Raw genomic sequence first — 144,179 nt, forward strand, 5'->3', positions numbered from 1 at the left:
AGGGATGACTGGGATGGCAAATCTGTAACCCGCTGTTCACTATCACCACAGGTCACAGAGGAGGCTTGGTAGAGAGGATATTCTAGACCAAGCCACACAGTTTCATTATTAAGGAGCTTGGACTCTAAATCCCACTGGGAAATCCCAGCACTGATGGACCTGGACAGAAAACAAACAGGAGAACTCGGGAGTCTGGCCCATCCCACACCAAGGGCAAGTCAAGGTCAGCCATCCTGAGCCTCTCCTTGAATTCTTACCAGTCAAATAATAATAAAAAGAAAGGTAGGGCAAACCCAAGAGCTGTGTTTACCCTAAACACAACCCTACAAAAGAAGCCAATGACCATATTATGACTGTCATTTGAAATTAGTTAGGGGTGGGGGGAGAAGAAGAGGAAGAGGAACAAAGGGAGGGAGGGAGAACAATGCAATTTTATAAAGTTAAGACTAAAACAAGCCTTTTGTTTTCTTACAAAAGCTCTCCTGTGCTTAGTGACGTTGCCCAATGATGACCTTGGTGTGAGCAATTCAGAGCCACCATCCTGGCAGGGTGACATGGTAAAGGTGGAAGAAGCAAGCTTCCCCTAGTGGATCTTGTCACCAGTAGGAGCCAGAAACCACAGGGGAGAGGAAGCCTGCAGTGTGAAGATACATAAAAGGATGCTGTCATGTGGACAAGAGGAAAAGTGAAGATGGATGGCAAGGCTGCAGAAGGTGAACAAGGTACCCCAGTGCTGAAGAGGAAATGGGATAAAGAAGCATTTGCCAGAGAAGGACCACAGTTCCGTGTGCCCTCCCATCACTGACCCTCACTGGAAGGAGGTCTCATATGAGGTCACTGCTGGACACCTTCCAGAACACTTTCGGCCCCAGGCAGAGCTCTCAGGACCATTGCCCTGACTCTGGCTTTGGGTTGACCCAAGAAAAATTAAAATGATTCTAATCTGGTATCCATTGGCCCTGGGCAGTAGAGACCAGGGCCAGTGGACATCAGATTCGAATTCCTAGATATTTTCTCAAGTTACCAGAACCTGTCCTCTGATCTAGGCCCCACAGCGTGGGCCAGGGCCACCCACCACCCACCACCACAGCCACACAGCAGTTACTAATGTTATGGTATCCACCATTTTGGCATTTGCCAGTATTTTGTATTTTTGCTATAAAAAATGACAATATTTATAATAAAAATAACAAAAAAAAACTATACTGTTTGAGAATGATTTAGAAACAAAAAGCCCTTTGCAAGTTACTTAGCATATGATATTTCCTTATGTTGGCTCAAATGTTCCAGGTCTGAAGCATGTGGCACTTTGGTCCAGAAGGCAGAGTCCCAGGCTGGGAGTCACAGCCACGCCTTGTTCTGTGACCTTGGATGAGTGACGACATTGACCACCATTTTCTCCATACAAGTGGGGTGGTGATGTGTGTTCTGCATCTTCCCCAGGTTGTGGGTGGAGAGCACGCCAGTGCCTATGCGTACTGATCAGTAACACACAGGAGGCATGCAACCCTTCATTTGCTTCTCAGTCACAGAAACGTGGCTAGTTCTTCCTCTGTTTGCAATTATTCGTGTTCTGTGTTGCAGCCAACCTTCTACCTGAAAGACCACTCTTGGCACATGCCCCAAATAACATCTGTGAGGCTAATAAAAGATTCAAGTCAGGTTTTACTAAACACATCCAGGGCCTTCAAGTCATGAAGATGTGTTTCTTGCTCACATACATGTTCATCACAGGGCTTTGGGGGTCTTGTCCCTGTAACTGGATATTCAATTGGAAGTGACATATCTCACTTCTGATCACCACTTGGCCAGAACTGACCGCACGGCCTCCTCCAATCTCACAGAGCCAGGAAGTACCACCATGGAAATCTGGAGACACCCACATGGACCTCTGTTGATCTGTGAAGATGTGGCACTTTGACCCTTGGTGTGGTGACAGGGTCACCATCAGACATTTTGTGTAACGAGCATTCATTGAGCACCTGCTGTATATCAGGGACAGTTCCTGCGGTGCAAGATGCAAAGTCATGAACAGGTTCTCTGCTCTCAGCAAGCACAGCATTGGAATCAAGCACTGGATGTTATGTGAACTTCAATGGGCCACTATCCCGCCCGAGGAGAGAGAGAGAGGGATTCCTGGGGAGGCCTACTGGAACCCTCAGCCTTGTGGGGGAAAGGTGTTCCCAGAAGAGCTTGTTGCTGGAGCATCAGCTGTGAGGCCAGTTGGGGAGGGGCAGCCTGGTAGATGAAGGACCCGTTAGGAGGCAGTGACAGCATCCAGAGAAGAAAGACCTACTCCAGGGCAGGTGAAGAGGTAATTGGGGGGAGACCTTCAGGTTCCAGAATGCAAGGCATGCTGGCCTTCAGCTCCCAGCTCCCCCAGAAGCGGCAGAGCAGAGAGGGAGCAGCGACAAGCAACCAGCAGGCCAGACCTCCCCACGTGCTATATCCAGCTTAGAAGCCAGACTTCTTAGGGTTAAGCCCAGCTCCCCCACTTCATGGCTGTGTTGTCCTCTCTGTGCTTCAGTTTCCCCATCTTTAACATGGAAATGACATTAGATAACGCATACCCAAGAGAATGAGTGAGTTTATGTGGATAAAGAGCTCTGGACAGGCACTGTGGCATCTGGCCAGGGCAGCAGAGGGTGGACCGTGCCTACTGGGTCCAGGGAGGTTCCTGCCACTCCCAGCCAGGCCTGGCCTGCTCTGCCAGCCCAAATGTCAACATGGGCGGTGGTTCCTGTCTGAAGTCCCTGCAGACAAAGGACGCTTTGCACCGGGGAGGGGGGACCTGAGCAGTGTCCTCTTCTGTGTGCCTCACAGAGGCCTTCCTTTCCTGGCTGGCAGGGGGCAGCTCCCAGCAGCAGGCCTGTTTCTGCTGAGTCACCTGGCCCAGCCTCTCCTGGCTGGGGTCAGCCCCCAGGCTCCTGGAGGAGGAGCCAGCTCCGGGGAGCTATTTTTGCAGAAGGGGGAGGAATAGCATTTTATTTGGGGGGATCAAAAAGCCTCCCAAAGAAACAATAGAGGTTTTTTTTATGGGCAGGATGGGCTGTTTGCCAAAGGTTGGCCTGCCAAATCTGCCCCAGGCGGAGGGACTGTTGTCACTGGGCTTTTTGCCATGAATTTGCATCCGTTGAATGGAGCAGGAAGCAGCAACCAGGAAGGCCTGGGTTCTATCTTATTTTACCGCTCGAGAGGGATGTGCCCTTGGTGGAGCTTTAAAGGTTTCACTTCCGTGGCTGCGCACGCCGGGTGGTAATGATTGCTGGCCTTTCTCAAGCACTCGGGTGTGTGCCAGACTCCCCTGCAAGCTCTCTAGACATCTCTGATTCGGTACTTACCAACTTGTGACCAAGGTTCCCTTCTATTCCTCTTTCACCCGTGAGGACACGGACTCTCAGAGAGGTTAGGTAACTAGTGTGAGGTCACACAGCGGCAGGTGGTGAAGCAGGCCATCTGACACCAGGGCTCATTCTCTGGACAGGTGCACCTGGCAGGAGGCTGGGGAGACTGATGGGGACATGGCCATCAGCAGGTGTGCAAAGACTGCCCCTAGTTGGTATTATGAAAGCATTTATTCCTTTGACACAGAAGCAAGTATGTCTTCCTTTAAAACAAACAAACAGCAAAAACACCATTTTTCTAGGCTGGTCTTGGTCCTAAAGGAGGCGAGGACTCGTCTCACTTATGGGCACATACATGATTATGACGTGGAGGGTCTGTGGGCAGAGACCACAGGGACGAGGGCACACCCAGCCACATACTTTACTCCGGTTAGATCTGCTTCTGAGCTGTCTGGGGCTGACCTTGTTTTGCAGTAGCAGTGTGACCTTCAATCTGCATGTCCTTATTTCGTGGGTCGGGACTCAAGTGTGTAGGTTGTAGAAATCGCACAGATTCCAGACAGGCTTGCTGCGTTTTAAATGCCACTGACAGGTGGGGAACGCCGGCCTTGTTAACTCCCTGTGGGCCAGATACACATCACTCCTTAGCCAGCAAGAACTTGCCTAAACCAACCTGGAGCTGGAGCTGTTTTGCTTGCTTGCTTGCTTGTAGCCCAAAGATACCAGGGCTTCTTACTCTTGCTCTTTAAGAGTTTCTAAGAAGGCAGATTGACTCTTTTTTTCCCCAGCTTTTTAAAAAAATTTTAAAAATTTCTTTATTGATTAAGGTATCACATATTTGTCCTCATCCCCCCATTCCCATCCCAAACCCCTCCCCACGCATGCCCCCACCCCCTTGTTGTCCGTGACCACTGGTTAGGCTCATATGCATTCATATGGAGAGATCAACCAGATTGACTCTTTCCAGGGTCCCCTCCCAGCTCCCAGAGCTCGTCCCGGCTGCTGAAGTAGAAACTCTTTCTTCACTTGGTCACTGTCAAAATTAAAATACCGGGCAAGTAGGTGCTGACGAGGCCTGTCACTACACCAAGTTAATTTCAGAAGAAAAAAAAAATAGGTAAATGACCCAGTTTCTGCCTCCTGTGTTATTTCAGGGCTCACCCTTCCCCCCACAGAGTGCATTGGAGACTCCCAGGAGGAGGATGTCAGCTCGCTCTGTAAGCAAGGAGGAGGAGATGGGCTGGCTAGATCAGCTGCTCAGAGTCTGGGACCTGACTGCCATTTGGGCCTCCTATCCGAGTCACTGTCCAGACCGTTCATCTTAAACCCATGGCTGCGCGCCTTCTCCGGGGTGGAGTTTTCTTGTTCTGTTTTGTTCAGCATAGCATTCAAGATTCCTGCACAGAAATCTGTGTTGGGGAAGGACGTGCTACGTGAATGATGTCCTCCCGAAGTCACCATCTGGCCACTGTGCGTCTTGCTTCCCGAAACACCGAGGATGTTTGCTGGCACAGATGCTGGGCCAGATCATGGCACACAAGTGACTGCAGTCGTAAACCAAGTGTAATTACCACACCTGGTGCCCACTTTGGCGACCGTCTCCGCCCCACACTGGCGCGGTGCTTGGCTTTTCTCTTCATCCCCGGGGTTTGGTTTTGTTTTCTTCCCTCTGTGGGGTGGGGAGCGAGGTTTGCAGCTTGAATCAGCCCCGGCGACTTGGGCAGTAATGAAGTCACCGTCACGGGTCTGTAAGAATGGGAGCTCTGTGCGTGTGCAAGAGGCTGCATCCCATGCAAACAATGTGACCCTGAGCAGCTCTCTGTGGCTTGAAGAGCCCATTGTCCCGGGTGTGGACACCGCCCTGCTGTTGGCACTCTCTGGCTTTGGAAGGCCCGGCCCGGCCACCGGTTAACTAGTGGTTTTGTGCCACATGGGAGAATCGAGGGATCCCCAGCTTAGAAAAATGCAAGATGAAACACAAAGCAGCCACCAGGACTTCAGGAGCAGAATTTCACAGGCTCCGTCCTGTCTTCCCATACTGGTCCTGCAAGGGGGAGTGGGGTCCATATGGTGATGGGGCCGGGGGAGGGGAGAGCCCCTGCTTCAGTGGAATGGAAACTCTAGGAAGCCATGGACACTCAAAGAGAGGCCAGAAACTCGAGAGTTTGCCAGAGGCCAGGACACCGCAGAAGGGCTGTCAGTGATGGGGAATGCTGGTCTCTATGGGGTGGGGGTGGCCCCAGGCCGATGCAGGCTCCTCCTATCCCAACAGCCATGTGGAGTGTGAGGGTGCAGGAGGCAGAGAGGGTCTTGACGTGGGGGTTGAGGGTCGTGCAGGGACAGTGAGCTGGCTCCTTGGCACTGTTCCCACTCTGCACACAGTGCTCTCACAGTGACCTCGCAGTGGGCACTGCAGCCTGGGGCATATGGCAGCTCCCAGCTTACCTTCCATGTCATGTCACTTCTATACGGAAATAGCAAAATTGCAGGCAGCAATTAAAGGTTTCAAAGGCCCTTGAGTGTCGTTAGGGGCTTGTCATTGCCTTTATCCGAGCCCCGAGATGAATGGCTCCCAATTGTCTCCTATCAAATTGACGCTCTTATCATAGGCTGGGGCACTCTCTGATAATTGGCTCCTGCCTAACTAGCTCATCTTTTATTCTGAGACACCTTGTCCTATTGCGCAAGTGCCAGCTCCAAAGCCTCCTAACAGCCTGCTCTCTTCAAATCAATTCCACCCAACACATGAGCATATCTACTCCCAAGCCAGGCCCTGGTGGTCGGGGAGGCAGTGGGTGAATGAATCTGATATTCTAGGTGTCACAGGAAGCATTTTGTAGTGTCTGAGAGAGGAGAAAAGAGTTTCCGTTTTAATTCAAACTCAGGAGCTGAATCATGTTGGGCAAGTTACTTAAACGCTCCCAACTTCCATTCAGGAAGCTTGGGTTCTTAAGGCAGAGTTGTCCTAAAAACTGAATGAGATCTTTATTTATCTATTAATCTATCTCTATGTGTTACACACACACACACACACACACACACACACACACACACACACTGTTACTTTCATGGCAATTCAGATGGAATCAACAATCTGCAAAGGCTTCCTGGGAGAGTAGAGGTGGGAGCCACGTTTTTCCTCTTCTGATAGACATGAGGGCAAAGGGCAGGTCTGGTGCCAGAACCACATGCACAGGACCAGGGGGGCAGGGAACAGGCAGGCATGCTCCAGGAATGGCATGCGCACCTGGAGCCCTGGTTTCCCAGGGTCTGGGAGCCGATGATGGAAGATAGCCCTAGACACAAAGTCGGTAGCCAGTTCAACACCAGTCAAGGCTCCAGCTCCCTTATTTGGCAGGCTGCTCCCAGAATATGCCTCCTCTGTGTTCTCTGTGTCGTGTGATTTCTTCTCTCCTTGTCTATGCAACTCAGACTCACCTTTTCCATGCTGCCTTACCTGCTCCCAAGTTCAGTACAGCCTCAGCACCTCTCAGGGCATGCCAGATGCCACCTGTCACCTTGTCTGTCCCTGGCTTGTCAAATCCTCTGGGATGGGAACCTCACAGAGGACTGCCCTGGTAAACACATTTCAAGTTCAGTTTGCACCCAGAAGGAATTTCTTATATGCTGTTGCTTCACCAGGTATTCTCTTAATTAGCAGATGGGGCATAGGGCTGGGAGGCAGACTGAGTGACGGGACAGTAGAACCCAGATAGAACTCTGACACCCTTTTTCTGGTGACCTCAAATGAGTCATCAGTTCTTTGATCCTAACTTTTTGTATCACCAGTACAAGGGCCACCTGTTTCTGAGGAGGTTCCAAGAACTAGGGAGGAGGCCCAGGGATTTGGGGAGAAGGGTGCAGCCTAAAGGGAACCTTTATTTCCCTAAGCGAGTCTGGGAATGAGTCTGTCTGGTTCATATAGGCTTGTTTGCTCTAAGGGCTCAGAGTCCCTGATACTGCACACCCTCCCTCTCCTTCTCTAGTGAGCAAAGCTCCAGATGGGCTTTCTTTCAGCAGCCAGGCATGCTGATGTCAGACCTTGGCCCCTTTATCAGGAGGTGGTGTGTGCAGTGGCAACCAGCACAGCTCTGCGGTGACATCACAGAACCCGGGAGGACGGAGCCTGGGCTCAGAGGGATTGGCACCTGCCTCTGTCTCAGTAAGTGACTGATCTGGGATTGAAATGGAAGATCTCCTGACACCAAGTCCATGCTTTTCCTGCCATCCCACTCAGTGAGATGTCCATTGTGCAGAAACACACAAAATCAAGGGCCTCATGGGAATGAATCTTAAAGACGGGATCTTGCAAGTTTCAAACTTAAAAACTGTGGGGAGGAGGCAAGAGAGAACAGGTAGAGGAGTGGTGAACTTTTGGTGTGGGTTGGAGGAAGAGGTCAGTGTAGAGTTGGAGGTCTAGCATTAAAATGTAGACCACCAGAAGGAGGAAAGAGAGGGGAATTGGAGCACGGGCATGGGTTCAAGATTAGGAAGGATTGATCATTGCTCAGTTAATGCTTAGGGAGCAGCCACTGAGTCGGTGCTACATGGAGCACCGACTGTGCACAAAGCTAAACAGGGGTCCTGACTTCAAGAAGGAGCCATCTCTCCAGTTATGCTCACTGTGTCAGGAGGGCACCTGGGTATGATCAGTCTGATCCCAGAAAAAAGGTCCCTGCTGGTCACAGCCACTTAAGGAGTCTAGCTGGGCTACAAAATGTGTCTTCACTTTCCCATGTTTATCTGTCTTCTATGCAGAATCAACCTGGCAGGGCTGCTAGATATCTCCCCCTCTCTCTTCTTCCACAGCCCCTTGTCTTTGCATCCCAGAGGGGCTGCCTCAGACCCTAAAGTTCCCTGACTGCTCTCTTTCTCCAAGCGGGAGCAGTGATGTTGGATCCTTCAAAATCCTTCAAGTTTTAGATCCTTCAGATTCTTCTTGGAGGAGCATCCACTGTGCAAACAGGTATCTCTTCTGTGAATTTCCTCTTTCTTATTATATAACTCCACCATGCTACTATGCCAAGACAATCCCATCCAGTTACTTGGTTATATTAGAGACCTCTGTTATGGACTGAAGCAATTCATCTATTGAAGCCCTAACCCCTAATGTGATGGTATTTGGGGATGGGCCTTCTGGAAGTAGTTAGGGTTATAGGAAGTCATGAGGGTGGAGTCCCATGATATACTTAGTACCCTTATAAGAAAAGTAAGAATTAGACCAGGACACAGTGAAGGCAGCCATTTATAAGGAGGCTGGTCTTGAACTGACCTTGGAGGGTGGGAATCCATAGTACTGCATATGTGATCTGTGCTGGCATCTGGCATATGTTGGCTTTTTTCATTTTCAGCTCAATCTTCCAGGAAGGGATTATTATCTCCTTGGTTAAGATGAACACATGGAGGCTCAGGGAAATTGTGCAAACGTGCCAAGGTCACACAGCTAATAAAACACAGAGCTTGGGCTTGAACTCAAGTTTACCTGACTTCAGAGTAAGACGTTAGAGGTATAGGCAAAGTCTCAGGAGTAGGAAAGCCCAAGGTCATCCAGACTCTGTCTCCAAGACAAGGTGCTGTAAAGGCAGAAGGATGATGAGGGAAAGGAAAAGGCAGGTGGGGTCAGGGGCATTCTCCAATATCAGGCCAAGGAACTTGGACTTGTTCCAATGAATATGAGGATGTCATTGCAGGGGTGGGCACAGGGAAGAAAGCTGATGAAGGGGGTGGAAGGAGATCTATATTGTGTTCTAGTTCCTTGTCATTTACAGTTGAAGGTCTCAGTGATGCCATGTCCACAGGAGCAGGGGTGCTAAAGAGAAGCTTGGTTCCAGAAACTCCCATTCTTTGTCTAGAATCCACTGCTGCTGTTTGGCAGATTTCCAACTCAAATTTCAGCATCTGCAGGCTCTGCAAACAGTAACAAGGGCTGCCTGGGAGGGAAATGATACCCGTGAGAATCCCTTTAAGAAGCTTCTGCTGTTTGGCAGATTTCCATGGGCACCCTGAGTGGCAGAAATGCTGCTGGTCGAGGGGGCTCCTGTCCCAGGAGATTGTGCCCAGGGGTGCAAAGTGACTCTTCCACTGTCACAGCTGCTCAGCAATGCAGCCTGGTCTCACCCCTCAGAACTTCGGGTTTAGTCTGTACAACTGGGAAAAAACAGCACCATGTGCTCTAACTGTTCTGATGTTATCAAGTGAGCAAACTGTGGAAAGACCAAAACCATTCTCCAAGCAGTACATTTGCCCTCCTGATTAATTTCTTCCTCCTGCTCTCACCCCAAAGTAGAATCAAGTTCAATACCAGGAACATGAGTGAGGTGCCAGAGTAGGCATTGGATATGCAGGAGTGAGAAAAGTCTGTCCCTAAATATCTCCCTTGTTAACCGACCAATTCCAGACATGAGCACATATGGTCATGGGCACCCTGAGGTCCCCTGAGATTCCTCCAGTACTAGTGATGCCTCCATGAGCAAGGCACTGACTAGTTTCTTTCCTTTGTTATTTTATTTTATTGATTTTTTTAAAGATAGAGGAAGGGAGAGGGAGAAAGAGAGAAACATCTATGTGAGAGCAAAACATCCATCCGCTGCCTCATACATGCCCCACACTGGGGATCAAGCCCCAAAATTAATCCAGCAACCTTTCAGTGCATAGTGGCAACCAACCAACTGAGCCAAACCAACTAGGACACCTTTGTTATTTTATCTAATCTTTAAAACAGTCTTGTCTCAGAGATTTTCAAACCAAAGCTCATCAAGAGAAATGTGCCCAAGGTCACCCAGCTACTAAGGGGCACAGTCAGAATTCTAATCATGGCTCCAAACCCAGAAACTTTTCTTCTACCAACTAGCCTTACATTGAGCAAATAAATACCTCTTCTCTCATACCTGCCTCCCACTCCTCATCCACATGGTAGCTCTATTTCAGACCCCCATCATTTCTTACAGAGATAAATCAAATAAGTACCCTGGTTTCTCCTGCTACTTTCTAACCCATTTTCCCTATGGCCACCAAGGGAACCTTCTCTAACACAAATATAATCATGTCATTGCTGCTTAAAACTCTAAATTGCTTCTTTTGCTCACAAGATAAGGTCTAACTTCCTTCTGATCTTACCTTTGCAAACACCTTTCAATGGACCCTCTACACTCTAGCCAGACAAACAGGACGACAGATATGCCCTCCGGCCCATAACATTTTCCTTGGGTTTCTATGTTGGAATTTAATTCTTTTAATCTGTCTAGGAAAACCCTACTTGTACCCCTTATAGGAAATCTTTCTGAGTCATCATATGCCCAGTTAACCAATCCACCCCCTTGGACTGCCTACTGTAACTTTTACCATGAGGAAGTTGACCTGATGACTAATGATGCTTCTAAAATTAAGTGGGGGCTAAGGGGAGAAGCAATTATCTCCCTATGCTTGGCTGTAGTTTTGGAAGACCATATCACGGAAGAGGTGGTATTCGAGCTGGATTTTGAAGAAAGAATTGGACGTATTTAGCTCACCGTGCCCTGAATTCTCAGCTGTCACCAAGGAGAATGTCAATATTGAAGCCTGTCAAGTAGGAAGAAGACAAAGCCCTTAAATAAACCAGGGACAGTGGTGTCTTTTGTTCTCCAGGTTGCACTGTGGGCTGGTGGCTAGTCTGGAAATAAGCCAGGTGTTCTCAGCACTTTGACATTTTAAGAGATCTAGTACAAGTAGCAAGTGTGGATGAATCTGATAGTTATTAAGACTCTTTCCTTCCAGAAATATCAAGTTCCAGCCATCAGGGAGAGGACCATGGACTGTGGATGTTATCATTTCACTGACTAGGGACAACTTTTGTCACAAGTAGAAAACAAACACCAACCTTCTGATTGATTTTGCTTTAAGCAGCCCTGAGACTCCCACAAAACAGTGTTATCTGGGGTATATTTCTCTGGGCAACCAGTAGCAGCTTCCTTGTGCCCTGAATTGGCCAGTCAGAAACGAAGAAGCAATCATTATCATTATCTTCTTCACCGTCATCACTACATTCTGTATTGTATTTTTTAAAAATTTTATTGAATTTATGGAGTGACATTGGTTAATAAAATTATACAGGTTTCAGGTGTACATCCTTTGAATGTTGTATTGTGTTTTTGCCATCCAAAGTCAAGTATTTATCCTTCCTTTACCCTCTTCTATTTCCCCCCACCCACCGTCCCCTCTTGTAATCACCATACTGTTAACTGTGTCTATTTTATGGTTGTTGTTTTTTTGCTTTATCCATTACCTTTTACACCCAGCCCTCTAACCCCTCCTCCCTATGACAACTGTCAGACTGTTCTCTGTCTCTATGAGCCTGTTTCTATTTTGTTTGTTAGTTCCTTTTGTTCATTAGATTCCACATATAAGTGAAATAATATGGTATTTATTTCTCTCTGACTGGCTTATTTCACTTAGCATAATACCCTCCAGATTCATCCATGCTGTCACAAAATGTAAGGTTTCACTCTTTACCACTGAGTAGTATTCCATTGTGTAAATGTACCACAACTTTTTTATTCACTCACCTACTGATGGGCACTTGGGCTGCTTCCAAATTTTGACTATTGTAAATAATTCTGCAATTAATATAGGGGTGCATGCAGTCTTTTGAACAATGTTTTGGGTTTCTTTGGATATATTCCCAGACATGGAGTTCCTGGGTCATAAGGCAGTTCCATTTTATTTTTTGAGGTAACTCCTTACTGCTTTTCACAGTGGCTGCACCAACCTGCATTCTCACCAATAGTGCACAAGGGTTCCATTTTCTCTGAATCCTCTCCAATACTTGTTTGTTAATTTACTGATGAAAGCTTTTCTGACAGATGTCAGGTGATATCTCATTGTGGTTTTAATTTGCATTTTTGTGATGATTAGTGATGTTGAGCATCTTTTCAAATGTCAATTGGCTATCTGCATGTCCTCTTTGGAAAAGTGTCTATTCAGATCCTTTGCCCATTTTTAAATTGAATTGTTGTTGGTTTTTTAATTAATTTATTTTTTTGGTGTTGAGTTGCATAAGTTCTTATAAATTTTGGATATTAACCTCTTATTGGATGCATCTTTGGCAAATACGTTCTCCTATTCAGTGTGTTGTCTTTTACATAATTTTTTGATGGTTTCCTTTGCTGTGAAAAATCTTTTTAGTTTGATGTATTCCCATATGTTTATTTTTTTCTTTTCTTTCCTTTGCCTGAGAAGATATATCAGATATACTAGAAATGTCCAATTTTTTCTTTTAGAATTTTATGGTTTTGAGCATTACATTAAAATATTTAATCAATGTTGAGTTTATTTTTGTGTATGGTGTAAGAAGGTGTTCTAGTTTCATTTTATTGCATGTGTAAATCCAATTTTCCGAACAACAGTTATTGAATAGACTGTCTTAATCCCATTGTATGTTCTTACCTCCTTTGTCAAATATTAATTGATCACAAAGATGTGGGTTTATTTCTGAGCTCTCTGTTCTGTTCTATTGATCTTTATGTCTGTTTTTATGCCAGTACCATGTTATTTTGATTATTATAGACTTGTAGTATAGTTTGATATCAGGTAGTGTGATTCCTCCAACTTTATTCTTCTTTCTCAAGATTGCTGTTACTATTCAGAGTCTTGTGGTTACATATAAATTTTTGGAATATTTGTTCTAGTTCTGTGAAATACACCATTGGTATCTTGATAGGAATTGAATTGAATCTATAGATTTCTTTGGGTAGTATGGACATTTTAATGATGTAAATTTTTCCTATTCATGAACACAGTATATGCTTCTACTTATTTGCATCTTCTTCAATTTCTTTCTTCAGTGTCTTATAATTTTCTGAGTACAGGTCTTTTACATCATTGGTTACATTTATTTGTAAGCATTTTTTATGCAAAAGTAAATGGATTGTTTTCTTAGTTTTCCTTTCTGATAGTTTATTATTGGTTTATAAAAATCCAACTAGCCTGGCCAGATTGGCTCAGCAGATAGAGCATCAACCTGAAAACTGAAGGGTCCTGGGTTTGATTCCCATCATGGATACATGCCCATGTTGCAGGCTCAATCCCCAGTAGTGGATGTGCAAGAGGCAGCTGATCAATAATTCTCTATCATCATTTATGTTTCTATCTCTCTCTCCCTTACTCTCTGAAATCAATAAAAATATATATTTTTTAAAATCTAACCAATTTCTGGATATTTATTTTGTATCCTGCTACTTTACTAAATTCACATATCAGTTCTAGTAGGCTTTTAGTGTATTCTTTAGGGTTCTTTATACTATACAATATCATGTCATCTGCAAATAGCAACAGTTTTACTTCCTCCTTTCCAATTTCAATGCCTTTCATTTCTTCTTGTCTTATTGTTATGGCTAGGACTTCTAGTACTATGTTAAGTAAGAGTGGTGAAAATGGACATCCCTATCTTCTTCCCTATCTTAAGGAAAATGCTCTTAGTTTTTGCCCATTGAGTATGATGTTGCCTGTGGGTTTGTCATATATGGCCTTTATTATGTTGAGATATGTTCCCTCTTTTGCTGATGGTTATTATCATAAATGGGTGCTAGATTTTATCAAATGATTTTTCTGCATCCATTGATATGATCATGTGATTTTTATCCTTCATTTTGCTTATGTGGTGTATCACATATATTGATTTGTGGATATTGTACCAATCTTGCATTCCAGGAATAAATTCCACTTGGTAATGGTGTATGATCCTTTTCATGTATTGCTGGATCTGGTTTGCTAATATTTTGTTGAGGATTTTAGCATCCATGTTCATCAGGGATATTGGCCTATAATTTTCTTTCTTTATTGTGTCTTTATCTGGTTTTGGAATTAGGATAATGTTGGCCTCTTAAAATGAACTTGGTAGTCATCCCTCCTCTTGAAGTTTTTGGAATAGATTGAGAGGGATAAACTAGTTCTTTGAATGTTTGCTAAAATTTATTTGTGAAGCCATCTGGTCAAGAACTTTTGTTTCTTGGGAGTTTTTTTAATTATTGCTTCGATTTCTTCAATTTTAATTGGTCTATTCAGATTTTCTGATTCTTCATAATTCAGTTTTGGAAGATTGTATGTTTCTAGAAATTTATCCATTTTGTTCAGATTGTTCAATTTTTGGCATATAGTTATTTGTAATATTTTCTTTTAATTCTTTGTGTTTCTGTGGTGTCAGGTCTTACTTCTCCTCTATCATTCTGATTTTATTTATTTTTTGTATCATCTAAGAGCCTCTGTAAGATGACTCAGAACCATCTCCTTTTTGGTCCTATCTAAGTTCAAGTGTGCCAACAAGGGCATCCTCATTCTCAGAAAGACAATTCTTTATTTCTACAATTCATATTTTAATCTTATTCAACCCATATTTTTAATTTCACCTTTTAAGTTCTCACAACATACCTCCCACTCCATTCCCTTAATCTTAGACTGAATGAGCACTGATGGTGTTATTTTATGTATTTTGAATATGCATAGTCTATAATTGTATCTTCTGCCCTTAAACACATCTTTTTTAAAGACATACATTTTTAAGGTCAACCCCTCTATTTTCTCCTTTTATTTGAAGTGCTTCTGCTCCTTTTAGAATGTGGGTACTGCTGGAAGGTTATTAATTCCCTGCTGCTGAGGGTGGATTAGGCCATCTGTCATGGATCCTCACCTGATAACGATAATATTAACAACAACTACCACTTATGATGGGCTTGGTGCTAGCTGGGCAATGGGTAAGACTTCTGACCTGAATTCATTCATTGTTACAACAACCTTGGAGGTTTGGTTTTACTCTTGTTCCCAACTTCCAGGTGTGGGAATGAGGCTGAGAGGGGCTCAGTGACATATTGAAAGTCAGAGAAGTAGCGACAGAACCTGCCTGCCTCCAAGCCAAAGGTCAGTGTCCCATACAACATTGTGGCTTGAACTTTTGTTGACATCTATTTTTATTTCTCCTTCTTAAAAAAGAGATACAACAAATAAAAAGAGAGAAAATAAGATCTGAGAGGCAAAAATACTAGTACATCCTGAAATTGTCCTTACCCCTTCTCTAGTGCCTCTCAGCAGGGGTGAAATTCAATTTCCTTAGTTAAATCCATTTGAAATCATGTTCAGGAGTTACAATTTGACATGCAGCTGTAACCACACTCTCCAGTGAAGTCAGGATGTCAGTTGCCTCACATGCCTGCCGTGGTCTTATTTTGTTCCTCTCCAGTTTGCCTGGAGTGATTTGTCCTTTATAAACCAACCTCATCTGGGAATAGTGTGCATTTGTTAATTACCTTTACAGAGCCAGCAGATGGTGCAGAAAGCACTGCATTGTCTGTGGACTCGAGCCAAAAAAGAGACAGGGAGAGAGGGATGCGTCTGTTTATTTGTTTAATTTCTTTGCAAAGAAATGGTGGGTATAAAAATAAAACCAGTCGTCACTAGGCATTTCAAAATAAAGAACACTTTTACACTCACATTACAATGTTTTAAAATAAAATTCTCTTTCAGTCCCTAAAGCCGTGGCCATTCAAAGAAGTCTTTGAGACCAGGAGCAGGCCATGTTGGACTCAGTGAGGGGGCCATTAGCCTATCTTGTGTGCTTGCCAAGTTTACCTGTCAGAGGGAAACAGAACTGACCCATCACTGTCCCAATCCTATCCCAGGTATGAAAAGCCACACGGTGAAGTGGACCCCACACAGAGGCACTCACTGTGTGCCTCCTCCTTCTTGTCCAATAGTGAAAGGCCAGGTGAATTTCAAGTTAACGAAGGATAATGGCCTTTCTTTCTGAAAATTTGGAAGTAGGACTTGAGAATGTAAGTCTGCACCATTGTCGCTAGAATTGGAGAATATTCCAGGTGGAAGGGCCCCTAAAACCATGCAGCTGAACCCCTTCATTTAAGAGAGTAGGCCACTGGGACCCAAAGCAGGGAAGTGCTTTGCTCCAAGTCACCAAGTTTATTAGTGACAGAGCCAGATTCAGAAGTGAGGTGCCCATGCCTTTCACTGTGCTGCCAGGTGAGCAGAAGGTGGGGGGGCCAATGAGTTCCATGAACAGTCTTAGAAACTGCCTGCTGTGAAAGGAAGCTAGTGGTCATGCAGATGGAGGTAGGCAGGCACATGATAAATGAGAACTCACCTACTGGTATAGCAGTGATTTTCAACCTTTTTCATCTCACGGCACGTAAACGAATTACTTGACCAAAAAAAAAAAGGTACAATTTTGATAGATTTACAAAAAGAAAAAAAAAGGGATTACCTACCCTTTTTGCTCCAAAGTGATTTTTAAAAAATTAGGTGCCTATACTTATGTATAAGGATTTCTGGTACCAATAATTAACAAATCAGATGCAACTCTGTTATATGACTTATATATTTACTAGAGGCCCAGCACGCGATTGAAATTGTGTGAGGAGGCACACCACGGACCCCTGCAGGAGTCCTGGCTCCCCTGCCTCTGTCCGCTCTGGGCCACTGGAGCCACCACGCCGGCTCAAGCAGGTCCCCCAGTCTCTCTCTCCGTCTCCATTCCGGGCCTCACCTGCACAGGAAACCTTCTCCTGTCCAGTCATGACCTGTTATGGCATCCCAGCCTAATTTGCATATTACCTCTATATATATATATATATATATATATATATATATATATATATATATATGGTTCAAGCAAGGCATTCACATCAATTGGCTATTGTGTTGGCTATTGTCATTTTTTTTTTAAATTTAAAATCTAAGGGACAAGAGGTCAGTGTCCCTGACTGGACAGTCAGTTATTACATGCTTTAACAATTCTTCCAGCACACTGGTGTGCCTCAATACACTGGTTGAAAATTGCTGATCTACAGTGATAAGAGTCCTCAGCGTGGGAAACAGGGCAAGAAAGGTTGTTTGGGGCCTGACTGTAAAGGGCCTTGTCATAAAGAAGATGTGGCATCAACAGATGTAAGTAGGGAATAATCATAGTTGGACCTGGGCCCAACGTGGTGTGATGTGAGGATAGGCTGGTGGGGGACAAGGCTGGGACAGGGTTTTCACCTCAAAGACAGATTAAAAGGATCTGAGTCATGGGACCTCTTTGTTTGAGGTCCCTGGTGACCTCAAGCTAGTCAAACCCAACAATCACTTCTTTGACCTGACCTTTCTTGGCAGAGCCAAGACCTTTCTTCAGAAACTTGCTTTTCTTCAGCTCCACGACTCCACACTCCACTGGTTTTCCTACTTCTTCCTCAGCCAGTCCTTCTCAGTTGATTCAGCTTCCTCGGCTGTGTCTGTAAATGGTGGTAAACTCAGGCCCTCTCCTTGGCATCCTCCCCTTCATCAGGACTCTTCTCAGGATTTTGAATATTATTTGTGTACCAGTAACTTCAAAATATCTCTCTCCAGTACTCAGCCTTGCCTTCGAATTTACATGCATATAACCAACAGCTTATCATTTAAAAACCAGATAGGTCTCTGGGGTACAGAATTAGATCAATGGGAACTCTTAGTTCATTACACACTATCAGAGTGGATCCATAAAATGAACACCCATGAGCCCTCAGGGCAGCTCCAGAGCTCGGACTTGGACAGAGCTGGAACTTTTTCACTTGTTTATGTGCTTTTCACTTCCCTGTCCTTTTCAACCAGAATTCATCACTGTTCTAAATTTTGCATTTGTCATTTTCTTGGTTTTCTTTTGAACATAGTTTTATCAGACACACACACACACACACACACACACACACACACACACACACACACTAGAGGCCCAATGTATGAAAATTCATGCACTGGAGGGGGGGGGTCCCTTAGCCTGGCCTGCCCCTCTCTCACAGTCTGGGAGCCCACAGGGGTGGGAGGCGACCTGGCGATCAGGGGAAGGCGACGCCCCCATTACACCTCTGCTGCTGCCATTGCCGCAGCACAAGCCTCGGCCAGTCCTGGTTACCTGAGCCTCGTGTGGCCCTGGTCAGCTGGACAGCTGCCATCTGAGGCTTGCCTGTGCCTCGGGCTGGCCCTGGGTGGCTACGGGGCTGTGGGGACTGAGGGACTCCGGAGGCAGGCACACGGAGCAGCCGGACCCGTCTGGGTGTGGGCCCGGCCATGCCATGCACCTGCCGCCCCAGCGGGGCTAAGGAGACTGGGCACCACCATCTTGTGGCTGTGGGCGTTGCCATCTTTGAGGGCTTGGTGGTCAATTAGCATATTCCCTCTTTATTAGGTAGGAGATACCCTATCTAATAAAGATGGAATATTCTAATTGACCATCACACCCTCACAAATATGGTGGCGCCCAGAGCCAATAAGGAGTGAATATGCTAATTGACTGCCACACCCTCAAAAGATGGCCGCGCCCACAGCTACAAGATGGTGGAGCCCAGTCCCCTCAGCCCCGCTGGGGCAGCAGGCGCATGGCACGGCTGGGCCCGCCCCCAGGCAGGTCTGGCTGCTCCACGGTCCTGCCTTAGGAGTCCCCCAGTCCCCTCAGTCCCCCAGCCACCCAGGGCCGGCCCGAGGTGCAGGCAAGCCTTGGATGGTGGCTTCCCAGCTGCCCAGGGCCACACAAGTCTCAGGTAACCAGGGCCAGCTGAGGCTTGCACTGCCGGCAGTGGCAGCACCAGAGGTGTGATGGGGGCATCACCTTCCCCTGATCACTGGGTCACCTCCCACCCCTGAGGGCTCCCAGACTGTGAGAGGGGGGCAGGCCAGGCTGAGAGACCCCCCTCCAGTGCATGAATTTTCATGCACCAGGCCACTAGTGTGTGTGTGTGTGTGTGTGTGTGTGTGTGTATATATATATATATATATATATATATATATATATATATATATATATACATTAAATTCATACACATTAAAAGGAAATTACTTAGAGGAAATATTTTAGGGTCCGGGGTGCAGGGGAATGAGATTCCTGGTTGGCAGGCCAGGAAGCTGACAGCAAGCTGTCCAATGCTGACTCTGCGAGGAATGGGGCTCTCTCCTCACTCCTGTCAGGGTCCGGTTTGAAGGCTGGCCACACCCCCGATTGCGTGAGACCCAGAGTTTCGCCACACCCCGGCCAGGGCCCGGAGCTCCCTCCCGCTGAGCCTCCTGCTGGCTTGGTCACCCCCAACGGCCCCCTCACTGGCCTGGTCGCCCCCATGTAGCCTGCTTTTCAGTCGTTTGGTTGTCCCTCACTGCCCCCCTTGCTGGCCTGGTCCTAACATATCTGTGTGTGTGTGTGTGTGTGTGTGTGTGTGTGTGTGTGTGTGTATCCTATATAATAAAAGGGTAATATGCAAATTGACCAAATGGCGGAACGACGGGTTGCTATGACACACACTGACCACCAGGGGGCAGACACTCAATGCAGGAGTTGCCCCCTGGTGGTCAGTGACTCCCACAGGGGGAGCATTGCTCAGCCACAAGCCAGTCTGAACGCCAGCGATCTCAGCAATGGTGGCGGGAGCCTCTTCAGCCTCCGAGGCAGCGCTAAGGATATCCAACTGCGGGCCTAAGCCGTCAGTTGGACACCCCCCGAGGGCTTCTGGACTGCTAAAGGGTGCAGGCTGGGCTGAGGGACCCCTCCTCCCCAGTGCATGAATGTTGTGCACTAGGCCTCTAGTATATAGTATATATATATATATATATATATATATATATATATATATATATGCCTAAATCAGATATAGTCATGCCATATGTGTTCTTCACTGAAGGTTGTGTTACTAAGATCCTTGTCCTGTGGAACCTCACCCAATCATTTTCACTGCTGCACTATTCTGTTGTCTAAATATACCACCAATTATTTACCCATGTTTCTGTCAATACGCATTTGGGTTGTTTCTATATTGCTATTAAAATCAGCACATTTTTCATCCTCGCTTCACTCTGCCTCTGGATTTATGACCCTCCCTCTTCACTCCCCTATGGCCTGAGAATGTTAACAGTATCCTAGCAGGAGGGTGCCAATCATCTTGCCTCTGCAGTTCTGCTCAAAGTCAGCTTTCCCAAGGGTGACCCATTTATCTGGGATCCCTCTGTCCCTTGGAATCTTGGTAACTTGATTCAATTCACATAATTCCATGTCTAGTGGGATTCCAAAGTCCTTCCCCACATTTATTTCTTTCCAAAGTGCTTAACATGTGCCAGGCTCCTTCTTCTGTCTTGGGAAAAAAAATGAAAAGCTTATGGGAAAATCTGAAGGTCAAACAATTCTGAGAGTGAGAGATAATAGGGTAAATGACAGAATCAAAATGCACAATGGCCTTGAGAGACACAGCAAGGTGAAATCGGCATCATGGGATCGAACAGGGATGAATGCAAGACGCTCCATCTGGAGTTTTTATTTAAGTAAAAGATAACATGAATGAATGAATCAATATATATATAGCTATGCTTAAAAATAAGAAATGGAAATCTCCTTGGATGGAGGAAGAGTACAAGTGATGATCCAGCCTCTCCCTAGCACGGAGCTTCCAGGGACACGGCAACCTGGGACACAGGCAGAGCATAAGAAAAGTCCTTATGCATTGGTTTAAAATGCAAGTGGAAACAAACTTTTAGGAGACCTGAGTCCTTGTTTAGTAACAGATCATGCTTTCCATCATCTGTAGGTAAAACACCTTCGTACAACACCTGAGCCTCGAGGGCTTCTATCTGCTTTCCCTTCTTAACCCCATAACTGCCTTTCCTGGGCATAAGCCAGGCCTGCAACAAAACAACTATTTAGAATGTTAGAAAATAGGCAATTTCACTAGGAGTTTAAGTTCCAGATCAAAGGAAGCGATAAGCCTGCCTTATTCTGCATTGACTAAACCTTATCTGGACTTCATTCTGTCAAGTTCTAGTTCTTTCATTTAAAAAAGACAGTGACAAGGTGAGGAAGTCTTCCAGCTTTGGGAGTCCACTAACCCATAGTGAAGTGAGCCTTGCAAGACTATGATACATTTTGCTCACTGCCATCTTCAAGCTCCATTGATTTCTATTTCCAAATAAATGTTTGAAAGGCGAAATGCAGATATTAGAGCAGGCGTATTGCAGAAGAGAAACTGGGGCCAATGGGTGAACCTTGCAGGAAGTCAGATTTAGCTTTGTGTAAGCACTGACTCACACAAGAGCTGACTCCTTGGAGGGAGGAATGGTTTTCTAGGCCTGGGAGTGTCCACCTATGGAGACAGACTCAGTGTGAGAGATGTGGCCCCATGGGGTGGGGGAGAATCTACGATATTTGATACGTAGCCATCAGCAGGCTCCAGGACTTCCTAGCTATGTCCAGAAGTGTTGAAAGGAATAAGAGTAGTCAGGAGAAAGAATACACAGATATCTTACTTTTGCAATTGTTGCCAAAAGAGATGATACAGGAATACTGTACAAGAGGATTATGCAAGAGAGGGCCCTGACACAGAAGTTTCTTATCTTCACTTTAATTCTTCCTCTTCTCATAGCCAACCACACTTCCAGGTGGGTGGTGTTCACCTCATTTCACAGGAAAGAACAAGGTAGAGAGAAGATGAATGTCACTAAGCCTAGTGTGTGCCGGCATCTCATTGCATCCTCACAAAACTGTGAAAAAAGGGTATACTAGTTTCTGGCAGCTGCCCCAGCAAATAGCCACACACCTGCTGGCTCAAAGCAACAGGAATTTATTCTCTCCCTGTTCTAGGGGCCAGAAGTCTACAATCAAGTTGTTGGTGGGACATGCTTCTCAGCACCAGTCCTCAGGGAGAATCTGTCCATGCCTCCTCCAGCTGCTGGTGGCTGCCAGCATTCTTTGGCTTGTGGCTGCATCATTCCAATCTCTGCCTCTGTCTCTATATCCACCTTCTTCTTTAGGTGTCTCTTATAAGGACACTTGTTGTTGGATTTAGGGCACACATGGATAATCCCAGATGATCTCATCTCAAGATCCTTAGTTATACTTAGGAAGACCCTTTTTCTTTTTAAAATTTATCTTTATTGTTGAAAGTATTACAGACCCCCCCCCCCTTATTTTTTTCTAAATAAGATCACCTTCACAGGTTCCAGGGACTGGGACATGGACATAACTTCTACAGGGCCACCATTCAATCTACTATAGAGAAAGTTGTGTTATCTTCATTTTGCTAAGTCTCAGAGAAGTTAAGAACATTTCCCAAGATCACACAGCCAGGATTCAAACTCTTTTTTGGAATGTAGTTTTTTTGGTGAACATTTTTGGAATGTAGCACTGATGGAAAGTCTTTTGTTTGTTTGTTTGCTTGCTTGTTTTCTTTTGTTAACTCCAGGTTCACCTGAGTGTTCTCATGTAAAATCATATATATAGGAACTTTTACAGGACGGCTATGCATGCTTGTGTATCAGGAAGGGAAAGTTGAACTGTTAGACATGCTGTCATGACAACAATATCAACACAGGCAATTTCTCTGATGACTGTAGATTTTAAGAGCTACTCATCTTACTTGCACATTTAAGTTTATGACAAAGAAGGTGGAGTGATAGTTACATATTAATAGCAATTCAGCTTCATACTATTTGGACTCATTTTACTGAAGAATAAGTATGCTGAGATTCCAAGATGAGTGTTTTGGGAACTTCCAATCCTTTCCAACTATGAATCTGTGTAGAAAAGAAGTTCACTCAAGTCTGTGTAATAAAAACAAAATTAAAAAATGAATTACATTTTGAAGTGTACAGAAAAGTTGTAACTGTTGTCTGTGCCTTTAATTTCAATATTTTCTGTTAATTAGAAATGATTCACTGGTTTCATTATCTTTAAATATATGGTATGAGTTTTACACAGATAGATTACGTTTATGCTAGCATACCATGTATAGTTTTAGATATACTAGTAGTTGCGTATTTGCGCTCTATGTAAGATTTCATTGGAAAACAAGACTTCAGTGATAAACCAAAAACCAAACCCCAAAACAAAAATCCCGAGGTTGATGGAGAGAATGTGAAGTGTAGAGGAAGGTGGTCTTGGGTTCAAACTCAAGCTTGGCCCGGTTCCATGTGTGCCACATAGGGAGTACTTCATGAATGCTCACTAGCTCACGGTGGCTTTTCCACGTTCCTCTATCTGCAAATCAGCTGCCTGCATGTCTAGCTTTTCATCCCTGAGTGTCTGCTTTACATTTTGGTTCACAAGACATCTTAGGAAAGGCAGACACCACCCTGCAGGCCTATATGGTAGCTGTGTTCACAGCACCAGAAGAAACTAGCCGATTGGGGACATTGATGAGAAAGTGCTAGGTCATCAGGCCCGCCAGCTCTGAGCCCGTGCAGGCAGCTCAGCTCCTTACAGAGTTTTGTTTCTGCAAGAGGCCACCAGGACAATACAGGCCTTATGCTAAGTCAACTGACCAGACCTTACCTCCTGCCACCACCCCCACCGCCAGCTTTGGGGACTGCCCGTAATCTTCAGCCATGGACATAGTCACAAAGGCCAGTCTATTTCCCTCCGCCCTGGAGATGCCATCAGGGGAAACAGAGCATGTTTTCTTTATAGTCCAAAATATTCAGTTTGGGGCCAGAAGGCCAAACTTGCTGAACTGGGAGGGAGTGGGATCAGATGGGAGGTACGGAGGCCTTGGCAGTTTTTCTAAGTTTGGAAGGGCTGGGACTCCGGTGGGAGCTGAGGTTGGGCTGGGCCTCCAGGAGGAATCAGGGCACCTTGCCAGCACTAGCTGGCTCAAATCATGCACATTCCTGGCAGGAAGAGAGAGTCTTTGGATGAGGAAATCTCAAGAAGCTGCGGGGAGGGTGGCCTTTTCTCTGCCCACGTGCAAGCACACGCTTTATTAGACTTTCAACCAGAGAGTTAAACTTCTGCAAAAACACAGCCAACAACAAAACTAGAATGTCTTAAGTAGCTCATCAGAAAAATGTCTCCTTGGCATCGACAGTCAAATTTCCTCTACACGGTCCACGGGCAGATGTGAGGTCTGTCTCGCTGAAGTGATGAACTGGTCTCCCACTCTGTCTCTCTGACCCCAGGATCATTTTCCTCTGTCTGCTCTGCATATGGCAGGCAGGGTGGCCACTTTAGGTAGCATTTTGATGATGTCATTTCATGGCTTTAGCTTTCTGTTTCTCCCCATTGCCTATAAAATAAGCTTAGACACTTGACTTTGCCAGTCAAAGCCTCCACAGTCTGTCCCTAAACTATTTTTTCAAGCAGCGTATTTCTCAGTCAGTGTTGCTTTCTGTTTCCCATTCATGCATCCTACTTTTCAGATCGGTGCCTTCCTTCCTGATGTTCACATGGCTCCCAGTGCCGTCCCCCAACCCCCACTTCCCATGTCTAAGTTCCACTGGCTCGAAGATACCGACTTCAGATGGTGTATCTCCTACAAATGCTTCCCAACAAACATTTATTAAGAAAACCAGATTTCCTCTAGACACTCTTTCATCAACAAGTGCTATGATTTGGGGCTAGCTATGTAACTTCTCTGAGCCTTAGCTTCCTCAGTTACAAAATGAAGAAAATTTATAGGATAATGTGAAATTTAACTTATAATTTAAATTATAGAGTTCTGAGCATAGTGCATGACACACAGCGGATGATTTAAAGGTCCACTTTTAAATTTATTTTTATGCTCATCACATTCTGCCTTATTTTACAGTGGCAAGAAATATATTCCCATTGTTTTACTCTGCCTTTGAAAGAATTCCTACAAGACCCAAGAAAGCCTATGAAAAATTTTCAGTTCACGTAATTGTGTGACAATTTCCAATTTACATGTCGCTCTATGCTCAGTCATATATGGAATCCTCATGGTAAGTCCAATTTGCCACAGACATTTTAACCAACCATTATACCCTCCCAGCTTCCTGAAGGAGTTGCAACATCAGCATTGACAATACTGTAAAGTCCCATCTCCTGCTTACATTCCAGAATGTAGAGCCAGCATCCCACATGTATAGAGCATGTCAGAGCTTTCAAACTCTATGTATTTTTGGTCACCACAACAATCCTGGAAGTTAGGGATACTTAGCACTGACATACAAAGGGTGAAGGAGAGTGTCACAGTAACTGAGTGAGACCACAGGTTAATGTCATCCCCAGTGCAGAGACACTTAAACATGTGGGCACAGGTAGATGCTCAATAAGAATCCTATATAATAAAAGGCTAATATGCAAATACACCAAACGGTGGAACAACTGAACAACCAAACAACTGGTAGCTATGACGTGCGCTGATCACCAGGGGGTGCGCATGGAACATGGTAGGCATCAGCAGCAGGCGGCAGAGTGTGGAACAAGGCAGGCATCAGCTGTGGCGGGATGGTGGAGCAAGTGAGCGGGGGCGCCAGACCAAGGCACAGCGCCAGTCGCTGTCATCAGGAGAGTCTCTGATAGTTACTGAAAATTCTTTGCTCCTGTGCGCCACAGTCCCATTGGGCACTCACACCTGCTGATCACTATGCTAATCACATTCTACCTTATTTTACAGTGGCAAGAAATATATGGTCCCATTTGCACCCACTGCCAGCGTCAGAGCCACCGCTCGCACCTGCTGCTGGTGCCCAGCACCAGTCCCTATTGCTCGGCGCCATCAGCAGATGCATGCCACAGCTGCTGGCCCTGATTGCTCCAAGGGCTTCTCCACCTCCCCCTGCTCCTGAGGGGTGATCAGGGCAGCAGCTGCCACTCACACTGGCTGCTGGCACCGGCCCCAAACACTCCATGCTGTCAGCATGTGGGAGCAGTGGAGGCGGGAGCAGGGGCTGCCGGCAGACAGGGGACTGGGGGCTGCAGTGGGAGCGGCCAGGTGAGGGCTCAGAGGATGGACCAAGACCCACCCCTGTGCCCACTGCAGCCTCGTGGCCCACAGTTCTTTTCAAGGTGCATGAATTCGTGCACTGGGCCCCTAGTTTACAAAATGAATAAAACAACAAGAGCAGTGGACTGCCTTTCCCGCTAACTGAGAAATATGACTCATAAGGAGTTAGGGGAAGGCTACATTCATCACAAAGTCCTTTAGAATTATGGGGACTGTATCTGTTGGACCATTTCAGTTTTGACAGAGAATCTACCTATATTTGCTTAAAGAGAAGTGACATATATTGGCTCCTATAAGTGGGAAGCACAAGGACCAAGTTGCCTTCTCAGAGTTGATTCAGGGCTCAAAGAATGGTCTCTCTCTCTCTCTCTCTCTCTCTCTCTCTCTCTCACACACACACACACACACACACACACACACACACACACACACGTCCCACTCAGAGTAGAAGATAGCACCAGCAACCAGAGCTTTACAACCTTCCTCTTCTGTGGTAAGGATAATAGGAAGGGGGATGTTCTGGGCGTCCCTGGTGACACTGTACTAAAGTGATGCTAGAGATATTTATGGGGTCTTAAAGGGAAAGTGTGTATTTCATACTGGTATGGGCTTCTGATGGCCCTGTCTACACGAGGACACCATAATAGTTAATTCCTGGTGAGCACTTACCAATTGGCAACTGCTGTTCTTCATGTCTATGTGTTATCTTATAGAGTCCTTTGAGCAACTCTACAATAGAGTTCTACTATTATAGATGAGGAAAGTGAGGCACAGATCATGGAAGCAACTTCTCTAAAGATATGTAGCTATTAGGTGGTAGAACTAATTATCCAGGCCTAAATGGTCCAGCTCCATGGACAGCACTCCTAACCACGCCTTTCAGTTACCACCTGTGTGACTCTTACATTTCTTATGGTTTAGTGAAAACCTCAGCTCCTCATGAGTAACTTTGCATAATTGGTAGAAGAAACAGAGATTGTGAATGTATTCATGGTGCACAATTCCTAGTAGGAGCTCACTTAATCCTAGTTAACACTCCATTCTAAGAAGATGTTTCTTTATGAATCCTAGTGTATTCCATGAAGTCACAGGGCTAGACTAGGGTGACAAAGACCAGAAGTGCCCTTTGAGACCCTTGTGTCAATAAGCCTACATCTTTGATACTGAGGTTATGTGCTAGTCTGTCAAAGTGGAGATGGTAAACACTATTCAGGAGTGTGAGGGACAGAAACCTTAGTCCAATTGGCTTAAACCTCAAAGAGGAATTGGTTTGTTTTCATAATTAAACATCTACACTAATAAAAGAGAAACATGCAAATTGACTGTACCTTCTCGACACCCATCAGCCAATCAGGAGCGAGTATGCAAATTAACCCAACAAAGATGGTGGGTTAATTTGCATATGCAGGTGCCGAGCGACCGGGGGTGGGGCAGGATGCTTGCATCGTCGCCATGGTGATGACACAGGTGTTCTGCACCGTCCCAGCAGCTCCAGGCCTCTGGGTAGTGTGGGAAGGCAGAAAAACAGCTCCAGGCTGGTAAGAAGGCTGAAAAGTGGCTCCGGACCAGAGCAAAGGCGGTGCCAGCAGCCAGGGGAAGGAAGGTCTATTCTTGCATAAATTTTCATGCATCGGGCCTCTAGTGTTCTTATAAACACTGGCTAGAGCCAGTATTCAAATAATCCTTGTAGAAATCTGTCTTTACCTCCCAGTTCTACTTTCCTCTATGTTGGCTTATTTCTCCAAGTTGCCAAAGATGATCGCTATAGACCAACTCTCCACACTAATAGTTTAGCATTTTGAGTCCCACCTGCTTGCAAAGAGGGCCTTTCTTTCCTGAAATTTCCACCAGAAGTCCTGGAGAACCTCTCATTAGCCTGGTTTGCACATGTCCATTCCTGAAACAATTACTATGGCCGAAGAAATTCAGTGTTCTGATTGGCTCAAAGCAGATCACCCTGCTCACCCTCAGTTCCACAAAGAGAAATTAGGGTGCAGTTACCAAAAGAAGGAAAAGATAGCCAGGGAAGGCCTACCAAGCACTCTGAACAAAGGTGGAAATTTCCAGTCGGTTCAGTGGAGAAGGAGTTCTTCTGTTTCATTTGGAAAAGGCAAGTCTCATTTTAAACGGGGAGAGTCAAAATTTGGTCTCAATAATGTTTCACTGCACTTTCTGCATTCATCTTATATTTATTTATTAAGCATCTGCTATGCATCTACTGTGAAAGGAACCGAGGGTACAAAGGGGAACAAGTACACCTGATGTCTCCTATAGCTCCCAATCTTGTGACGATTGTTGGGTGGGAAAGGCAAGAATTTCAATAGTTATCTTGCAGTTCTACACTCCACACACAAAAACAATCTCTGGGGGACCCTTTCCCCCTCCCCACATGGGAGTCTGTGCTGTGATATTCTTTCCCCCTCCCCACGCGGTAGTCTGTACTTATTCTTCAATAAATTTCCACCTTTGCTATAAAAAAAAACAAAACAAGACAAAACAAAAAAAAAAACAATGTCTGAGTAGCATATGTATTCAAATATTAAGTATAAAACTGTTAATCACTGAAAGAAAATATAGCAATGTATTCATGCAATGAGTTAGAGTACAATGTATTCACCAAAATCTTTTGGAAGACAGTAGCATGTTTGTTTGAAAGCAATGCTTGAAAACCTGCTTGGGTCACAGGAATGCTTGCATAGCAAAAGATGGCTCATCAATTGCTCTGCATAATTAATGAACATTTGGTGCTCACTAAAGGGAGAAATGGAGAGGAGGTTTGGCAAGAAGAGACAAAGACAGCAGGATGGTTGTACTTCATGGTGATGTGTCCTTTATCGTGAACTCCTCCCCCTGTGCCCTCCGCCAATCTCCACAAAACAATTGCTGTGAGTGGATTTATTGTGGAAACTGGTGAATGGGCTGAGTTTCCTCCATACAGAGCCTGTAACTGCAGATGCCACAGCTGGAGCGACTGAGCTGACATCTGGTTTACATTTACCTAATCACAGGGTGGGGATGGACTCTCAAAGCATGACCCCCAAAGGCAGAAACCATGAAAGGAACTAGAGCTAAATGCGGCCGCATCACATAAAACATATTCCGAATGGTTAAAATACCATAAACAACGTCCAATTGTCAAAGACAAACTAAAATGAATATTTTTGTGTGTTATAAATGACAAAAGCTTTCTCTTTATTCTAACACGTTACAGCATTTAAGAACAAAGGCAAATACTCCAATAGAAAAATAGGCAGACAATACAAACTGATCATTTTCAAAAGGAAAAAATATAAATGATCAATAAACAGATTAAGATTAATCTCATCCATAATGAAGGAAACACAATCTATAATAAAACTAGCGTTCCCGTTGCAGGAAAAATCCTGCAATAGGGTTTCCTGCTGCACTCTACCCCACCCTGCCTGCTCTCCTCCCTTGTCCCCCGCCCCACGATCTCCGCCAGCCCCCGTGCTTTTCTAACTTCTCCGCCAGCCCGCTCTCCTTCCTTCTTCCCTGGCCCCGCCTCCGCTCCTCCCTTCTCCCCCGGCCCGCCTTCTCTGCCAGCCCGCCTGCTTTTCCCTTCTCTCCCGGCCCCGCCTCCGCTCCTCCCTTCTCCCCCGGCCCCCTCCTCCCCCCCCCCCCCCGGCCCCGGCCCCACCTGCTCAACTTCCTTCTCCCCCGGCCCCGCCTCCGCTCCTCCCTTCTCCTCCCCCCCACCCCCCCCCCCCCGCTTGCTTGCTTCTCTGCAGCTTTGCTCCCTTCTGCAGCTCTTGGCTTCTTTCTACACTGTCGCGATATGCAAATTAGCTGCCATCTTTGTTTTGATAATTTGCATATTTGTCCTGATTGGTTGGTGGGCGTGGCTTGGCTGGTGGGCGTGGCTTGGGCGTAGCGAAGGTGCGGTCAATTTGCATATTTGTCTATTATTAGATTAGATAATAAAATGCCACTGTGAGCCTATTGGATTGAAATAAAAAGAGAAAATGGTAACTCCCAGAGTTTGCTAGGGTTCCATAAGATACTGCTCAACAGGGTTAAACTTCCAAAAGAAGAATTTGGCAGTATATTCTAAATCCTGAAAAGTCTATATATCTTTAATGAAAAAAAAATCATTTCTGGGTATTTTGTTCTAAAAATATTTATACAAAGGTGGAAAAATATGAGGACGGGGTATTCACTATAACTTATTTATAAAAGTGAAAAAATTAGAAGCAATCTAGTACTCAAAGGTTACAAATTGGTTATCAATGGGGTAAAAAAGGGGACATATGAAATACTTTCCACAATACAGATTTAACAAAAATTATGCTGTGAATTGCCAGGCAACCACTAAATCTTATAATACAGATGAATATGGATGGGTATTGGGACATAGTTCCAATATAAATCTTATGAAGTGAAAAAAGCAGACTAGGAAAGCATATGTGTACTGTGAACCTAATTGTGGCTGTGCACACAGGAAAAAATGCCCAAAGGACATCCACCAGATGGGTTACAGAGGTTATTTTTGGGTGATTGGTTTACAGTACTTTTCAGATTTTTTTTTTAAATTTAGTTAATTGGTCTCTATATTCTGTGTATCCTAAAAAGAAAGTTGGATTCTGTGATCATGGAACAATAAATATAGTGATGATGGCAGGTTGTGTCTTGGGAAAGGGACACACGGAGCATATAGGGGGACCGGGAGAGGCCCCTGAAACTACAAGAAATCTCAGGAGTGGGTCTGAGCCATCTGCCTTGGTGGCATTCCCTCTCCTTCAAGCACCCATTTTCCCTCCTGCTGTGGCTTGGCATTCCCACCCCAAATGTGTGTCTCTACTCCCCTTATGACTCCCATGAACATCTCCAATGACCTGGACTATCCTTGATCCCAAACTCCAGCTGCCCATCAGAACTTCCCTACCCCACCCACTCTTGGAGCCTTGCTTCTTCCAATGTGGTCATGCTTTTGTGGCTTCCGCACAGAATGTTCTCACCACCTGCAATGTGCGTTGATCTCTGAAAAGATGGCTTAAATGTCAAATTCTCCGCGTGTGCTTCTCAGGCAGACCAAACTGATCTTCCCTCTGAGCTCTTGGCACCCCTCCATTCTAGCATGTCTGTACCCTCCTCTGGTTGTTTGGATGCCAGGATCCTGCCTGCTCAACAACCTGCCCCTTGAGCTGGGATCTGGCAAGGTGGCTTTGCTAGCCCATAAGACCAACCTCAAAGGGGAACTGCTCACCGGAGCTGGAGAGGAATACACAGGGCCCCTCCCTGCTCTACTGTTTGGCCTAAAATCCAACCCCTTTCCCATGACCTATGAGACTCTCATAGGTCTGACATTTCTTTGTAGGTCTGCTCCCCTTGCTCCTGTCCCCCACTTCTGTAACATGGCCACCATGGGAGAAACTGGAGTGGCGCGAGGTTGATGAGGAAGTCACTGGCTCTGAGCACGCTGACAGGGGTTAATGGCCAAGCAGGTGCCTGGCGGTCAGGCACAGCCCTGGTGTCTAGGAAGAAGCATATTGGCAGCCTGCCAAGGCTCATCCATCCCCCCATTCGGGGCTGCCATTTATTCTCAGTGTTTCTGAGCTATCGATCTGAAGGCCACGAGGTTTCTGCAAACAGCATGTGCTGGCATTTCTCAGCTCATTTTCTGAAACTGATTGGACAGGCATGTGCCCTGACCACAGGATGTACAGGGGATTATGCAGGGAAATAGCTGGTCAGATTTTGGGTTTAAGATGATCCCTTGAACTGGGGATCTCTGAGAGTGGAAATAAGGAGACCAGTCAGAAAATCTTTATGTCCCAATTGGTCTGGACAGGAGTGCCAAGAGTGGAGAGGGAGAAACACAGATCCATTGGGATATATTGGGGCCGGTGGGGGGTGGGGGGAGTATAAGAGCCAAAACTTGGTGATGTGTGCAATTTAGGAAGGGTGGGGGGATAGAAAAGGGACATCATGGCAGATCCTTTGTTTTGTGGATGGAGCCACTGCCTAAAGGGCTAGCGGCATATTTACTGAGAGGCAAGGCGGTGGGGAAGGGTAAGTAAGGACTTTGGAACCGTTTATAGGATGCGGTAGGAGGGTGGTGGGAGTGAGGGGGGTTGGGGTGGGGGAGAAGGGAGACATTACGTGGAGATGTCTGAGACTCCAAGCGAAGGCGCCAGTTATGCTGTTTATGAGCCCAGAGCTCCTAGTCTGAGCTGGAGCTAGAACTCTGCAGTCATGAGCATAGGGCCTGAATTTAAATTCCCAGGAAGGAATGTTGAGAGAACACAAGAACCAGGGGAAGAGCTGGCCCACCTGGCACCATCTTTCTGTGCCTCGTCTTACATACCTCTAAGATGAGGATTAAAAAGTGTCTGTCAGGTTAATGGTATGGAAACACAGCTTTGACTGTTAGTGTTATGACAGGTTAGCAGAAGGGGGTTAGCCATGAAGATACAGAACAGAGGGTGAGGCGCGAGGGAATGTGAAGCAGATAGTGCCTTTTAGGGAATGTGTGCATGCCTCTGCATGCTCACATATGTGTATATATGTATGCATGTGTACATGTGTGTGCATGCATGTGTGTGTGTGCAGATGTGGTGGGATTAGAAAGAACACAAACACTCAGACAAGACAAAAGTCCATCTTTGTCCTTAAGAAAATCCTCTTAGGAGAGCAGACTCAGTGCTTCTCTATTTATAATCTGATTCCATGCTCAGAGGACCTTTTAGGGTATTGTTTGGTGATAAGAACAACAACAAAACAGAACACCAAGATGACATGCCCAATTCTTTTAGCCAGTCCAGGTGCCCATGCGTGTCCCAGTCCATACGTCCTGCACGTTCTAGTGTGATTTATTATAGCCCAGGATGGGCAGGCTGTAGAGTATGACTCAGGGCTTCCTCTCATAGTTCTGATCATAATGGGGAGCTGAGTGAAAGTGGGAGGAATTCTGGAAATACCATTTTAAAGAGTTGATTTAATCAAGGGGAAGAAGTTGTATCCCATATCTCATTCTATCCACTAATAAAATGTGGCTGGGTTCTTAGATCATTTTGGGAGCAGAGTGTTTTGAAACCTTCCTGATAAGGATCTGTGACCTTTGAGGAACACACTGAGATTTGCAGAGCACATTCGTCTCAGTTTAGCTCCTTCTCCCGTCAGAACTTAAGAGCCTGTGTGAGGAGGATAGAGCAGCAGCAAGAGCCTGGCTTCTGGGACAAGTGGGCCTGACCCCAGCCTCAGGCTCGGTATCAGTTTGCCAGGGCTGCCGTAACAAATGACCACAAATCAGGTGGTTTAGCACAACAGATATTTAATGCCTCACTGTTCAGAAGGCCAGAAGCCTGGAACCGAGGGGTCAGTAGGATTGACTCCTTTGGAGGGCTCCGAGGGAGAGTCAGTTCAGTACTCTAGTGGGTTTCTGGTGGTTGCCCGCAGTCCTTGGTATTCTTAGCTTGTAGGTGTATCCCTCCAATCTCCGCCTCTATCACTACATGGTTTTCTCTGGGTATCCCCTGGGTCTTCACGTGACCTTTTAAAAGAATAGCAGTCATTGGATTTAGGGCTCACCCGGATCCAGTATGAGCTCATCTCAATTACTTCTGCAAAGATCCTATTTCCAAATAAGGTAACATTCTGAGGTTCTGGGTGGACATGAAATTTTAGGGGGCATTATTCCATCCATACAATCTCTTACCAACTGTGGAAGGTTCTCAGAGGGTAAGTGCTTTCCTTTGTAATATATAAGTCTTACACTGCTGGGAGTGGATAACTGAAGTAAAATAGGAGCCACACCTAGCACTGTGCCTAGTGTAAAGACCGTAAGAGCTGTGTGACTAAGTCATGTCTGGGTCTGTGGGAGACCATAGGCCTTTCTGAGCCTGTTCCCTATTTTCCTGTTTTCATTCAAAGCTCCTTGAAGAAAGCAACAGCATTTGTCTTCATTTTATTCCCACTGCTGTATCTCCAGAGCTTTCTACAATACCTGGTCAATAGCAAATGTTTACTAAATTGTCTCGACATGACCTTTAAGTGAGAATAATATCTCTCACAGATGTGTAGATGGGATATAGAGGGATGAAATGAGGTGAAATCTCTTTTATAGCACAAAGTGCACATAGACATTCAGAGAGATGCCAGTGAGGACTATTCATCAGTGAAAACTCAGGAAAGGTCAGGTGAGGTGGATGCTGAGCTCAGTTTGATGCCTGGGTAGGATTAGGATGATGAGAAGGAAAGGGAAAGCCAGCCTGACACGCTGCGAGGACACTCTGCACTTGGGTTACAGGCAGATCCTCATAACCAGTTCTGCAGCAGGTACCTTGTGCATGGTCAGGGAATACCAAAGTGAGCTGTCCTGTTCCCTTTAGCTCTTCAGTTCAGTAGAGAAAACAGGCTAATATGATGTTATAGGGCGCTGTGGGGACATTTTCCCGGGGTAAATAATTTCTATAAATAGTTTAGACATACACAAAAGTATAAACTATTAATAATAATGACCATCTTATACCCAGGAATGAAGCATTGTGAATACAACGGAACCTCCCCGTGTTCTCTTCTCGATTGACACCTCTCTCCATGACAGGTGGGAATGTTGTTCATGAAATAGAAGGTAAAGTAGGTGGAAATGACTGGCCCAGAGTGCCACATGGCACAAGAATTCATCTCAGGATTCTCTACCTTCTGTAATGGGAATAGTCAAGTATAGACTTGTGTTGTCTGATGGTGTTCGTTGCTTTCCAAGCGAAGGAAATGAGCTATGATTCTAAAGGCCCGAGGTCTGAGAATAGCATATTCTCACTCCCCTGGACACCATTTCTAAGGCAGTCATCATCCCAGTTAATAATAAGTCACAGAATGTGGAGTGAGACTTTTCCTGACCCTTGAAATTGAAGAACAGTCTCCAAGCAAACGCGAATAGAGGTACTGAAGTGAAGGGATTTTTCAGGTGTGATTAAGGTCTCAGATCAGTTTGCCTTAAGATGGGGAGCTTATATGGGGCTTGACATAGTCACCTGAGACCTATACATCTGGGTCTAGAGGTCAGAGAGAGAGGGAGTCAGAGCTTCACAGTGTGAGGAAGGTTGGGCACACGAGGAGCTCTCTGTTGATGACTCAAAGATGGAGGGGACCACATGGCAAGGCCACCTCCCTAAAAGATGCGAGGGAATCTGGTCCGTAACCAATGAGAATTGGGAGAGTTCAGTAACACAGCCACAAGGAACTGAATTTTTCCAAGGACCTGACTTTTCTTGAATTAGATTTCCCCCAGAGCCTCCAAATTAGAACTCAGCCTGGTCAACACCTTGATTGCAGTCTTGTGGTACCTGGAGAACTTTAGGCCTGCAGAATTGTTAGCTAATAAATGGGTATTGTTTTGGACTGGAATATGCTGGTAATTTTTTTGGCAACAAAGAGAATTAATAAATGCCATAAGGAATGTGTACTCTGTAGTTAGTGGTGCCTGCCTCTCATGGCAAGCTGTCTCAGTTCAGGAGGCTTGTGCATTCTTGATGATAGTGTAATGTGCTTGCCATCCCTGATCTTGGCCCCAGCTCTCTCCAATCCTCAGAGAAGGGGGAAGGACATCACAGTGGTTCCTGAGTTCTGCCTGAAGGAACATTGGAGATTAAGGAGGGGGCAAGAGCAAGCAGAAGGCCCAAATGGCAACAAAGTGATGGGACACCATATCATGGAAAGGGATTGAAGAGCTGGACCATTAGCAGAGGCTGAAGAGAGACACTGTCTCTAAGGGGGTTCTTGATGGATAAAGATGTGAACTATGGGACTAAACCACACTCATCGTCAGTACAGCTGTAAATAGAAGAGGCAGACAGTGGTCTGTTTTTTATGAGCACTATGCCCTGACAATGCTATCCACTGCTGAACTGGGAAATGACAGGGTTTGTGTTTCAAGTTTCACAGGGGACCCATCTCACCATTTTTTTTGGTCTTTTGTGGCAGATGATATTTTCCAAAATGGCTGCTCCGGTGTCTCCCCAACCCCTCCATGCTCGTCTGCATTATAGTCTTGCCTCTATCTTGGGAAGTGGTGAAGTCTGTTTCCTCTCCCTTTGAATCTAGGCTGGCCTCACTGACCTGCTTGACCAAGAGAATATGGCAGAAGTGAAGTTCTGGGGCTTCCAAGACTAGGTCATAAGAAGCCTTGAGGTTTTGCCCACACCCATGGAAATGCTCTTTTTGGGGGCATTACTTCTGGGAACCTACATGCCATACTGTGATAAGCTCATACCACATGGAAAGACCACATGCAGACTCTCAGGTTAGCATGTTCAACTGAGCTGCCAGAGGAGAGCCTGCACAAAATAACCCCATGTGAGGATCCATCTGGGATGCCCAGCCTTCAGGTGAGTGCAGCTCCGGACACCCCACTCAAGAACTGCCCAGCTGAGCCCAGGGAAACTAGAGAACTATGAGAGATAATAATAAATAGTTTTTAGCCAAATTTGGGGGTTTGTTACACAGTAAAGAGATAGGTGGAACAGTCCCTTTTCTCTTTACCTTGTGCCTTCTAACTCTTCAAGGGAACTCACACTTGAAGAAGTTAGTCAACTTATCCAAGATCACATGACATGGTTGTGGAGCTGGGATTGGAATGTGGGTGTATGTGGCTCCATTGAACAAACATTTCTAAGGAGGTGTCTCAGTCAGCTCTAGCTGCTATAACAAAATACCATAGACCATGTAGCTTAAACAACAGATACATATTTTCTCACACTTCTAGAGGTTTGGAAGTCCAGGATCAAGATGCTGGCCTGTCAGGTTCTTTGTGAGAATTCTCTTGCAGACGGCTGCCTTCTTGCTTTATTCTCAACTGACTGAGAGAGGGAAAGCAAGCTCTCTGATCTCTCCTTACAAGGGCCCCAATCCCATCATGACCTCACCCTCATGACCTCATGTAAAACTACCTCTCAGAGGCCTCACATTCTAATACTACCACATTGAGGTCTAGGGCTTCAACAAATGAATTTTGGAAAAACACAAATATCAAGTCTATAACAGGAGGGTCTTCCAGGGTCAGAAACATGTCACCAAATACCATGATCAAAAGTGATCAAAAGCTCTGTGACTCCTGAGCTAGTAGCCTTGGAAATGAAAATAAATTAAAATTCTGAATGATGGGAAGGTGAGCCAGCCTCTGTGGGGCTGCAGTTTTCATGTCATCTTGTTGCTAGAGCTGCCCTTGAACATCAGGACTCCTTGTTCATCAAGCCCTGATCAGCCATTCAGGCCTAAATGGCACACTCTGAGCCAAGGACACCTCCATCACCCTGGTAACGACTCAGGCTTCACCATGGGGGCCACATTCCAGAGGCCAGGGGACAGGCGGAGGTGGAGAGATGACGTACAAAGTGACACTTCTCAGAAAGAAACCCAGAAGCAATGCACAAAAGCCACGTTTGCCTGGGTCTAATATTTGCCATTCCAGAATAGCCCATCTGCAAACAGCAGGGTGGAGCCGTGGTCATGGACACAGCCTGGGCTGAGTGCTGCCACTAGCTCTCAGTGGCTTATCCACGAAAACTGCTTGTTCTACTGACAGCACATGAATTCTCTGTCCAGCTTCTCGCTTCTCCCTTCTCCCTTCCTTCTTCTCCCGCTCTCCTCACACATGACACAAAAAGCCTTGTGATTAAGAAAGGAATTTAGGGGGTAAAGAGTTAACAAAAGATTCACATAGAAAAATCAATCTCATCTGAAGCCACAGCCACATATTTTAAGAATATTGAATTAGCAGAGATAATGCATCAAAATTTTTTCTGTTGTTTTTAGGATGATTCAAGATTGCATTTGAGTCTGATTGGATGGAATTCGTTCCTTGCCACAAATTAGTGTCACATTAATACTCAGGGAGGGGACATTCCACCTGGGCCAGGTGAACCAATAAAAGCCTCAAACTGGCTTTGATGCTCGCTGGTAATAGCAGACAGGTATGATGAGGAGGCAGGTCTGAGGCACTAAGAGGCAAATTGCTCCAGGAGCTGCTTTCCCTGGTTTCCCATTACCATTGGCAAACCTGCTGTTTCCCAGGGACTTTGCCTGTCTGGATTCCCATGCCTCAGAGCTGCCTATTTCATACCAAAGTCACTAAAGAACCAAAGAAGCCCAGGCCATAGAAGGTGCTGGTTTGATTCTGGAGGTTGACCAGAAAGCCAGTGAAACCTTCAGTCCAGCATAAAAATAACCCATCCATAAACTCAAGAGGGGCTCCCAGTGGTGGAGTCCCTTCCTCCCCTTATTTCTTTCTCAAAATACTAATTTCTACCTAGAGCAGAGATAGGCAACTTTTTTCTATAAAAGCCGAATAGTAAATATTTTATGATATGTGGGACATAAGGTCTCTGTTATAATTTCTTTTTTATTGATTTTAAATAGAGGAAGGGAGACAAGGGGAGAGAAAGACAGAGATAGCTATTGGCTGAGTCTGGCACTCATCCTGACCAGGAATTGAACTCGTAACCTTTTGGTGTACAGGATGATGCTCCAACCAATTGAGCCACACCAGACAGGGCTCTGTTGCAATTTCTTAACTCTACCATTAAAACATAAAAAAACCCCAACACATTGATGATAAACAAATGAGTGGGCATAAATGATTGTGTTCCAATAAAACTGTATTTACCAAAACAGGTGGTGAATGGGTGGAGTTTGGCCCATGGGTCGTGGTTTCCTGACCTCTGATAAAGTATAATGTTTGTTTTCTAAAATGTAGCTTAGGTGAGGTTGCTTTTAGCCCTGCATTCTGTTCATTGATTGTCTAAAAAGGGCTGGAGTCTAACATGCAATTTACCTGGTCTCCCCGCAGCAAGCATCAGAATCTTGAGTCCAATAAGTAAAGCCCATGCAATAAAGATATTGGTAATAATATCTAGAGGGGTTCTTGAACTGCGACTTTATAAAAAGGATAGAATTAGCTGATACAGATTATCTCATATTCTAGAATAATTACTCCAAGAATACTTGTTCACAAAAAAACACAAAACATATTCTGTTGTTAGTCTCCTAAAAATAAATAATACACAAAAACTTAATGATGTTAAAATGGCCATGAATAAAATTTAACATCTATTAATAATAAAAATGCTTAATGGGCAAGGACTTGAAGTCTGCATCATTAGCAAGACAAAGTATGCTCTAAAACTGCTAATGTCCTGCTTAATGATGAAAAGCCAGAAGTTTCTGCACTGAAATTGGAAAGAAAACCAAGCTGCCAGCATCACACCTATGATTTAATTGTATTCTATGTGTCCTAGATAGCCTTAGGCTTAAACAGAAGTAAGTGTTGTAAGTATAAAAAGGGATACTCTTATGTGAGGATGATTTGGTTTAGTACTTATAAAAGTCCAAATGAATCAACCAAAATACTACTAGAATTAATAACAGTTTATGAGTAAAGAAGCCTGAGAGAAGATAAACATGTAAAAATCAGTGACATTCCTCTAAGCCAGCAACTCTTAGTGAGAAAACATAAGGAAAATATAAACCAAAAGCAGAACGACAGTTAATTATAAAATATCAAGCAATAATTTTGACCGAGAGAAGTATGCATGTTTATATATCTTTACTAAAATATCCATATGATTTAGATAAAAATCTCCCTGGTGCCCATCCAGGAGCTGAGAAGGCATTGGGGTTAAGCACTAATCCAGTAGGAACATCTAGAAGTCTTTCTTCCTCTTGGGTGTGATATCAGCAGAAGACAGAACCTGGGCTGTCAATCAGAGATAGCCAGTGGTCCCACCAGTAGTAAAAGAAGAGCATTCCAGTGATGTTAACACACAAGACGGTGTTGAATAATAAAAAATTTGCCTGGCCCAGCCAGTTTGGCTCAGTAGATAGAGCATTAGCCTGTGGGCCTAAGGGTCCTGGGTTGGATTCTGGTCAAGGGCACATGCCTGGGTTGCAGGCTCAATCCCCAGTGGGGGGTGTGCAGGAGGCAGCCAATCAGTGATTCTCTCTCATCATTGATGCTTCTATCTCTCACTTGTCTTTCCTCTCTGAAATCAATAAAAATATTTTTTAAAAATTGTCTGGTGCTTGCCTAGGGTTTCTGGCACTGAGCCTCTAAAGCCCTGGTAATTTCCTGAGTGATAAAAATGTCTTTGTTATTTATGAGTCTTTCGGACCACACCTGAGTTTATGCTAATGAAGTGACTCATGGTTGGCCCTGAGATAATTTCAGGATGGGGACAGGTCACCAGAAAGACCCACCACATAATTCGAGGGCTGAGAGGATGAGGCAGCCTGTTCCTGAGGAGGGAAGGGAGCTGGAGATCAAATTCAATCATGTGGCCAATAATTTGATCAATCACGCCTACAGAATGAGGCCCCACTGTGGAAGCTGGACACAGAACTTACAGGAGCTCCCTGGTTGGCCAGCACCTGGTTGGCTGGGGGAGGGTCCTGCCCTGGGTCCCTGGGGAAGGGGTATGGGAGCTCTGCATTTGGGACTCTCCCAGCACTTGCCCTATTTGTCTTTTCATTCGGCTGTTCCTGAATTGCATCCGTGATACTGTAATTATAAATATAATGCCTTACTGAGTTCTGTGAGTTACTCCAGCAAATTGCCAAATTAGCGGGATTCATGGAAACCCCCGAATTGTACTAGCCTGTTGGTCAGCAGTGTGGGTGGCTTGGGGCTTCACGCATGGATGGTGTTTGAAGTGAGGGTAGTCTTGGTGGCACTGTGCCCTTTAACTTGTGGGGGTGCACTAATTCTGCGTGCCCAGTGCCATTATGGATCACTGTATGCCAGTAGGTGTCAGAATAGACGAAAAGCACGTTTCCCCTGAGCAAATAATCATGTGTATATGCCTGTGAAATGGCGTGACAGTGCAATGTCTCCTAGCCTTGATTAACAGTTCACACTCTCTTATCTGAAATCCTACATACCTTGATGTGGGTTACGGGCATGAGAAGAGATAAACCAAAGAGGTTGTATACTTATTAGAGGCCCAGTGCACAAAATCACGCAAGACCCAGATCCGCTGTGCTGGCGGAACCCCAGACCTGCCCTGCGTGAGCCGCAGGCCCCGCCTCTGCTGAGCCAGCCCCACCAGCCCTGCAGGAGCCCTGCCAGCCTGGCCTGAGAGAGGTGCTCCATGCACCTCCTGGTGACCGGTTGTTTGGTCATTCCGCCGTAATGGTGTCATGACCACAGGCCTTTTGTGATATAGATATGCATTAGCCCATGGACACAGGCAATAGGGAGTGAAGACATGGAGGGGTGGATAGGGGCTGGGAAGAGGTGGGTAAATGGAAGATATCTGTAACACTATCAACAATAAAAATATACTAAAAAAATAAATAAAATCCTTAGGGCCTGAGTTTTGTCTTGTTTCAGAATTTAGACTTGTTAGGGAGGTGTAAGACTCCTGGAACACTATGGGCAGCAGTTCACAACCAATCACTAATCTTCTACAGAGAAACATATCAACATCAATGCTGAGGTCAACAGGGACTCTAAGGAACCCCACTTCTGTTCAAGTGAGGCGTTGCCACATTTGCGTTAAGTGAAGCAGGGGTTTAAGACTTTCTAGATTTTGGAATTGTGGGTGAGGAGCCAAGGACCTCGATGCTGGAAGCAGATCTGACACCATTCCTCACTCATCATGAAAGAATGTGCTTTTGTTGGCGGACAGACATACAAAGGAAGTGAAGAAGAAATGAAGTATGAAATATGTCAGGGCCAGAAGCTGATCTCTGCAAAATTCTTTCAATCTTAGCATGTAAAATCACCAACAGTACTCATCAATGCCTAGTCAAAGTTGGAGCTTTTCTGCCAGGAATATGTCTGATATGTTACATAGACAGTTATTCAATTACACTCTTCATGGGGATCACACACAATAGCACGTGTCAGGACCACTGTAAGAATATCTCTGGTAGGAGAATTACCAAATGCCACCCCAACCCCAATTTTATTTATGAAATAGAAAACCATCCTATACCCATCGTGCTGGTCAATGTGTGAATGATGGGTACTCTCATAATTTCTGTAGGAAGCTGTTTGGAAGTTTGTAAAAAGAGCCATAAGCAAATATGTGGACTTCGATGCAATTACTTTACTTTTGACAATATAACCTGAGGAAATAGTTCTAAATATGGAAGATGCTTTATGCAGGCAGGCGTTTATTATTGTAATAATGAAAATGGGAAACAAATTCGATTTGAAGTAAGCAGTGGGAATTTAAGTCAATTATGGCTCAGATGCTCTCCTCTTGTGCAGGTATTTACAAATGATGGTTATGAAGACTAAAGTAACAATGAGAAATGTCTATAATTTAATACAAAAGTGATATGAAATTATTATGTACGGTATAATTACATCTTTGAAAAACAATTACGGTATGTGTGGGAAAATACTGGAAATGCAATGAAATGTGAACAACTGTTGAATTTGAATAGTGGGATTGTCAAGTTTTCAATCTTTTTTAACTTTCTCAGTTTATAGCACATACTACTACTAAAAAAATTGCTTAAAAAATCAGAGCAACTGCCTTCTAAAATGTAAAGGGTGTTGTATTAAGGTTCTCCAGGAAAAAAGAAAATATATATCTATAATAATAAAAGTGTAATATGCTAATTAGACCAGACATCCTTCTGGATGTTCTTCCTTCTGGACAAAGCTGATAAGTTTTGAATTTCATGCATCGGGCTTCTATATTTTATATAAAATATATTTATTATTTCATTTAATCATATCTATTTATCTATTTTTTCACTTAATCATATTTATCAATCATCTATCTATAACCTATCTCTATCTATCTATCTATCTATCTATCTATCTATCTATCTATCTATCTATCTATCCCAGACACAGTTCTAGGCCCTAGAGAAGAAATAGGAAGACAAAATCCACATACCCTCATAGAACTTACATTCTAGAGAGTGAAGCAGATAGTAACTGGAGACAAAAAAGTAAGAAGTAGAACTTTTTCCTAGGCAAGAAAACATTGTAAAGAAAAGTGAAGGTGAGTATGTAGGAGGTGAGTTGCTATTTAACCCTGCCAGAGGAACTCCTCTTCAAGGAGGTAATATCTGAACACAGACCTGAATGAAGTCAGGAAGCGAACGTGACGAGGTGTCTGGCAAATGGGACAGCCATGGGCATCCCGAGGAGGACATACTCGCCAAGGTAGCTGGAGCTGAGGGTGGGCAGGGTGTGATGGGGAATAGGTCACAATGAGTACATCCCATGGCATGGGGAGAGGTGTGGAACTTACTCGAGGCACACGGGGGCCATTGAATCGTCCTTAGCTGGAAAGTGACCTGCTTTATGTTTTAAACGCTGACTGGAAGGTTGACTGTAGAGCAGGTGAGAATGGAAGCAGGGAGAGAAGGCCAGAGGCTGCTTCAGTAAGTCCAAGTGACAGGTGTTCCCCTCTCTGACAAGGGCAGGGTGACATGCATCCCTTAGACCAGTGATGGCGAACCTATGACACGCGTAGCCATTTCTGATGACACGCGGCCACATGCCGAGGATGAAACATTTGCGACTAGAGTCTTGGAGTTAGTTTTTTCCTCAAAGTGACACACTACCCGAGTTATGCTCAGTTTTTTGGCGAAGTTTGACACACCAAGCTCAAAAGGTTGCCCATCACTGCCTTAGACCCGGCTGAGGCTGGGAAATTGATGAAAGTCAATGGAACTGGGCAAGCGGGTGGGCTGACCTGTGAGCCTGGCCTCCGTGCCTTGGCCACAAGGATGATAAAGGGGTTCATCTGTCTAAGGGTGGGGCGGGCCAGCCCAGCTTGTCATGCACCTGCCCCTGGCTGACAGAGGGGAGGTGTGTATATAGTGCAGAGAGAGAGAGGGTCTGTCCCAACAGGTTACCATAGTGGGAAAGTGGGTCTTGCCTCGCACCAACTCTGCATTCAACAGGGAATTCTTTAAACTGGAATTTGTGGAAAGGAGGGGTGAGGAGGGTTGGGTGTGTGTCAGACAAAGATGACAAGTTCACTTTCATATTCAGCAAAATAGACACATCCATGCACCAGGCATTGTTCTGGACAACTTCTTTGAATGCAATGTCCTGAATGAACACCTCCCATTCTTCAGAAATACTTGTTGAAGGCATTCATTTACTCCTCCGCTAAATCTTATGAGCACCATCAGGTATGTTTAAAATATTTGGAAATGACCCTGGGAAGGAGGATGTGAATTCGCTGAGGTCCCCCCACCAGTCAAGCATCATGATTGAGGGACAGGAAGGCTTGAGCCTGAATTGCAAATTGGACAGCTGCCCGATTTGTAACGTCAGGGTCCCTTCTCTGCTTCCCCGTGCCTCAGTATATACATCTGTGAGATGGGATTCATATTAGCACCTCCCTCGTGGAGTTGCTCTGAGGAATACACAAGACTACGAGCAGAGCTGATGTGACCATTATTAGAGCTGAGGCTTATCCCCAGTCTTTCTGGCCCCTAGTCAATGTTCTGTCCTTGGTACTTACCTGACCTCTGACACAATGAGGCCACAACACAAAGGTAAATCGACACAGCTGACTGTTAAAGGAGCCAACTTCTCACAACTCCCTTGCACATGGAGGACTCTCATCACCAGGAGCAGCCAGAGCTGCTCTCTCTTTTCCAAAGGACCTTTGTTTAAGAGAAGCATCCCGGCATGCGGGGAGGCCTTGCCTGGGACGAACACTGCATCGCCCAGCTCCTCCTGGGTCTTCCAAGGCCAGTTTCCCTGATGGTGTCACATGTCACCCCGAAACTGGCCGTTGCTGCCTGGGAACAATGTGCCAGCTCTGGAACAAAGGGCCTGTTTAGGTCCTGCCCCTGGAGAGCTAGATCCAAGGGTCACATTCCGTTTCGGGTTTCTCCCTGTTGCATCTCTGCTCAGCGCCTATTTATAGAGACTCTAGACTAAGCACCTCTCCCACCCCCAGCCCTGCCCCACACACCCCAGCTCCAGCCCTGCCGGGTGAGCATCCTGTCCTCTGAGGAAAGTCTTTGTTTGTGGGGCCGGTTTGGGAAGACGCTCCTTGCAGAACCTTCAGTGTATCTCCGTAGGCTGCTCCCATCAGCGCAGGGAGGGAGGCTGCCAGTCCCAAGCAGGTCCACACCTGCACAGAATCGTTCACCAAAACTTTGGCTGGGATTACAGGCGAGGCCAGGAGTGTGCGCGTCGGTGTCCTTGAACTAGATAGGACACTGAGCGCAACGTGAAAGGAGGGACTGACTTTAGATCGTGTGGACACAGGAGGCCTTGTGGAAGCTAAGATCTGAAGACTGAGAAGTGACCTTGGGGAACAGCATTGTAGGCAGAGGGAACAGCTCATGCGAAAGCCCAGAGGAGGAAAGAGCCTGACAAGCTAAGAGGCATCCACACAAGACAACTGGGCCGCACGTGAAACAGCATTTTATCTTCCTGACAAAAAAGCAGCTGGCATCGTCCAGACCAAACCCCCTTATTGATGTGGACGTTGCATCTGCTTTACATGAGGAAGAGTCACAGTGCGAGGAAATGCATCACTCTCAGAAGTCCCTCCCCTCCTGCCCTCGGACCTTGGAGTGTCTGGTTCTCAGGACTTTAAACGGGGACTGAATTATAACACTGGCCTTCTTGGTTCTGCAGCCTGCAGATAGATGGTGGCATATGACCGCATGAGCCAATTTCCATAATAAATCTCCTCCCATATGTCTCCATATATCCCATTGGTTCTCTCTCTGGCAAACAGACTATTACATTTGTACTGCTAACAACATCTAACTCAGCTGATGGCTTTCCTTGCTTGGCAAGTACTCAGTTCACAGGTAATTGGGTGAGCAGGTGGGTGCAAGATGCAACTTCACTATTTGGTAGAAAATACTTTTCAAATGTACCTTTAAAACACTGTTAAGTATTCAAGGGTATAGTTCCTAAAATCTCAGGAGCCTATTGTTTCTGATTAAAAATTTGCTTAACGTTCTGAATCAGACACATTTGATGTTTAGATACGAACAGAAGTCTAACTTGGAGTTTGCTATTGCTAAAGCTGACACCCATAGTTGTAAAGAACTATAGTCTTTTGAATTATGATAGAGCTTATGTAGAGACAGAGCCCCGTAACTTACCATGTCACACTACCTGTCTCTTGATATCATTGCCCTGTGCCTGCCATGTGGCATCTGATGCCCGGATGCTGACACAGTGCAGCTTCTTCATCAATCTCAGGCATGCAGATGAGAGGCGGCCTGAAATTATAACATAAGCGGGTAGCACTAGGGATAGAACTCATGTCTCTTAACTTTTCCTATTATGCCCAACTCCTTCCTCAAACCTGTTCTGATCATTTTCCAGACACAGCAAGCGGGCATATATTTGTTAAATGGTTGCTTTTCTAACTGGATTAGCACTGTGGGAAGCCCATTTCACGATCCCGCCGGATCTGGGCTTTGTCCTCAATGCCTGGACACAGCCATCATCGCTGCCCCCGGAGGGCCAGGACTTGGGCACGGAGAGACAGCAAAGTAGTGATAAATGAGAAAATGGTGATCCCAGCTCAAGTGGGTCAGGAGTGGAGAGGAAACTAATTCAAAGGCGGCTTCCTGAGAGAGGTGGCAGTGAAGCTGGGTCTTGAACACTGTAAGCTGGCACTGTGAGATCTCCTGCCTCGTCGTCTGCCATGCCCAGCTTTGCAGTTTGCCCCAGAGAAGCACACAGTATGCTGTTTTGAGCTCTTTGCTCAGACTCTTACCTCTCCCTAAAATACTCATCTCACCTGTTTTCTTGTGGTTGAGTCTTACATATCCTTCATGTCGAACCTCAGTGTTCATCTCTTCCAGGAAACATTCTTTAAATCATTAGGTTGGGCTACTTACCTCTTGTGGCCCATTGCACGCATCTCACCCTTATGTTAACGTTATTGAAATTGTCAGTCTGTTACTAGAATTGCCCTTGTCTTTTTCATATTCATATTTCCATATCTATCTATCTATCTATCTATCTATCTATCTATCTATCTATCCCTCCATCTACTAGTCTATCCTTCTAATCTTTATATTCACTGTCACATGCTTGATAACATTTTGAAGTTGAACTGCATTATGACTTTCCGCTAAAATTCTCCTTAATCTCACTGCAGGCTTGGTTAATGTTGCCTGGAGTGGACCTTGGCTCTAATGCAGAAGTGGTTGGGAAGCCTTGCTTTATTGACCCCTGACCTTAGTGTTCTGCACAGCTGCTGCTTACTGGGAACTGAGTGCAGTATGTAGGCTTAACAGCTTTTGTTGGCATGGCGATTGCTTCAACGTTTTGGATACTGTCACTGACTTCAAAGTGCTGAGTCTCTTCCTTCTCAGTCTATGGATGACACATTCTTTTAGCTAAGCTGTTCTTGGCTGGTGTTCGGGAAGACCATCACATGGAAGTGCTCAGGTAGACTAACAGCTAATTCTAGAATCTGAAGCAGTTGTTCAAGGACAAGTGGATTTAGCAGCTGTTGTTTTACAAATACTAGTCAAACAGTAATCCAGACTGTGTAGTGCTGATGTGAGGACAGACATATAGATCAATGGTTTTAGGAGCTCTGTGCCAAAAATGAGGACTAAGTATGTATTTATTATTATAAATCAGTGTCGCCGTCTTCCTGTTTCCTGGACATTTTCTCTCTCCCTTTTGGTGGATTAGATCTCCAAGTAATTCTCTCAGAAATAGTTTGAGTCCTAAACTTTTGAGTTCTTTCTATTCTTTGCTCATGCCAAAACTGAAGTCAAATGCTAACTCCTCTGTGAATGTTTAATCAAGTAGTATCATTTCAAAGACATTAAATCCTTTCAGTAGAACATCCTTCTGATCACCCTTGATACGCAATTACTATAATATATTTTATCTTTGAGAGTATGTTTCATTGAGTTTCAGTTAGCCTGACTTTTCATCTACCAGGCTATGAAGCAGCCTGGCAACCAAGGGTCCCTTATGCTTATTGTCCTATGCTTGATCAATATTCAGTTTATTCTTTTCTTACATTACAAAGGGATAGGGGAGCCCAGGAAGATAAATGATCTTCATGCCAGCAGCAGTCAAGACAATGTGAAGTTCTTGCCAAGTCTTCCAAATAAGCCAGAATACAGAGCAAAGAGGCTTTTGGCTTTTGTTGTGGAAGAGGATTTGTTAGGCAAAAAGAAAATAAGAGTCCAAATAGAAAAATGGCAGCATCTTCTGAATACAGACGTGTGATGATGCATGGTTTTCTTGGAGGACTTGGGTGATAGCAACAGGATATGAGGGGCTGGTAAGGTCAAGTTAGCCAATTTAAGAAATTTTGTTGAGGTCTTGCAGAATATGAGGAAATACTGTTTTACCTTCTCTGGGATACCTGTCCTCAGAGGTACAACAAAAAGTTGGGTTTGATCTCTGATTCTAAAAGAGCCATGGGCTGCTTTCCTTCCTCTGCCCCATGCTTGCACACCGATTTTCAAGTAGAACTCCAACGTTGTTCAAGTTAAAAGTAGAGTTGATCGAGTTATGAGCACAGGGAACCTGGGTCCCAGATTACTTATTGTTATACCTCTTCTCGACCATGTTGTCACTGAAGAACTCAAAGGTTGTACAGAAATCAAGTAGAAAAATTCAAGAAAGTGGCTCCAACTGGAGGGTATCTGAGGAAGCATTATGAAAATTGTGCATTTAGTAAAATGGTCAACAGTTTTTCTTTTTTTTTTTTTTGAGTGCTGCATCAACTAAGATATGGTCACACTGATGATCTGTAATGACTGCAATACATACCCACTGTGGTATGTATGTGGGGGTGGAGGGTGAGTGTGGGAGAACTGATGCAAAAGGTCTTTTGGGCAGAATCGGTGGACTAGACAATCTCCACAATCCCCTCCCAATACTTGTTATAAATGTAGAATTGGCCTGGGCCTCGTAATATATTCATGTCACTAAACTCTTAATAAGATATTACTAGTAGTTGATGGATATTTTGATAAATTCAAAGAATAAGATTCCACAACTATGCCAATAACTTAATAGTTTATTAGTCAGTCAACAATATTACAAATATTTAAAAATTACTTAATATAAATAGTTGGCAGCAAACTATTCCATTACAGAGTTAAATTACCAGTACAACAGACAGACTGGAGATTTAGACACCTGGGAGTTAACAATAAAATAAACTAAAATATTTTAACAAAAATTTTTAAGCTGAAGGTGTTTACCTAGTGTCCATAAAAGCATGGGTTCTCTTTTTAGAAAAAAATAAAAAACGGCTTTAACACCCCATTAGGAATATAAAATAAAATCAACTGAAAATATTAATTTGCATATCAAAGAACCATTTATAATTACAATCCAAACACTCCATAAACCACTTGTGCGATTCTATACAGAAACTGGGAATTAGAAACTAGTTGCTTTAATATTACAAAGATTTCAGCTCCAAAAATAATTCAACATAAAATAAACTTTAGCAATTAGTGTCATAAAATTATATATTTCCACATAAAAATACAAAATAATATTAATGACAAGAATATGAAAAATTATTCCAAGTATTTTACTACTATTAAAATAAAATAAAACCCAAAAAAACAAAATAGAAATATGCATGAAAAAAGTCTCTCCTTTTGTTAGCAAAACACTATCCAAAATAACTACAATCATTTACATCAGTACAAAGATTTCTGGATTTAAAAAATAGTTGCAATGACAAAAGGGGTATCTTTTCTGACAGTAAAAAATGACACTGTGGATAAAATCTGCAAAATATGCAATGAAAAAAATAAATTTGCATTAAAAAGGTTTACACTGTTATTTTTTTTATACAAACATTAGAAACAGTATTGCACATCACAACACAGAATCGAGGTTAGTCAGCCTTCCAAAATGTGTTATATTCAAGTTTTGTAGCATCTTTGAGGAGAGGCTCTATGCAGCCAGATGCAACAGGGATAAAATATCAAGTGTTTTCCATACACAAATATATAAATGCTAAATGTTTCCTTCTTAACAAAAAGTGTGGATTTTTAAAGTATTTTTTCCTCCACAGTCATACTTTTGGGCAGCAATAAGAACATTTAGAGAACACAAGTGAAGAAGCTTTGAAAATACAAAAATACAATCAAAATTAATAATTTTCTACAAAAATAGTAAAATAAATATGATCTGTAAATTAAAAAAATTTCAATACAGTGTTCAACAGTTAGAAAATAAGAATGTAGTACATAAAAGGCAAAAAAAAAAAAGAGGTAGGGGTGAGGTGGGGAAGGAACAAACTATTAGACTAATAAGCTTCAATTGTAACAGAAATGAAGGTAAAACAAACCATACATTTCTGTCATTTTTACCCGTGGCGAAGAGGGTGTTCTATTACATTTCCCTTCATTCCCAATATTTATTTCTGTTTAAGAAGGGAAAGTGATTTTCAACATCTCCAATTATTTTCATCATATAATTTATTCTAGTGTTCATTATTTAATACATGAAAAGGCTCTTCAAATTTTAAACATTAAGCAGAAATTATGAAAATAAAGTTTAAAAATCTGCGAAATTAAATATCTAAATAATTAACATTGCAAAACTACTGATTTCTTTTCTAAATTCCAAAAATTGAGGTATAGCAAAGGAGATGTCATCAGTCAAAAAAAGTGTGCCATAAAATAGCTGACTGTTGGAAAAATCTCTCACAGAGATATAAAAATAGTGCATAACAAATGTCAAATGGATCAAGGTTGGCAGGGTTAAGGTTAGAAAAGAATACTCCAAAAATCTGGAGGATCATGGTTTAAGTAACAAAGAGGGAACATCGACAAATAAATTAGTAAAAAGCTCTTCTGAAAACAGCATCAACTTTAAACATTAAAAACTTGAACCACAACCACAATAAAACAGCAGAATTAGACATGAACCGTATTTTACAGTACAAAAGCACACCAGAGACAACCAATGTTAAGATCAACACTTTGCTCACATGAAGGATTGTCCCAAGGGGTTGCTCGAAGACAATACCCCTTGTAATTTTCTCTCTTTAGAGTCAAGAATCTTAGTTCTGCATTTAAAAAAACATTTACCATTGTTGGTGCTTTGCTTAGATTGCAGAGTAACTCTGACATTAAAATATAGGGGCTGGTTACATTAAAAATGCTCTAAAGAGAAAAAACATCCCTACTGATATTCTAATAGTGTTCAGTACCAAGAGAAACTGATTAACTGTCGCTTGTTTCCATGCCACTTTCCCCAAAATTACAAGCAAAGCCATTACCAAAATTCCTTCATCAAAATTTAAAAAAAAAGCAATTCCTAACCATTAACAATGTTCCATGCAACAGTGACCCCAGTTTAGACAGAAGACCCCAATATACATAGGTCAAACATGTAAGCAAGTTCAAGCCAGATTTCACCATTGTCTTTAAGGTAAAATTGAATTTTATGCAACTAGCCATCTGTATATTTCCCCATCTCCATTTTGACTTCACTTAGGTTTACCAAAGTTTTGCATTCTTCTATCAATTCGTTCATTTAAATATGGGCTTCTTGTGGGTCTTACATTTGGTGACTGGTTAGCAGTGTGCTGGCCATCTTTGGTTTATAAAGGATGTCTTAACCATGAACTATCAAAGGGGCTAAAATCAACTTTCTTTAAAAGTCTAGTATTTCTCTTTTATTCAGTCTTTTATCTATACTATATCACTGCACATGAATTAGAACCGCACGTCACAAAATTGCACAGAGATTACAAGTATTACATCCAGTCTGCATAAAATCGAGTTCCACTATGGACCAGATCACAAAATGGCTGCACTCTCTAATCTAAAACTAATATGCATATTGTACACATGTAGGGCAATTTTTTAAACTTGAAGTCACAATAATGCATGCAAGTTTGCTTTTTTTAAACAAATTTTATAATTTGTTCATGCTACCTAGAGTCAAGAGAGCTGTTTTTGAACATTTGCAATACCTCACCTCTTGTTATTAATAATTCTAGTGCATGCATATGGTGTATACAGGTAAGTAAACATGCATTGTTTTTTCACATTCTAAAACTATGGCAGTTTAGGCCATATTGTGCTGCCTGCATTTTATCTGCAATGCAGTGTGTCTCTAACGTTTTCAATCCCGTATTAATAGGTGGCATTTACACATAACACCTATATAGCAGCAAAGCTAATACAGCTTGTGATTAAAAATGTTTAAAAATAGCTAATAAATCAGATTATCTTGAGGTATTATTTCTTGCAAGTCAAAATGGAGAGCAAAAAAATCAACCCTAATTTTAGTTTATGTATACACTGAAAATAGCAACAATAAAAATAAGCATTTGTAGCAGACATATTCCATCTTCACTATTATTTTGCTACCTTTGGTAAATTACTGGGGCAGATCTTGAAGTTAAAAACCCACGTTTAGAAATAAGTGCACGCTTCACCCACTATATAGCAGCAGACTGTTTGCCCCTACGCAAAACATTCTCATATCTAATTTTAACTTTACATATAAAAATAACTTGGAGAAAATACAAAAAAACATTTTATTTTAACATGAAAATATCACAAAAATTAGTAAGCCTGAGATGTAGGGTTTTGGTGAAAAACAAGAGGCTTGTAGTGTTTTGGCTGCTGATAAAGATGCATGTATTGAGCTGGGTGAAAGCAGAAGAATGCACTTATTTCTTCCGCATGTCAGTATCTTCAGACACAGTAAGCCACATGCAGCCTTTCTCTCCTTGTCCAACAGAGGCAGGTTTGCTACTCCTAGTTCCAGCGGAAGTGGATCTGACGTGGACGGTCAGCACCTTCCTTTACCAATGGCTTATGGAACTCACGTCCTGCACGAGAGTGGATATTTGCCCAACAAAACTCACAGTAATACTGCAGGCAAGTGACATTGGCACAAAAAAAGGGAGCAAATTTTCCACCACAGCGTGCGCCCTGGCATTCATCACACATCTGGTCATCTAGCACATATGGCTTTACCTCCACCTAGAAAATGAGATAAAAATGTCTTAGTAAGTCTGCTTCAGAAATCATTTTAGTAATAATTTAAAATATGTTCTAAAGAAAAAAACAACACAGCATTGAACATTGAGAAAGTAGGCAGTTTCCCAAAGAAATGCTTTACCACATAGGTTAAAAAATTCATTTTGTTCTTGAACTAATCATTTTTTATATGATGTTTCATGCTTCTAATTGACCATGTGATTAAATAAGCACTTAGTTTGGTAATATTGCTATATGTTTGGCAATGTAATCTTCAGAAGATTATAAACTGAATGGTATTTACTATATTTTCCAATGACAGAAAATAATTTTAAAAACTACAAAAATATAACTGATTTCTAAAACATTCCACCCTGACTTTCCTGAAGTAACATCATAAAAATACCTGTGCATTAATATTTTCAGAGGTCACTGTGAGTGAAAAAGCAGACAAAATGGTTTTTACATATTTGTCCCTTCGTTCCAGTACCACCTGTGAGTTGGCACCACCGGGACAGCACCGACCTGGCAGCACTTCTCCTCCGCAGGCGAGCTGTGCCTGCTTGTATGTAACTGGTTCAGAACCAGGGCTGTGGATAATGTTATTACGGGCATGTCTAGACTTTTGTGAATTTATAAGAAAGAAAGTCAAAGTCCCACTGTGCAGGCCTGACTTGCTAGAAGACCTCAGACTCCAGTAAGGTCTGATTGCTAAACCTCTTAACCTCATCTGTTAAACGAGGATTAATTAACTTTTTGCACTAGGATGTTGAGTATGACTCCACACGGTTAGCATTAGAATAAAGGAATTGAGAAAAAAGCAAGCGAGTGCAAAGGGTTAAAGAACCTGCCCAATCCAGTGAAGACTAGATAATGCAAGTAAAAACATTTAAGACAGTGCCACCATAAATACTCTGTAAATTAGCATTAGCTACTATTAGCCAAGATAGCCTTGCTTTCTTGCTTCTTTCTGAACCAAAGGTTACTACTACCTTTGTCTGAGTGAATAGTGTCAGGCAGCCTAAGACCTCATCCTTTCCTGAGGAGGGCAGAAAAACTGGAGTGTATTAATAGCTTGGTTTGACATAAGGTAGTGTTTGCCCACAGTAAAAAACAGTGACCCAACAATTTCTACTCTGAATGTATTCTATTGAAATACTTGCATTTGTGCAGAAATTGTATATATAAGGGTGTTTTCTGCAGCACTATTTGTAATAAAAACAATTATAACTGGAAACAACCTAAAAGTTGATAAAAAGACTGTAAAACAAACCTTTCATAGGAAGGCAATGGATTTCCATTGTTTATATTTGCAGTTCATTTCAATATTTATTTCTGATTAATACTAATCTCTAACTATTTAACTTTGCATGTGTGAAACAGAGTTTCATCAGTTCTTCACCTATTCTTATTTTCCATAATACCTTAGTAGCACATATCTGGAAAAATAAGCTTCTCTTAGGGATTTCAATGCCTGTGTAAGAAGGCATGTTTCTCAATTCACCTGCTCTGCATGAGTTTCTATTTAAGAATCAATACTCTGCCCCAAATAAGTATCCATCATTCTCATTTTGGAAACAAAGAGGTATGAGGTATGACAATGCAACAATCTTTTCCCGCTGCTTCTGAATATTAAACAACTACAAATATATACAATATAAATAATTTCCTCTGTGACTGTATCACTTCTCTGCAAGAGTGGGGGTTAGCCTACATCAGTGGTCTATAGCATGGCTGCAATTTCGAATCACCTGGGGAGAACTGGCTGCATCCCAGACTAATTACAGCAGAATCTCTGGGTGGGACCCAGATGTCAAGGTTTTTCTAAAGCTCCCATGTGACTTTAGTGTGCAGCCAAGGTTCAAAACCACTGAATTAGAGAAATTCTAAGGTTCAAAAAAAAATTCATATGCATATTTGAATAAAAGCAGAGCCCATTCTCAATTTTCCCCCCAATATTTTAAGTAACAATGCAAACAAACAAAACACTCTGCATGTAATGAACAGACCTATGCTGTACTTCTTTTCTAAATGGTATGGTTTGGTAATTAAATTGATGACACTTCGAAAGTCCATGGTCTAGTCAACTAGCATTAGTTAATCAACTCCCCTATCCCCCAAATAGTCTTTTATTGAGAACACACTTAAGTTAAAGCTACTAATTAGAATATAAAAAGTTAATTTACCTAATATTCCTAGTATATCTCATCTGTACTATAAATATAAACATGGTAACTTTAGAATACTGCTTAGATTTATATAGAAACAATTCACAGATTTTAGTATGAAATAGATTTGTAAATGAACAACTGAGTTTTGTCCACTCCTTTCCCCTATTTTACTAGTAGATGATCATTGGTACTCAGAATTACACAATGGGGTGGCTAGTTTTCAGTTAGCATTAGTAGGACTTCCTAAAAGTTCTTATTGTGATGACCTAACAAAACTACTAAAGAGTAACTGTTTTAAAGTTTAGGATTATTATTTTGTATATGCAGTTTGTTTGCATATTTATTATTGTGTATTTTTAGATAAAAATGAATACATTTTTATTTTAGACTAGAAGCCCAGTGCACGGATTCATGCACCGGTGGGGTCCCAAGGCCTGGCCTGCGCCCTCTCACAATCTGGGACCCCTTGGGGGATGTTGGCGAGCTGGTTTCGGCCTGATCCCCGCAGGCCAGGCCGAGCGACCCCACTGGTGCACGAATCTGTGCACTGGGCCTCTAGTAGGCATATAAGATCTTTGGTTAATCTCTTCCCGCCCTTCTCTCTCCCCGCTTCCCTCTGAGATTCATCAGTCTGTTCCATGTTTCCCTGCCTGTGGTTTCCACTCCTGCGTGGAGCTTCTGCCCCCCTGGTGTTCAGTGCACGTCATAGCTACCAGCTGGTCAGCTGGTCACTTAGGCTTTTATATATAGAGATTTTATAACAAATGAAAAATAAGTAGCACTTAAATAGCACTTAGTACCAAGCTCTGTTCTCAGTGCTTCAAAATATGTAAATTTATTTAAGCCTCAAAGTAACTGTGAGCGAGCCCAGCCAGCATGGCTCAGCAGTTGAGTATCGACCTATAGACCAGGAGGGCATGGATCGATTCCCAGTCAGGGCCCATGCCCGGGTTGCAGGCTCGCTCTCCAGTGTGGGGCGTGCAGGAGGTAGCCGATCAGTGATTCTCATCACTAATGTTTCAATCTCTCCCTCTCCCTTCCTTTATGAAATCAATAAAAATATATTTAAAAAAAATAACTGTGAGGGTCATAATATTACTGTTTTCCATTTCATAAGTGAGGAAAAAGAGGCACAAAAGGGTTAATTTGCCCAGAATTACAGAGCAAATAGTGGAAAGGGGACCCCAGGCAATCTGGCTCCAGAGTACAACCTCTTAAACCAAGTTCCGCCTCTATGGTTAGAAGAATATTAAGACCTTATTGGCTAATGAAAATTTTTAACATGCCTTAAAACGACACTTATATTTTTCATATTATACCTAAAGTTTAAAGTATGTTGAAAACTTTGACATTTCAGAGTTAAAGGAGTATAAAAATATTCAATGTTTGAATTATATTAACTCATCATTATTCTTACTATCAGCACCTTATCGTAGGACAGAAGTGATTTCCCAATTGCAACTTACACGTTTATCAATATCACCATGCTGAAGCTGCACAAACCGAGCACTGATGGCAGCAATATAGCTCTGTTGATTGGAGAAAGCAACTCGACCAGCACCTTTTGGGTATTTTAGCTCAGGATCTGTATCAATTCCTGCATAACAAACTCCACCATACAGCCGGTCCATGATCATAGCAAGTTCCACTTCAAAAGAAAAAGAAACTTAATGAAATGTGAGAAAACACAGTAAATCAACAACTTTTAAATGTTTTTTTAAAAAGTAAAAGTCAATTGGATACATAGTTTTGATATCATTGTAATTAACCTAGTTATTAATAACTAGAGGTCCGGTGCACGAAATTCACACACGGGTAGGGTCCTAGGCCTGGCCGGCAATCAGGGCCTATTGGGGCCGTCTCACCCAGTCCTGATCGGGGCCCAAATGGCCAGGGCCTGCTGGCTGCCGGACAGGGCCTGCAGGACTGGGGGAGGGACCGCGGAAGGTTGGCTGGCCACAGAAGGTTGACTGTGGGAGCACACAGACCACCAGGGGGCAGCTCCTGCATTGAGCGTCTGCCCTCTGGTGGTCAGTGTGCGTCATAGTGACTGGTTGATCGTTTTTTCTGGTTGCTTAGGCTTTTATATACATACATAGGAGATACGCAAAGGGGGAAGCCAACCATTATAGGCACGTCATTTGAACAGCTTCACCAGCAGCTACAACTTTATACTCCCCAGGAGATTGGACAAAGACAGATACATGCCCAGTAAAGTTGGGGGACTAGGGAAGGCGCTTACTGTCAGTCAGACCTGGGAGCAGAGGTCATTGGCCAGAATGGGCGTGGTCACTGCAAGGAGGCAAATTTGGGATATTTAATCCCCCGTGTTCTTGGTTCCTCTTGGGAATCTTGATGACTCTGGTCTTTGGGGCTCTCCTGCATTCACACCACACAATGGACTAATGTACTGTAACTAGTCTGATGCTGAACAGGACCCAGCTCCAACATGGAAAGGAAACTCTGGACACTGACTCTGCTTCTAGCTTTACCAAAGGGATATGATTCCACAGAAATGGAAATAAAGCTTTCTATCGTACCTCATCCTCCCATGGGGGCTTCCAGAAATGCTTATGCCAGAGGTACCCCCCCTTCCATCTGTTAACAGTTTAATGTGGGTGTTTTTTTAAGCCAATCCCTTCACTTTACACTAGGATCCCAATTGCTCTCACTACAGAAGAATTACTTTAGCAAATCCCCTCTCAATTTTCTGTACCACTGTTTTTTCTCTCTATACTGGGTCCTTCCCAATATACTGTAATTTGTCCCATCTTAAAAAAAAAAAACATCTCTTAACTCTATTTATTCCTTTCTGTGATTGCTTCATTTCTCTGTTCCCCTAATTGCCAAAAAAAAAAGTTTTTTATACTCCCCAGTCTCTTCTCTTCTTTGTTCAACCCTTCATAACCAAACTTTCATCCCATAACTCCATTTTACTTGCTCCTGTCCAGGTCATCTCCCCCACTGTCAAGTTCAATGGTCAATCTACCTCTAAGCAGCATTAAATATAGTTCATCTCTTCCATCCCCTTGAAATATTTTCTCCATCTAGCTTCTAGGATATGTTATTCTACTAATTCTCCTTCTACTTCATTGTAACTCCTTCCTGGTCTTCCTTGCTAGTCCTTCCTCAGCTCCTTCACTTTTCAACATCAGAGGACCCCAGGTTTCAGTCAGTCCTTGGACTTACTTCTCTACAATTGTGGCTTTGGTGACTTGATCCTGTGCCATGGCTTTAATTACCACCGGTTTGTTCTCAGCTGCTACATTCCTCTAGTCGGGGCCTCCCTCCTGGACTCCAGACTCATCTATGAAACTGTCTACTGGACAACTCATATTGTCAATTTCACAGACACTGCAACAATCAGTGTATTCAAATGGCACTTCTGATCTTCCACCATCCCATTAAACCTGCCCCAGTGAGGTTTTGCTGATTCAGTTAGTAAGCAATGGAAAAGATGAAGTTGCCAAGTCATGACTCTTGGCTTTATCTTTTTCCCCACTGCACATGAAATCCTGTGAACCTGATTTTCAAGCCATATCAAGAATCCAATCACCTCACCTCCATCACTAACATCACATTCCAACTTTCACCTGGATCATGGCAATAGCCTTATCCCTTTGCTTCAGATCTCTCCCCCACCCAAAGTTTATTTGCAAAAGAGCAGCAAGTGTGAGTCTCTCAAAATATATATATAGGTTTCCCTCACTATCTGAAAGCGGAGGGTTCCCTATGAAAACTTTTGTATAGGTTATAATTATTTTTCTCTTTGTATTTCTTTTTTGCATTCTTTTTTTTTTTTAAATATATTTTATTGATTTTTTACAGAGAGGAAGAGAGAGGGATAGAGAGTTAGAAACATCGATGAGAGAGATGCCTCCTGCACACCCCCCACCGGGGATGTGCCCGCAACCAAGGCACATGCCCTTGACCGGAATCAAACCCGGGACCCTTGAGTCCGCAGGCCGACGCTCTATCCACTGAGCCAAACCGGCTTTGGCTTTTCTCTTTGTATTTCTTTTGGTTAGCTAAAGCAGGTACAATGTAAATGTAATGTAAGTACTAATGTAAAAGGAAGTAGCATCAAGTAAATCAACTTTTAAAAGGCAGAGATACCTGTATTACATAGCAATGGCTTAACTGAAATTTCTACTTAGGAGCTCTGAATGGTGCCACAGCTTTCAAAACCAAGACCCAAATCTTCCCTCCAACCGGCTCCTTCTCCAGTGTTCCTCAACTTGTAAAAGGCACCACTATCTATCTAGTGTCTTAAGACTGAAAGCAGAGATGCAACCTTTGCATTTCCCTTATAGTAGCTGTTCACTTGGCTCTTTCTCCACTACCACCACTAATCCAAGCCACCACTATCTGAATTCTGGACTTCGACAATGGGCCACTAAATCTGTCTACTATCTATTCTCAACTGGGCTCTCCTTCCGTGAGTCACTGAAGTCAACTTTCAAAAATGCAAATGTGATCATGCTTCCTTCTATTAAAACTCTTCAATGGTTTCCCCTTGCTCTGAGGATAAAGACCAAATTAACATATTAAACCTGTCTGCCCAGATTCCTGCTTATTTCTTCAGTCTTCTGTGTCTCTTCACTCACTCCTTATACCCCCAAGTCAGGCACTCTGGGCTTCTTCAGTGCCTCCAATTTATCTGCTTCCCTCCAATGAAGACCGTTGGATATGTTTTTCCCTTTATCTGAAAACATCTTATAAACTTCCTGACCACCCCAAACTACTTCTGTGCAATCTTTACATGTCAGCTCAACTACAAGTATATTTAAAACATCAGACTATATCACCTTCCCTTGCCGTATGTTCTTCTATTCCTCACAGTCTTTCCTTATAGCAGTTATGTTCTATTAGTATTTACATGTGAGAATGGTTCTTTAACCTCAATCTCCCATACTGGAAGAGGGTGCAGTAATGGAAGGCACTAATATACTTTACAGGATATATGGTATCCTAAAATGAGATTGTACAGTGGATATTTACATCTATAATTACTTTTCTCTGACATCTTCCAGTATATCTCTGGTTCCTGACATCACACGTTATCACTCACTTATCTAAAGTGCTAATGTTTTAAATTCCAAATTTCTTCCTCAGATATGAAAATCAAACCACATAAAATTCTCATATCTTAGCAAGTTACACTTAAGAAGTCAGAAGTATTTGAGCGGATTTTCCTTATGAGTCTGTTTGGAGTTAGCTATTAATATCAATAGATGACTGCTCCATTCTCCAGTTACTTGATGGTTTCAAGAATGGTTCTCAGAATTTGTCTCAGAATTCTGTAGTTAGCAACTATTGGAGCATGAGGAATCTGCCCCTAACCTGCCCAACATGCCATGTACACAACAGCTACCAAATATTTACTGAACGAATTCATATTTAAATGATTTTTAAAAGCACACAATTTGGTAGTATTCTACTTACCAGCTCTTAGTGGTCTAGGAACACCTCCAACAAAAATTGTTTTCCGGGGATCCAGAGGCTGAGAACCATCCATCACAAAATCACTATCACTTAAATTCCAAGGACGGATCTGAACCTATTAAGAAAAGGACGGTATTTTATTGGGTCTTATTCCCTTTACAGCTTATGCTGTTTTGCAGCACTGGATTTTTCATTGTTTAAAATTTGGGGCAGTAGGATTTAGAAACAAATTATTATTTTTTATCTAGGAACTATAAATTATTTAAACTGAATCTTAATATGGTGGTTGAACTGTTTTCCACTAACAATCATTTCAAAACGTTTTTGGAAAACTTATCTTTGTAGCTTAGAGTTCATGTGGTGCTTACTTACTGGTTTGTCTTTGATGGTCGGGCTGGAAACACACAGATAGAGTTTTCCATCTTCTTCAATGCAAGCGTCAATCAGTGCCTGAACTGAGCTCTCTTCTTGAAAGAGAAGGAACGCATAGCCTGTAATAATCATGAACAATGAGGCAATATGTTAAGGTAAGTGATTGCACCCCAAATTTCATTACTGTTTAGAAAATACAAGTTTTTATTAAAAGAAAAATCCTATAAATAGAACTAGCATCATTATATTTTCTATAGGAGAACACAATATACTATTGGAATGCCCATGAAAACATATACTCAGTAAATTAATTTGCTACTTTATATGCAGCATTTACTATTAAGTACCGTGCTAAAAGTTTTACATTAACTATTTTATTTGATGCTCACAAGTCTATGAAACATTATTCCCACTTTATAGAGAAAACTAGCGTTCCCGTTGCAGGAAAAATCCTGCAATAGGGTTTCCTGCTGCACTCTACCCCACCCTGCCTGCTCTCCTCCCTTGTCCCCCGCCCCGCGATCTCTGCCAGCCCCCCTGCTTTTCTAACTTCTCCACCAGCCCGCTCTCCTTCCTTCTTCCCTGGCTCCGCCTCCGCTCCTCCCTTCTCCCCCGGCCCGCCTTCTTTGCCAGCCCACCTGCTTTTCCCTTCTCCCCCGGCCCCGCCTCCGCTCCTCCCTTCTCCCCGGCCCCGCCCCTTCTCCCCCGGCCCCGCCTCCGCTCCTCCCTTCTCCCCTGGCCCCGCCCCTTCTCCCCCAGCCCCGCCTGCTCAACTTCCTTCTCCCCCGGCCCCGCCTCCACTCCTCCCTTCTCCTCCCCCCGGCTTGCTTGCTTCTCTGCAGCTTTGCTCCCTTCTGCAGCTCTTGGCTTCTTTCTAAGCTGTTGTGATATGCAAATTAGCCGCCATCTTTGTTTGGATAATTTGCATATTCATCCTGATTGGTTGGTGGGCGTGACTTGGCTGGTGGGCGTGGCTTGGGCATAGCAAAGGTGTGGTCAATTTGCATATTTGTCTATTATTAGATTAGATACTGAGGTATCAAGTGGTTAATTACTTGTTCGACATCAGTAACATAAGCAAGTAATTGGCTGAATAATTTCAAACTCTGGTCTGTCCCATTCTCTTTCTCGTAGTGATACTGCCTTCTCACACCATTTGGAATAATTAATCAGTGGAGCATATTAGGGCCTGAAGTTTCCTCTAAATGCCTTTAGGGTACCAAGATCTAGAGCACACTTTTGGACTACAGAACACTTGGAAAGGCCCAGGAATTCCCATATGCAGAGGGAAAATTCCCCAGGCAACTTGACAACTTTCACATGATACTAAAAAACTATCTTAGGGAGGCTGGAATAAAACAGGTTCCTTCAGAGTGGGTCAGAACTTTTAAATCAAGTCTCAACTTGGACAAACAACTTTTTCAGTCTAGAGACTATTTAGACTTGTAAATCCAAGCTCTTGCTTAAATTCCTCTATCATTGGGAAATACGCACTTCCTCCTTTCCTTGGGTTACCAATTGTCAATCTTTAATCAGCCATGTATCCAGCAGGCAAAGCAGACTTCATTATAAAATGGCATCAACATTTACATTCCTGGTTTACTCCTTTGTGATTTTCCCCAGCAGCTGATAGCTATGAATGATCTAAAAACATCCCTTTCCTTGACAAGATTCCTGTGCAAACAAACATGGAGACTGCCACCCAGTTCTAATATGAAGAAGCCATCAAGCAGTCCATGCACATCTGTTCCAATAAACAAAGGGAAGCATGAGGTCATGTTTTACATAGAAATAAAAAACACTGCTTGCTGCCAACAATGGCTTTTGCTGCCACAAAGGTCTGATGTGACACAGAAGTACTTCATTTTAATAAAATTACATTACTCGATTGCATAAATAAGACATTAAACGGACCCACACAAATAGAAACTTCCAAAGGTACAATTATGCAAGATTAAGAAATGTATTTTAGAACTATTTAAATTACTAGAAGCAATTTAAATGTTTGAAAACATTTTTAAAAATAAAGACTGGTTTTCTTTAAGTGAAGGCTTTAATTTTGATACAAAGCTGAGCATTTGAGAACTATAACTGTTTTATAATAATAAAGAGAATATAAGGCTAATTTACTAAAACAATATTTAAATTCAATATTTTTAATGCTGCTTATGTTTTGTGATATTATTTTTGATATAATTATTTTCACATTACTTAATTTAAAAACAATACTTTAAATTCAAAATTTTTAATATTGCTTAATTATTTTGTGATTATTAGGGAAGAAATGTTTATATTATAAAAATTAATTAAGCAAACATGGCAAATAAACTATGATCTAGCTAAGGAAAGCCATTAAAGATTAAAATACTCTTACCAAAAACAAACCATCTATGGCTCTCTAGAATTTATTAGAGTAAGCTAATATTCACACAGGTGAACCTCATTCACTGCAGAGTGAAACATACATACATGTGTGGCTCAGTATTCAGGGCTCAAGTCACTGCCTTAATTATAAGGTATCTTCACAAACTGAATGCTTCTGCACCAGTGTTTTCCAAACCATGAAAAATTATGAATTACAGGAATGATAAAAATGCTTGAAAGAACAAGGTTTGGGAATACTGGTCTTTGGCAATGGCTACAATTAACTATAATTATACAAAAAAACAAAAAACAAAACAACCAAAACTATGATTTGCCATGCTAATATATATTTTTTTGTTTTAAGTTTGAGGAAATAAACTGACAACCACCTCAAAAACCACATAACAGTCCTGGCTGCTGTGGCTCAGTTGGTTGGGCATCGCCCTTTATACTGAAAGGTTGCTAGTTTGATTCCCTGTTAGGGCACATGCCCAGGTGGCGGGCTCAGTCACCCATAGGGGAGTGCAGAAGGCAGCCGATTGATGTTGCTCTCTCACATCAATGTTTCTCTCTCACTCTCCCTTCCTCTCTCTCTCTAAAAACCAATAAAAATATTAAAAACAGACACAATGACAACAGTCACAAAGACAGCAAGTATTCTGTTTCATTAAATTTGTGCCAACCAATTTTCCTAGGCTTATAGTTCACCATCCCCTTAAAAGAATATGAGACTCATGTAAAAAAAAATGTTTATTTATGTCTCCACAAAAACCAATTCTAATTCCTTTTTATTATATTTCAATTCCTGCCTGGAACTCTGTTCAACAACTGTTTATCTAAGTTGCACAGCACCTTTTGGATATAGTTCTGTTTTATTAGAAAACACCAAGTAATTTATATTGTCTCTTTTGCTTAGATATAATTGATTCCCTGGCAAATATTAGCAATAAAAACCCTTACCTTTTGGTGGAAAATAGGACTTGCTTTCTGCTTTATGAGGCCAATCTACTACCAGAGGCCCAAATCTTCTGAAGCTAGCAGTAATTTCATCTTAAGAAAATATAATAATATGCATTAGGAATTAGTTTAAGAATTCATTCTAAAACCCCATATTTTGTAAGTTACTTTAAATATTTAACATTTTAAAGTACAAATAGCCTAAAATAAGCTAGAATATAAATATTAAAAACATGTTCAATATCCTTATTAAAATTATTCATAAAATATTTTGTCCAAATAAATTCATTTTAAAGTAGCTCATTTGTCAGAATAATCAACATAAAGTGATACAGATAATAATGAATGTATAGAATACCAATCCTTAAATATCACTGGCTTGAAAAACATGCCAACATTATGTTAAATTAAATAAAGAGATCCATTACTGCTTGACAAGTAAAATCTTGTAGAAAAAGGAATGCTAAAACAAGAGGTGAAAAATCTATAATACTCATAAAATATACTACAGTCTGACACAGGTCAGGTAGTTTCATTGAAACACATATAAGCCAAATCCAGTATATACTCCAGGTAATTTCAGCTCTTAGAAACCTTTATTAGATTTATTAATACTCAGAATAATCTATTAGTTTATTGCATCACTGGACCATCTATTAGTTGTGAAAGAAAATAGCACCAAATCATCAACTTACCTTCATCAATATCTGGAGGGAGGCCACCAACAAAAACTTTTCGAGAGAAGCGTTCTATTCGCTCTCCATTTTGATGAGCTGAATAACATGTGGGTGAGTTTAAAACCCCAACTTGATCGTTATGACCATCATCCAGCAAGCCATCATCGATTGGAAAAAGGGAAGAACGACCTAAAATATAAGAACAAATATAACTTGAATATCAGATCTGAAAAAAGAGTACAAAAAGCAATGACAAATTCAAAGGCTTAACAATGAAGGTGACATATGCATAAAAGTGAAAGGAAATTCAGATAGTTTGAGGTTTTAATCCTTAGATTCAAGAGGGAAGCAGTCTGAGAAATGACTTAGAAATAAACAGTAATATAACACACCACAAACACTACATTACTTCAAATTTTTATGGAAAGCAACAAGAATCTAATGTATAGGATTGTCAGACTGGATATGTAATTGAAAGAACTTTTAGAAACTGGTAGCAGAAAGAAAATGACTCACAAGATAAGAGGACATAAAAAAAAACACTTGCAGACTACAGGAAGGACAAAGACATCAAGCATTACTTGCATATAATGTCTTGAATTAATTATACTTGTCAATTATATGAAAGGATAGGCAGGGCTTCTGCACATGTGGAAAGCCACTCCCTCTGGACTTGGGTCCACAGCTGAGCTGGCCCTTTGGGAGTGCACCCTATTAGAGGGCACATCCTCTGCAGCAATCATGATGCTAGACCATGTGGGGACAAGAAATAAAAATGACCTGATAAAATACACTCCCTGCTCTCCACGAATGTGCATTAGAAAAGATAAGATCTCTAGATGCAACTGCGGCACATATCCATAAGAAAACTTCGCAATGCTTCCAAGTATGGTGGAGGAAGGAGTAGTCTAAGCTTATAAATGGGTAATTTCTTAAATCCTCAAGTGAAACTGAATAGCATCTGTGGTGAAATTGGAAAGGTAGCAGTGCTTACTGAGAGCATTAGAAAGGGCAGGATATTTAAAAGTAAAAATATTTGTAGGAACATGGTTTTGAGTACAGTTTTCAAGTGGGAGAAAAAAATAAAAGAAAGTAGGAAAAATAAATTTATTTGAGAAGTAGAGTAATCAAGCTGGAAAAGCACCTTGAGGTGAGAGTACTCATCTTTGAATGCCAGTTTAAAGGAGATATTTCATTTAGTAGGTGAAGGAAATAATGATACAGGGGTTCAAGCAAGATGATAACTTTTTTCTTGTTCTTTAGAAAGACTTAGCAAGTATTTGCTATCAGAATAAGGACTAATAGAAAACGTCAACATTTTTTTTGTGATCAATGGAAAGCTCTTCAAAATGAAAGAGCTATTTTACTTAACAAAATCAACCTCATCAAGATCTATTAAAAACAATATTAATTGTGAGTAACTAAATAGTTCAACTTTCTAAGGTTGGACTTTAAATAAATAATTCTATATTTTAAAAAGGAATAATATAAGATAGAGAAACAACATGAATACTAATTTTTTATTAAAAATGACAGATCTAAATATTATATTTATTTCAGATATGACAATGCTTTGAAAATTATTTCACTTTAAAGTGTCCTAACATACATACAAATTTAGCAGTCCCGTAAATACAACAGTCTTTCTAACAGATTTTTATCATGAGAAAATATGTAGACCATAAATATTTAGGGTTCATGAATGCATTGACTAAAGAAATCACTAGATAAGCAATGTCAGATAGAGGGGTGACTCAAAATGACACTTTTTATGCTAATTATGATACTGTAAGTATAATTAAAACTACATTGACAATTATTCCATATTGCTAACTATAATAATGTTCTTACTATAATAAAATATTACAGCTAATAATTAGCAAATATCTATAATCTATTAACCAGAACAAAGGATATAATGAAAAGGCTAAGAACATATCACATACTAGCCACACTAAGAATCTTCATTGCTAAAAAATAATAACTGCTTTCTTTCTAAAGCCATAAAAGCTATAGTTATTTAAAAGAGAAGTTAGCTGAGTAAATACCACTAACAAAAATATTACCTTTTACCTTGCCAATTATCCTTTCCTATAACCCAAATTAATTTGATTATAAAAGGGAACCACTAAATAATTATGCATGTCTTCCATATGCAGTATATTTTAAACATATTTTTCCAAGAATTATACACACACACACACACACACACACACACACACACACACACACATATATATATATATATATATATATATAGTGCATGCAAATGGCTGGCAATAAAGGTAAAATCATATGTGCTTAGGGAAGTAGAATTTGTTCAAAATTTGATTTGGACTAAAATATTTACCATAGTTTTCAACCAAAATTAAATTACATTTCTTGTTTTTTACTATGAAACTAGGATATGTTTTCAGGTTTTTACACCCAAAAGAGTGAAACTGAACAATAATAAAAAAGCACAATATAAAATCGGTGGGATGTAGCAAAAGCTACCTATGTAGAGAAAAATCTGCATATTTAGCAGAAAATTTAGTTTTAAATGCATATTAGAGAACAAAAAATATTTAAAGTAATCCTAGTTTATGCCATAAAAAGAAAAATAGCAAATTAAAAACAAAAAGGATAAAAGAAAAAAAAGAAAAAAACGTGACATAAAAAAGACTAACAGGCCCTAGTTGGTTTGGCTCAGTGGATAGAGCGTCGGCCTGCGGACTGAAGGATCCCAGGTTAAATTCCGGTCAAAGGGCACATGCCCAGGTTGTGGGCTCGATCCCCAGTAGGGGGTGTGCAGGAGGCAGCCAATCAATGATTCTCTCTCATCATTGATGTTTCTCTCTCTCTCTCCCTTCTCCCTTCCTCTCTGAAATCAATAAAAATATATTAAAAAATAGAAGACTAACAGAAAGATAACCAATAAACCCAAAAGTTGGCTCTTTAAAACTTGTCAAATTTATATATCCCTAAGTTCAAGAAAGAAAACTCAAATTACGAATACTAGATATGAAAAAGGGGACATCCATCAATACAATCTATGAACATTAAAAGGCTAAAATGGAAATATTATAAGCAACTATGCTAATAAATTCAACAACTAGAGGAAATAAATTCCTTAAACAAATAAGCTTTGAAAATTGGCACAAGAACACACACACACACACACACACACACACACACACACACACAACAACAACATATAAATAGATACAGAACTGAATAAACTTTTGTTCTTTAAAAATCTGATTCATTCACCACTAAACCCATCTAGGGCTGAAGCTTTCTTTGTAGGAAGTTTGTTTTTAAATTATAAATTTCATATTTTTAACAAATGTAGAACTATTCACACACAAGCATGTGTATAAACATACTGTACACACAAATGAAAGGCAAATCAAAGTTTTGCAATAGGAAAAAATAGAAACAGAAAATATAAGAATAAACATAATGTAATATGAGGTTAGTTATAACTAAGATTACACTGAGCTTCTTACTGTGGTGATTATGCTAATAATGTGCCTAAACATTAATACTTATACTTGACTTTTCATATTTTTAGTCTTATTATGGAAGCCCAGAATAAAGACGTTTCCCAACATATCAATGGGGAAAGGCAGCAAAGAAAAAGAAAACATTTGCGCAATTATTCAATTTATAGCTTGAAGCATGGTTCTTTGTATTATCTTGCTCTTTTATTTAATAAAAGTTGCTCCAAAAATAAAAACAAGACAAATTATATGAATTAATTATGAATAGGAATATTCATTCCAACTTATAAGATCCAGAGGTCATTCTATTAGGGTAGATAACCCACCAGTGTGACTTTCATGTATTATGCAAGGATAAAAAAAGACTATCAAAGCAAAAGAAGTAGGAGCAGGACAGATCTCTCTCAAACATCACCTGCTTAATCAGATAGAATTACTTATCAAATCAAGCATGTTTCACCAAAGAACTTAGAATGAAATTATAAGGTACATTTATCACTCTAAAATATTTTGCCCCAATAATAGGTTTATTCTTTTCTCATAGAGGATGTAATAAAATATGCAAACTGAATAGAAAGGGGGAAAATGAGTAAAAAATAGGAAGAGAACCATTCCTTTGGCATGTTTTTTTGCTGTTCATTTGTTTTTGTTTTTATATTACGGTATAAAATACTTTCGAATTCATATAAAATCTATCAATAACTATTTCTAATGGGCATTCTTTTCATCTGACCATCAAAATAAAAATTTTAATGCAGACTTCTACTGTCCACAGAATATCAACTAAAAAAAAATTACTGAATGCCATATAATTTGAGATGAAAATTCAGGCATTATATCCTCCCATAAGCTAAATAAGTGTGACAACTGTCACTTCTGTCCCAAAGAAAGCTTCTACTTAAAATCAGGTGAGAGTCCTCTTTCTTCCAATACTGGAGGCAACTTGAAAGCAGAGGAAATCTTTATGGCTCTCAGAGGATAGAGATATTTAGGAGTAGTAGCAAGTTCCTATCTAAAAGCAGAAACTGTTGCTTTTTCTTAATATTATAACCATAGTCTATAATTACAGAACTGAGATGAAAAAAGACAAACAAAATGATCATCTGTTAACTTTGTCCTAAGAACTTCCTAGATCATGACATTTACACTGGCATATACCTAATAACACTAAACATAAATTGATAAGGCTAATTAGATAAAAAGTATATAATAAGAAAATAATCCTAAATTGCTCTATAGTTTCAAAAATACTTTAAAATCATAACTTGGCAAGTGGGTCTTTTTGCAAGAGAACTGAAGCTCCATATTAAAATAGCACATGAAATGAGACAATCTATAGATATGAAAATAGACACTAAAATTCTAAACATTCCCTCTCTCTTCTCAGTTGCTAATAACAATCTTTAGAAAGTTATTTACATTTTTTTTCTATAGCTCTAGTTTTTTAGATAGAAAAGTAAAGAATCAAAAAATTCAGTCAAGCATTTGAAGCTACAGATTCCAAAAATGTTAAATTTAGACAAAGTAAAATATAAAACTAGAAAGCCTACTTAAGAATTCAAAATACCAGTTTCTGTCCTTAGTGGTGGCAAATATTTTTTCTTGTTTTCAAAGCACATGCACTCATGACTAGATAAAAAGAAATTGAAGCACTCACACACATGTAATATTTATGAAAAGGCACTATTATTGTCTATTCTCCATTGCTCAAGGGGGATTTTAAGGGTCAAGGAATATTCTTTCTATTTAGTTTGCACTTTTAACAACTATGTAAATACCATGATTATCGCTCACTTAAAATATAATGTAGTAGTATAATGTTTTTTACTTCTTCTCATGCCAAAGACATTTTTCCCTCTCAAATTCTGCACATGGAAAAAAAAAAAAAAAGGCCAATTTTAAGCCACAGAAACTGTCAGCTGCTTTCCTAGAATGTTTATTAGTCCAGCATCACACAGTTCTAGCTTTTTCCTTAAGATAATAAAAACCCTGAAGGGAAGACTACTGTAGGGAGAGACAAAGTATGTGTGTGTGTGCTGTGTGTGTGTTAGAAAGAAGGAAGAAGGGAAGTGTGTGGGGGGGAGAATTATATTCTTAGAAGACAGAGAATATTAGCAACATGATTTCTATATATCAGTGTCAATTTGTTAATTTCAACTGGGTCAAACATTAAAATAATAAACTCCATATATAATCATATACCATAGCTTAGGTAATCAGTTATAGATTTAGAGTAGAAAAATCATATTGCATGTCATCTTCACTAGTATGTATTAAACATATTTCTTAAACTATAAATGACAGCTTTATTTTAAAAGATATAAAATAACTTTAAAATAATTAAAATCTAGACAGTTTAAAAGGGATACTTTCATTAAATAACCTTATTAGTATGAAATGTTCTTTAAAGGTTAAGAGATTTAGATTAGAAACTTTGATAAGTGCTCAAATCAAAATACAATTCTTCTGTGACTTTTCAGACATCGCATAAGAAATCTGTGATAATTAATACAACATTGATCAGTAAAACCCAATTAGAAACAGTTATACCATAGCAAACAGAAATGAATTACCTCGTCTTCTCCCATAACTCCTTGCTGCATGTAAACAAAGACAAATTGTAAAATGTCAGAACTAAAAATAAGCCCACATATACAAATATTTGTGATATGAAAAGTTGTGTGGGCATCTGGAAATTAGTGCTACTTTGTTTTCAAGCTACAATAATACCAATATATAACATATGCATGATGTTTTACCATTTACAGAGCACTTTTATTATATATCTCACCTAAACTGTATAAAAACTGTGAAATTAAAAGGAAATATACATTTTATTCTCATTCATGTTAAAATTCATGAATAAATATTTGTTTCATCAGAGCAGGATAGGAATATGTAACACTTTACAGTTAAATAGCATCACAAATAATTTTTCCAATGAATGGCAACAATTTGAATTAAATCCTCATTTTTCTACTTATTAGTAGTATATATAGCATATATAGTCCAACAAATGATTATTCAGATTCAATTCACATTATACCAAACCCTGCTTGGAAAAAGTACTGAAGACACAGTAAAGAAATCAATCCATATTTAAACTTGCTTAGTTGAAGAAATTATCAATGACATACTATAGCTAATAATGCTTTCTATTCTTTTAGTACATATTATAACAGCTTTCTAAAGTGTTTATGTCTTAACATCTGAGGTAACAGGGATTCAGATGCAAATTATTACTGGTATTATCATAGAATAGTAGGTATGTTAAGTACTGTGAAAGTATAAATTAGTAAGGCATTTTCATCTGGGACTAGCAGTTTATATAATTCCTTATGAAGAAAAAAATACAATTTATTTTTCATAAGAAACTACCAGTTAGATAAAATTCACAACTTGTTTTTAAATAACTCCTTCCCCCCGCCCCCAATCTGAATATACAACAAGTACTTTTACCCTGAAATTGATATACAGAACCAAGGCAGTAAACAAAAAATGACTGTTGAATCTCAGATCTTATTTCATGTTCACAGTGTCTTAGGCCTGGAAAAAATTGATATGGAATAAATCTCAAATCGAAATATATATTACAGTTGTCAGAAATGTCTCCTCAAAAGTATAAAACTTAAAGACCAAAAGAAAACATTTCATCTCATTAAATATATTCTACTAGAGACCCGGTGCACGAATTCGTGGGGGGAGCGGAGGACCGTGGGAGGTTGGCCAGCCAGGGGAGAGAATGTGGTGGGAAGTTGGCCAGCCTGGAGGGATGGACTGTGGGAGGTGGCCGGCCGAGGGGGAGGGACTGCAGGAAAGACTAAGGGAGGTTGGCTGGCCAGGGGAGGAACCGCGGGAGGTTGGCCACTGGCCCCAAGAAGGGAGCCGGCCCTTGCTCCCCCCCCCCCCCCGGGAAAGGGGCTGCGTCCACCGCCACCCACCCCCAATTCCCTGTCCCAGCCCGGGCTCCAGGGCTCTGGCGGGGTCAGGAGAGGAGGCAACGGTAGCCGGACCGGGTGTGGAAGAAATGGATACCGGTTACAGATACCGCTGTCGGCGCCCACTGCATGGTTACCTGCCTCCCCCCTCTTCCTTCCCTCTCTGCTGTGCCGGCACTGTGGCGGGCGGGTGGCCCCTGGGGAAGGGAGAGGACTGGAACGAGACAAACTCTTGTGTTGAGGGCTGACTTTCTACAGATTGCAGCGAGGAGCTGCTCTGCTACGTACGAAACCCTGACCCAGAAGCAGGTCTCTACAAATAGTTTAGCGCCAGGGTCCCATGAGGGCCTGCTGGGGGGAGGGGCCATGGGAGGTTGGCTGTGAGAGCGCACTGACCACCAGGGGGGAGATTCAGAGTTGAGCATCTGCCCCCTGGTGGTCAGTGTGCATCATAGCGACTGGCTGACTGGTCCTTTCTGTCGTTGGGTCATAATGGTTGCTTAGGCTTTTATATATAACGATTATTGAAGTTTTCAAAATGCATTTTAAATTTTATTCCAAGACTTTAATATAAGGTGTCTATAAGGTGAGAATATAGCATTACTTCCCTTGTAATAAAAAAGGGAACAAGTTAGACAACTCTCTTAGTCATTTACAGTTCAAGAAATAAGTAAAAAAAGTATATAAGGTTTACATAAGTCTTCTATGGAAAATAACTTCATTTGCATCTCTGCCATTCTACTGTCTTTATCTATACTAATAAAAGGGTGATATGCTAATTAGACCGGACGTCTTCCGGACATCCTTCCAGAAAAAGCCATGGTGGCGGGGGTCAAGGCAGAGGTGGTTAGGGGTGATCAGGCCTGCAGGGGAGATCAGTTAGGGGCGACCAGGCTGGCAAGGGAGGGTGGTTAGGGGTGATCATACCAACAGGCAGGTGATTAGGGGCAATCAGGCTGGCAGGCAGAGAGGTTAGGGGCATCAGGCAGGCAGGCAGAGTAGTTAGGAGCCAGTGGTCCTGGATTGTAAGAGGGATGTCTGACTGCTTTGAAACTGGCAGTCAGACATCCCCTGACAAGTCCTGGATTGGAGAGGGTGCAGGCCGGGCTGAGGGATTCCCCACCCCCACCCCCGTGCACCAATTTCGTGCACCGGGCCTCTAGTTTAGTTATATATAATCTACAGCATACTTAACCTGTCCATGAGTGCTAATTATCTCAAAGTTCTACAGATTAACCTAACCTATATAGTTTACCTGTATGTATACACATGTATAATTTATGTATATAGCTAGCTATATATACACATTACATATATGTTTATGTGTAAAGGTTTACAGTTGTGAGTACACAAAACAGTGGTTATTCTTATATTATTATTTATAATTATTCTACTATTTTCCATACAAACAACTGTAAACTTATTTTTGCCTCACACTCTATATGTAATTTACATAGAGCTTACCTATCTAAATATTAGTTTAGGGCAGTGATGGCGAACTTATGACACACGTGTCAGCACTGACACGCGTAGCCATTTCTGATGATACGCGGCCGCATGCCGAGGATGAAACATTTGCTGCTCCTGAGGATGAAACATTTGCGACTAGAGTCTTGGAGTTAGTTTTTTCCTCAAAGTGACACACTACCCGAGTTATGCTCAGTTTTTTGGCGAAGTTTGACACACCAAGCTCAAAAGGTTGCCCATCACTGGTTTAGGGTGAGGGTAGGTGTGGAAGTATCATTTAGAATTTGGTTATCTAGGTCTTCTAAGTCTTCTAAAGGCCTTAAAAACCTGTCTCAAAGAGACGGGACATCAACTGTGGAAAATCAGATGGATAAAATAGGAATTTTAAAACTATCAAGAAAAGACAATAAAAGAGTGGATTCCCGTAAGTCTTTAATGTGGTATTAAGCCTAAAAATGAACAATAGGCCCCCAAACACTTCACAGCACAATCTCAGGAGCTGGGCTTCCTGCTTATGCCTAGGCAAGGTCTAGTGACATTAATCTGGTACAAATTTGCTTTGGGGCATCCCATTTATGGCTGTAGCGGGTCGGACATTTATATAGCAACTAAAACTATTCTCAAGTTTAAGTCAAATTACAAATTATGATGAAGTTCATAATGTGGTACATAATTCTTAACTTACTGAGAAAATTAATGAAGCTACTCAATATTAAAACAGTGAAAATAAATATAAGTGTTCACAGCACCTTAGATTTCATCTCATTCCTGGCTTGAACACAATTATTTAGAAAATTTCTCCAACTATCTCATACTGAGGAATTTTAGAATCCTATAAAGAGTTATTCCACTTGTTTTTTAGACAACTCTCAGATTGCAAGTCTCTTAATTACCAAAAATAGAACTGACTGCAGATGGAGTTAAACCATGTGAAACATTTCCTATTCCCTGTCATGGAAATAACCAATCTGCTGCCATCACCCAAAACAATGATGGGTGTACGCATTTCCTACCAATGTTTCTACATGAATTTCTGGGGTATATTCTGCTATAACTTTATCAGAAAACCCTACGGAGAAAAAAATCAGTAAATTACTATTTATTATGTTTTTAAAAAGTCTCCTTTAAACAATATACCTCTCTAATCTCATTTATAATATGATTTAGAAAAAAGTGAGTACTTTTTTTAAGCATTAAAAACTGTATTTAGATATAAAATTTCAGGTACATTATAAAAATACTTTATACAGAAATGGGGAATTGGCTATTTGATATCCTATATAATAAAAGGCTAATATGCAAATCTACCAAACAGCAGAACGACTGGTCGCTATGACACTCACTGACCACCAGGCGGCAGATGCTCAATGCAAGAGCACCACTCAGCCAGAAGCCAGGCTCATGGGTGGCTAGCACAGGAGCAGTGGTGGGAGCCTCTCCCGCCTCCGGGGCAGCGCTAAGGATGTCTGACTGATGGCTTAGGCCTGTTCCCGAGCGGGCCTAAGCCATCAGTTGGGACATCCTCTGAGGGCTCCCAGACTGCAAGAGGGTGCAGTCCGGGCTGAGGGACCCCCCCCCCCCAAGTGCCCCCCCCCCCAAGTGCACGAATTTCGTGCACTGGACCTCTAGTACATGTATAAAAATATATTTTTGTGTGTATGCACATGAATGTTAAAATGTATATTATATATTTACATATATATTTTTTCTTTTCCTTAATGAAAATAAGAGGGGCTGTGAGAAATGCCTGAAGACCTTTCCTATGCAAGTGGCTTTACAATTTGGTCCAGGGTTACCAATATTATTATTACGTCCTAATCCATAGCTACAAAACAACAAAACAAAACAAACAAAACGAATAATTCTAGCATTCTCTTTAGGGTCTTTCTGCCCATATGTTATGCATTAATAAAAATACTACTTTCCTTGATGCAGGGGTTAAGGGGAAAACATAATTCAAACAGAAACAAATACTTGAATGTTCTGTACTATTATGAAAAAGAGAGTATTTCTGTTGTGTATTTTTTTACTATTGATAATAAAAAGTGTAAGATTTATACACTTATTGAAATGTAAACATTCAAGCTGTCATTCTGATTTCAGAGAGTACTTAACCTGTGGTTTTTAAGCAATCTACCCATTCCTATGCAAGGAGACTTTCCTAAAAAGCACCTGGATGTTCCAGTTGGACTCCTACTTTGGATTACTCAATAGTGGCAGTCTCCACCAGTCGATTCCACTTGATTTCCACTTGATTTGAGGAATATGGTCTATTCAGAAGTAGGAGCTGCTTGCAGTTATATTTCTTTGGCATTTTTTGTTGTTACAATTTTTTAAAAATTGATACAACTTCATGAGATATATGGGTGTGGGATTATACCTCTTTTTCTCTATCTGAGTTAGCAGAGGCTCGGAGTTAAAGATTTATGAGAGCTACAACATAGTTTTACCAACTTCCCGACCTTTATCCCATACCTTATTTGTCCCTTAATTAAAGGAATATTTAAAAGTTTAACCATAACACTAATTAACTAGGAAGATAGGATCATAAAACCTTTACAATATTCGCCTTATCTGCATAACAACTATACTACTATTTATATATTATTTTTTATTAAATGGACACATGCCTAGTACTACTGGAACATAACAGATTTCTGCCAGTTCTGTATTTTCTAAAGAATGACCTTAATTTGTAATGCATTTATTTTAATGCATATTTGTGTACCATCAAAAGTCATTGTAACACAGGGGCAAGCACACCACACTTTAGGAAACTGCCTGAGTCATTTTCTTTATTGACCCAAATATGTCCCTATATAGCTTCTTCAAAATGATTCTGGTTTGGCTTTCTGCAATAACATAAAACAAGCCTCCTTTGTTCATTACATGTAACGTCCTTCAAATAATTGAAAATATAAGTTATGCCTTCTTTAATTTTATATTATCCAAAGTAAACAGTCCCAACTCCTTTTTCTATTAATAGGACATGATTTTCACTCTTTCAAAGTGATTTTTGTCACTGTTCATCATCACCCACTGCCACAGCTAACGTTTCCTTCCAGGAACTGTTCCAGATACATACTTTACATGAATGAATGCTTTCACTTCTCAGACAATCCCGTGGGGCAGGCAGCATGCTCTCTCTTAGACAGAAAGAATCCAAGTCAGAGTGAAGTTAGGTAAGCTGCCCAAGGTCACATAGCTAGAAAGGGCAAACTTGAGCTTAAGCTCAGAGACTCTGGCTCCAGAGTCTGTGGTACCAACCACTATGAACTACTATTAAACCACCACACAAAATACTAATGTGTTATTAAATATCGATTTTCAAAGTAAATAATTTAGCTATGCTTATTGGTGAAATAATACAACTTATTTAATCAACTGTCTAATTGTTAAATCTCTGGCATACTAAAGTGTAGTAATTTAAGAAGCAGCTCTATGTATGAAGATCCACACTTTCTTTAAACAGTCAATAATATTTAATAGTAATTTACCATACGTAAAGGCTTGTTATTAACATCACTTAATTTTCACATTTCTCAGGGAGACAATATGTTAAAAATATAGTTGAATTACAAGCTGTTACAAACTAGCTCAAAAAATTTCCCCTTATGTTTTAGTGCCCTTTGCCTACTTTTCTCTTCAATAAATCTTGATGTCTACAAAAATCTATTTAAATTTTTAATATTCAAATGCTTCTTTATCCTATACATATACAAGTTCAAAATTTCCAGAATGCTTTACTGTATTGAGTATGTATTGTGGCCATAAAGTGGCAGACTATGAAGACTGCTCACATGATTAAAAATACAGATTTGCCCACAAGATGCAACTCTTTCCTGAAACAAAATATGCTTGTTTCTACTATGTGATGAAACATTTTCAATCTAACATCTACATTATTTAGAAAAATTTAAGCAACTGATGAAATAAATTCATTTAATTATGTTTAGTGTAACCAAAAGTATAAGTTGTAAATACAGTTCAGCAACTAAGCCCTATGCTCACACATAACTGGCATATTCTAATGTGATTACAATATACTTCTTAATTATCCTAGTTTATTACACATTTAACAATCTAAGAACATCTGTGAATGATCAAACAGATTACCTCAGATGAATTTTCCTTTAGATGGATTTTGACAGCTTATGTGAAACATTTGTAAATTCAAAATTTTTAACTGAATTGCTTTGTTTAGAAGTTAATACAGAAATGTGAATGATCTTTATTTACCACAAAGAATATTTTTAAAAGTGTTTAAAGGAGGACTAATACATAAATAATTTATTGTTACCTAAATCTATCATTATTTTATAATTCAAGCCACAGGAATAAGAAAAAATATTATCTATTTTCGGTTTTAAAAACTCAATTTCAATAATATAAGTTATAGTCATAGATTTAAAGGTCAGAGACAAGCTACTCAAATAATGTTGTTTTTTTAATTCTGTGGTAGAAAAACAGTTGAATGAAGTCCTGGAATGTAATTTCTAGTACCAGAAGGTCAAAGTCTATATAAACTCTGTGATTCATGATTCACTGGATTTATAAACTTGGCCTAGTGGACTGTTTTGAGGTCCAGGGTGGATGTGGCTTCAGCGTAGAGTGCACAGTCTGGCCCCAGAGATAGGACCTTGACAGTTCTATCTCTAACTGTACTTACAAACCTTCACTGATAGATAACTCAGTGCTCAGACTAGGAGGACGTGTGGTGGGCAACTCAATACATCATGGTCAAACACAATGAACCAATCACCGTATCTAATGCTTCAGTTACTCTTTCATTACAAAATCCCTTCCACCTTGACAATCTCCCAGGTAGCCTGGACTTTATTTCCACCTTTCTGCTACTAAAATAGTCTTCACTTAACATTGGTGCACACGATCTAGCTTTACATTGGCCTTTTTTCAGCATTTGTCCTACAACTTCATTGCCATCTTTTTTCAACTAAGGTTTAGCTGAAAGCCATTCTAATGATATAATTATGTATTTTAAAGTAAATACTATCTCTATTATTACTTCTTCCTACTTCCTGCTCATCACCCACCTTCTGATTTAAAAATACCTTTCTGAAGGATATTTTAATCCTTCATGCTTACTCCCACAGTCATGAATGTGTTAAGTACTGTAACTCTCTGAATACAATGTTTGTCTAACAGAAAGAAAACAAAGTTTAATGAAAGTTTATTCTTTTTCTAACTTTGGTGAATTTCACATTGTAAAAGTTCTAGTTAGAATAGATAAAGTTAGTGTGACCACCATCTTTACAAAGTCACCAGTATATTCTTTAGTTGAACATTAACAGTAGTGCTATAGTAATAACAAATTCTATGTATTTGCAAACATCATCTCATTTAATTCTCCTAATAAACCTTGAGATTTTATTCCCATGCTCACAGAAGTTACTTCATCAAGATTACTCCCATTGCCTGGAAAGCCAATATTCAAACTCAGGACTGTCTCCAAAGACTGTGGTAACTGAATTGAGTCATACTATCATAAATATGCTTCAGTGGTGGCTTTGCCAGCCAGAATATACTGAAACACCCAATTCTGCTTTCTGTACATAAAGTGTTGTAGCTTTATTTTTGTACCTATAATATGACTAACATATAGAATAGGAAAGGTTTAGAGAAAGGCATTCAACCATCTTTATTTATGTAAATCAACTGGAAAAAGAAAATGGTTTCATACAACTTACCATTTAACATCAATAGATTGTCAGTTCCTGGATGTGGATAGCTCAATCGACCTTTAAAAAGATAGGAAAGTGTGAAGATTATTGAGCTATTTGCAAATTAAAATAGAAAGGGGCATAAGGGGAAAACTATTGAACACAGCATATTTTTTAAGGACTAAAAAGGTAATGTTTAACTCAAAGTACATTAACTAAAATGATCCTTGAAAGTTGAAAACAAAAACAGTTAACCTACTTCCTAGATCATAAGAGCACAATGAGATTTGGAAAAAAATCCCTATAGAATAAAGTCTATTTATTTTAAAATATAAAAACAATGTAGGTATCCTAGTCTTTCAAACTTAATAGAAGATGTGAGAATTTCTTAATATTACAATGTTGTAATTTTATTTTTCTAAAAATAAAATTTGAAAAAAAGTAATTTCTATTCTTAAATAAAAAAACCTGAATATTAAAATAATAAACAGTAAAAATTCATGATGACTTGCCATTTAATTCAATATCATTTTATATAGTTGTATTTAAAGAAGTTTAATGAAAATGTCTTAGAAGTATTATTACAGGTATTGGAAATCTAACTTGTTTTAAGTTTAAAGATGATATAAAAATAAAAATATAAAAAATGAAAATAGTAAGGCTTAAGAGCATAATAGCATAGTGTATTTCCTTTGAGTCATTCTTCACTTAGGAGTTTTGCATTACTAAATGCAGAAAGGACAACAGTATATATTAAGAAAAAAAGGTATGCACGAACATACTGTAGTTTATCCAACATTTTTACATTCTAGCTTGTTTGGTGAAATGCCAAAAGTGAGGATAATCACTGTTTTTAGTTCATTAAAATATAGGGCTTTTCTCTAACACCTAAATCTCTGATAGACTATTTAAGAGATACATTAAAATCCATTTAGAAATCTGCTAAAAATGAAATGTCTGTGAGATTGCATTTTAGCAACTTTCAGCACAATCCCTTTAAAAAAACATTACTGGGACCTGGGGAGTATTATGCTGAGCGAAATAAGCCAGTTAGAGAAAGATAAGCATTACATGATCTCACTCATATGTGGAATGTAAAGAACAAAATTAACTGATGAACAAAATAGATCAAGAGACATAGAAGCATGGAACAGACTGTTGAATCTGAGGAAAGGAGGGTGTGGGTGGGTGGAAAGAGATCAAAGAACTTGTATGCATTTATGCCTAACCCATGGATGGACACAGACAATAGGGTGGTGAAGGCCTGGGGCAGAGGGTGGGGGCAGGCTAGAAGGGGTCAATGGGGGAAAAAGAGGACATACTAATTCAACAATAAAGATTTTAAAAATAAATAAATAAGGAAAAAATACATTATGATAACAAATAATGTATTGCCACCAGAGGGTGACCAATAAATATCTGAATGGAGTTGGCGTGATTAGTAAGGAGTACAGATAAACTACATTACCTTTACTACCTCTGCAAATACTCTATATTTCTGGGCCCTTTACTCTGTCCAAATATTCCATACAAGACAAATCTTAAACAACGGTGTCACTCTAACAGCATAGAAATATAATAATTGTTGTGATAGCTCAGAATGTACAGAAAAAGCAGACCTTTCCTAAACAGGATTCCAACAGCATGGAACATTACTTTGAAGTATCATAGCTTATTTTGGAAATATGCCTATTTCTAAACATCTTCTTGCAGATGAGTAAATTTAGAGAAAAATATAAAACCACAAAAAATTACTATTATTTCTGACTTGAGACTGAACATCAAAACTATGAAAGTGGCAACTTGTGTTGCTGTTCTGTATAACAAGTTCATTAAGTCTTGCACACTGACAGTGTGTAGGAGGATGAGAATACAAATATGCATAATATACAGTCTTCCCTTATGTGCTTATGATATAATAGTGAAGACGGACACAAATATACAATTTCAATAAAATCTGCCAAATGTGAAAAGAGTTATGTACAGTACCCTATATAATAAAGAGCTAATATGCAAATGGTCATCACGCCCTCGCGCCAGGGCCAGGGGACCTGAGGCTGCGTACCCCCCACTTGCCCAGTGGGGCTTGACTGGGGTGGAGCCAGCAGGGTCTGGGTCTCGCACGATTTTCAGGCGCACACAGGTGGGCGGGGACTTGACTCTGGGTCCCGCGAGGGATTTTCATATACATTTTACTAATTTTCTTTCATCTTTGACACTTCTATTATAAAGGGCAAATAGCAATATTAAAATATTTCCTCTAATTAATTCCCTTTTAATGTGCATGAATTTCGTGCACCAGACCACTAGTGCTATATAAAAACCCCCACAAAGGTATTTAACCAAGTCCAGGGATTCAGGCAAAACTTCCTGGAAAAAGTAAATTGAACAAAGCCTTAAACCTTGCTTCATTTAAAACAAAAATAAAAACAAAAAACAAAACAAAAAAACAACACTAACTTTCAATTGCCATGTAATTACCCTTTAACAGATTCATTGTTCACTTTATCCCAAGACACAGATAACAAGATATTTTCATTGCTAATAGTTTTTGGCTTCTAGGCTCTGAAGGGACTTAAAAGGCACACATGTGGAAAGTTCAAAAGACAGCTACCTATTTACAAATGGATATATACTTGTGTATGTGTTCTAAAACATAGATCTCAAAGCAGGAAAATCTCTCAACATAATAAAATACTCCAAAATGAAAGAAATAAATTTAGACTATGTTAGAATTATACAATTACTTTTTCTCTACTTCAGTGAAACTACATCTTTACAAGTTAACTTTTACAGTTATATTTTACTTAGGATAGTTTAAAATTACTTTCACCAAGAACCTGCCAATTGATAATAACTAACATTTGAGGATTTGTGCCAGAAGCTTTTCTAAGTTCTTCACAACCTATGTTATTTAGCTCTCACAACAATCTATGAGTTAGGTATTACGATCTTCCCATTGAAGATGAAGACTCTGTGCCACAAAAGATGAAATCACTTGCCCAAGTTACACCTATCAGGTAGCCCTGGCAAGACTCCAACCCTGACAGTTTGGCTCCACACTCTTAATCACTATCTTATAATGATTTCCCAGGTGGTAATGTAATTCAAAAGAAGGTGTGTATGCATAGCTATAGGAAAAATTCAGCCATTAAGAAAAGTCACAGAATTTTCTCTAGTATATTAGATAACATACTTCAATATAGGTAAAAATACATTGCTGTAAAACCAATTTCTTCTCCCTATAATCCAAAAGCCGTGTGGTGCAGAGACTAGTAGTTGTACACTAATACCTGTTCCTGTGAATAGTAGGACCCCCAAATGCCTAGAGTAAAAATCTACATTTCTCAGCCGTCCTTGAAGTTACATGTGCCCATGTATGTAAAATCTGGCCAATGAGATGTAAAGCAGAATTGGAATGAATAGTTTCAGGGAAGATATTCCCTTTCCTTCACCTTTTTCCTTCTCGCTGGAAAGAAGATGAGATGGCTAAACTAAAACAGCCATATTGTATCATGAGGCAGAAGCTGGGTGTTATGGATAACAGAATCAGACAGAAGATGCCTAGATCCATGAAAATCACTACTATACTTCTAGGAGTCCTATGTTTATGTAAGAGAAACAAACTTCTATTTTATTTAAGCCATTTATGAGTTTTTTTGTTGTTCCAGAAGAACCTAATCTTACAATAGTTCTCTAGTAATAAATTTGGTCAAATAGCTTATTATTGCGAAAATATCATAATGTATAATTGTATAATAGTTTTAATACATCTATAAATAATAAATATATTACCCCTTGACACTTCTTTTACATTGATATTATGAAATTTAAAATAAATAATTTTGAAAAAATATATATTTATTCTTAGGTGTCAGTGAATAGCTAGAGGACCTACAGTATCTTGAAATTATCTTATTAGTCTATTTTGATTTAATAGTAATGTGTATAATACATATTCATGATATAATTCATGTTAACTATTTTAGATGCATATTTGAGCAACAAAAACACTGAGAAATTGACAATTGCACTGCATATAAGTTATCACATATAGACAAGTTGTCAGTTACTAAAATTTTAACAAAGCATTATTTTAAAAAAATATATTTAAGTCAGGCCATTTAGAGAATGAGTTCTTTCTCTAAAACAATTGCTACCAATTTTAAAAACAAAATAGTGATGATAAAATAATAAAACATATGCCACTTTTTTGTATTTAAACCTTTTAAAATTGTAGAAATGTGAACTAGAAATAATGAAAATGAAGCCAAACACTTCCCTAACATCCTATATAACAAAGAGGTAATATGCAAATTGACCATCACTCCAACACACAAGATGGCCACCCCATGTGGACACAAGATGGCCACCACAAGATGGCCGGCAGGGGAGGGCAGTTGTGGGCAATCAGGCCAGCAGGGGAGGGCAGTTGGGAAGGGCCAGGCTGGCAAGGGAGGAAAGTCAGAGGTAACTCGGCCAGCAGGGGGGAACCCAGGCCTGCAGGGGAGGGCAGTTGGGAGGGACCATGCCCCCAGCTGCCCTCCCCTCCAGCCTGATCGATGCCTAACTGCTCCCCTGCCGGCCGGGCCTCTTTGCCATTCCTCAAACATGCCAGTCATATTCCCATTTCAGGGTCTGTATATTTCTTCTTCTTTTTACATAAAATGCAAAGATATGACCAAAACTTGCACCTTTCACTAAATTCTGGTCATTAAGAGATGCCATCTCAGACCATTCTATCTAAAACACCAGATTCTTTCTCTCTCCCTTGACACTATGACTTTTCTTCACACCACTGGTTCTTTTTGCCTCTATCCTTCATTAAAACAGAAGATCCATAAGGGCAGGATTATGTATTTTTGCTTTCATCTACTACATCTCTATCAATCAAAAGCACAGTACCTAAATATGTGTTTACATGGGGGACAGAAAGTATATTCTCTAAGGAAATGGAAATATTACAGAACAAGATCAGTTCATTACAAATCTCAAGTATGGGGAGAAGAGGGAGGACAAGTCCTGTTCTTCATTCTTTGTCAAGATAAATTTTCCCCTTTTCTATAACTATTTTAACAAATACAGACAAAAAAGGATCTCTAAATTCATAGTTAATGATGCCAACCTATTCCTCGTTAGTGATGAAAAAGTGCTATAGAACACTGCATTCCATTCTGCCAATTCCTTAATTAAATGTATTAGGGTTACATTGGTTAATAAGATTATACAGATTTTAAGTGTGCAGTTCTATAATCCATCATCTGTATACTGCATTGTGTACCTATCACCCAAAGATAAATCTTCCTCTGTCACCATATATGTGACCTTTACCCTTTACTAACACCTCTCCCTTCCCTCTGATAACCACCACATCACATCGTAGTCTGTGTCAAAAACACCATTTAATTCACATTAGAATCATAAAGATCCTGGGTTAGAATTAACATTAGACCAATTAATAAGATAGTATGGTGCAGTGGTTAAAAACTCAAACTCAAGAACTATTAAGTTTCACCACTTACTGGCACTGAAACTTGGTTAATCTACACTAATAAAAGAGAAAGATGCAAATTGACCATACCTTCATGATGCCCACCAGCCAATCAGGAGTGGGTATGCAAATTAACACAACAAAGATGGTGGGTTGATTTGCATACGCAGGCACTGAGCAGCTGGGGGCCAGACGCAGGCATTCCACACCACCCCAGCTGCTCTGGGCCTCTGGGCAGTGTGAGAAGGCAGAAAGGCGGCTCCCTGCCAAAGCGAAGGCAGAAAGGTGGCTCCGGGCTGGAGCAAAGGTGGAAAGGTGGCTCCAGCCGGAGCGAAGGCGGTGCTGGCAGCCAGGGGAAGGAAGGCCCATTCTTGCACAAATCTTCATGCATTGGGCCTCTAGTCTATATATATAATAGACAAATATGCTAATTAACCAGGACGCCGTAATGGGTCGACCTGACAGGAGGAGGTTGCATGCACAGTGTCAGGGGCAGGGCGGCAGGGTCCTGTGCGCGCCTGTGCTGGGGGAGGGCCTGATCAGCACCGGCTGCAGCTGCTTCAAGGGCCGGAGAGGGAGGCAGGGCCAGACCGGTGGTGGACACAGCTGCTTTGGGGCCTGGGGAGTGAGGCAGGGCCAGCTGGCAGCGGCCATGGCTGCTGCGGGGCTTGGGGAGTGAGGCAGGGCCAGCCGGCAGCGGACACAGCTGCTGCAAGGCCTGGGGAGTGAGGCAGGGCCGGACAGGTCACTTGAGGGTGGGCGGCACCACACGATTTTGAATTGCGCACTAGGCTCCTATTATCTAATAAAACCATCGATCTACTTTAGTTTCCAGTAAAATTATTGTTTAACTCACTCTTAAATCAGGATCCCATCATAATTTTTTTTACCTAATAATTATTTATAACTTTTAATGTTTTTATGAAATCTATACTAAAAAGTATATCAAGAAATACAGAATATCAAAAATTTGTTTCTTGTAAAATATAATCACAAATAAACAAGCCATTAATCATCTAGTGAGATAAAACTGGTACTAATTAAGATATATGCAATTAATATTGAAATCAAGTTGAAATAATGGTTGCAAAACTTTACATTGTAGAAGGGTAAAATCATATTAATAAGCAATGGCCAATCAAAATTGCCAATGGCAGTGTAAACTGGCATAAAACAAAAATAAGTTGGCAATATATGCCTAGAGCTTTAAAATCAATTGTATTAAGTCTATTTTATAAAAATAAACACAAAAAAGCTTAATAAATTTTATTTAAAAATTTGAAATAACTAAATGTCCAACTCTAGGGGAATAGTTATACAAACTATTTCACATGCATGTTAATAATTTTTAAAAATTCTAAATAAACATTGAAAAATATGAATAATTTTGGAAAATGTGTAATCATTCAGCCAACAGTCTATTAAGCCCCTCGTATCTGCTTGACATTTTGACAGATGTTGATCAAGATAAAGCCAAAGCAGAGGTTGCCATTGGTCCCATGAACAGTATCCTGTGGAAGATCTGGAAGCTGTGAGCATGTACAGTTGAGTGGTAACTAACTTTGTAGACCAGAAATCACTGAAAACACTGAAACCTAAACTGGTGTGTGCAAGGGGAGACTTTCAAGAAACAAGCCAGTTACTGTAGCAGACACCTAGGAAAAGGCTCAGAAATATGAGGCTCTGGTTATCGCTGAGAATAGATGTGGGAAGGCTGAAGACTGCTGGTTAGTTTTTACCTGAATGAGAGACACATAGCCTCTTCTTGGCTATTCTAAGGATGCTAGCAACCAGGTCTACAGCTCACAGAAGGAATGAAAACCACACATCCAGGTCCATTTCTCAGACCAATAGAAAAGACTGAGACACAGACACTGAACGAGTTCCATCTGACTGGCTCACAAGCAATGTTCACTACTAAACCCCAACTAGGTACATCGAACTTCCAATCATCATGTTTGTCTTTTCTTTAAATGTGAATAGCAAAGAATCATAAGATATTTAATGAAAGCCTCCAACATGAGCAAAAAACCCCCCCAAAACAAACAAACAAAACACAAACAAATAGAAAAGAGGAACTTAGAAGAAAAATAAACAATACAAGGATCTGGAAAAATAATCTTCCAACACTATAATATAGTGTTTAAAGATAGACACTACAATGAAATAAGGTAAAAGAAGAAGAATGAGAAAGTCCTAAGAATATTTTTAAAGAGAATCTTAAAAGGTCAGAGAAAAATTTTAACTGAAAAAAAAATTTATAGAAAGATTGAAAAATAAGACATGAGGAATTCACTCCAAAAGCAAAACAACAAAAGGTAAAGCAACAGAAAACAGAAATCTGACAATGAGAACAGGCAGTTTAGAGCTGAAGAACAGGAATTACATAAAGAGGTAATATAAAAAAAATAGAAGGAAATAAATTATCACAGAAATACCAAAATTTTTGAGAAGAAAATTAATGTCAGAATTAAAAGTTGACCACAACATGCATCAGAGGAAATAAAACAAAGAAATAAAAGGGAGGAAGACAGGCAGGCAGAGCCTTCTACTCCCACCCCCCTCCAAACACACACTGAAAGACCCATATAGTTCATTTATATAAAATTTCAGAGCCACAGGCATGAAAATACCCTGAAATAGTTTCCAGAATGAAAAGAAAATATTCAAAAACACAAAACAAACAACCACCATACAAGTGGACAGGTTTCAGATGGTATTTTAGTAACTGAATATAATGAAGATTTGTTCCTCCAGAGTATAGAGGACTTTTTTTTTTTTAAGTTTCTTTTCTTACTACAAAAAGTGGTATTTATTCATTAAAGGAAATCTAAAAAAGGATAGAAAAAAATTTTTTAAATTATAATTCTACAGTTCCACAAAGTAAAATAACCATGTTTGATATTTTTGGTATATACTTTTCTAATCTTTTCTTTTTCTATTTTTATGATTAAGATGTTCTCAATATCACAAATCTGATTTCCCTCCAACCTACTTAACTTAAAAAATGAGTTAAAAAATATATATATACATAGGCTAAAAACTTATATAGTGCCATATGGCTTATATAACAAGAAATAGAAATGTTCTCCCTCATTCTGTACTTCTGATTACCATTCATTAGAGGTAGCCACCTGCAATGTTTTTTAACTGGTTCTTCATGTCATTATCTGTAAGTAATATGCTTATGCTTTCTGTTTCCTACATTTTAGGTATTATCTGTTAACTGTCTAATTTCACTTACTCATCCCCCTAACATTTTCTCTGCTTTGTCCTCTCAAAATGATTATAGAACCATTTTTGTTTAAATTAGGAGGCATGCCCTAACCAGTTTGGCTCAGTGGATAGAGCGTTGGCCTGCAGACTCAAGGATCCTAGGTTCGTTTCCGGTCAAGGGCATGTATGTTGGCTGCAGGCACATACCCAGTGGGGAGTGTGCAGGAGGCAGCTGATCGATGTTTCTCTCTCATCGATGTTTCTAACTCTCTATCCCTCTCCCTTCCTCTTTATAAAAAAATCAATAAAATATATTTAAAAAATAAATTAGGAGGCATGCTACTATGATAATGCAAATAACATTCATAGATGAACCATATATCTATATTAATAAAGAGCTAATATGCTAATGGTCAGGACGCCTTAATGGGTAATGACTAGGTAATTAGCATATTAGCTGGGGTATTGCTCTGGAGTCTGGGTGGAACCAGGGAGGCGCCCGGAGGAGGCAGGACAATCTCGTACCGGGGAGGGCAGGGGTGAGAGCCCATAGTGCCCCCCTCACCAGTCCTTCACCACCCACCGCTCGCACTCTTGAGTGCCCCGCGGCCCACCTGCCAGGGGAGCACAGCGCAGCGGGTGGGAGGCATCCACGCTCGCCTCCGGTGCCATGACGGGGTGGAGCCTCCACGTTGCTCTGGAGATGGGGCAGAAGCGGGAAGCGCCCGAGGGGACTCGAGGGACTGAGGGCGAGGCTTGAAGCGGCCAGAGAAGGCCAGAGGGTTTGGGGGCTGGGCCAGGCTCGCTAGAGCTCTGCGTGGATAGGTTCACGTGTCAAGGCAGGACTGCAGGTGGGTGGTCAGTGCTGCGCTATTTCGCGCGCTGGGCTCCCAGTGATTTATACTATAACACAGAAATTGTCAACTGATATGCTGCAAGAATTTTTAAAACATGAAATACCTGACTATTTAGTCAAGGGCACTGGCCTCTTTTCCCTTAGATTAGTGGTCGGCAAACCGCGGCTCACGAGCCACATGTGGCTCTTTGGCCCCATGAGTGTGGCTCTTCCACAAAATACGGGGTGCGCACGTACAGGGCGATTGAAACTTCATGGTCCATGCGCAGAAGTCGGTTTTCGGCCTGGGCGAGTCTATTTTGAAGAAGTGGTTCTAACACTGAGCCACACTCAAGGGGCCAAAGAGCCGCATGTGGCTCGCGAGCTGTGGTTTACCGACCACTGCCTTAGATAATAAATAAGTAAATAAATAAATAACAACTGCCAACACAATAATAGCGGTCTACTGTGAATGAATCAAAATTATACCTATTATGTCAGATCAGCAAAAAATATATTTCTTGGTGTGCGCATAATTTTATTAATTAGTTTATGTGTGCCATGAAAAGGAAAAAGTTGAAAATTGCTGCTGTAACACATTCTTTTTCATATAACTGTTTCTCCTGGAATTAATCATTGTTTCTTGTTAAGTACTTGTCACTAATTCATCCCAAAATTTAGTAGAACTCTAAAACTTCTCTCTATACATAGAAATCAAATAATTATCTAGATGGAGTTTTTTTCTGCCATCAAAGGCATTCTTTTTGTAGCTCTCTATAACTGTCATTTTGATAAACATGCTCTCAAAGTTGAGAACTTATGTCCAGCTCAAAAGTTCCTAAGTCTAAAATGTAAGTTCTCACAAAGAGACTTTCATAAATTCATACAAGTTATTTTGTGATTCAAAATGTTAAGTTCGGGTGAAGAGAATCAGAGGAAAAAGAAAAGTGTAAAGAAAGAGGAAAAACTATGTAGTATTACCACAACAATTTAGCAATTTAAAGAAGTATTCCTTGTTTTCTCAGGAATTATTTTTTGTCAAAATTATGCAGAAATTCTTACTTCAGGAGCCTTGGAAATAGGTGTTGAGCAGTGAAGTAATAAAAATGAAGCTAGATATAAAAAAACACACGGTCAATAAAAAGTTTTAAAAGCATCCACTTCTGAACATTTGTTGGCATAAAATCATGCTCTAAATTGTTTTTCCTGAATTACTTTTAATTATTCAGGGAACACTGGTAATGGCATTATGACTTGCCGAGACAGATCCTCCCAAGAACTGTTATATAAAATGCATTTCATTTTATAATGTTCAGTCAACTCTTACGAGCTAAAATTAAATTTTTTTGTTTGCCCTTATACTTTGAGCAAGGGATAAGCAATTTTTGGTAAAAATGCTTACACAGTAAGACCCTTTTACAAATTGCTGAGAGCAGGGAGAGAAGAGGGTTTAACAATAATCACTGTCTTGTTCTTTTGTTTGAAGTAGAATGAATTGACACCACACATACATAAAAGATCCCAGGTTATTTAATATAGGTATGCAAAACAAAACTGCAAAGTCACAAAACTGAACTTCTCAAAGCATGATTTACTTTGACCATTAAAAGAATCCATATTTATTTATTTGAAAAGGAAAATGCAAAGAATACAGTTATCAGAAAATGGGATGTTAATGGTAAGAAACCCCTGCAGAACAAACAAAACAGGCAGGTTAGTGCCACTCATACTAAAGAAAACACACAGCAGTGTGTTCGTGTTCACAATCCGAAGCCCAACACAGCAGCACACACTCCGCAGGGCAGGCTGAGCAGTGTTACACCCCATCACACAGGCTCCCCTAAGGGCGCTATGCCAGAACTAGTCCGCTTTCAGTTCTTCAAGTGACAAGCTCCTCCATACATCTGGTCCCTTCATCTAGTTGGCACTTTCCCTCAATATTTTTCACCTTTGTACTGCTTAGGGCTTCAGGTCTCAGCTTTCTTACTTCACATCTAAATAAGGTATCCTTATCTCTCCACTTATTACCTCCCTAAGCACCTTATAATCTTACTCCATAGTATCCCTGACACTCTGTATAACTATCTACACTAATAAAAGAGAAACATGCAAATTGACTGTCCCTCCGCTACGCCCACCAGCCAATCAGGAGTGAGTATGCAAATTAACCTGACAAAGATGGCAGGTTAATTTGCATACAGAGGCACCAAGCGGCCTGGGTCCCAGGAACATCCTTGGGACCCAGGCTGCTCCTAGCCTGTAGGCCCGCACATAGGCCCTGAGCGGCTGGGGTCCCAGAACGCCCCCGGCCACTCTGGGCCTACGGGCACAGGCTCCAAGCGGATGTTCCCGCCCTATGGCTGCTTTCATGTGCGCTGGCACCAAGCGGCAGCCCGGGTCCATGCCCCCCAGCCCAGCGCCTACAATGTGGGGCTGGCTGCCGGCCTCGGGGGCGTGCCCCCCGGGCGGCAGGGACATGCCACTAGATCAGTGGACACAACGCAGGGGGTCCTCTGCACATGAGCTGCAGAGGAAACACCTTTTCTTTTCTTTTTAAAAAAATATATTTTATTGATTATTTTACAGAGAAGAGGGGAGAGGGATAGAGTCGGAAACATCGATGAGAGAGAAACTTCGATCAGCTGCCTCCTGCACACTCCCCACTGGGGATGTGCCCCCAACCCAAGGTGCATGCCCTTAACAGGAATCAAACCTGGGACCCTTTAGTCTGTAGGCCGACGCTCTATCCACTGAGCCAAACCAGTTCAAGCATAAACACCTTTTCTGACCATTCACTGACTAAGCTCCCTGTATGCCACCACTTGCAGTGTTCTTAGTAACTTGGGTTATAAGAATCCAAGAAGGTGATCTAGGGTTTTTCCACCTCACTCCTGGAGGAAAAAATGAAGGTCCGTTGCTGGAGGGGCTAAGAAATGTCATATCCTGCCCTAGCTGGTTTGGCTCAGTGGATAGAGCCTCGGCCTGCTGACCACAGGGTCCGGGTTTGATTCTGATCAAGGACATGTACCTAGGTTACAGGCTCCTCCCTGACCGGGGCCCAGGTCAGGGCTCATGCAGGAGGCAACCAATCAAAGTGTCTCTCTCACATTGATGTTTCTCTCTGTCTCTCCTGCTCTCTTCCACACTCTCTAAAAATCAATGGAAACATATCCTCAGGTGAGAATAAAAAAAATTAAAAAAAAGAAAGAAAGAGATGTCATATCCTATGAAAGACACATCTTGAAAATGCCTAAAGAAAGTTGTCATTCTTTCATGGTGAAGGGACTGGAGTCCGTGTTGATGAAAACACCTTGGCAGCTGCAGTGGCTGGCAGTGGCTGTAGCAGCAGGGTGATGGGGCTGGCGCCTTCCCTTGATCAGCCCGGTCGCCTCCCACAGAGGGAGGCCAGACTGCGGCTTAGGCCCGCTCCTCGGGGGAACGGGCCTAAGCCGTCAGTAGGACATCCCCTGAGGGCTCCCAGTCTGTGAGAGGGGGCAGGCTGGGCTGAGGGGAATCCCCCCCCCAGTGCACAAATTTCGTGCACTGGGCCCCTAGTATGTATATAATTATATATTACGTCTATATGTTATATTATGTTAGTATATATTATGTTTATATATTATATTAGCATATTATATATATATGCATATTACACATATAACTACAAGCTTTCTCTTTCCCCAATAGGCTATACATTCCACAAGAACGAAGTTCATGTCTGTTTCACATAACATGTGTCCAAGCCAGAGTTGGACACTGCCTGGCACAAAAGCAGGCACACTTGGTTGCCATCACTTCACATCTATAGAGCCCCTACAAGATACGACCTTACCCACCTGATAGGCTAAACCATAAAAATGTTAACATTAAACAATGGAAGTTCCTTACTGACTAGTGATAAACACTGGGAAGGGGGAAAATAGAAATAAGCTGTAGTAAAGCATTTTGGGCTTGAGTAGGGATGGGAGGGCCCTTCTGTCAGTACAGTAAGTCAGTTTTTAGACAGGCCAGTAATCTGCCACTGAAGTTCTTTGGATTCCAGAGATCTGCTTGGTTGCTATTCTTTCTACCGACACTAACTCTTACCTTGAGTAGTTTATGCCTTTTCCTTTAGAAAAGAACTAAATACAACTTTGCAGTTTCTGCCTCCACCTCTGTGGAAGCCAGCACCCATGATGGCCTCCAGTGGCCCTACCTCCTGGTCTTCACCTCTTCTGAGCAGCAGACCCTTCCCCAGTTGAGCAGGGCTAGTAGGATATCATGGGTGATGGTGTGAGACTTCTAAAACTAGGTCATGGAAGACACTGGGGCATTCCCTTTGAGCTTTACCATTCCCTCTGGGGGAATCAAGTAACTGCACTGTGAGAACACTCAGCGTCCAGTCGGAGGTCCACATGGTGATGAACTGAGCTCTCTTGCCAACAGCCATGAGTGAGTAATCCTGGAAAAGGATCCTCCAACCCCAGTCAACCCTTCAGATGACTGCAGCCTCTGCCAGCATCTTGACTGCTACCGCATGAGATCCTGAGCCACAACCAACCAGCTAAACTGCTCCTGAATTCTAACCCAAAAAATGGTGAGATAAATGCTTATTCTTGTTTTAAGCTGCTAAATTTAGGGATAATTTGTTATGTAGCAGTAGATAACTAATATAATCTCTCATCACTCAAGCACAAAGACATTTTTTAAGAAACTTTCACCATTAATATAAAGGAAAACAAGAAATTCATTGAAATTTTTTAACCTGCAACTCCCTTCTCCTTTTTTATTAGATCCCATAAGGAAGACAAAGTAACTGATTATTTGAAAACCCTTTTAAAGGATAAAATAAGATTCATTCTATTTTTTTGGAAATAAGAATTGCCTGTGTCAAACAGAAGATAGAAATTTCTAAAAGGAAGGAGCAGATGAGATATAAGAAATGCTGCCCTAAAGATCAGGGGTGGGGAAAAAGGGAAAAGAAATCAAATCCAAAACCTTGCCAAAGCAGATTTTATTGAAGTCAAGCCTCTTCCCCACCCCACAAATAAAACAACACCCATGAAACTTTCAAGAGTGTGGGGAGGAAGATATCTATCCTATATAATAAAGAGCTAATATGCAAATGGTCATCACGCCCTCATACCGTCATGCCATAAGGCTCAGACACTCAACACTGGGGAGAGATAAATGGGAACCAGTCAGGCACAAATGAGCTTACAAAAGAGGAATGGGGACCAGCCAGGTACAAATGAGCTCGTGAGAGAGGAATGGGCACCAGCCAGGCTGCGGCCCAGGAGAGGGACAAGCCGCCCACCCCATGGTCCCGGGCGTCAGCAGCTGTGCCTGCGCCTGTGGCCCTGGAGAGGGAAAGCTGCCCCCACCCCCCACCCCCGCGGTCCCAGGCGCCAGCGCCTGCAGCTGCAGCCCGGGAGAGGGACAAGTCGCCTGCCCCATGGTCTGGGGCGCCTGCGGCTGCAGCCCAGGCAAAGCTGCCCGCCCACGGTCCCATGCGGCTGTGGCCGGCCCGGGAGAAGCTGACCTGGGTCCTAGGTGCCTGCGGCCGGCCAGAGGGAGAGAAGCCTGGGTCCGGGGTGCCTGTGACCGGCTGGAGGAGGGAATCCTGGGTCCCAGGTGCGGGGCGAGGCAGAGGCAGTTAGGGGCGATCAGGCCAGCAGGGGAGTAGTTAGGGGCAATCAGGCAGGCAGGCAGAGGGGTTAGGGGAGATCAGGCAGGCAGGCAGGTTTAGCAGTTAGGAGCCAGTGGTCCTGGATTGCGAGAGGCAGTCGGACATCACCTGAGGGGTCCCGGATTGGAGAGGGTGCAGGCCGGGCTGAGGGACCCTCCCTCCGTGCACGAATTTCATGCACTGGGCCTTTAGTACATATATAAAAGCATAATATGCAAATCAACCAGACAGCAGAATGACCTGTCGGCTATGACATGCATTAACCACCAGGGGGCAGACACCCAATGCAGGACCTTCCCCCAGCCTGCTGGCCAACCTCTATGTCCCTCCCCGCCGCTGGCAGGCTCCAATAGCCCAATGGGGAACAGGGAACCGGGGGTGGGTGGCAGCAGACACGGGTGGCGCCGGGGCCCCAATTGCCCTGCCAGTTGCCCCACACACAGAGGGCAACTGGCGGCAGAGGCAGCGGGGGTATGGGGTTGGCTGCCGGCAACCAGGAAAGATCGGCCCTGATTGCATGCCAGGCCTATGGACCCTACCCGGGCATGAATTTCGTGCGCTGGGCCTCAAGTATAATATGATACCAGAAGCTAGTAGAGTCTACCTATGCTGGTGAGAAAAGCAAGAAAAAAATTTCAAGTGTCAGCACTTGGGTATCAAAATTGTTTGAATAGGTATATGATGCCATTTTACAGAAGTGCTAGACTTACTTCTCTATTCTATGTACAGAAGGTTTCTCAAATTTTTTTGTCTTTTTATTCCCTTTCATAATAAATGTAGAACATAAAATTTTCCAATTAGAAACAGATTTGATTGTAAAAGGTAGTGGTGAGCATGTTTTGCCCATTCACGTGGTCAGAGATAATTTTTCTAACAAAAGAATTTTGAATTTATTTGAGATTTTTTATTTATTAAATTCAACTTAGCCTTGCACTGCTTCCATTTCCTTTTTCAGTCTTTCTAGGTTCTCCTCCACTTTTATTATAACACAAGCTAGAGAACAAGAAAGGCTGAGATAATTAATAGTGCAGCAGAGAATGTTTTCTCTGAACATCTTCAAAAGGCCTTTTTAAATAAGACAGGGAAACAACAACAAAAAACTTTTCATTATCCTTTGGTAATAATTAATGTTGGATTTATATTGTATTAATTTCCAAGAGTTTTCTTTCTAGATAGGCAAGGGAATTGAAATTCTTCATCGTCAGAAGCCACTGGATTCTATTATTAAACAGTGGATCCAAGACAAATTGCTACTGGAACTGTCAACATAACAGTGAAAAATAAGACCCCCAATATTGTACAAAGATTTAAAAAACTATGCTAAATTTTGGTTAAAGCAAAGAAAATACCCACTCAGAACAAAGTACAATTGTCTCTATTCATTTAAGAGGAGAATTACCATTGCCACATGTTGTCAACAATCACTAATGATTCCTTGAGCTTCTCAAGCTCCTTACTAATATAGAAAGTAGAAAAACCAGAAACCCCTTTACAAGCAAAATCCAGAAACATAACAAAAATGTTTATATATCTAGTATTGCCAGGTCAGCCCTGAGCGCTCTCCCCCGCCCCCCTTGCTGCCAACACTGAAGTCTAGAGTTTTAAGGTTAAAATTTGTAAGGGAATTCTTACTTGGCTTTACAGAATTAAAAACATCAAAAGCTTGCAAAGCAACTCATGGTTTTGATTCAATGAGAGATTCTGAGGCAAACCAACCAGTTAAGCTGCTCCTGAATTCTTGAATCACAGAAACTGCATGAAGTAATAAATGCTTATTGTTGTTTTTAGCTGCTAAGTTTTGGGATAGATACTTTATTGCACAGCAATAGATAACTAATATTTCTCATCACTCAATCTCACAGTTTGCTAGTTTTCACCAATGATATAAAACCAATTAGATATATTTATAAAGAAATCTAAATTAATTTACTAAAGACAAATGAAAACAAGAGTGTTAATAAAATTCTTCAGATATAGTTAGTTAACAATAAGGCTGATTATTTTCCCTCATTTGCACCAACTTTTTGAAAATCTATTCTATACCTCAGAGAAGCTACTATAAATATCCCCTTTCAAAACCCTATGAGATGAAGTAGAAGAAAAACAAGGAAGTAAACCTAGGAAAATTCTAGGTTGGAATCACTGCAAACTGTGAATGAAAGTACTCTTAAGAAATTTTTAAAAAATGTTTCTGTATTTTATAGAATTCTAGAAAAGTGACTATACTATACACTTTTATTTTATTTAAATATGTTTTTATTGATTTTAGAGGAAGAGGGAGGGAGTGGAGAGGGAGGGAGGGAGGGGGGGAGAGAGAGAGAGAGAGAGAGGGAGAGAGAGAAAGAAACATCAATGTGAGAGAAAAATCAATTGGCTGCTGAACCTACAGCCTGAGCATGTGCCCTAAGCAGGAATTGAACCCACTGTGACCTTTAGGTATATGGGACAACAGTCAACGAACTGAGCCACCCTGGCCAAGGCTATACTATACATTTTTAGATCCATTCTTTATCTTCTGGTGGACTTCAGAGTATCTCTAAAGGGTAGCTTTGTCTTAAAAAAAAAAAAAGCCAGCATAAAATGAAATAAGCTTCAAAGAAAAAAGTGTAACATTTCACCAAGACAAGGTTCTTATTAATAGTTATCACAGAATGTTATAGGTGGCACAGGTGCTACTTAGTGCTGCTCAAGCTCTAAACTTCTTTCATATAAAAATGGCAAGATAATCAGACAAATTGGTAGATGTATAACATTTTTTAAAAAGTCACCTACCCTTAAGAGGATCATGCTCTGCTCTCATAATATCAATAAGTGAATTTTCCAAAGAGTGCATATTCAAACTGTCATACATTCTACTTCGATCCTAGAAGAGAAGAAAAAAAGACTCAATATAATCTATGCAATTTTTTTCACAAAGTAATGATAACTATACTATCTTAATCTTCTCACATAAAATAGGACATCTGATTGATATACTATTACTAATGAGCCTGCATCCCAAGATAATATCAATAACTAAGGATCTTATAAACTACAATATTTCTTGTATCAAAGAACAATATATTTAATACATTAATCTGCAAAATCATATATCAAAAGCAATCTTATTTCATTGGCAGTATTAATGCAGTACAGTAAAATTATTTCTATTGCTATCATTCTCAGCTTATAAAGATTTCTGAAATGTGATACACACAGAGCATTTTTAGCTGTTATTTAACTTCTCCACTTTTCTCATATATCTAGGAAGACTGGCACTTGGAAAAAAAATGTTGGGGGGAAGGATTTAATTCAATTGCACCATACTTTAAACATCTATCAAACATTGTACATTATTTGACTTAGTCAGAATTTCACAGTAATGAATGCATAAACATATTATACACTAAAAATTTAAAGCATGAAATACCAGTATCAAAACAAAAATTAACACATTTCCTACCTCATCAAGTTTCAGAACAAAGTCTTTTGTGTCATTAGAAGTCTTGTTTGCTGAATGTTTTAAATCCCCTCAACTTGCCTAGTAGATTCTTTAATGTTCATTAATGTATACAGTATTTTGCTCACTATAAAATCAGTGTACTTGAACAAACATATATAGGGAACTACCACAGCAGGCTCTGCCCATGTCCCCTAAATCACCCAGGAGATTTTTACCAAAATGTCATCTCTAACTTCCACCCATTTGTATGTATGTGTGTGTGTACATGCGCTTGTGCAATCATATGAATATGTGGGAGAGGCAGGGCAGGCAATTTTTAAATCTTAAACCTGGGTCCATGAGCTTCAAGAAGGATCATGGCATATTTGAGATTATATATAACATTCTGCATGTGCATGTACACACCCTTTTTTCTGAAGAAAGGTTTATGTGTTTCATTGGTTTTCCAAAGGGGTCTACAATCCAGAAGATTCAGAACCAGTCTTTTAGAAAGCTGAAGAAAAACATAAGAAGCTTTCCTGAGAATATGTTGATTTACTTACTCCACCTTGACATTTAAATTATGGTTGTGAGCTTTATAAAGGCAGAGGACTGGAATCAGTAGTGCAGATTAAACAAATTGCTGTCAAGAAACTTAAAAGTGACACTAATGATGAAAAGATTACTAAAACAGAGGCTCTTGTTGCAAATTTATCAGTGATGAGCTATAGTTTAACCCCTTATTTTTAGTTGGATTTCTTAGGTAGAACATACCCATCAGTAACAGGGGTTCACTAAACAGTGACCTTGATTGGCGACAGAGAGGCACAGAGAATTACTGAACTGTAACAGCAGTTCTCAAACTTGAGCATGCTTCTGAATCATCTGGATTGACTCCTGGGGCCCATCTACAGTGTGATTCAATAGGTTGGGAGTGGCCCCTGGTGATACTGAGGCTGTAGGCCTAGTAACCATACTTTAAAAAGCATTGAGCTTCTTGATCTTAAGTTACTAAATAAATCTCTTCAGGTTCTGTTCCACCGTTCTAAGATACAGCACATTATAAATTCTTTATATTCTTTTTACCTTAAATTCTCACAAATAAAATGTTATAGTTCAGGGCTATCTTCTCAGGGTGATTTTTTTTAACAGAATCAGACTATCTCTCATCTTCAGTCAACCTATGAACTTAATGGTGACTATTACCACTACCTAAATGGTATTTCCCACACAACCTTTTTTTTGTGGCCACCTTCTAACTCCATTTCAAGGAATGTGATCCTCCCTTGCTTTGGAGCACAGTAAAATTTATGAGATGATTCTAAATATTTTTTAATATATATATTTTTATTAATTTCAGAGAGGAAGGTAGAGGGAGAGAAAGAAACATCAATGATGAGTGGGAATCATTGATTGGCTGCCTCCTGCACACCCCCCTACTGGGGGATCAAGCCCGCAACCCAGGCATGTGCCCTTGACCGGAATTGAACTCGGGACCCTTCATTCTGCAGGCCAACGCTCTATCCACTGAGCCAAACTGGCTAGGGCGAAATAATTCTATATACACTGTCAATGGCATGTGCAATATTTAGGGACTGAAGGGGAAAGATATAGGCAAGCTATTCATACGGATCAGTGCCCACAATCAACTCTGACAAGTGTTATACAAAAGTGTGATATGTATTATTAATAGCTTTAGCTTTAATGCCTATATATCCAACTGAAATAGTGAGATTCTCACTTATAAGGTCCCTTATTTTCCTTCCCAGACAAGTCTTTCATCATGAAACAAAGTCCTACTTTAGCAAAAACAAAAACAAAAAACTGGCAAAACTATTTAAAAAGGCTTAAATTAGCTTAGTTTACTTTGTTACTCATCAGCTGTTTCTCACATGATTTTTAAAGCACCAAACACAAAATAGCCTTGAGCAGGCAGAGCTCATGACATCCCATGCTATTTAGATTTACATGTTCAAAAGTACAGATAATTTCATTAAATAGAATGTGGGAATCAAAATATGACTTCTGAAAAAAAAAAAGGCAGAAACAAGTCTGATTATAAAACAAACACTCATGCATCCTTCTAAACTACAAATATAAGAAAAATTTGTGATCACACAAACTGCCATTGGTTTAAAAACTAAATTGCAATCCTGAAACCATCTTAAAGTAACCATGAACGTGCCAAAGCTGACTGGCATAACGGGAAAATCCTAACAATGTAACTAATGTTTATTACTATACGACTGATTGAAAATGGCCAAGATATTTCACGTAAGTAGGAATCTCTATGAGGAAAGTTTACTCCAATCTATTTTAAATATGAAAACTATCTGGTCAAGAATCAACTAACTGGGCTTTCAGAAACTGAGATTACAGAATCCCACAACAACAAACAGGCAAAACTTAGAAAGCATTGGTGGGAAAAACCAGTAATATTTTATATTCTAATATTTTATTGTTTTTTGTAAACCCAGACACATTTGTCACAAAGACTTAGAGAAGTGACAATAAAATCCAATAAAACTGAAAAACACAACATAACCCCAATCTTAAAAGGATGGCCTGAGAAAAGATTATAAACACTGAAAAATAACTAAGAAAGTCAATGATATTACAATTAGTACAAGAGGAATTCCAAATGAAAGGGAACTTTTATGGCATGTCATATTTTTGCTTTGACATACTCAAAACCCTGTGCTATTTCAAGTGAAGGGAGTGGTGAAGTAGAACCTTTTCCTCTTGACAATGAAGTATTCTCCCCAAAAAAGAGAGGATGGATTATAGAAAAATCCTATATCCTCATTTTTAAAGATATACCAGATGCTTGAGCATGTGTTCTTCCGCACAAGTAGAAAAATCAGCTTTTAAAACTGTATTTTTGAGCTTAGTTCTCCAGTTTTAAAATAAAATAGCAAAGCTGTGCTAATATTTTCCTCAATTTTAATACTGATTATCCACTCCTCATCACACACTGTTATTGCATGGTATTAGCAGTTTATGCTCTGCCACTCTGCCTTACTACACAACCCAGCACTCTCATATTCTGTAGTTGTTCCAAACAGATACCCCCTCTCTTCATCCCACTGGACTTTCACTTTTCAATGGTCAAGAATAGTATTACACTACCACATACATAATGAACATTCATTTTTTAAATTCTCTATTATTCTGATAATAAAAATGCTGTAACAGTGATTCTGGTTTTTTTATTTTTTTATTTTAAAGACCCCAAATGGCCAAAGCTATTCTAGTATAAAAGGGTTAAAGAAAATGGAGAGGCAACAGAAAATATTGGTATAAGAATATATCAAGTATAATTAAAGAACTGGACACAGGATACACATAATTTGTATGTGTAATAATACACATATATTATATGTGTAAGAAAGCCCGTTCTCTTTCATTGTCAGTAGGTGTAAGGTTTGGTAACTACCAATGTCCCTAAAGCTCATCTAGTTTAACCACAACAGTTTAAGAAATCCTTTATGAAATAAAAAATTGGTATTGGTTGAATAGAGTACATTTGAGTGTGTGTGTGTGTGTGTGTGTGTAAGGTGAATAAAGACTCCAAATAATATATTTTTCTGAAAGAGAAGCCCGCATTATCATTATAAGCTAAATTTTAAAGACTGGTGAAAATGCCTTCAATTATTCAAGGTGGTTCATGTGACATGCCCAAAAACTGCAGGCAGAACTTCCATAAGAACAAAAACCTAGAGTTAAATATATTGATAATCGCTCAGCTAGAGGACAGGGCAACACACATCTTATAGGCTTCATGGGCTCTATTACAGTTTTAAAGGCCTGATGTTGTTTTGTTTACAGAGAACTGATGGGCCATATAAAAACTTGTAATAACCTCAGCTACCAGTATATTTACTCTTTGATTTAAAATATTTAAGTGTTAATGAACAAATATATTGCAACCTTAATATTTAAAGTAAATTCAAAATCATTAACAAAAGGAAGATAAACAACCCAATCAAAAAATGGGCAATCAGACCTAAATACTTTTCGAAAGAGGACATAAGGAAGGCCAAGAGACATATGAAAACATGCTCAAAGTCACTAATCATCTGAGAGATGCAAATCAAAACGACAATGAGATACCATCTCACACCTGTCAGAGTGGCTATCATCAATAAATCAACAAATGACAAGTGTTGCGAGGATGCGGAGAAAAAGGAATCCTCGTGCAATGCTGGTGGGAATGCAGACTGGTGCAGCCACTGTGGAGAACAGTATGGCGTTTCCTCAAAAAACTCAAAATGGAACTCCCATTTGAACCAGTGATCCCACTTCTAGGAATATATCCCAAGGAACTAGAAACACCAATCAGAAAGGATACATGCAACCCTATGTTCATAGCAGCACAATTTACCATAGCTCAGATTTGGAAACCGCCTAAGTGCCCATCAGCAGATGAGTGGATTAAAAAACTGTGGTACATCTACACAATGGAATACTACGCTGCGGTAAAAAAGAAGGAATTCTTACCATTTGCAACAGCATGGATGGAGCTGGAGAGCGTTAAGTCAGAGAAAGATAAATATCACATGATCTCACTCATTTGGGGAATATAATGAACAATATAAACTGATAAACAAAAACAGATCCAGAGACAGAAAAGCATCAATCAGACCGTCAAACCTCAGAGGGAAGGTAGGGGAGGGTGGGGGAAAGGGGGAGAGATCAACCAAAGGACTTTGTATGCATGCATATAAGCCTAACCAATGGGCACATACACCAAAAGGGTGAGGGCATGAGTGGGGGGGGGAGGTGGGGGGCAATAGGGGAGTAAGGACACATATGTAATACCTTAATCAATAAAGGAAATAAAGGAAATTCAATATTAAGGTAATTTAGAATTCACACTTCTGAATATGATTTCTTGCAAGAGTAACTAGCTAACAGAGTTTTAAAGAAAAGTAAATCTTAGCCTTAATGTTTTAGCCGAAATACAGTAGGTCCTCGGGTTACGTCGGAGATCCGTTCCTATGGCGCGACGTAGCGCGATTTTTGCCGTAAGTCGGAACCCACCTACATAAGCACCTATGTCACTCACATGGAGCACAGACACAGCAGTAATGAAGTGAAACAGTAAAAAAAATTAAAAGAAAGATAACAATTCCTGACCTTGTGGTAAATAAATAATAAAGCACATATGTACATACATTGAAATGATGGAACTTTTTTTTTATAAGTAAATGGGAGATGGTGGTGTAACGACAAAACGACGTACGTGGAGTGCAACGTAACCCGAGGACTGTCTGTATAATATTCATTTTAAAGTCAGAAATATGCAGAACAATTTGTATTTCTTTTTAAAAAGTTTTTAATTTGACCCTTTTCCATAAAAATTATTTCAAATAAGGTCATGCCAACCCAAAAAATTTTACATACACCTGAAATAAAATCAACCTACAAAACTATTTCTTTCCCTTTTACTGAATTCAATTATAGGTAAGGCCTGAAGTATCCAGGTATAAGAATTAAGACTTCAATTCTAGAATTTAGTATTTTTTTAGGCCTAATCAATTTGATACTAAAGGAAATGAAAACTTAATTGTTTTAAAATAAAGTATTTTAACTAAAATTTTAGTATTAAAATGTTGTATATGATGCAAAAAGATTAGAGATGAAAATAATCTCTCCAGATACTTAAGTGCTTAAGTATTTTCTATGATTTTAACTTTGCCCAATAGTGAGGAACCACCCAACAGTTTAAGATACCAATTGTAGTTTGTAGCTGCTGCTATATTTTTAAGAATCTCAACTTCAAATACCTTAACCTTTTATCGTATAAAACACAGAACAAATTTTGTGTAAGTAACGTTAGGGTACTAAAAGACGACCACAACAACATTGAAAAGTCATACACTACACTCCTAGGGCTTGGGACCAATACCCATCCCCTTCAACCCCCATAAACCAAGGCCCTTGGATTCTAAAAATAAGGGGGAGGGATGGGTAGCAGAGTACAGGGAGGAGGGAGGAAAAGAAATGGCCAAAAGAGACCAGAGGAGGTATAAGAACGTCTTACATGACCTACTTCAAGGTCCTCTCATAATAATGACCCAAATAGATGAAGGCCCATGAACTGTTGTACAATGTCATCAACATGGTGAAAGGCAGAGGAAGGTGATTCAGGTTTCAAACCTCCTTCTAGTTTAGTTCACTTTTCACTATCTTTTTGTTTTCATCGCTGTTTCAACTTATAACATCACACCTCTTGGTCAAGAGTCCGCAGGGAATGCCAATATCTCAGCAATTTACAACAATAAAAAATCTTTAATTACCAAAATGAATTTACCTAAAACCCTAGATTATAAAATAGGTAAGAGCAGAGTGGCTTTGATTGTGGTCTACATGGGAGGGTTAGAGGTCCTTGCCCTGGGGCAGCCCCAGGGGCACCTCTGCAGAGCCCAATTTGCAAACTGGCCTTTCCTTATCACCTCTGCTCTCTAGCATTCCAACCACTGACACCATCTCAATAACCTATTTTCTCAACATATGCTCCCCCCACCAACCCATAGACCCTTTATATAGCAGCTAATTTGTCTTCCTTCTCTGGAGACATACAGTATATCCCTCTCTTATGTGTATCCTATTATCTTGGAATATTTTTGTCTCTTGTGTTCTAAAAATGCGTCTCTTGCCACCTTCAAAATAATTATTATTTTCCTCTTCTAACACACCATTTCCTAGGCATTTATATATTCAATACAAATGACATAAAAATGCTATCATAAAAATGACATTGATAGGGCCTAAAGGAACCAAGGTGAAAAGGAGAGTAGAAATAGATGGACAGCTAACTTACATTAGCAAGACAGTAAGTTACACATTACATGAAACAGCTACTTAATTTCTAAGTGAAGATCCTGGCAGGACTACTTTGGTAAATAGGTGAGAATTGTCTAAAACAAGTGCTAATGCTTGATTATTAAAGTTACTGCTAACCCTCCAGGTTAGAATGCTAGTTACAAGCATATTATTAATCTGTTTATACAGTCCTTACTTATAAAATAACCCCATGTTGATAAATTAACTAAGGAAGAGCCTTAGCTACGGATAACAGCTCCATAGTGTCAACTCTGCTCCAACCTGGGTTCTGTAGAAGAGAACCCTCATGCACAGGACTGAGTTTTCTGTGTGTCCTGTAATAATTCTCATCACCCAGTGCCCAGTATGCATTCAAATTTAGTCTGCAGGAAGAGAAATAGCCTTTTATATAAGGGCTTGATAGTAATTTGATTAAGACTGCCTCCCAGTCTTCTGGCTCAGGGTTTTTCCTAGAGAAACTGATTATTTGGAAGAAGATAATATTTAAGAGCAGTAACAAAATTCAGAAAAAATACTGTATCCAAGTTTTTCATCAAGTTGAAAAAGCTAAACTAAGATAGGGCTTGTTAAGGAAGTTTATCAAGACCAACGTAGAAAGGTTTATGAAAAACATTACTAAAAATTATGTAAAACATTGATGAAATTGTAAAGTTGGAGATTAAGTAAAAACAGGATTTTGTGTCTAATTGCAAATAATTCTGAAAGGAGATAAAATATCTGTTTCATTTGACTGATGTTTAAAGCCAGGTGCTCTTGGGTATATAATTCCTTTTTTTCAAAAACTAATTTATTATGTTTTGGAAATATAAAATTATTATGAATTACATTTAAATATAAAAATGAAGCATTTTATATTAGTTTAAGTCAAGTGACCCTTTAAAAATAAATTGCTTTAATGCTCTCTGACATATGCTTAAATAGATACTGAAAGTAAGTAATAAATCCTCCTCTTAATGTAAATACTACTAAACTCCTAGCCAAAGTCCTGAAAAATATACACTGTGCAGCCTACCTGGTCTATTCTGGATGTTCCGGCTGCAGTGCACCAACTATCTTGGAGTGAATCTGAGCCCCAAGCTGGCAACTGCAAACTAGATCTCACCTTCAACAGCATAGAAGTTTTCATCAGAAATATGCAGTTCTCTTTCCCATACCCACCCACACACAAAAAAAGGAAGAAAATAAAACAAAAACCAAAATTCTTTCTCTCTTTATTCCTTTTTCTAAAGGTTTCAGGAAAAAAACAACAATCTCGTTTAAAAAACACACACACCACACACACACAAAAACCACCTAATTTTAAATAGCCATAAGAGAGTTTCATTAACCTGCAATATCAGCAAAATACTAAAAGGCCTGAAAAATTGTCAATCATTATTAACTACTAGGCCACATTTAGAAAAAAAATAGTCACTGAACCAGTGAAGACAAAATTTAATGCTATGTAAAAAGCCATATTATTTTGCCATAATCACAGCTGTACTAAGTATATTCTAATACACTACAGCTGATCATAGCCAAATCTATGCATAATTATGAACATTTTAGTTTAGATGTATTGTAGGAAAAACTCATTTTGGTGGCCCATTAAAGATTAATAAATTAAGGCAGTCTTAAGAAGTTGCCAATTAAAAGTTTCAATATGTATTTAAGAAATGCAGCAGGTTTTTCTCCTTTTTTTGAAGCTTATTTACTATTGTGTGCTTATAGATTGTTTATAGTGTCAATTTTCTTCATCTAGGTATTTTACCCTTTGATAATGAAATTATATATGCTTAAAAACAAAAACTTTCTCTTTTTTAATCCATTAATTTCACCATACTACTGCTACCACCACTGTTTCCAATTCTGAAAGATTAACATTAGAAATAAGCCATTTACATACCATTCTTACCTGTAAGGGTAAGAGTGTATTACTATTGTTGTCTGTTCTGAACACATTATCTTCAATCCAAGATTTTGGCGTCAGTGATGGAGTAGAACGCGTAAATTTCGGTGGTGCTATGACATTACCAGAAAACGGTTTTTTCAGTGGAGATATCTGATTCATAGTTCCTGGAATCCCCATGTTTCCAGTTCTACGATGATCTCGGCCATGCATTGCTCCCCAGGACATACTTCCGGTGCCCCAGCCACTGCTCTGATGGTTGCTCCAAGGAGATTGTTTCAGAAGAGGCTGAGGAAAACATATCTCTTTAAATTACAGGCATTTAAAGAGCTTATTATTGAAATTCAAATTTTAGACCTGAGCTAAGATTTTAAAAAAATGAAATATAGAATACACAGAATATATCCTTAGCTAGTTAACAAAAAGTAATAGGCTTGAGATCTTGCTATAATAAAATATTAGCTTAATGTGAGGCAGTTTTCATCCTCTTGCCTACTATAAATTATACTGAACAGGCAGATACTTAATGACAATGACTAAAATGGAAGCATGTGGTTACTTTTTTTTTTCCCTTCAGAGAGAACCATATACATGAGATATACATTTAAATTGAAATTAACTCTGAAGATCCTTAAAAATATACCCTACATTATGATCTTAAAGCAACCACATTCCATTAGGTATACAACTAAAAGCATGATCTTTATTAATCAAAATATATCAACCATATGGGTGAAATATTTAGACTTTAGTTTGCCAAAACAAGTTGCATCGCTGCAAAAGTGAATAATAAGGTTTGGTATTATTCTGTTGTACAAATTAATAAAGGCCTTTTGGGATAGGGACAATATAGGAAATATGTCCTTTTCTGTACTGTTTACTGTACTTTTAAGATCTTTTATTCCAGATTGAGTGTAGCTTCTTTTAAAATGTTTTTGTTTCTTTTCACTTAATTATCATTGAACTGTTAAGCAATTATCTAATGTCACCCATAGGTGGATCCACTGAGATATACAAAAATAAACAACTATTTGACTATTCTAGTAAAGATCCTAATAATACAAGTCTCCATTAACTTCATTCATTTTCAAAAGTAAACTGTACTCCAAACTAGGATCTATGGCAAAACGTTATGTCATCAATGAATGGAAAATACACCAAAAGCCTATTAACTGTAGGTTTTTAAAATGTTTTCATTGCTAGCAATTATATGGTCAATAAACTTATACTTTAACAATTTTGTGCTAACTTGTAGCCAAAACAAGTATGAACCATGGAGCTACAGTATGTCAAAAAATACAGCACCCTTCAAATAAACCTGTTTTTTACAAGACAAAGAAACCAAACCTGATACATAGTATCTATTTTAAAAATTAATTCGAATGGGAATATAATGATGAATATATAGTACAACAGTTTCACCCTCCACACAGTTCAAAAACAACAGCTAAGGGGCCATGGAGAAACCGCTTGTCACCGCTACAGGCTCCAAGTTCCCTTGGAGTGACCTAAATTCCATGTGACAGCGGTGCCACCTCTCACACCCCACTGCCAGACCCACCTTTTGACAAAAACAACAACAACAAAAAACAGCTTAGAGCTAAATATGGATCATGGCATATGGTTTTCCAAGGTTCTACAATCTACATCATGTCTTCAGAAACTAAAAAAAAAAAAAAAAAAAAAAAAAAAAAAAACACCTAAAATTTTCTGTGTCAAGTTTCCAGTTAAAAATTATGCAAATCATGAAAAAAGTGGAGTATTATTTCAAAATTCCCCATGGTCAATCCTCATTGACCACATTCTCCTTTCTCAGGGAGAAACCTGTGATTCAACAACAACAACAAAAAACTGTTAACTGTTACTCTGGTTAATTTAAATAGACTGTTAACTGTCACTTTTGTTAAATTGAGGTAGGTATTCATTCACCCTTTACTAGTCAACTGGCTCATCGCAGGGCACTTTGGTCAACGGGGAAAGTTACAGGAGTCAGAGCCCTGGTCCGACTCTGCGGCTGGCTCAGTCCCCCGTCGGGAAAAGGCCTGGCCCGGCGGGATGCCCACAGCAAACGCGGACCATTTCGGAAACGCACCGAACCCTCCGGCTCCGCTCGCCGGCCCGTGGGCGCCCGGACACTGTCCCGGGGACAGGCAGGAACTCGGTCGAGAAGGCCCCGGATGAACGACCACCCCGTGGGCCAGACGTTCACAATTACACGACCCACTCGACCTAGAAACGCCCGTCACCCAGGGCGGCTGGGTCCGCGGAGCCGGCCCAGGGCCTCCCGCTCCGGGCGGCACACCGATCCCGGACTGGACTTCAGGGCGGCGTTAAAAGCCGCACCCTGGCCCCCGGCGTGAGCGAGTCCAGCGCAGAGGCCGCCGCGGCGCATCGGGGGCACCGGGCCGGGGTGGCCGGTTCAGGGATCACCCGACGGCGCGGAGGCTGCGGGAGCAGCAGCCCGGCCGCCCCGCTCTGGACCCGGTCCGGCCGCCCCCGCCTCTTCCGCGAAGCCCCACGGCCGGCCGGTTCCGAAACAAACCCGACACGCACCGTCCCTGGGAACCGCGTCCTTCCTTTCCAAGTTCGCTCCCGCCGCCCGCGCCCGCCGGCTCCGCGCCCCCGGCCGGTCCCCGCCGCCACTCTCCGGCCCCGGGAACCCGACAGCGCCCTCCCGGCCCCCCCGGGGCGTCCGCGGGTCGGGGTCGCCGGTGGGCGGCAGCGAGGGGCGCGAGAGCCGCCGGCCCCACCGGGCTCCCGGGGTTCGAGGGGCAACCAGCCGGCTCCCAACGCGACCGGCCAGCGGAGCCGTCCCGCGTCCCGCACCCCGTCCGCCCCCGCGGCCGCCCCGCCACTCGCTTCCACGTCCCCGGGGTCCACGCTCGCGCGCCCGGTCCCCGTACCTGGTGGTGGTTGTAGGAGTTCCGCTGCTGCAGGAAGGCGGCCGCCGGGTGCTGCTGCTGCAGCTGCGGGCTGACGGGCGACCGGCGGCTGGGCTGCGGCGCGGCGGGCGGGGGCGGCTGCTGGGGGACGTTCAGGGCGGGCGGCGGGGGCACCGTGGCCGCCGAGAAGGGGCTGCCGAAGCCGCCGCCTCCGCCGCCGGCCGGCACGCTGAGCCCCGCGCAGCCGTGCGGGGACACGGGCGAGAAGCTGGGGAAGAAGGGCGGGTTCATGGACGACGGCAGCCCGGGGTAGAAGCCGTTCTCCGCATCGGGGCTGGGCGGCGGCATGGCGCTGAGCGAGCCGCCGCCGCCGCCGCCGCCCCCCGGGGTGGCAGTGGACGAGCCGGGCTGCGGCGGCTGCGGCGGCGGCGGCTGCTGGGGCGGCGGCGGCTGCTGGGGCGGCGGCGGCTGCTGGGGCGGCGGCGGCTGCGGCTGGGGCTGGGGCGGCGGCGACGCGGTCTGCACCGACCAGGGGGTGCCGAAGCCGGGCAGCGGCGGCGGCGACGCGGAGCCGCCTCCCCCTCCGCCTCCCGGGGGTCCCCCGCCCCCGCCGCCGCCGCCGCCCGGGTGCGGAAGGTCCGGGCTCTGCAGGCTGCTGAAGGCGCCCGCGCCCAGCGCCCCGCCGGGTAGGAGGCTGCCGGGGCTGTTGAGCAGAGGGTGGTTGGGCGACTCCATGGAGCCCGGCGCAGGGTTCACCGGCGGCGTCGAGGGGGCCAAGCCCGCATTGGAGGGCTCGGCGGCGCTGCCCTCGCCCGCGGCCGGGGTCCTGCGAGGGCTGCCCGCGCCTCCGTGGCGGCGCCGCGGGGCTGCGGGCGGCGAAGGCTGGAGCTGCGGGAGCGAGGGCAGGTCGGCCGGGCGCTGCCGCGGGGCGAAGTCCTGCGGCGGGAGGTGCGGCGGGTGCGGGAGGCTGAACGGCTGCGGGCGCTGGGCGAGCGGCGCCGGCTGGAGGGGCGGGCCGGGCGGCGGCGGCGGCGGCGGGCTGAACCGGCCGGGGCAGTGGAGCGGCGGCGGCGGCGGCGGCTGCGAGTCCGGAGGGTGGGGAAGGCGGGGAGGGCTGAACTCTTTCCTCTTCTGGCTGCTCAGCTGCTGCTGCTGCCGCTTACTGAAGTCCTGCGGGGAGGAGGTGCGGCAGCCACAGCAGGAGGAGGCGGAGGAGGAGGCGGGGAGGTGCAGACTCGGTTTGAAGTCCTGGGAGGGGAGGAGGTGGGTCACACCCGCGTTCGTGCCGCCGCCGGGGTGGTGGTTGGGGAGTTTCTCCGCGGCCGCCGCCCCCGAGAGCGGCCGCGCCGGCTGCTGTGTCAGCCCCAGCAGCAGCTCATCCTGCATGGTCTGCGGGTGCGCCGGGGGCTGGGAGGAAGAGGAAGCGGCGGCCGAGCTGCCCGCGCGGCCGCAGCCCAGGGGCACGGGGAAGGGGGAGGCGGCCTCCGAGAACCCGGTGACAGGCAACGGCGGCGGCGAGAGCGGGCCGAAGGGCGTGGCGGAGGGCGGCGGGGCGGCGGCGGCGGCCGCGGACGGCCCCGCGGCGTAAGGGCGGTACGTCCCGCCGCCGAAGAGGGACGCGGGGCTGCCGCTTCTGAGCGGGGCGAGCTGCAGCACCCCGAACCCGAAGTCCCTCATTTATCAGGCCGGCGGCAACGGGAGGAGACGCGCCCCGTCCGCTGCCCGCCTAAGGAGCCGCCGGGTCTGGGGCGGCGCGGCCGTGGTGGAAGGAGGGGGTGGGGGGGGAGTCAGGGAGGGAGGGACACCGTGACTGAGGCTGGGGCACCCACTTCGGCCCCGCCACCCCTCTCGGCGGCCACCGCCACCTCCCGAGACCGGCTCGGGCGCCGCCGCCACCGCCGCCCGCGCCGCTTAAGAACCCCGGAACGTGCGTCACCGCCACCTCACAATCGCCCCGCCCCCCGCGGTGCGTCCCAGCTCGCGCTGGCGCGAGGCCGCCGCGCCCCGGGGCCCCGCCCCCTCGGGGGCCCCGCCCCTCATTAATATGCGCGCTCGGCTGGCGGCGCGCGCGCGCGGAGGATGGGGAGCGCGAGGACGAGCGGCGCGTCCCCTGCTCCCCTCCCCAGCCCTGGGCGCAGGGCCGGCCGGTTGGGGTGGCGGGCGGCCCGCTGGGTTCCGGGCGCGCGCAGAGGAGGAGGAGGAGGAGGATGAGCACGCGCGGGCTGCGTACACGAGTGCGAGGCAACGGCCCCTCCAGCTTGGGGACGAACGCTCCCCTGCCGCTCCGGTCCGGTCGCGCTCGCGGCCCCGCCTCCTTCGGGTTCCCCTCCTCCCCACCCTCGGTCACGTGGGGTCCGGCCTCAGGGACCAGGGCTTCCCTAGGACTGGGACTGGGACTGGGCCTTCCTTGGGTGGGGCTGGCCGGCACGGGAAACTAAGGCTGGGGAGACCGACTAGGTGCGGTCCCCAGTCCCGGAGGAGCTGGGACCCCGACCCCTCCCGCCCTCCTGGCTCAGTCCTGGGGTCTTTGGCCAGCTAGCTGCCTGCCCTGCAGATGGCCAGCTGGTTAGCCTACACCTCTGGCCCCGACCTGGAGCCCTCCTGGTTGTCCTAGAAAGTGCCTTCTCAGGCTGGGTTCCCTGCTGTCACCGACCTTCCCACAGCCACGTGGAGGTGTTGTCTGTAAGGGTAAACCTGAGGCTCCCGCGGTCTACCAAGCATTTTCACTCCGCTAATGAGGAACAAAGTCCCCGGTACCTAACACGGCTCCCTGCGGGCTTTTACACACATATATGCATATAATGGGTTCCTAGAGCAGCTCCCATGGTAACCCTGGGCCGGCTCCAAGTCCTCCTCTTTCATAAAAGCGCTTAATGTGCTATCCTGGGGACTGCTGCGTGCGGGACTCCTCCCCACCACATGCAGTCTGCCATCCCCACCCCTTCCCCCCAGGGAAGCTCTAAACATTTCCGAAGCTTGACGAACTCCAGGGAGAAAGATTTCTCACATCAGGGGAAAAGGAGGTTCTGACTCAGCAACAGGCTTGTTGAGGCTTGCAAAATGGAAGGGGCAGAGCTTTCCACGGTAGGGCTCTCGTTGGAAGTAATAGAAGAGGAACTAGTCTTGTATATTTCCTGTCATAGAGAAAAACTTTACATACAGAAAAAAAAAATCATATGAGTGTCTACATAAAGAATAGCAAAGTGATCCATACTTCATAAAAGAAATGTGTGTGTGTGTGTTCCTGTTTGGCCATTTTAAAATTTTCTGAGCACTTAGAGAAGTGAAACTGCTGAATGAATCCTAGAAGAGAGTGCTCCCAAAGACAGAAAATGGATTCACACTACTTGATTTGATTTACAACTGGGCTAAGATTAAATAGTGTCATAAATTAGCATACACTTACTGATGTAGGCAGAGTGTACATTTTTGAGCCCTCCTTCTTTTAGTGAAATTTCATTTCCACTTTTGTTACTCCAATGCTTCAAATTTAAATAAATCAGAATAAATACAGTAGAAAGAGAACAACATTGCAAGAATATACATTTTATGTACAATGTGCATGCATGTCTGGTATCTGGTCTAATGAACTAAATTTGATACTGCCTTTACAATAAGGAAAAAGTACTTAATTCATAAGTGATTCAGAAATTGGTCAGGTGCATAGAAAATTAGTTTCAGTAAATAATTTCAAAACCATTTTCAACAATCAGGCAAAATATGGAACTGGAGAAGTACTTTTATTATTCTAAATTACATTGTCTAGAAAGTAAACTGAGCTCATTAGAATTAAAACTACAAATGGCCATTTTCACAGCACCTATTGACATATTCTTAACTATTATTTATTAATGTATTTTACAGAAAAAATACTTTCAACAATCAAAGCATGTGAAGTCTTTAAGATGAACACATTTTTTTTCTAAGTAAAGTTATATTGGATTGGAATCAACAACAAACCTTGAAAGAGGAAAGATACATAGGCACAGACCATAGCCCAAACACCCATTAAAATAACAGAGAGCATACATTTATTTATTTATTTTATTTTTTTTAATTTTTATTTTATTGTTTAAAGTATTACACATAGTAGAAAAAAAAGGAGATATATGTACTACTATGAGAGCATACATTTAAAAGACAACTGGTGCCATTCTGGGCTAAAGTTTGAAGAAAAACAGATTTCTTGGCTTTCTGATACTGGTTTTGTTTTAGAGAATTTAGAGCTCTTTGAGATAGAAGGAAGCCATCAAGGTTGGTGTTACATAATAAGGTCAAACTTCATATGAAGTACACCAAATTCCACACTCCCACTGCGAGACCCTCCACACCTCGGAGAGTGTTCATGAAGGCCCCACTTTTTAATAAGAGGACAGTGATATTCTGAAATCTAAAACTTTTAATCCGGTGAGCATCCTGTCATTGAAGATATTCATACAAAAAGGTTTCCTGTAGGGTCAGTGGTGGTAGGGAGGGGTTGGGCTCCTCTAAGAGGTCCAATGTCTATATTATGAGTCTATCGTATAATCTTTCTCGCATGAAAATGTTAGCTCTATAACCATTACCTTGGTCCCTGACTTTATTTGACAGCCCCTTGTTCATTTCTTCCCACTGTCCTGGGCCAGTGTTTTAAAAATACATTTTTTCTAGCACCCAGGGAAGACTCAAACACAAACACATACATAGATACTCATGCACATACACAAACATGCAACTGAAATAATGCTTTTATTAAGCAAATCTTACCCTTAATACATACAACAAACTCTATTTTAAAATTCTGTTTACTGTTTGTTTTTTGTTTAAATTCTTTACTGTTGAAATTGTTTACATTTTTAAATAACTAAGTTGATATTGAGACCCACAATTAGGTCATGAGCTGACTTTTAAGCACAGTGTCCTAGGAGAGTATTTCACACCTTCTTTATCTTAAAACCTTGTCTTCCAATTCTCAGCTGCTGATCTGGCTTCCTGTGAAACTGAGAGAAAGAAGCAGTTACAGGAGAGCTTCCACAGGTTCTCACTGCCCCCTTTTCCAGTCACTCTGCCCCTGTACACCTCATCTTCCTTCCTGCTACACGAAGGGCCTGTCCATGCCCCACGCTCCCACCTGAGGTCTAAGGCCTGGCTCTCCCATGGTGCACCAGATCCTCCCCCTGCTAAGGACATGGCCTCAAAGACATCTGTGTCTCATGACATCCCAAATCTCACATGTCCAAAATTGAACACACACCCCCACCCCTGCCTCAATCCCCATCTCAGGGAATGGCACCCCATTGTGCCAGCTGCTCAGACCAAACATCTTGGGGTCATTCTTACTTTTATTTTTCTTACAGCGTATCTAAGCCATCATTACAGACTGCTTGGCCATCTTTTATATTTTATCCAGAATCCAACCACTTCTCACCACGCTCACCACAAGCAAACTGGCCCCGGCCATCCGGAAAGACTGACTCATTGATGAAGGAAAAGATTTAGAATCTTGCCCTGATGATAAAGGATAGCCCTCAAACATGATGAAATAGCTCTTTGAAGTGCTTGGAGATGGGCATACCATTTTAGTAAGCTCACCTAGGAGAGAATCCCTCCACCTCTCCAGGTGATTCTTTTCATTGTGCTCATTGGCCACTTGTGTAGAATGACTCAACTGTTCCATTGCCTCTTGCCTTTTGTCTGTAATCCAAATCAACTTGACTAGATTATAAATCTTTGAAGGTAGTGGCTCTGTGTTACATAGTCCTTTAATTTCCTAGTTCTTCTTGATGCACTTTTGTATCTAGAAACTATGTATTGAGTACCTACCATATGCCAGACACTGTGCCTGGGGACCTGGGATACAACCATGAACAAAACAGGAGACACACATTGTTCTCTGCACAATCAAAGAGGCTGTATATAAGTGTTTGCTGTTGATTCTAGTTATGATAAACCCCAGCCCTAATTGTCTAGACCCATGGTCGGCAAACTGCGGCTCGCGAGCCACATGCGGCTCTTTGGCCCCTTGAGTGTGGCTCTTCCACAAAATACAACGGCCTGGGCGAGTCTATTTTGAAGAAGTGGCGTTAGAAGAAGTTTAAAGTTTAAAAAATTTGGCTCTCAAAAGAAATTTCAATCGTTGTACTGTTGATATTTGGCTCTGTTGACTAATGAGTTTGCCGACCTCGGGTCTAGACAGAGTCCCAAACAGTGAGATTCCAGGCTGAAACTGACCTACTAAATTGGAGTCCTTGGTGCTGCAACATAGCATTGCTGGGCTGGTCCTGGGTGGAGCCCTGAGATGACTAGGGAATGTTGAGGTAAGGCAAATTCAGCAGGAAGGCAGGAGAAATTACACACTGACACACACTATAATTGTAGCCTGAAATGAGATTTCCATTTATTATCTCCTTGTTACAATATACTTTGTGAGTAGAGAAAGAAAACAATATTCCTATTTTATAGTTGGAAAACCAACGCGGAGACACAAAGTGATTTACTTACGTAGTGTGTACAGGCTGGGCTTAATATTCCTGTCTTCCCATTTCTCAGTCTCCTGCTCCCTGAGTTGTCCCTCAGGCTGTCACCGGAGATGTGCAACATATCTGAGCAAAACAGAGCCACAGTGACAGGCCCTAAAAACAATGCTTGCTACTTCCATCAGAGGGAGGGACAGAAAGGATGATCCTTAAAGCCTTCTCAGCAACACCTAACTAAATGAATAACAATGGACAGCAGTGATCTCAGAGTGGAAGCATCTTATTTTAAGACTATATGTGCCACAAAAATTCAGCACTACTCCTCCAATGCACTTACTCATTTTTCTCCGATTAGAAGAATGAGGCCTGGCAGTAGAGACCGGATATACTGCATTTAATTCTTTTATTTTTACATTCTAGAAAGCTAACTCCTTCAGTTGATAAATTGGTCTGTGCAGAGAGAAGTGAAGATGCATTTTGATTAAATATTAAATATTCAGGACTTATGAAGATGAAGAGTATTGCATCTATCAAGTTTGTCCCAATATTTTTAGAATCTTAGAGAGAAGATTAAAATTTTAAATGTTTATTTTGTAGACTGTGAATGTTCAGTAGAAAGGAAAACCCAGGAAGTCTATTTGGTAGCAGGCATTATCACCAGCCTTGGTATAAGGACTCACTAATTGGAAAGACAATGAATGAAAAGCATTCTGAGGAAAGAGGGATATTTGATTTGAATTAAGGTTAGTACCTCGTCCTCACTGCTCTCAATTCACTTTTACTAACTCTCTGCTTTGAGTAAAATGGGACTTTATGTCCTTTTGCATTCAAAATTCTTATCAGTGCATATCATTGCATTAGGTTTGCAGAACACAATAACAATACGAAGAAAAACAGAGCTCAATTGTCCATGGAAAAAATTATAAACATTTTATAGTAAAAAGAAACTTCAGGAAATGCTCACAAGGGCATGAGTCATGTGAAAACACTAATGTTTTTAGGCCCACAGTTGATCCCTACTTCACCTGGAGGAGTGGTATGATGAGCTCTGAGAGGCTGTGGAGACAGAGACCTGGCTTTTAGTCCCAGCTCTCCCTGTTACTGAGTAACTTCAGCAGTTAAACTTTGAGAACCTCCATTTTCTCATCTTTGAAGTGAAAAGAACAACAACCATCATCTGTGAGGTAGGGGCTGCTGGGAATGTGATTAGCAATCTTTTAAGTGGAGAGTCTTCTCTAATGTTTGACTCACAATAGATGCTTAAACAAATACACAGGTCTGTGCTGTCATCTGCCAGGCAGCTGAAAGTAAAAAGTCAGCTAGAAAGCCACGTGGAACAGAGTGGTCGCCCTGGGGCCTGGATAGCAAAAGCAAAACCAAACCAAAACAAAAATTACCAAAAGCACACAAGGGGATGATGGTAATGGTAGTAAAACTCCATGGACAGAAATGGAAAGATAAATCCAAACGAAACATGGAAAAGGAGAGGCTAAATTCTTTATTTGAAAAACAAGAAAATAATTCTAAAAGTTAAACATTAAGCATATCCAATGACTACTCAATCCCCAAGGAAGACCAGGAATGTAAATAGGCAAAACTCTGGCTTTCAGAACAGAGCTGAATTCCAATACCTGCTCGGACACTGGAGTGTGTTAACCTGGCCATGTTACCCTTTCTTAGTCTCAGTTCGACCTCTGATAAGTAAACTAGGGAACTATGCATGAGAGACACCTGTTGCTCTTAAAGCACTTGCCTTCAAACTAAGGTACATGAAGACCATTCCAGTCCAGTAGAAGTATAATGTGAGTCACCAATGTGAGATATATACATATATATATATAATATGAAATTTTCTAGTAGCCACAATATTTTAACACAAAATATTATCATGTAATCAATAAAGTTATTACTGCTTTTTCTGCATGTATTGGGAAGCTTGTGGATCAACTCTCTTATTATTATGTCCTTTTTTGGGGACACCCTGTCTACCTAATAAAAGAGTAAAATGCTAATCGACTGTACCTTTGTGACGCCCACCAGCCAATCAGGAGTGAGTATGCAAATTAACCCAACAAAGATGGTGGGTTAATTTGCATATGCAGGCACCGAGCAGCCGGGGGCAGGACGGGACACTTGCATTGTCGCCATGGTGATGACGCAGGCTACCACACCACCCCAGCCTCTCCGGGCCTCTGGGCAGCATGGGAAGGCAGAAAGGCAGCTCCGGGCTGGATCAGAAAGGTGGCTCTGGCCAGAGCGAAGGCAGTGTCGGCAGCCAGGGGGAGGAAGGTCCATTCTTGCACAAATCTCATGCATCGGGCCTCTAGTATATGTATAAAATCCAGGGAGAGACTGTAATGGAAATGTGAGTTCAAAGAGAAAAATGAAAGGTCTAAAATGTCCAAATGTTACAAAATAACTTTTTTTCATGTATTTTGTAATAGCTAGTCATGGGCCCTCTTAATAAGAGAATGGGAAAAAGAACAATGGATATGGAATTTCTATAGGCACTTGTTTAACCGAATTCCCTATCACATAGACTCTTCTTTGATGGTTGGGCTCCTTAGATGGAAGAGACCTTCTGAAGAGTTCAAAGGACATGAAAATGAGATAGATAATAAGGTTTACATTTGTGTTCAGCTTATTCCAGTTTAGGGGGAAAGATGTATTCTGGTGCATCCGACAGATACTACCCTGTTTGACTTTTAATGAACCATAGGCAAGGCTGCCCCACCACTTCTCTGCCATTTTGTCAAGTGTCACCATTGCTAACACGGATGCAACTTAAAGTAAAAAGTCAGCTCGAAAGCCATGTAGAACAAAGTGGTTGCCCTGGGGGCTGGAGAGCAAAAGCAAAACCAAACCAAATACCACAGGACTAATAGATGGGAAATGCTGTTTAGTAATTTAAGTGTAGACTTTGTCATTTATACAGAAGATGAATCTATAGCTTCAATGTGGCCAATACATTTAATCTCTTAACTTCTAAAATAAGCATTGCTATGCTAATAAAAACAGAGGCACCTACATTTTTTATTTATTTTTTTAATGTTTTTATTGATTTCAGAGAGGAAGGGAGAGGAAGAGAGAGATGGAAACATCAATGATGAGAGAGAATGATTGATAAGCTCAGAGGCACCTACATTTTTCCCATTTAAGGAAAGATGGAATGAAGGAAGGGAATTCAGTAGTTCTTGTCTATGACATTAACTAACACATAATATTAACAATTTATAATATCAAATATTGACATGGATTTAGTACTCTTCATATAAGGAGCTATTCCAAACATTTACTCTACTCTACAACTCTAGGATAAGAACTGTTATTTTCCTCATATCACAGGCAAGCAAACCTGTGATCAAATTATTGTGAGTCTTATGACTTTGGCTCCACTCAACTGAAAAGACTTCCAAGAAGTGGTGGGACCTTAGAGACTCTTTCAAAGATGGGAATACATTTAGAAATCTGGAAAGCTAGAGAAATTGCAGTATTTGAAAATGAACTCTCTGGTGTAGCTTTGAGGGATTCTTCTTCCACTGCCTCAGACCACTGAGTGTCACCAAAATCGGGACAGTGTTTCTCTGTGCAGAGGCAGGACAGTGTCCTACATCCATGAGAAGCTGATGGGCTTTGTGCTAGATGGTTTTCCTGTTAATCTTACTGGAACCCAGGGGCCATAGATGCGCACTGATGTGTTCTTGCCCACTGATGGCTTCTTGCCCACTGATGGCACCCCTCCTCTCTGTAAAAATCCTTATAAATGGATGCCATTTCTTCTTTCTTCCCTCCCTCTCTCCCTTCCTCCCTCCCTCCCTCCTTCTCTCCCTCTCTCCCTCCCTTCCTCTCTTCCTCCCTTCTTCCCTCCCTCCCTCCATTCCATTTTCCGAGTCAATAAAATTAAACTATCTAGGCTCTGTGCCATGAGCTGATTCGTAAATAAATAGATATATAGTAAATAAGATGAAGACTCAAACATGGTTTTAAGAATGGCCACTTATCTGTTCAAGGGGTAAAGAGGTATGAAAGAGGGGCTGGTTACTTAAACCTGGGGCACTGGGAAAAGCTTCATAGAAGAGGTTAGTATAGAACTAAGTCCTAAAAGATGTGTAGGTTGAGGATGGGATGGGAAGAGCAAAATGAGAAGAGCATTCCAGGAAGAGCATCAGCAAGAGCAGCCAAGGCTGGGGGAGAAAACAGCAGGACAGGTGGAGGAAGGCGAGGGAAGGTTGTCTGGACAGGGACGGTGTGAGGTGAGGCCATTAGAACAAGGCTAAAGAAGTAGACAAGGGCCAGACCAGGTGAGACAATGAGAGGACCCATCACTAAAAATCCACCTCCAGGACCTGAACCCAACAAGGCATCTATAGATGGTGATCATGTTTTTAAAATTCTTATATAAGGTGTGAGCTTCAATGCTTCAGGAATATTGGATACCTCAGCTAACATAATTTGTGGTATCTTATACAGGTCCTGGCAAGATTCACACATCATCTTCCTTGATGAAAGGTAGGTAGTTTGAACTGAGAATCAGTTTGATCTTTGATATAAGGTCTAAAGGATGTTGTTTTGTTTTGTTTTTCGTGTTTTTTTTTTAACAGTCATCCCAGAACTTTTGTACAGAGCCTATTTTTCAATTCTAATTTAATGCAAAAATATGTTACTGAGATTCAATATTAAGAGTTAGCATTTCATTTCGAATATTTCCATATTAATATTTTTAAACAAACATAGTGCTTACTACATACCAGGCATTGTTTTAAGCATTTTACAAATATTAAATTTCCCAATGCTCTGACAACACAGTTAAGAGGTAGGCACCATCCTTACCCCTATTTTACAAATGAGGAAATAGCCGTTGAGTAACTTGACTGAAAACACAAAGTTATAAAGGGTGGAGAATTGAGTGCAGGCTTCCTATTCCAGAGATGCTAAACCACTTCTGTGTTCCTAATGGTCATTTATCTACTCTTCCAAGTTACTTTTCCAAGTTAATTAAAAAAACTAAATTACTAGACAGATTTGAAATTCTTTTGACCATTTGTTTAATTGGCAACACACTATATCATACAGATATCATTCAATACAAATATTAGATTTCTATATTTTATGTACAAGTTATTATAGCTTGATAGTTCTAACCCTTGCTACACATTTGAATCACCTAGGGAGCTTTTTAAAAAATTGTTGTTGGCCCAAGTCCTACCTACAGATATGCTGATTTAATTGGTTTGGATGAAGCCTGGATGTCAGTATTTTTAAAACTACCCAGGTGATTATAATATTCATACAGGATTGAGAAGCTCTGAAATTGATCAATCATATATTGATTACTTAAGGCACCATTCTACATATTTTTACACACATTATTGTCATTTATTATGACAACCTGATTGGATATGTATTATAATTATCTGTGTTCTACAGATGAGGGAATTGAGGAACTGAGAGGCTATATAATTTGCCAAAAATTACACATCTAGTAAGTAACAGAGACAGGAAGTGTGAGGTGAAACCACATTTTCTTAACCATAACCACTGTGCATCTCACAGCATAAAAATTAATCTACTATGTCATAAATGGATCAGCATTCTAGAATGTATTTATTTTATATGTAGGTATTAAGACTGAAAATCTGAATAATTTAACTACCTTGCCATTCAGTTTTTAAAAAATACTTTTCAAACTAAATTATGCACAGATATACACTTTTTCTGTTATATATATACTAGTGGCCCAGTGCATGAAATTCGTGCATGTGGGGGGAGGATTCCCCTCAGCCCAGCCTGCACCCTCTCCAATCAGGGACCCCTTGGGGGATGTCCGACTGCCGGTTTAGGCCTGATCCCTGTGGGATTGGACCTAATAGGGATCTGGCCTAAACCAGCAGTCGGACATCCCTCTCACAATCTGGGACTGCTGGCTCCTAACCGCTCACCTGCCTGCCTGCCTGATAGCCCCTAACTGCCTCTGCCTGCCTGCCTGATCACCCCTAACTGCCCTCCCCTGCTGGCCTGATCTCGCCCCCAACTGTCCTCCCCTGCTGGCCTGGTTGCCCCCAACTGCCCTCCCCTGCTGGCCTGATCTTGCCCAGTCTCTGTCTCTCTTTGTTTTTCTCAGCAGTCCTCCAGGCCTCCCTGCCTCCCTGTCTCCCTCTTCCTCTTTCCCAGCTGGGAGGGGCCGGGGCCAGCGGGGGCTGCTCCACCCTCTGCCAGCCCTCCCTTCCATCCAGGCCTCTTCAGGCGCAGTCTGTTTTGTTTCCTCATTCTGAGAGAGGCTCCAAGAGCGATCTGGGAGGGAGGGAAAGAAAGGGAGAAAAGGCTGTGAGCTGGTGGGTGCTGTGTGTCTGTGCATGTGTGCAGTTGTGAGTGAGTGTGAGTGCTGGCCCTGACTTCCCCATCCTCGTCTCCGCTACCACAAGTCCCCACCAACCAGAGCCTGCTGCGCACTCAGCCTGGGCATTAGGTCGAGCCTCCGGTCGTTGTGGATGTGACAGACACAGGGTTTTTATATATTAGAATATTTTTACTACAGGCCCAGTACACAAATTCGTGCATGGGTGGGGTCCCTCAGCCTGGCCAGCGATCAGCCAGAGGGACCGTGGGATGTTGGCCAGCCAGCCCTGATCAGGGCTGATTGGGGCCAGCCGGCTAGAGGGAGGGACTGCAGGAGGTTGGCTGGCTGTGGGAGGTTGGCTGTGGGAGCACTCCTGCGTTGAACATCTGCCCCCTGGTGGTCAGTGCATGTCATAGCTACCAGCTGGTCGTCCGGTTGTCTGGTCATCTGGTCATAATGGTCGCTTAGGCTTTTATATATATAGATATTATACTAGAGGCCCGGTGCACAGATTCATGCACTGGTGGGGTCACTCGACCTGGTCTGTGGATATCCCCCGAGGGGTCCCAGATTGTGAGAGGGTGCAGGCCAGGCCAAGGGACCCCATTGGAGCACGATCAGGGCCAGAGAGGGACTGTGGGAGGTTGGACAGCAGGGGAGGGTCTGCAGAGGGCTCCAGGGTGTGTCCTGCCAGTCTCGCCCAGTCCCGATCTGCTGGACCCCAGCAGCAAGCTAACCTACCAGTCAGAGTGTCTGCCCCCCTGGTGGTCAGTGTGCATCATAGTGACTGGCTGAACAGTAGAATGAACGGTTGGACACTTAGCATATTAGGCTTTTATTATATAGGATATTTTATATATGCCATGTGTTTGTTATGTTAGTAGACTTTTCTTTTTATTCCTTTGTATTTCTATATATGAATACATAAATGATCTAAATAAGTCTCCAAATCATGTCTAGCTTATTAAGACTACCAGGTGCATTACTATTGAGAAACAAATGATAGAAGTTCAATTTGTCTTTAGTAGAAAAGATTTGAGTTACACTGTGTGAAGAATGTCCTAACCATAAGCAGCATCCTATGAGCACGTTTGCTACATGCCAAGTGAAGTATCTGCTACTTTCCATGCATTATTTCCAGTAAAACATTTAATGCATGAATTCATCTCACCCATCTCTATATTAAAAATGCCCACACCTACATATCTAGCTCAGGACCTCCTGCTGAAGTACAAACTTGTTTGTCCAGCTGCCTACATGGTGGCTCCACTGTAATGTTTTTTAGGCATCTCAAACACAACATGTCCAACATGAAACTTCAATCCTTTTTTCATTTGTAAAATCCCCTCAGTCTTCCAAATCTCAGTAAATGACTGTGTCATCTATCTTGCTGCTTCAGGCCAGAAAGCTAGGACTCATCCTTGATTTTTATTTTTTATTTTTTTGCTCTCCTTCAAAATAGTCTTGTTGGATTAATCACCAAAGTATTTCTCAAATCCATCCACTTCTCTACACTGCCATTGCCACCAAGATAGTTTCATTCATCAAAATAACTTAAAGGACCATTATCATAGCCTCCTTAACTGGTCTTCTTGCTTCTTCTGCTCTCTCTCTCTCTCTTTTTATTTTATTGTTGACAGTATTACAAATGCCCCCCTTGCCCACCTCCACCCAGCCTCCACCCTCCTTCCCTTTGGCCATTACCTCACTATTGTCTGTGTCTATGGGCTATGCATATATGTTCTTTGGCTAATCTCTTCACCTTCTCTCATCCCATATGCTCCTCCCACCTCCCTTCTGACTGCTGTCAGTCTGTTTCATATATCCATGTCTCTATTTTGTTCATCAGTTTATTTGTTCATTAGATTCTACATATAAGTGGGATCATATGGCTTCTCTGACTGGCTTACTTCACTTAGCATAATAATTTCCAGGTCCATCCATGCTATCACAAAAGGTAAGAGTTCTTTCTTTTTTATGGCTGCATAACATTCCTTTGTGTTTCTACCCTGCACCCTGCAACTAGTGTTGCATTCAGCATATCATTCACTTGCTTAAAATCTTTTAATGGCTTCCTGCCTTGGCCTGTCAGGTGCTGCCTGATCTACTATTGACCCATCCTACTCTCCCCATCACTCACTATGCACAACCACACGGATCTTTCAGTTCTTCAGCTACTCCAAAGCTCTACCTCAGCCCAGCACACTTTTCTCCCAACTGCATCATTGGATTCATATCTTGCAAGCCTCATCTAATATGTCATTTCCTCCTAGAGACCTTTGTGGACTCTCCTCTCCAAACTACCTCTCTTCTCAGACCAGCCTTTTTATCCTTAATAGCATTTATCACCTATTTATAAGATTCAACTTATTCATTTATTTTATTGAATGTAAAATCCATCATACATTTGTCTCTGTCTTGTTTTGACTTATCCTCAACTGGTTCCTTAGAATATAGCACAGACAAGGCTCACAAAGGAATATATTTTAGTTCTGTTAAATGCATGTAAATGTCATGAATCTTTGATGTGCAATAAAAAAAACCATAGTTTATATTGTTCATTATATTCCACAAATGAGTGAGATCATGTGATATTTACCTTTGTCTGACAGACAGAGAAGCATCGATCAGATGCTCAAACCTCAGAGGGAAGGTAGGGGAAGGTGGGGGTAAGGGGGAGAGATCAACCAAAGGACTTGTATACATGCATATAAGCATAACAAATGGACAGAGACACCAGGGGGTGAGGGCATGAGTGGGGGGGGGGCAATGGGGGATAAGGACACATATGTAATACCTTAATCAATAAAATAAATAAATAAATAAATAAATAAATAAATAAATAACAAAAAAACACATAGTGATCTCTTCTTGAGCTTTTAGGAGAAAATGCTAGACTAGTGGTTCCCAAACTGTATTTTATGCAGTGAAGAATTAAGAGAAGAAATAAAAAAAGGAGGAAAAATTGTGTTGCCAGGATTTTATCATTACTATTGAGTAAGTGTATATAGAAACAACAACATAAAAGCCACACTTTCTATATCCACCTTCATTCTACCAGACTGAATAGTAGAGAGCTAAGGAAATTCTAGGACAAAGACGCTGTCAAGGCATGGAAACGGAAACAGTATGGTGGCTTTGCGAAAAATCTGTAAGATTGTTAGAAGAGAGTTACCAATAAAGAATTGGAAAAATTTCATAGGTTTGGGTGATGTTTGAGAACTTTATGCACTATGCAGAAGCATTTGGACTTTATCCTCTAGGGAATGAGCAAATCTGTAGAAAAATGACATGGTTCAATTCACATTTAAAAATTATCGTTTTGTGGCCAATGTAGCAAATGGTTTGGAGGCAATGAGACACAAAACAGTTAGAAGGTTGTTATAATAACTTATGAGCAAAATGTTGGCTCAGGCTTGAGGTAAGGCAGTGACACTGAGGACGGTGGGAAAAGACAGTTTTTTTTGCTCTGAGCTCTTCTTGGAATGGTTTCTCAGAGGCCTCAACTAAGTCCCATTTCCAGTTTTGACTTGTATCATCTACCTCTGGGCTTTAGAATGAATGTCACATTATTTATCTGTTGACCTTATAGCTACCTTTTTTGATGAATAATATATTTTTAAAAACCACTACACTATAGAGCCTTTACTGTGAGGATTAAAATAATAAATGGATGTGAAAGCACTTTGCAATGTACCACACAAATGGAAACTATTTTTATTACCAGTAAGTCAATTTAGTTTGCAAAGAGAAAAATCACTTTCCCACACGTAAGCTCCCAGCAGCAGACTCCCCAGGCAGAATGAATCACTCTTATAACCATAGCACTTTTTCGTACTTCTATCATAACACCTCCATTAATTATAAATTGTTTATGCATTGGATTTTCTTTGTAACATATAAATCCTTTAGAGGCAGGGAGAGAGCCTTATGAATCTTTGCAGCCTGGTTTGTGGTAGACAGTAAGTGCTCAGTAAATGTTAATTGCATGCATGAATGAATGATTCGTTCCCAGGAAAGGATAAAGGCAGGTGGTAGGGAGCTGATAGGGACTTCAAAGTTAAAATAAATAATAGAGTAAATACATTAAAGTGAAAAGGCTCAGAGAGATGATCATATATTTTATTTTAGTCTAGAAGATATACATAGATTTACTATACTGCCAAAATACTGTAACAACTTGATCTTAGTAAAGTTTTATATTTTATAGAACTGATAATTAAAAATCCTTTTGTAGTGTTGTATTAATTTAGCAATTCATTTAGCCAATCTATTTCCAATGGCTAAATACAGAGCATTGTGCTATGGGTTTTAAATAGACATGCCCCTGCCCTCATAATGTTTGCTATCCAGTGGGGGCTGGGGAATTTTATTAATTTAACTGAGATCACAGAACTAGGAAGGGACCAAGGCAGGTGGATTGATTACAGTGAAGAACATCAAGGGTTATTTTTTAATAAAATTATTTTTATTTGTTGATATTAGAGAGAGGGAAAGAGAGGGAAACATTGATGTGAGAAAGAAACAGTGATCAGTTGCCTCCCACATGCTTCCCAACCAAGGATGGAACCCAGAACCTGGGTATGTGCCCTGACTGGGAATCAAACCTGCCACCTTTTGGTATATAGGACAATGCTCAACCAATTGAGCCACACTGGCCATGGCAAAGGTTATTTTTTGTTTCATAACTAGTGACCCGGTGCACGGATTCATGCACATTGAAAGGAAATTAATTAGAAGGTGGCCGGCAGGGCAGGACTGAGTGATATGGGCTGGACACACCCTGGAACTAACCTCCCTTGGTTCCTCCCCAGTGTGCTGAGTGAGCGGGGTCCTCTGGCAGGTGGGGTCCCTTGGTCTGGGCCTGTGGGGATCGGGCTGAAACTGGCTCTCCAACATTCCCCAAGAGGTCCTGGAATGTGAAGGGCACTGCAAAGTTGCTGTTGTACAGGATGTGGAACACAAAAGCAAGTTTGCAGTAAACCAGATTCGGGGCCCGCAGTGTCCCAGCAACAACATAACCCATGGCCAAAGGTGGAATTGTGTGGCCCTGCGAGGAATAGGGCTTCTTCCTCTCTGGTTTTTGGGTGAGTCACTCGAGAACTGCCACTGCCATGTCACTGCAGCTCGGCAGCTCTTATGTTGAGCGTCTAGCCCCTGGTGGTCAGTTTGCGTCATAGTGACCAGTCAGACGGTCAGACACTTAGCATATTAGCCTTTTATATATATAAAGAGTCCTTTGCAGGCATTGAAATTAAATCAGTAAGTACTAATGGAATACCAACAGGGACAGATGTATAAAATTATAATGAATTATAATGATAATGTTTCCATCCTCGTGGAGTTTTTGGTTTGGTGGAAAAATTTAGAAAACTGACCACAATCATAAGATGGGATTTTAACCAAAGATTGACAGATCTTTTGGGGGAAATGGCTTGTAGGAGCTGAGCAGGACCAAGGTGTGGTCTGGAATATGTCCTGGGCTTATGGGTCAGAAGACTGCTATTTCAGACTTTGCTCCAGTTAGCATAATGCTCTCCTGTGCTAAGTGGCATAAGCTGGCCAGAGAAAGACAAATACCATATGATTTCACTTATATGTGGAATCTAATGAACAAAAGGAACTAACAAACAAAACAGAAACAGACTCATATCGGTCAGAGGGGAGAGGGTGGAGGAGGGTGGGTGAAAAAGGTGAAGAGATTAAGCAATAAAATAAAATAAACCGTGTAGACAGACAACAGTATGGGGATTACCAGAGGAAAATGGGGGTGGGGGAAGGCAGAAGGTAAAGGGGGAATAAGTGGTAATGGAAAGAAGACATGACCTGGGGTGGTGAACATCCAATACAATATACAGATTATGTATTATAGAATTGTACCCCTTAAATCTATATAATTTTATTAACCAATGTCACCCCAATAAATTCAATTAAAAATGTTCTGGATAAATAAATAAATAAATAAATAAATAAATAAATAACTTTGCTCCAGTTCTCCTGGTTGAAGGACCAAGAGAAAGACACATTTTGGGGCCTCACTGCCCTCATTTGTTAAATATGAGCAATAACAGGTAATGTTTCTACCTTATTTTAAGAATTAATGGGTTGAGATAAGGGAGGGAAAGCAGTTTCTAAAATGCAATACAGATATATGATAAAGAAAGCCAATTTCCTTGAAACATTGTTCTGGCATAAGAGCCATCAAATAAGAGAAAGCATAGAGAAGTGATTTATAAATTCTTATCCTTAGTATGTAATGTGGTGCCTGTCACATAGTAAGTGCTTAATAAATACTTGTTGAGATTGGTTCCTGAATGGCTGAAACCAAGCCCTCTCTCTTCTGGCTTGTGGGGAAGACATATTGCACCCAACCACTTGTGAGCTTTTCAACACATCGAGCTGTTGTCAATAAATAGAGTAGTTATAATCCAAAGTGCCTTTTCAATTGGGTATTTTTGTTTGTTCATTTGGTTGTCAGAGATGCATGTGTGTGACTGTGTATGTGTGTGTACAAGGACATATTGGAGAGACCTGGTGAACTGTCCTCACATCTATTTGGTTCTGTTAAGCATCTGTTTGCTCCTCTTTACTGGTGAGTATTCATAGCCTGCAGCACTACTGGTGTCTAGAATAATAGCACATATTCTCCGTGGATGTTTACATTTCAGCAGGCATTATAGACATAAGCTAAGGAGATAAAGCTTAAGCCTGGTAAGGCTATCCACTAGCCAGAGAGAGGATTTATCTGAGGAAGGCTGGCTTACTTAGCACCATCAAACCACACACCCATAGGCAGTTATCTGTCTGCCTGCCTACCAAGATAGCCATTAACTTGGATCAGTGGCTGGACATGTCCATGCCTTTGCTATGGATAATCTGCCTGCAAATCTTAATCTTGCCTGTAATTACAATGTTAATATTAGTAAAAATTATAAGAACTTTTTCCCTAGTCTTAACATTTATTTAATGTCACTCAAAATTGTTTGTACAATAAAATGTTATTAAAAGTGAATATGCAAAACTTTTGCTTCCATGAAGAGGGAATAGATGATTTGTCTCTATTCCTCCCACTAAGGACAATTAACAACCATGGAAATTATGTATAAAACAAATATGGAATATCTAAAAGGTGGAGAGAAGAAGGAAAACTACCAGGGACTTGGAACCTGAGAAACAATAACATGGTGAGGTCCTTGGGTGTTCTTTGGCTCATATTCTAAAATTGGATCTGGAGAAGCTCGAGCACTAAAAATGCCAGCAGGTACAAACAAAAAGGCCCCAACCTAGCTGGTTTGGCCCAGTGGATACAGCGTCAGCCTGCGGACTGAAGGGTCAAGGGCACATGTCCAGGTTGGGAGCTCGATCCCCAATAGGGGGTGTGCAGGAGGCAGCTGATCAATGATTCTCTCTCATCATTGATGTTTCTATCTCTTTCTCCCTCTCCCTCCCTCTCTGAAATCAATAAAAACATATATTTTTTAAAAGTCCCCAGCAGAAGCCTGCTGTCTGTAGCCCTAGGACCAAGGAAGGTCAGTCTCACATCGCAGAAAACTTTTAGACAATAAAGGCTCTATTCTAGCCAAACACTGCAGAAAAATCATGGCTTCTCCCTCATTGGTATCAGCGAAGACAAGTGGGTAGCCTAGAGATTCCCATACTCTGGCTGGGATGTAACAAGGGTGGTATGAGAGGAGGTGAGCAGGGAGCCAGGACTTCCATTCCTGCTGAGTAGTCACATAGCTCTCCCATCCACAGTGTCAGGGGAGACCACGTGTGAAGCCTGGATTTTCGCCTGTGCCTGCAGTAATGAGGCTCTCCTGCCTCTCCCCACTGGGATGATGGCAGAGGAGATCTAGAGGAGAGTCAACCACTGGCTGGTGTGGCTAAGTGGTTGAGTGTCGACCTATGAACCAGGAGGTAAAGGTTTGATTCCAGGTCAGGGCACTTGCTCAGGTTGTGGATTCAATCCCCAGTAGGGGGCATGCAGGAGGCAGTCAATCAATAATTCTTTCTCATCATTGATGCTTCTATTTCCCTCTCCCTTCCTCTCTGAAACAATAAAAATATATAAATTTTAAAACAAAAGACTTTTATCAGTATTCAGTGGTCATGCAGCCATACAAGCCCTGTGGTAACAATAGAGGATGTGTGGGGATGAGTATGGGCACTCTTACTCCTCCAGGTCAGGGGGTCAGAGGAGGCCTAGAGGGCAGTGGGTCTCCCACTTCTCTCCAGTAGTTCTGGGGAGCCCCTGCCCTCCTTAGGTGTCAACAGAGGCCAAGAGGACCTTGTACATCTCTCTCCACCTGGCCATCATGAAGCAACACCCCACTTTCCCTGACAGAGCAATACTACAGAAAGGTAGCGAAGATAGAAATAAATCTGGAGTTTCTTAACACAACCTTGAAAATGTCTAGGTTCCAGATGAAATGATTCATCACAGAGAGAACCAGGGAAATTTCCACAAGAGTGAGTAAAGGCAATGAATGCTAACACTGGCATGACAGAGATGCTGGAAGTCTGCAGCCATTTTTTTTCAGCTCTACCCTCCTTTTCCTCTCTTTTCCATATCCTGGTGACACAAATGTCAGAGCTTTTATGATGGTCATGCAAGTCTCTGAGTGCCCGTCTGTCTGTCTCTCTTCAGTTTGTTCTCTGTTATTCAGATTGGGTAATTTTTATTGTTCTTCCTTTCAGCTCACTGATTCTTTTTTCTGTCCTTCCATTCAGCTGGCACGATTTTAAAGCAGCCATCATAAAAATGCTTCAATGAGCAATGACAAACATGCTTGAAACAAATTAAAAAATAAAAGCCACAGCAAAGAATTAGAAGCTATACAGAAACTTAAGTTTTAGAACTTTAAAATACAATAACCAGAATAAACAATTCCATGGATGGACTCAACAGCTGAATGGGCAATCAGAGGAAAGAATCAGTAAACTGTAAGAAAGAAGGATAGAAATTACCCAGTCTCAATAATGAGAGGAAATAGACTCAAGTAAAAATAATCAGCAACTCAGGAACTTGTGTGACCAGGACAAAAGACCTAACATTTATGTCACTGAAGCTGGGAGGAGAGGGGAAAGAGGTTGAGACTGAAAAAGTGTTTGAAGAAATAATGGCTGGAAAGTTCCCAAATTTGGCAAAAGACACAAACCTATGGGTTCAAGAACCTGAGAGAACGTCCAACAGGATGAACAACAACAAAAAAAAAATCCATGCCAAAACATATTATAGTCATGCATGTAAAAATTAGAGATGAAGAGAAATTCTGGAAGCAATGAAAGAGAAATAACATATTATTTACTAGTCTACAGGGAAAAAAAACATTCAAATGACAACAGATTTCTCATCCCAAATCACGGAGGCCAGAAAGAAACAGCACAACAATTTTTATGTGATGAAAGAAAAAAAAACTATCAACTCAAAATTCTAGATCTGTAAAAATATCTTTCAGAAATAAAGGGGAAATCCATGGTAAGGCACAGGACCTAGAATTGCTAAAACAAATGTGAAAAAGAGGACTGGAGTATGAGGAATCACCTTACCCAGTTTCAAGAATTCTGTAGCTATTGTAATCAAGGCTGCATATTATTGGTGGAAAGACCAATAGATTGGACTGGAGAGTGAATCCATAAATAGACAACAAAAAATTGCCGAACTGATTTTTGGCAAAGATGAAAATTAATTCAGTGGAGGAATGATAACCCATTGGACAAATGGTGCTAGGACAATTATAATCTACTAGAGGCCCAATGCACTAAGATTCGTGCAAGAATGGGCCTTCCTTCCCCTGGCTGCCGGCAACGCCTTCGCTCTGGCCTGAGCCGCCTTTCCGCCTTTCCACACTGCCCAGAGGTCTGGAGCGTCCAGCCCTACCCCCAGCCACTCAGGGCCTGTGTATGCAAATTAACCCATCATCTTTGTTGGGTTAATTTGTACACTTACTCTTGATTGGCTGGTGGGCATCGCGAAGGTATGGTCAACTAACATGTTACTCTTTTATTAGGTAGATAGGCAAATAAATGAACCTCAACCCAAGCTTCACATGTTATACAAAAATTAGTTCAAAATGAATCATAAATTTAAATGTAAAGCACAAAATCATTAATCTTTTAGAAGAGATCATAAGAAGGGACCGTTGTGACCTCAGGTGGGGTGAAGTGTTCTTAGATATAACACTGAAAGCATGATCCACAGAAGAAAAAGTGGATGAATTAAACTTAATCAAAATTAAAAACTTTTGCTTTGGGAATAACATTCTTAAGGAGATGAGAAGACAAGATACAGACTTGGAGAAAATATTTGAAGACCACTTATCTGACAAAGGACAAATATCTAGAATATATAAAAAATTCTCAAAAACTCAACAGCAAAGAAACAATCCCATTACAAAATGAGCAAAAGTCATGAACAGATATTTCAACAAGGAGGATAAACAGATGGAAAATAAACTTATGAAAGTTTGTTCAACATCATTTGCCATTCTGGAAATAGAAATTAAAACCACAGTGAGATAATACTACACAGCTATAAGAATGGCTCAAATGAAAAACAGGGACAATATGAAATGCTGGTGAGAATGTGAAGAAACTTGATCTCATGCATTTGTTGCTGGTGGGAATGTAAAATGCTACAGCCACTCCTGGAAATGGTTTGGCAAATTATTTATAACCTAAATATGCAACTATCACATAATCCAGCAATTCTACTCGGGGACATTTGTCTCAGGGAAATGAAAACTTATGTTTACATAAAAGCCTGTACATTAACATTCAAAGACGCTTTCCTTATAATAGGCAAAGTGGAAACAGCCTAGATATCCTTCAATAGGTGAATGGTTCAACTGAGGTACATCCATATGTTTATTCACCATCTGTTTGGTGTCAGAACCCTACCAGGTGCTTAAATACTTTTATGACTTAAATCTTGGAAGGTAAATATTATTATCCTAATTTTGTAGATTAGAAATTTGAGGTTTTGCCAGATTAAATGGCTTATTCAAGGTTATTCAGGGCAGAGGCTGGAATTTGCTCATTCGCTTTCCAGTGCAAAGGGTGTCACATAAGTTAGGTGAGGATTCTGCGTGTTTGTTATTCTTTGTGATCTGGAGGGATGTAGATAATGATGTAATATCCTGCCTGAGGACTGGTTCTGTCAGCCGACTTTCAGTACAAAACCACTGCCTAAGAACAGACTTTCCTTCTCTATAGTCTACGTCCATTGCCTTTACTTGGACATCTGTGATGTTATGTCATAGCATTTGAGGAGTCTTACTTCTCCAAGAAAGAGGGTGGGCCCAAGCAATCTCTCCTCTGTTGACTCATTTCATCTCGTAACAGAATGAATTCTGCTCTTTGTCCTAATTAAGTTTGCATCTGTGGAGCCCAAAGCACTTAACAGCCCAAAGAACTTCCTGAAATGACTTTGTTTTGCAATGTGTATTCCTGTCCTTCAGCATCAACTAAAACACGATCTGGATGTCCATAATTATCCAGCAGGTGTGACTAAAATGTTGCCGCATCATCATATTTTGGTGCTGGAAGGAATCAACATTCAATTAGAACAATCACCTCATTTTGTAGAGAGGCAGAGCGACTGGTCCAAGTCACACCTATGTGCTGAAAATTACAGCACACGTCTCAGATTTCTCATGAGGCTCAGATTGGAGTGTTACCAACACTCATTTCTCCACTCTGTACTTGGAGCTCTAGTTGCTACCAGTTCCAGGTTTTGCAAAAGCAGTTCATGTTTTGTGAATCAACCATCAACAAAATATCTAATAATTTATTTAAAAACAAAAAAGCAAAACTTCAGGGTCCTCCATTTTAGAAGAAATGGCAGCTACCATATCAAATGGAGGTAACCAAAATCTTATGATTAGGTGATTCTAGAAATTGCAAACACAGTGTAGCTGGAAAAGCCCAAGAATTGGCAGTCTTGAGTTAGATGACTTGCTATGCTACCTAAGTGTCTCTTTGTGCTCAGCCATATCTTTTAATTTTGATTCCTCCAACAAACAAACTCTTATTCAGTGCCGGCTTTATACCTTGCATTTTGCTTGGTTCTGGAGATTCAAGGGTGATCAAAATAACAATGATGCCTGCCTTTACCTAAGTCAGTTTTGGTGCATGAAAGAAATGAGATAGTAGATATAAAAGCTCTTTGTAAAGTGTACAATTCTATCAAAAATTAGACATAACCGCATACCATTTCCAATTGCAAGTATATACGGTATCACACATGGAGCTTTGAAGATAATGAAAACTCCCTGAGCGTAAACAGAAAACACATTTATAGTGTGAGATTGTGAAGCCCAGAAATTGAAATTGGACAGAATGCTTAATAAACAATTGCCAAGGGCCAATCACTTGCTTATCATCTATGTGTTCCTCACTCAAATATAAGTACATAAAACTTTTCTCTCTTTTACTACTATTATTCCAACTTTTAAAACAGTATAGGCACACAGCATGCACCAAATATTTATTGAATGTTAAACTTTTAATTAATCTCTTTTTGTGTATATGTGTTATTTTTTTTTAAGATAAATGGCTAGAAGTGGAATTAGTGAACATAAGGTTATATACATTTAATCTTGATAGATATTGCTAATACCCCTTGTAATTGACTATACCAGGTTATCTTTTAATTACCTAATTTATTAAAAAATATATTTTATGCCTGTGTATTTTGACCCCTTTTAAATCTGGCTAGCATATTTCACTTCTAGGAACAGCATTCCCTTCTTCTAGGAATTATGCCTTCTCTTATCCTCTGGTGGGAGATGCCAAGGAAATGTGTACTCATCTTCTGATGAAGTGGATTGTGTCACAAGTGGGCCCAGACTCAAGGAATTCTATCTCTCTGGTCATCAATGATTGGTCTCTGCATGGTCATTGATTCTAATCAGGAAAAGTGAGTCCCTTCCTTAGGATTTTTGGACTTGGAGAACTTGATACTTAATCAGTAATTTCCTGTTACTTGGAGCTGTAAGACATAGAACTCAGCTCCAACATTGCTGGTTGCCATGCTTTCCACCCAATGGAGGAAGCCAGTTAGCACCAAAAAAGAGAAATCTGAACCCAAATACAGAGAAGAGTAGAAGGGATGAGTCCAAATGAAATTTGAGTGCCTGATTCCCAGTCTTTCTGCAGTCAAACTGCATGAGCTTCAGGGAATATCCTAACCTCTTTATTATGAGAATAGTAATTACCCTCCCCCCCACCTCATGTTAGTTGAAGGGGCTTTTCCCCATATTTGGAACTAAGAGTCATAGTAGTGAAGTCTACTACACAGCAGGCACCTTGACTCAGTAGTCTGTCATATGTAGTAACATATGCAAGTACCCTTTCCCATATATTTGCCTATAAGCGATTTATCAATATTCAATTTTTTGGTCAGTATGGTGTGTGTTAAAACAATGAAATTATCTTAAGAACTAGCTAGCCTGAAATGTTTTCAGGTCTTTATTGGCTACTTGTAATTCTTCTGCGAATTGCTCATATAAATACAGTAATTTTTCTGTGGAGTTGCATTTTTAAAATTCATTTGCAGGGATTCATTAAATACTATGGCTATTAGTCTTTGATATATATATATCTTAATATATATATATATATATATATATATATATATATATATATATGCTTTTTAAAGAATTTTGTTTATGCTATATGTGACCATATAGAGGTTAATAAAGTTTATGTATTCAAATCAATTATGCTTTTTATTTATGATTTCTGAATTTTTTTTGCATGTTTAGGAAGACTTGTCTTACGTCCAAATTATCTTAAGAAATCTAAATTTCCATTTTTCATGTATACTAGTATACGTTTATTTTCTACATTTCATTTTACTTTGCTCCAATAGTCTGCCTTTCACGTATATGATTTATACATAACACTGCAAGATGTGTTATCCTTACTTTTTAGATAATGATGAATAAAATGAGGTTCCTATCCAGGTCATACCCGTGGTCAATGCTGAGAATCATGACGCAAGCTCACTCTCTTTCAACCTTGCCATCTGGGCAACATGCAGCTGAGAAAGAAGGTCCTTCGTAATTACTGGAATTCACCTTCTTTATCCTTCCATTCATTCCCAAAGGGATCCGAGTTGGCTAATATTACAAGTTAATATGACAAAATAGATACTTATTATGTAAGGGACCTGGTGTTAGTACACGCTGTGATCTAAGTGCATTCCGTGCTTCCTATGTCCTTCATTAAGGACGGGTGGAGGATGGATGAGTGAATGAATGATGGTATCACTCAGGGGTGGGGTGGTAAGGATCACACTGATCCTGTCTGTACTGGGAGAGCCAAGGTTACACTGGAAGCCAAGGTTTAGAGCGAGATGAGGAAAGAGCTGACTGTCAAGTGTGTGCAGCAGCCTGTCAAGACAGAGCCGGCTGTCTGGAGGTCGCAGCTAAACACTGACATTCCCAAAACCATTATCTGTGACTCACTCCTCTGAATTCCCAGAGGACTTTTAAACACTCGTTACGGCTATTTTGTCCTTGTCTGTTCACCCAGCAGTCTGCATCCTCCCCGCCTTGGCACCGAGTCCTTGTGTTCTGTGCCCGTTGTGCCCTTTAATGCCAGGTACAGTAGAGATGCTGTCAATGAGCAGGGGAGAGCCAGCTGGGGCTGCCCAGCTTTGGAATCTTATTTGTGATCTCTTTTCAAGAAGAAAACTTAGAAAGTTACCTTATTATTGATGCTTTACAAAGAAATCTGAATGTTACAAATTTGGTGGCTGAAAAGCAATGCCAACTTTTCTAATGACATTCTTCTATTCAATCAAGTAGGTAATTCAAGTTCCAAGAATAGATGTATTTTATGTGGGACCCAGTAAGGCTATTTTTGTTCTGAATGAAAGAAATACAGTCTCTAAATACACCTCCCTCATGCATGCACCCACACACATACTCATATACATACATATATAAATACATACATACGTACATACCTATTATTCCTGAATTTGCCTTCATGCAAAAAAGTGGTTGCTCATCATTGGAGTCCATGCTGAGCAAAAACCTAATCCAGGAAGGGTTCAATGCATTAGTTCCCAGACACACGCCACCAGCAAGGCACTGACTTTCCCTATGGATGGGTCCCACCAGAGGGCCACTAGCTTCAGCTGCCACTTCCTGGCTGGTCCCCAAACAATAATAAGGTGTGTAGTAATACCCAGTGTAGTGCCCACCTCCCAGCGAATCTCTTCAAATGATGGCCCAACAACATGTTCAGCAGACATTACATCCTGAGTGCATTTCACCTGCATAAACGAAATCCCACTGCGGGGAGCTCAGCTGAGGGCAGCTGCTGGACTTCTCACAACCGAATGCGCCAAGGCTGTGCTTCCCCTGGGCTCCTCCTAGTCAACATCCGAGGTTGGCATGTGCACTGGAGCCTGACACGGGGTTCCTCTAACAGGCAGGGTCTTCTTTGGATTCCCCCTGGCCTGGCTGAGACTTTCGAAGAACTGCTCTGTAGTCTGTGACTCTTCTAAGCCCATCTTCCTTCCTTCTCTCCTCTCACAGGTATCTGACCTGTCTCATGTCCAAATGCTCTCCATACCCACTCCTGCTCCTACAAGTCATTCCCCCAGTGAATCTCCTGTACATCTAATCCATCCCTGGTGCCTGTCTGCAGGTCATGAAATGGGGTGAAGCGGGAAAAGAAGATGGACTTAATAGAGTAGGCACAGTTGCTTGCCATCTACTGAATGGGGACATGCCCAGAGCAGGGATGCAGATCTGCTTTGCTCTTCCCTCAGCCAGGTTCCATTTGTTTCTCTGAGTCCTTTTTTTTTTTTTTTGTAGCATAAGTATTTTGTATTAGTAGCACTTATTCCATGTCAGGCATAGTTCTAAGCATTTTGTACACCCTGAACAATTTAGTCCGCACATCAGCCCTGTGGTGAATCATTACTTCCATTGTGCAAATGAGAACACAGAGGTACACAGAGATTAATGTAAAGTTGTCCAACCTCACGGAGCAATAGGTGGCAGGGCTGGGATTTACCTCATTGCACTGTGTTGTCTCTCATGTTAGGAGTTCTTTGCTGTGCTGAGGTTGCATTATCTAAAGATAAGTATTTTTAAATAAAATATGTCCTCTAAACTTCAGTCAGTTACCTTGCATGACACCCAGCTAAAGAAATAAGATGTTTTTTTCTAATGCTAAAAGAAAAACTGGCTGTACTGAATTTGCTAAGTCTTCAATGTAGTAACTTCCTAAGGGAAAAGAATATTGAACTCTCTCTCTCTCTCTCTCTCTCTCTCTCTCTCTCTCTCTCTTTCTTATATTAGAACATACCCCCTAGCCCCTCTCTCTTGTCCTGCAACTCCACTGAAAAACCTTGTCTGGACGAAACAAGTCTATGAATTTTCACTCTAAACAGCTGACTTCTCCAGACTGCTGAGAGATAATTATCAAGTAGATGCTAAGCTCTGAATAACATACTAGGTGATGTATATGCATCTGATAATTTAAACCTCACAACTGACTGTGGAATTGCTGCCTATTTGAGAAAGAAGAAACCTGCCTTGTAGGTGTTAAATTGCCCAAAGTCAGAGCTAGTGAGTAGCTGAGTCAAATGAACACCCAGGCTATCATCTACTTTGCTCTCATCATTTTTTTTTTAATTTTTAAAAATCTTTATTGTTGAGATTATTATAGATGTCTCTCTTCCCCCCCCCCCCCCATTGCCTCCCTACACTGGGTTCCGGCCCCGCCCCAGGCCTTCCCCACCCTATTGTCTGTGGTAATGCATATAAGCATATAAGATTTTTGTTTAATCTCTTTTCACTCCCCCAAAACTCCTTCTCTCTGAGAATTGTCAGTCTGTTCCATTTCCATGCCTCTGATTCTATTTTATTCACCAGTTTATTCTGTTCATTAGATTTCTTATTTGTTTATTTTGATTTTTTAGATTCAGTGGTTGATAGGTATGTATTTGTTGCCATTTTGTTGTTCATATTTTTGATGTTTTTCTTTTTCTTCTTCTTCCTCTTAAAGAATACCCTTCAACATTTCATATAATACTGGTTTGGTGGTGATGAACTCCTTTAGCTTTTTCTTGTCTGTGAAGCTCTTTATTGACCTTCAATTCTAAATGATAGCTTTGCTGGGTAGAGTAATCTTGGTTGTAGGTCCTTGCTATTCATCACTTTGAATATTTCTTGCCACTCCCTTCTGGCCTGCATAGTTTCTGTTGAGAAATCAGCTGATAGTTGTGTGGGCATTCCCTTGTTGGTAACTAAATGCTTTTTTCTTGCTGCTCTCTTTGCCTTTAGCCCTTGACATTTTAATTATGATGTGTCTTGGTGTGGTCCTCTTTGTGTTACTCTTGTTTGAGACTCTATGTGCTTCATGGACTTGTAAGTCTATTTCTTTCACCAGCTAGGAGAAGTTTTCTGTCATTATTTCTTCAAATAGGTTTTCAATATCTTACTCTCTGTCTTCTTCTGGCACCCCCATAATGTAAATGTTAGTACACTTGAAGTTGTCCCAAACGCTTCTTACACTATCTTCATATTTTTGGATTCTTATTTCTTTATGCTCTTCTGGTTGGGTGTTTTTTGCTTCCTCATATTTCAACTCACCGATTTGATTCTCAGAATTTTCTACTCTACTATTAAATCCCTGTATATTATCCTTTATTTTAGTCAGTGTATGCTAAATTTCTGCCTGGTCCTTTTCCATGTGTTTGGCATTCTCACTAAGATCCTTAAAAGTCTCACTAAGTCCCTTGGAGGTTTCTAGAATATTGTTGAGTAACCTTATAACTGTGGTTTTGAACTCTATATCCAGTAGTTTGCTTTTTTCCATTTATTTCATTTGTGACATGTTTCTTTGTCTCTGCATTTTGGCTTCTTCCCTGTGTTTATTTCTATGTATTGGGTAGAGCTGCTATGTCTCCTTGAGTTGGTAGAGTGGCCTTGTATAGTAGGTGTCCTATAGGGCCCAGTGGCTCAGCCTCCCCAGTCACCTGAGCTGGAAACTCTAGGTGCACCCCTTTATAGGCTGTGAGCACAGGCTTTAGTTGAGACTTGATTGCTATTGGTATCACTGGGAGGAATTGACCTCCAGGCCAATTTGCTGTGAGGATCAGCTGCGACTACAGTGGGAGAGATGCTATGCAGGAGACACCCCTATGGAACAGGACCTGCTTTAGTGGGGCTTTGGTGCTCACTGAGTCTGCCCCTTGAGTGTGTTGCTTGTGGATGTGTAGAGTTGTAATATGGTATGGTCTGATACTGACCACTGAGTACACTGGCTCTTGGATCTCCAGGGAGGTGCAAAGTCAGCCACTGCCTGGGGCCACCCAGCAGGAGCTACAGAGAGATCTGTAGATTCCCCCTTTTTGTATCAGGTTTGGAAGTGCCCAGATGAGGCCCAGCTGTGAAGCAAGGCAGGCTGGTGCTGGTACAGGGTGTTGGGCCTTTTATTGATAGGTTTGGGCTCCCTGACCCAGCTGTAGCTTGTTTGAGACTTTCAAGGATAGGCCATTCTTTTGCAAAAGCCACTGCAGGCAGGTTGGGTAGGGTTGTAAATTGGATGAGGCGGGGCCTTAGGATATCACCAGTGTGGAGTAAAAAGAAATGGCTGCAGTCAGCCCTGTGACCAACTGGGAGGTCCCAGCACAGGAACAATGATCTCTGTGAGTACCTCTGTCTGGGAGAAAGCTACCCCCAAGTTCCTGTCCTGATGCCAGATGAATGTGGCCCCAAGTGCCTCGCCCTGATGCTGGAGCTCAGAGGAAGAAGGACCTTGTAAGTTCATTTTGTAGTGCCGGCCTTTTATGAGGAGCAGCTGGGTCTCCAGCAGCCTCTCTGTCACTGAGCTCCAATTTGCACTGGTTTTTATAGCCCGTAGTTATGGGGACTTCTTTTCCCAGCTCTGGGACCCGAGGCTGGGGGTTTGGTGTGGGGCTGGGATCCCTTGTTCCTCCAGGTGGTCTCTGCTGAGATCTCCCTCACAATTAAAAACGTCACACACGTGGTTCCATTCTGTACCTCTGCACCTCCTTCCAGTCTCAGTGTGCTTCCTTCTTTACTTCTCTAGTTGCAGGACTTCCATTCAGCCAGCTTTCCAATGGTTCTGGATGATAGTTGTTCTATATTCTAGCTGTAATTTAATGTGGTTGTGGAGGTGCAAGTACAGGCATTAGCTTATGCTGCCATCTTGGTTCCCTCCTTTGCTTTCATCTTTTTAAACTTTGTTAGCTAATTAGAATTTAATCTTTCTGAGCCCTAAAATGTAAAGAAAAAATAGTCTTTCTTTGATGTAGCATGACAATTCATATCCACTTTAATAATTTTTAAAAATATAGGTTTTTATTGATTTTTAGGGAGAGAAAGAGAAATATCAATTGCCTGCTTCCTATATGCACCCCAACCAGGGATTGAACCTGAAACCTGTGTATATGCCCTGACTGAACTGTAACTGTCCAGTGCCTGGGGCTTTGCTCAACCAACTTGAGCCACACTGGCCAGGGCACACTTTAACCTTTTCATGACATCATAATTACTTCAATGCTAACACTTGTGAGATTATTTATGCCTTTAGATGAGCACATTTATTATTCATTGTTTTTATATAACAAGTGCTTGCAGAATACCTTCTGTGGTAGTCACAGTTCTATAACGGGCCAAGATTCCCTCTCTTTGGTGTGCACATTTTATATAATCCCCAGGACTGTGTATATTATGGATTTAAATGGAGTTATGTTACTTGGCAAGTTGACCTGAAGATATGAAGATTATCCAGGTAGGCCTGACTCTGAATCACATGACTCCTTTGAACACAGAGAGTTTTCTAGCTGGTTATAGAATAGGAGGTCAGCCCAGCTGGAGTGGTTTAGTGGTTGAGTGTCAACCTATGAACCAGGAAGTCATGGTTTGATTCCCGGTCAGGGCATATGTCTGGGCTGTGGGCTCAATCCCCAGTGTGGGGCGTGCAGGAGGCAGCCAATCTATGAATCTCATCATTGATGTTTCTATCTCTCTCTCACCCTATCCCTCTCTCTCTGAAATCAATAAAAATATATATTTATTTAAATGAAGAGGAAGTCAGATATTCAAAGCACAAGGGGGATTTGACATGCCCCGCTGGCTTGAAGATGGAGGGGACCCCTTGGTAAGGATGGTGGGTGGCTACTAGGACCTAAGAATGGTTTTTGGCTGACAGTCAGCAGGGAAATAGAGACCTCAATCTTACAGCCTCATGCCAACAAACTGAAGGAGTTCGGAAGCAGATTCTTCTCCAGAGGCTCCAGACAAGAACTCAGCCTGGCTGACACCTTGATTTCAGCTTCTGATGCCCTGGCCAGGTTGTAACACTTACCCAACCTACTCTTGGATGTCTGACCTCCAGAACTGTGAGCTAATAATGAGTATTGGTGTAACTCACCAGAATGATGGTAATTTGTTATGCAGCAATAAAAAACTAATAAGCCCTTTATGTTCCAGGCACAGTTCTTGGTGCTGGAAATATAGTAACCTCCACAATCATAGAGTCTATATTTGAGGAGGAGGACAGGGGATGAAGAAGATGCAATGAAGGGAAAGTCATACAAAAGCACACAGTGAAAGATTAGCTTGTAGTCAGTGCTGTGGGGGGAGTTATAATAGGGCTCAAACCAGAGTGACTGGGGTTTCTTTCATATCACTTGGTCAAGGGAAGTCTCTTTTGAGGCAGCTGTATTTGAAAATGCTTGCCTGACAAGAAGGTTCTAGCCAAGTTCAGTCTGGGACGAAGCTATCCAGGCAAAGAGCTTCATGTGGGAAAGAACTTGTGATTTTTATAGCATGTTTGTTCCTGTTTTAATAATTGTTACTACTGGGTCATATTAAGTGAAGCAGAATATTAACCTGGAGTTTTGGGCTTGGAATAAATAATAGTACTACTGAATTTTCTCTATTCTTTCATGGCAAATGAGCTTGAATAAAAATAAACTCTTTATTGCTAGTTCTGTAAAAGTTCTTTGATTTAAATTTGGCTTTAACCTCTGGAAAATCAAAGATCACTGGGATTAAGTGACCTCAAACCCATGATTGAAAGAGTTCCCTTTTGGTCTTTACTTGATTTGAAGAGCCCTCAGCTATTGAGAAGTAAAGAAAAAAAAAATTAAACAATGGAAATTACATAGAGTAAGGCACTAGAAACAGAAGTACGTTTGCAAGATATGGAGGTTGAGTTTACATGCATGATTTGGTTGATTTGGTAGCGTATAATGAAATTGGAAACATTTATTCTAAGTGTAAACCTCAGCCAAAGTTCATAAGTAAACTCAGTAGACCGGGATTGCTTTTTAATGAAAAAATTTAAGATACTAATGTGGATGTTTAGTTCACAATAATTAATTCTTTCTAAAATAAAATTTCACTTTATTGTTATCTTATTACTTAGCCATAACATTTTCTGCCTAATGTAGAAGGCTGCCAGATTATAATATTAAAGGAAAAAGCATATCTTAAAATTGTCAAGTGTTTAGAGGCCTACTTACTCCTTCTATGGGGAAATGTGTACTCCATTATAAGGAAAGCAAGAGACCAAGGAGATTCACATTTGGACTACTGTTATAAGGCAGAAAC

General features: G+C 41.5%; 1 protein-coding gene across 8 annotated transcripts; it reads right to left on the minus strand.

Moving 5' to 3' along the window:
* Positions 1 to 49,003: 49,003 nt before the first annotated feature.
* On the minus strand, positions 49,004 to 111,647 carry CPEB2 (cytoplasmic polyadenylation element binding protein 2). 8 transcript variants are annotated; one of them, XM_079791955.1, is made up of 12 exons: positions 109,798 to 111,647; positions 106,901 to 107,182; positions 106,019 to 106,108; positions 97,509 to 97,599; positions 79,554 to 79,604; positions 71,014 to 71,037; positions 64,974 to 65,144; positions 64,282 to 64,371; positions 60,958 to 61,076; positions 60,586 to 60,700; positions 56,607 to 56,788; positions 49,004 to 52,972 (listed from the first exon to the last, which is right to left on the minus strand). In XM_079791955.1, the coding sequence occupies exons 1-12, from the start codon at positions 111,451 to 111,453 to the stop codon at positions 52,745 to 52,747; spliced, it is 3,099 nt and encodes a 1,032-aa protein (XP_079648081.1). In that variant the 5' UTR covers positions 111,454 to 111,647; the 3' UTR covers positions 49,004 to 52,744. The 8 variants fall into 8 exon arrangements, with proteins under 8 accessions (XP_079648081.1, XP_079648080.1, XP_079648085.1 ...); XM_079791954.1 differs by having other exon boundaries at positions 106,892 to 107,182; XM_079791959.1 differs by lacking the exon at positions 106,019 to 106,108.
* Between the last annotated feature and the right edge of the window lie 32,532 nt (positions 111,648 to 144,179).

The sequence above is a fragment of the Cnephaeus nilssonii genome (assembly GCF_951640355.1).
Source record: "Cnephaeus nilssonii genome assembly, chromosome: 1".
Classification (NCBI taxonomy): domain Eukaryota; kingdom Metazoa; phylum Chordata; class Mammalia; order Chiroptera; family Vespertilionidae; genus Cnephaeus; species Cnephaeus nilssonii.

What these genes read in the sequence shown, in the direction of transcription:
- CPEB2 (XM_079791954.1), bottom strand. Translation starts at nt 111,453, where the DNA reads ATGAGGGACTTCGGGTTCGGGGTGCTGCAGCTCGCCCCGCTCAGAAGC. An exon ending in GTCCTATTTTCCACCAAAAG is followed by an intron (nt 61,077 to 64,281) that starts GTAAGGGTTTTT and finishes TGATTATTACAG; the next exon opens with GCTATGCGTTCCTTCTCTTT. An exon ending in TCCTAGACCACTAAGAGCTG is followed by an intron (nt 56,789 to 60,585) that starts GTAAGTAGAATA and finishes TTTCTTTTGAAG; the next exon opens with TGGAACTTGCTATGATCATG.